Source organism: Malus domestica, chromosome 07 (assembly GCF_042453785.1).
Source record: "Malus domestica chromosome 07, GDT2T_hap1".
NCBI classification, from domain to species: domain Eukaryota; kingdom Viridiplantae; phylum Streptophyta; class Magnoliopsida; order Rosales; family Rosaceae; genus Malus; species Malus domestica.
Genome location: NC_091667.1, coordinates 25,147,572 through 25,267,749, shown reverse-complemented (window position 1 = coordinate 25,267,749; position 120,178 = coordinate 25,147,572). Strand labels below are relative to the sequence as shown.

The 120,178-nt window shown below is 37.1% G+C and overlaps 9 protein-coding genes and 1 long non-coding RNA gene across 11 annotated transcripts; 5 read left to right on the top strand and 5 right to left on the bottom strand.

Annotated features, from left to right (window-relative positions):
* Positions 1–14,847: 14,847 nt before the first annotated feature.
* Positions 14,848–17,674, bottom strand: LOC139197781 (uncharacterized). Its single transcript, XM_070825744.1, has 5 exons — positions 17,421–17,674; positions 16,973–17,136; positions 16,471–16,634; positions 15,506–16,179; positions 14,848–15,235 (listed from the first exon to the last, which is right to left on the bottom strand). The coding sequence occupies exons 1-5, from the start codon at positions 17,672–17,674 to the stop codon at positions 14,848–14,850; spliced, it is 1,644 nt and encodes a 547-aa protein (XP_070681845.1).
* A 10,032-nt stretch (positions 17,675–27,706) lies between these two features.
* On the bottom strand, positions 27,707–35,389 carry LOC103440657 (protein ENHANCED DISEASE RESISTANCE 2-like). 2 transcript variants are annotated; one of them, XM_008379351.4, is made up of 21 exons: positions 34,901–35,389; positions 34,153–34,227; positions 33,988–34,041; positions 33,841–33,906; positions 33,700–33,761; positions 33,197–33,327; positions 33,074–33,120; positions 32,888–32,988; positions 32,672–32,767; positions 32,533–32,597; positions 32,368–32,439; positions 31,973–32,119; positions 31,562–31,875; positions 31,341–31,404; positions 31,066–31,238; positions 29,167–29,268; positions 28,995–29,045; positions 28,764–28,907; positions 28,508–28,603; positions 28,280–28,381; positions 27,707–28,197 (listed from the first exon to the last, which is right to left on the bottom strand). In XM_008379351.4, the coding sequence occupies exons 1-21, from the start codon at positions 35,051–35,053 to the stop codon at positions 28,105–28,107; spliced, it is 2,208 nt and encodes a 735-aa protein (XP_008377573.3). In that variant the 5' UTR covers positions 35,054–35,389; the 3' UTR covers positions 27,707–28,104. The 2 variants fall into 2 exon arrangements, with proteins under 2 accessions (XP_008377573.3, XP_070680955.1); XM_070824854.1 differs by having other exon boundaries at positions 33,197–33,312.
* Positions 35,390–49,870: 14,481 nt separating this feature from the next.
* Positions 49,871–52,322, top strand: LOC114826078 (uncharacterized). The gene is made up of 2 exons (XR_003774920.2): positions 49,871–50,420; positions 51,464–52,322. It is a non-coding gene; the product is annotated as an uncharacterized lncRNA (long non-coding RNA).
* Positions 52,323–55,571: 3,249 nt separating this feature from the next.
* On the top strand, positions 55,572–56,042 carry LOC139197780 (uncharacterized). The gene has a single exon (XM_070825743.1). It carries the CDS (start codon positions 55,572–55,574, stop codon positions 56,040–56,042), a length of 471 nt encoding a protein of 156 aa, XP_070681844.1.
* Positions 56,043–56,190: 148 nt separating this feature from the next.
* LOC103440661 (dolichyl-diphosphooligosaccharide--protein glycosyltransferase subunit 1B-like) lies at positions 56,191–60,764 on the bottom strand. Its single transcript, XM_029105823.2, has 9 exons — positions 60,541–60,764; positions 60,402–60,446; positions 59,042–59,673; positions 58,228–58,375; positions 57,773–57,952; positions 57,575–57,643; positions 57,217–57,306; positions 56,540–56,677; positions 56,191–56,437 (listed from the first exon to the last, which is right to left on the bottom strand). The coding sequence occupies exons 1-8, from the start codon at positions 60,721–60,723 to the stop codon at positions 56,549–56,551; spliced, it is 1,476 nt and encodes a 491-aa protein (XP_028961656.2). The 5' UTR covers positions 60,724–60,764; the 3' UTR covers positions 56,191–56,437; positions 56,540–56,548.
* Positions 60,765–73,856: 13,092 nt separating this feature from the next.
* On the top strand, positions 73,857–78,355 carry LOC103440656 (BTB/POZ domain-containing protein At5g03250-like). Its single transcript, XM_029105822.2, has 4 exons — positions 73,857–74,113; positions 75,830–75,899; positions 76,142–77,353; positions 77,621–78,355. Exons 1-4 carry the CDS (start codon positions 74,055–74,057, stop codon positions 78,176–78,178), a joined length of 1,899 nt encoding a protein of 632 aa, XP_028961655.2. The 5' UTR covers positions 73,857–74,054; the 3' UTR covers positions 78,179–78,355.
* A 4,661-nt stretch (positions 78,356–83,016) lies between these two features.
* On the top strand, positions 83,017–83,820 carry LOC103440823 (F-box/LRR-repeat protein At3g48880-like). The gene has a single exon (XM_008379532.1). The coding sequence runs from the start codon at positions 83,017–83,019 to the stop codon at positions 83,818–83,820; it is 804 nt and encodes a 267-aa protein (XP_008377754.1).
* Positions 83,821–96,654: 12,834 nt separating this feature from the next.
* LOC139197436 (uncharacterized) lies at positions 96,655–98,091 on the top strand. The gene is made up of 2 exons (XM_070824853.1): positions 96,655–96,827; positions 97,274–98,091. The coding sequence occupies exons 1-2, from the start codon at positions 96,696–96,698 to the stop codon at positions 98,006–98,008; spliced, it is 867 nt and encodes a 288-aa protein (XP_070680954.1). The 5' UTR covers positions 96,655–96,695; the 3' UTR covers positions 98,009–98,091.
* Positions 98,092–98,450: 359 nt separating this feature from the next.
* On the bottom strand, positions 98,451–100,651 carry LOC139197871 (protein ALP1-like). The gene has a single exon (XM_070825855.1). It carries the CDS (start codon positions 99,960–99,962, stop codon positions 98,547–98,549), a length of 1,416 nt encoding a protein of 471 aa, XP_070681956.1. The 5' UTR covers positions 99,963–100,651; the 3' UTR covers positions 98,451–98,546.
* Positions 100,652–102,090: 1,439 nt separating this feature from the next.
* On the bottom strand, positions 102,091–106,543 carry LOC103410572 (E3 ubiquitin-protein ligase WAV3-like). The gene is made up of 2 exons (XM_008349256.4): positions 105,794–106,543; positions 102,091–104,386 (listed from the first exon to the last, which is right to left on the bottom strand). The coding sequence occupies exons 1-2, from the start codon at positions 106,022–106,024 to the stop codon at positions 102,458–102,460; spliced, it is 2,160 nt and encodes a 719-aa protein (XP_008347478.1). The 5' UTR covers positions 106,025–106,543; the 3' UTR covers positions 102,091–102,457.
* Positions 106,544–120,178: the final 13,635 nt, after the last annotated feature.

Here is a 120,178-nt window from a genome sequence, read left to right as displayed (position 1 = left end):
GTAACTGTCTTTGCTAAACTTACATATTACGTCGAAAACATCGAGTACAACTGTAATCGAAATAAAGTGAGATTCATTGTGATTTGGTGAATTGAAGCTTGATTGACTCGTCCTATGTATAAAACATATCATTTTTATTTATACTCTATTTTCTGCACGCGCTGACGCGTGTGCAAGAGGCCTTTCTTATTCCCTGACTTCATAATTTGTATCTTCATTTGCTGATTTTATGGATACGTCAACGCATATTGAGTCCAATTCTAATCAATAGGAGTCGGCTCAAAAAGTCGAACGGTTAATGGTTCACCAAAACCAAAATTGAAAAAATTCGAACACAAAAAACCCAATTGAAAGTGGTCGGTTCGGTTTCGGTTTTAATTGTTTAGAAACGGTCCAAACCGAACCATGTGTTGTATTTTTGTTTTTATTTTCAGGAGGGGCTCTCCGGTTTTTCTTTCCTGCAATCGGGTTTCCATCGGATTTTGTTGCTGATTGGTTTTACATTTTCCTGGAAGAAATCTTGGAGTAAATGGTATTGCTTTATGGATTGGGTAGTAAAATGGGATATCTGGGGTTCTTTCATTTTTGTTTTCTTTGTGAAGTAGGTTAATTAGATACAATTGTATTATGATGGAAAAAAAAAATCAAAATCGATAAAAAATCAAACCGAATGAAACCAAACTCATATCTACTAATTAGAACAGAGTGACTAATTATTATTTGGTTACCTGAAGCATAAAAAGAAAATTTTCAATTATACCATAAACTTTGTTTTATTTATAATTTAACTAATTCAACTTTCATGACACAAATTAATGTTAATATTCATAGTGCACTGTGTGGTTGGTCATTCACGGTCTCTAAAGTCCAACATTAATCTGCTACACAGTTGTATTTCACGCGCCAACAAATCACAGTTTTGGTGTTAAGTGTTGGTTGTCACGTATCCATGCGGTTGTTGCTCGAAAAGACCGCGTAACCTTCCGCTTCCAAAAGGACATATTTACCCTCCAACTCTGCAGCTTCTCATTGTTGATACACGGCTATTAACGTAAATTCGCTCCTGCTCGCTGAGGTGGCGACCCGGCCCGGCGCGACGGGCGGGGGTGGGGGTGAAAGTCGTAATGTCCAAACCGTCATACGCAACTTGCGTGCGAGCATGTAGAAAGAGCCCTTGTTGGGGCGGGACCCACATAACATGGTCTGCCGTCAACGCTTATGACGTGGCGTTGGTGGATTGACTGCTTATGGTGGAGCCCACGCAGGGAATCATCTGCTCAATGCCAGCTTGGCTGTGAGCAAGTTCTACCGAAAAGAGAGCACGAGACGTGGGCTCGGGTCACGTGACTCTGCCTCCGGATTCGTCTTCCCTTGCACACACTTACTGCTTTTGCCTACTTGGACTTATCATTGCCCGCCACGTTGCACGCTCTTACTTTTCTGAAACGAAAGCGTCGCGTACCGTTGGAATTCCTTTTTCACACCCTCTACTATTCCTGACCACGATATTTTAGATGGGTTGTGGGCCATGAGAACATTTTCAGCGTTGGAAGGCCTCCAAAGCAACTGCATATTGAATCGTTTTCAATGAATAGTAATTATCTTTAATAAATAGTAATTATCTTTAATAAATAGTAATTATTTTTTACATCTTCATTTTTAAACTAAATAATTATGGCAATAGGTAATAAAATATTATCATTTTTTATTTTATAAAATAATAAAAAATAATTTTATTTGTAATTTCGGATAGGATTTTTAACTCGTCTTGTTGCACCACGTGTTATTAATAAGAAATTACAACCCAAAGTGATAATGTATTTGAGAAAATATGAAATTGTGGTGTAAGGTGGAAAATATGAAATTACATGGCACAACGGTAACATATTTGGTTTTTTCCTTTTTTATTTTATTTTTAAAGGCGAATAACGTGGATCATTGATCTAGAGTCCAACGGTTGAGAATGTGCCACGTCATCTAGTCATTGGGGGAGGTTTGAATTTTTATTTTACCGTTGGAAATCCAACGGTCCAGAAAAAGTATCCGTTGAAATCCAACAGTCTTGAGGGTGCCACGTGGCACCCATAACGGTAACGTTTCAGAATTCAAACATCATGGCCCACCGACTGAAATCTGGTTGGTGACGTGCCCCCACGCACGCGTGTCATGCATGCGCTTGACGCAAATTTTTTTATAACGTGGTTGACATCAGCCTTGCATTAGACAGCCATCAAGCGCTCGAGCCTTGAACTCCTGCCTCCCCTCTCACACAGGCCCCCCTTAGCCCAATCGCTTGCATGGGCTGGAGAAAGGAAGGGAGGGGATTGGGTTGAATTGGTCCCCTGTCCACAGGGCTATCAGCTCCAGTGGAGCTGCTTTGAGCACAAGGCTTTGTGGGCCCGGGCAGAACTACCGTACAGTGCATTGTTGGTGACTAAATTGTGACGTGGTGCCTATATATGGGCCAAATCATAAAAAAAAAAAATCAGTGCGTTGTTTTGGAGAGTTATTTATGAAAAGTATGACTCACTCTTTTTTTTGTTTTTTTGTCTTTTACATCTCATGCTCGTAATAGGGCTGGGTTCGGTTCAAATCAGTTCGGTTTCAGTTTGGTTCGGTTTTTTTCTTTCAAAATTGAAAAAAATTGAAATGTAAAATTTTAACATCTTCAACATAATCATAACATAAGCATTCCAACTAGAATGAAAGAAAAGAAAGAGGAGAAATAATAGGTTAGGGTTTAGAGTTTCTAAAAGCTTTTTTTTTTAATATTGTACCAACTGTTCCAACTGTTCCCGAAGACTACGAACAAGCTCATTAAGTCTCTGAATGTTCTTTTCTTGCAATAAATTAGAACTCTTGCAAAACCTTCGAAGCCACAGAAGAACTCGGATCAATGATGAAGATTCAATTGAAAGATAGATTAGAAACAGATCATTACAGCAAATTAACAAGTCATTTTAAACCATGGTAACGGCAGATTTACATCTTTCATTCAGACGACATCGCAACATACCAGTTTACCCATAATAAACTACATGGGTCCAATTAATGTACATTCATGTCATCAGATTCATGGGAAGTCACTCTGCATCTACGAAACCAATAAGCCAAAAGAATCATAACATATATACAAAATCACTCAAGCGTGAAGCTTAGTGTTTGTGTTTGGTTCCTTGTTGCATTATCCCTGCCACTACCTAAACCCTATTAAATAAAAAAATATTAATTTAATTATTTCGGTTTGGTTCGGTTTCTAGACCACTGAAATTGAAACCGAACTAAAAGAGTTCGGTTCGGTTCGGTTTTTTCAATTCGGTTTGATTTTTTCAGTTTTGGTTTGATTCGGTTTTCGATTTTTTGAACCCACCCCTAACTCGTAACAATAGGCTCTTATGGAATGTTTGCTTGTATTTGCACATGATTTGTAACAAACAGCCTTTTCGCGTTGATAGCAATTAAAGCTTTTCTCTGCTAACATACATTTACTCGAAAATTAAAAGGAGCGTGTGAGAAAAAAAATAGATGTGTTGATAGCACTACCCTTTCATTTTACCCAAAATATTGTAGGTTCTGCAGAGTGTTCCTATTTTATTTTGTTTTATTAAGGGATTGTTTGATTGATTTGCTATTCAAAATAGTTGTTTAGAGAAAAAGGTGGTTTTTCTAAGAACACGACTCTAACCATGTGCATAATGTTTGACGTTATGCGTATACCAACTATGTAAAAACCTATAAAAAATGAATAGAGAAATGTACAGTTTGAACCATACTATCTAAGTCGACCTGAAGTTTGAATGCACGAACAAATCATATTAAAAAAAACACATATTAAACTTGGATTAACAGATGATTAATTGTTCGTTCCTTAGGTCTTACTATAGGCTAGTGTTCTTAATTTGGAAATCAGATGAATTATCATATGCGCAGGGATTCAATCTGTGACATGTGGTCGAAATCGTCAGTTGCTTAGGTCGTATTCAAGGGTTTTCTCACCAAATAAACAAAAATTAGTATTTTTTTAATGGCATGTGCCCATCTTGTAAGGTAATAAGGATTACAAAACCTAGCTTAATTAGAATACTAACCCGATTCTCCTACACCAAGTTTGGGTTCTTTAGATATAAGCTCATACAACACTTATTTTCTTAATAAAAACCTATCTCGTTTTAAACATCTAAATAAAACCGAAATTTGAAATAAAATGCCATGTAAACAAATAAATACCTATTATTTTCAAAATATTTACAATTGTGCCACAACACCCTAATTATGTTGATGAATTTAATTATCCACCATAATTATGGCAAAAGTATCTACTTTATACTTGTCTTACCATCATCTGTTCCATTTCTTATCTTTGTTTGACAATCATTGTAGGTAAATTATTTTGCATGTATATATTAGGCACAATTTGTTATTATTATATCTGTGTGAAATAAATTACCTATATTTTTAGAGTAAATTGTACAAATGGTCCCTCAACTTTAATCAAATTGGAGCAATGGTCCCTCAACTAAAAATCCATTACATTTGGTCCCTCAACTTATCAAAACGTGCAGCTATGGTCCATCAACTAAAAATTCATTACCATTGGTCCCTGAACTTTAATTCAAGTGGAGAAATGATCCTTTAACTTTAACCCAATTGTAGCAATGGTCCTTCCAATATAACTCGTTTTAACAAATTTTTTGACATAGTTGACGAAAAGAACCATAATTATACACTTTGATGAGTTAAGGGACCCTAATTATATAAATAGTTATTCCAACATAGCTTATTTTGACAAAATTTTGACAAAATTGATGAAATGGACTATAGCTACATATTTTGATAAGTTGAGGGACCAATGGTAATGGATTTTTAGTTGAGGGACCATTGCTCCAATTTGATTAAAGTTGAGGGACCATTTGTACAATTTACTCATATTTTTAAGAGTTCTTTATATATAAGCCCATACAACTCGTAATTTTTAAGTTAAAACCCACATATCTTTAAACATCTAATATAAACCCAAAATTCAAATATGTTGCCACATTAGAAATTAAATAACCTATCACTTCAGATAATTTACAACATATGCCACAACCCTTCTAACGTTTTCTCTCGCACAACCCTCCTATTTTGGCTTCAATCATGCCCACATATTATGGGCATTAAATTCTAATTACTCCTCTTCACGTTTTTTAGCCACTTATAATTATATGTATTTGAAATAAAGTAATATTTTTATATTTTGTAGGTAAACCATTACATATATATGTATATATATATTCGTCACATTATTATTATGGTTTGTAACATAATTTACCTATATTTATATGTAATATATAGGTAAATTAATGTTGTAGTTAAATTAATTTGCATGTATTAGTGCATATGTTAGGCTTGGATAAAAAAAAATTTACATATGTTAGGCACATTTTATTGTTACCATATGTATGTCTGTGTAAAGTAATTTACCTATATCTATATGTAAAATGTGACAACCCGTCCCAAATTTTACGTTTTATTAATTTTAAAAGCGTGAATTTACGAAAATGCCTAGAGGCAAGGACTTTGACTTCCGTTGACCATCGCCTAGAGAGACGTATGACTTATTCTTTTAGCATATCCTCATAGTACTCGTTGGTACGAACACACAGCCGAAAGCAGTTTGCGAGTCTGGATTATAACGGTATAGTTACGGACGTTTGAAATTGGTTATTCAAAGTTTAGTTTTAATTAAATTGAATTCCCATCTTGTGGGAAAGAAGCCCAATCAGCTTTCAGCAAGGAAATAAGGAACCAATCATATTATTTCTTTTAAGGACCAATCAGACAAGGGGAGAAAAAAAAAGGACCAATGGGAAGAGGAGAGAGAAGCATCCTTGCCCATTTCATCAGCCCGTGCACACCACACAACCCAGTTCGACCTCTCATTTTCCAAGGTCGATTCCGACCAACTCCGGTGGAGTGTTTTGACGCCATCACTGCCATCTTGAAGCTCTCATTCCCTTCTACAAAACCCACCCAAGAACCACCTTGATTAACCACGGTATGTGGCAGTTTGAGGCCACGAAAGTCGACGAAAATCAACAGTGCTCCTGCCACTCTTTTCAATATTCCGGCGAATCGGCAAAGTGATGGCTGATGCCACCACTTGGGCTTTGTAGCCCATCATCCCAGGAGAAAATCCCAACCAACCTTAACCCCGTTGGACCACCGTAGACGACGAATCGACATTGGAAAGCCTTAGGCACCCGTCGGCTTTGTGGACAAAATTGATAACCTTTTGTCCACTTTTGGACTTCGTGGCAGGTATAAAAGTTGTTCATCTCTTCGAGATCTTCATTTTTGTGAAGTTTGAAATTTTTTAGAAATAGTTAGATTTTCCAGCGAGTCGGGGCAGCCTACTGCCGTGTGCGGCAGCGCGTGGCGGCGGCGCGTGAGCCGAGTCACCCCATGACCTTTCTAAGCCAAATTTGACACCCCAATTCCATAGGTGAAGTCCAATTGATGAAATCTTATCGTTTGAACATAGTTTTGATAAAGACCGCTACTTGAACATTATGTGAATTGATGATCCAACCGTTGGATCGTCACCAAACTTTAATACTTTATAGTATGTAATATTTAAGGATATTAGAAACTTACGGATTGGGAATCTAACGTATGGATCTTCCCAAATTGGATTTGTAAGTTCGTAAAATAAAACGTTGACCACCACTTGAATTGGCAATTGGCGGAGATCCAACCGTTGGAATGTAATGAAACTTTAGTATAATGTTTTAGAAGTATAATATGAATTTGTGGAAGTTATGTATCAGAAATCTGAGGTGCGGATCCCCCAAACCGAGTTATATAGGGTTATGGACCCTACCGTCGACCTTTGATCGACGGATGACATTTGGTCAATGAGTTACAAATCATTCTAGAACATCCTTAAGGATATGTTTTATGTAAGTTACGTATTCTATCAATAAAAACTCTGAGACGTGATTTGATAATTTTTCTAGGTGAGGATCGTTCGTGACATCTCGATGTTCGTGCTAGGGAGTCGTAGCGTGGACCTCAGGTGAGTGGGTCTTTCCCTTTTATCATGTGTGTGTGTTTATATATATATATCTATCTATCTATCTATCTATGTGATTGACAATTCCACAAATACTTTTAAATTGATTTATGCATTTTATGTCCTTTCATATATATTTATATATTCTAAAATTCTATGTTATGGCTAAATTTTAGATTACATTATAGCATATCTATATGCATATTATCTACACTTAATTACAGTGAATGCTTTGAAGTACTAAGTTGAACTACGAATGGCTTGATCTCGTATGAGGGTGCGTAGGCAGTCTAACAAGACAGTTAGATGCAGCCATAAAACAATCTGAATTTAACATGGTACTTGATTTCTTTAAAGAAAAAAGTTATAAGGGTTAACAGTGTAGAGATTAACCTTGATTTTATTCTGGCCTATCATTGGGTATAGTTCCGATTAAGAATGTTGGGACATTAAAGTGGTTATGCCAAATGATGCTGCGGACCCCAGGTAAGCTTCAGGTGAGTACATATTGATGATAGTGATTGCAGTGTGTATGGTTATGTTTATATGCATTTAATGCTCATTATCCTGCACCTCGGTGTTAGTGCTCCGCCCGAGGACATGGCCTAGCCTTCACGTGATCGTTCACCTCCCGCACCACACCCTCACCTTGGATCCAAGGTAGGTGCTAACATGTCGTACATACCACATTAGGTAGTTCCGACTCGTAGGTGACTTGCGAGACTTCGCACAGCCTTCACGTGATCGTAGCACTTGAGCATATTTATTTACACTTAGCCTGTCGTACAGACCACTTTAGGTGGTTCCAACTCGTGTGCAGGAATTGATTGATGAGATATGGGTAAATCGTACAGGTCATTATAGATGACTCCGACTTAAGTGCTAGCATTGATTGATGAGATATGAGTAAGTCGTACAGGTCACTATAGGTAATTCTGACTTACGTGCTAGCATTGATTGATGAGATATGGGTAAGTCTTACAGGTCACTTTAGGTGACTCCGACTTACGTGCTAGCATTGATTGATGAGTTATGTGTGCAATCGTACATGTCACATTAGGTGAGTCTGACTTGCGTGCTAATATAGATTATTGAGTACATAATTATTTATATTGTTGATAAGATGCTGTGTCGTGGTATATTTATGGAATTACTGTTGATATACTTTTGTTTTCACATGGATACGTGGTATGATTTTCTGGAAACTATACAGGTGTTGCAGCGAGGGGTAATATAGTTTAGAAGGTTTCTATTAAAATTTTATTTCCAGGGCCACTCACCCTTGTTTTGTTTTCACCATCCAGGTTTATTAGCTAAGCTTTCTTATCGACGAAGATTCATGGCAAATCTTAGTATTGGAGATTTCTTTTGATGGTATGATTCTCAACCCACCCTACGGTACTTACTTATGCTCTAACGTCACGTGTAAAGTGGGTTCATTCCCTCTCACCAGCGCACTCTGGTTCTTAGACACTCTTAGGTTTAAATTTATTCACATTTTTCCATATCATCACTTTATGGCTTCGTCACCTTCCAGGTGTCGGCCATCACAACTCGATTCGAAGTCTTAGTGGACATCCCGGGTCGGGGTGTGTCATAAAATATAGGTAATTAACTTTGAATAATATATATATATATATATATATATAAGGCACATTTTATTATTATTATTATTATTATTATTATTATTATTATATATGTGCGTGTAAAATAATTTGCCTATATTTATATGTAAAATATTATTATTATTATTATATATGTGTGTGTAAAATAATTTACCTATATTTATATGTAAAATAACTTTGAGGCAAATAACATTTCTTTATGTTGTAAGTAAATTATTCTCCATATATTAGCACAACTATTAGGCACATTTATTGATTCCCCACATATTTGTTAAATTACATCATATATATTGTGATCGAATCACAGTATGAATATTAATGCTAATGTACAATGGTGAAGTCAAACATAGTTAATGATTTTTTTTTTTTTTTTTTTGTGGAGCCTAGTCAATGGGTTTTAATCAAGTAAAAGAATTATGTTGGGTTTTATGTAACGAAAATTGACAGGGGCTAAAGTCATATTTTTAGTATTTTAAAGTAGAATATAGGTAATTAATTAACTTTGAATCAATTGGCTAAAAACATCCTTTTATTTTGTAGGTAAATAATTTTGCATGTATTATCACATATACTAGGCACATTTGTTATTATTATGTGTTGTTTGCAATCAATCAACATTCATTTATTCTGTAGGTAAATTACAAAAGTTTCTACTTTATACTTGTCTTACCATCATCTGTTCCATTTTTTATATTTGTTTGACAATCATTGTAGGTAAATTATTTTGCATGTATTATTACATATACTAGGCACATTTGTTATTATAATGTGTTGTTTGCAATCAATCAACATTCTTTATTCTGTAGGTAAATTATTTTACATGTATTATTACATATGTTAGGTATGTTTTGTAACATCCCACATCGCCCAGGGGAGTGGATCCTCTAAGCCTTATATGTAAATTCCCATCTCTACCTAGCACGAGGCTTTTTGGGAGCTCACTGGCTTCGGGTTCCATCGGAACTCCAAAGTTAAGCGAGTTCGCGCGAGAGCAATCTCAAGATTGGTGACCCACTGGGAAGTTCTTGTTTGAGTTCCCAGAAACAAAACCGTGAGGGTGTGGTGGGGGCCCAAAGCAGACAATATCGTGCTACGGTAGAGTCGAGCTCAAGATGTGGTGGGGGCCTGGGCCAGTATGTGATAATTTGGTATTAGAGCCGATCCCTGGCCGGATGTGTGCCGAAGAGGACATCGGGCCCCTAAGGGGGGTGGATTGTAACATTCCACATCGCCCAAGGAGTGGATCCTCTAAGCCTTATATGTATATTCTCATCTCTACCTAGCATGAGGCTTTTTGGGAGCTCATTGGCTTCAGGTTCCATCGGAACTCCGAAGATAAGAGAGTTCGCGCGAGAGCAATCCCAGGATGGTTGACCCACTGGGAAGTTCTCGTGTGAGTTCCTAGAAACAAAACCGTGAGGGCGTGATGGGAGCCCAAAGTGGACAATATCGTGCTATGGTGGAGTTGAGCTTGGGATGTGGTGGTGGCCCAGGCCGGGATGTGACACGTTTTGATATTATTATATATATGTGTATGCAAATAACTTAATTAAATTTTGAATCAAACAATATTTATTTATTTATTTTGTAGGTAAATTATTTTACATGTATTATTTTACCTGGAACTTATATTGTTATTTTATATATGTAAAATATTGGTAATTTTGAATAAAATAACATTTGTATATTTGTGAAAAATACTAATTTTTACATAAATGTAAAAACAACTATATAAGGAATCAAAACTCTAATATCATGTAATTTTTGTTATTAATATGCATTGAAATCATGACACTAAAATTTTTCTTTTCCAAATTTGCATAAACATTTCAAAACGTTTAATTGAATGAAATAATATAAAATAAATGACACACCCCGACCTAAAATCAAGGCGTCCTGGCTGTCACGTGAGGGCGACGTAGTCATGTGCACATTGCGGAAGCAATAAGGATATGAAATATACGAATAAATAAGAACCGAAAGGTAATTAATGTGCACTAATAAGCAAAAAGTGCTAGGAATGAGATACAAGTGTAAATACACCTAATCAGAGCATAGAAGTCTAGGTGCAGTCCAGTAGAACAAGTACTAGTTATACAGTACTAGAATAAGTCCTATGAATATTATACTTTGTCAGAATCGCCAAGATCCACAAATGCCACCAACAGCAAGTCTACCTAAAACCTGGAGGGACGCAAAACAAAAAGTGTGAGTGGGCAAAAACAAAGCTTTTCAAAATTATTTCATTTATCAAATGCTCTAACTCCTTGCCGTAAAACATGTATAATTTTCCCAGAAATGGAATATAAATATAAATATATATAATCATGCTTCACATATCCAAAATCATAAGTATGCCATGCCAAAATATAAAACAGAATCAGTAACTCAGGTGAAAATAAATTCATGGAAAATAACATATTAGCCGGAACCCCTGCATAAGTCTGTATGGTTAAATTCATAGCTTATTAATCAATCTAGCCAGAGTCACTACAAATGACCTATACGACACTACACTGCACACGAGTTGGAACCACTGTAAGGGTCTGTACGACAAGACTAGGTGTAATATAGTTATGCTCAATGTTATGCTCTCAAGATAGTTGTGCGATAAATCGCTAGTCACCTACGAGTCGGAACCACCTATGATAGTTTATACGACAAGAATGTGCACCTAAATTGGATCCAATGTGAGCATAGGGCGCGGGAGGTGACATTATAAACAGGCATGTACCATATCTCTAACTAAATCACAATCACTCAAGGTGCACGTTTATGAGTTCTATGCTTCTCAATTAATCCTAACTGTTATTCACATTCACAATTCATAAACTCACTTGGGCTTACCTGAGCGTCCACAACACCACAATGATATATTATGCATCATATACTAATTCATATGCTGAATATAAATTTATATGCATGGTATTTCAAAGCATACTTTCATTTAAACGCATTTTTTGGGAAAATATCAAGTATATAAGTATTTACTGAAAACCAAAAGCCCATTCATTGGTATGTCGAAGGGTCGTTGCCCCCGGGTCGTGCTTGACTGCGCTCGTCCTCGGGATAAGTTTCCCTTAAATGCGAAACAACTATAAAAACGTTAATTTAAAGCACATAACTAATACTAGTTAATAACTTCTCATACATTGCTCAAATGGGGTGTTTAAATATACCAACGATGATCTACACAACCTCACGAACATCCCCATATTTTTAGAAAACTTTTCCAACGTCCTACGCACCGCCAAGTGCACGGCAACACGCACGGCCACATGTAGGGAAGCCTAACAGAATCCCTAACTGCCGTCAGGAATATTATGTTAAAATAAAGGAATATTCCGTCCAAATTACCTGATGTTGTTACCCTCCGTTAAGAATATTCCGTCAACTTTGACGGAATATTCTTCTTTCTTCTCCGGTGAATCTTGCCAGTCGTCGCCATTGCCGAAAAACTGGAAAATGCTAAAAACCTTCATATCTCATCCAATTCTCAACCATATTCCATGAAACTTGAACCAAATTGAAGCTTAGGATGAATAGAACACAATCTTACCAATTTCAAGCTCCAAGAATCACAGAATCTCGCTGGAGAAAGCACGATAGTTTTGGCCAAATTTCAAACTCGCCAAACTCGACTTCCCGACATCCAAAACACCTCGTTTTTCTTCTCCGAGCTTTGTGACGGCGTTCTAAAGCTTCCTAGAGGCTTAAAATCTTCTGAAAACTTCACATTTACGTGTGCATGAACAGTACCTCGAATTTGGGTTCTCGGTAAATCGAGGGTTTCACGTCCAAAGAAAGGTATGGATGGGTTCGTGATGATAAGATGAAGATGATGATGGTGTCTACAAGCTCGATCTGTGAATAAATAGGTTGTTTTGAAGATCGTCCGTACGATTGTACGGATAATGAAGAAAATCCGAGAGGGAGGAAAGAGAGAGTGTGTGTGTGTGGTCCACGGGGGTAACCAACCAAAACCAAAGAAAAATACCATCTAAGTCCTAATTGTTTCCAAATTAATAGGACTTAGCACTAATTGGTCCAAAAAATAACCTACCACACCACCACACAAAACGTTCAAAGGTATATAAGTAATTTCACGCCGTCGAAAATAAATATTTGGGGAAGGACTGTGACAATCTACCCAACTTATAAAATTTCATCCTCGAAATTATACACAACAAATACATCCACTAATAGTCATAAAACAAGCTTAGATACATCTCTCTCATCCGATCCTCTGTCTCCTAAGTAGCCTATTCCATTGAGTGATTTCTCCATAGAACTTTCACCAGATGCACTGTCTTATTCCTCAACTCCTTATCTTTCCAATCCAAAATAGTCATTGGCTCCTCGTCGTAAGTCAAATCCGAATTAATTTCCAATGGTTGAGGAGGAATCACATGTGAAGGATCTGCAACATAATGTCGAAGCATCGAAACATGAAACACATCATGCACTCTTGATAACTCTGGAGGTAACTTAAGTCTATAAGCAACCTCACTGACTCGCTTGGTGATCATATACGATCCAATGTACCTAGGACTCAACTTGCTTTTCTTTCCAAACCGCACAACACCTTTCCATGGTGATAGTTTCAAAAATACCCAATCACCTACATTATACATCCGGTCAGTGGCATGCTTGTCTGCTAAGCTCTTTTGTCGATCTTGGGCCACTTTCAGGTTAGACTTAATTACTTGAATATTCTGAGTAGTTTCATCCATAATTTCTGGACCCACCAAAACTCTTTCGCCAACTTCTGACTAGCATAATGGCATTCAACACAACTTGCTATAGAGTGCCTCAAATTGTGCCATATCAATACTCGAATGGTAACTGTTGTTATAGGTCCATCAAATCCAAACAATCATGCCAACCATCGCCAAACTGCAGCACTGAAGAACTCAGCATATCCTCTAACGTCTAAATGGTTCTCTAAGGTTGTCTATCTGTTTGAGGATGATATGCCATACTATAAAGTAATCTTGTACCAAAAGCTTCCTGGAACGCTATCCAGAACTTAGAAGTGAATCTAGGATCCCGATCCGAGATAATATCAACTGGAACACCATGGTACTTCACAATCTTTGATATGAATAACTTAGCTAATCGGCTTAATGAGTATTTTTCCCTCACTGGAATAAAGTGTGTTGACTTAGTAAGCCGATCAACTATCACCCAAATGCCGTCATAACCATTTTGTGTACGAGGAAGCTTGTACACGAAATCCATAGTAATATTTTCCCATTTCCACTGTGGAACGGGAAGTGGTTGCATCAACCTGAATGGCTTCTTCCTTTCAGCTTTAACCTGTTGGCAAATGGCACACCTACTCACGTACTTAGCAATTTCTCTTTTCATACCCGGCCAATAATAAAATGGTCGAATGGTATGATACATCTTGGTACCTCCTGGATGCATAGCATATGCTGAAATATGCGCTTCATCAAGGATTTCTTTCTTTAACTCTGCATTATTCGACATATACATTATGTTCTCTTGCATAAGCATGCCATCAGTTTCTTGAATTCTGAAATCTTTCTTCTTGCCTCGATTTCTTGCTTGAATTATTTCTCGGGTCTCTTCATCAATCATTTGAGCTTCAAGCACGCGATCAATTAAAATTGGCGTAACTTGAAAATTTGCAAGTAAGGCTTCCTCTTGATCTTCCACTCCTAATTCCACTCCAGTGGACCTTAATTCTGCAAGGAGAGGAACATGACAATCATATATGGCATTAAGTCTAGCTGGAGTCTTCCTACTAAGTGTATCCGCCATTATATTTGCACAACCAGGGTGATATTCAATCATGCAATCATAATCGCTAAGTAACTCAATCTACCTCCGTTGCCAAAGATTTAGATCCCTCTGAGTAAAAAGATACTGAAGACTCTTATGATCTGTGAAGATTTTACATTTCTCATTATAAAGATCATGTCTCCAAATCTTCAAAGCAAAAATGATAGCCGTTAACTCCAGATTATGAGTAGGGTAATTCTTTTCATAAGGTTTCAACTGTCTTGAAGCATAAGCAATCACCCTACCATGTTGCATCAATACACAACCCAGACCATTCAAAGAAGCATCATTGTAGACCTCAAAATTACCACTATCATCTGGGAGCGCCAAAATAGGTGCATGAGTGAGATAATACTTTAATTACTGAAAACTTTGCTCACAATTATCATCCCACTCAAACTTAACATCCTTCCTGGTTAACCTCGTCAATGGTAAAGCAATAACTGAAAAATCCTTAACAAACCGTCTATAATAACCTGTTAGGCCAAGAAAACTCCGTACCTCAGTGACGGTTCGAGGTTGCTCCCAATTCTCCACAGCTGCCACTTTTTGAGAATCCACTCGAATGCCTTGATCTGATATAATATGTCCTAAAAATGCCACTTGATCTAACCAGAATTGGCATTTGTTGAACTTAGCATATAATTGGTGTTCCCTCAAACTTTTCAACACCAATTTAAGATGGCCAGCATGCTCTGCTCTAGACTTAAGGTATACCAGAATGTCATCAATGAAGACAATGACAAACCTGTCCAAATATGGCTGGAATACTTAATTCATTAAATTCATGAAAGCTGCTGGTGTATTAGTTAACTCGAATGGCATCACAAGAAACTCATAATGACCATATCGAGTTCTAAATGCTATTTTCAGGACATCTTCACTTTTAATCTTCAACTGGTAGTAACCAGACCTCTAGTCAATCTTAGAGAACACACAGGTACCTCGGAGTTGATCAAAAAAATCATATATATGTGGCAATGGATAACGGTTCTTAATTGTTACCTGATTCAATTACCGGTAATCAATGCATAGCCTCAAAGTTCTGTCATTCTTCCTCACAAATAAAACTAGAGCTCCCCAGGGTGAAGTACTAGGTTTAATAAAACCTTTATCCACTAATTCTTGCAATTGAACTTTCAATTCTCTTAATTCAGCAGAAGCTATTCTATATGGAGTCAAAGATATAGGTTTCGTATTTGGAAGCAGATCAATAGCGAACTCCACATCTCTATCTGGTGGTAATCCAGGCAAATCATCAGGGAACACATTCGGAAAATGCCTAATCACACTTACATCTTCCACACTACTAGCAGCATTATCATTCAACACCACGTGAGCCAAATATCCTTGACAACCTTTCGACAACAATCTTTTGGCTTTCATGGCAAAAATAACACCATGCCTCACCCCGCTAGGCTCTTCTACAAATGTAACTTTAGGTAATCCAGGACGATGAAAAGTAACTATCTTTCCATAGCAATCTATCTTGGCACGATTGTAGTGTAACCAATCAGTGCCCAAAATCACATCAAAATCAACAATGTCTAACGGAATAAGGTTAGCCGGTAGAACGATATCCTCCACTATCATTGGACATCCTGGATATACCTGATCAACATAACATCTCTCCCCTCTAGGCATAGAAAACTCTAAATCATATCCTAATGGTGTAGGATGAGGTTGCGTCACCTGAGAAAATGTATGAGAAACAACAAAATGCGTAGCACCACAATCAATCAATACTCTAGCAAAATGACTAAGAATATTTAACGTACCCATGATTAAATCAGGATTGTTTTGAGCATCTTGCAGTGTCATGTTATGGATACGTCCTTGATTTTGCTGTCATCCACCACGACCTCTGTTAGCATGAATACCACGTCCTTGTCTTGGCTGACCAGACTGCCTCCAAGATCCTGCACTCCTAGCAGCAATCTCTACCTGTTGTGGTTACCCCCCTTCGGTACCATTGGGATCCACCTGCTGAATGGGCTGATATGGCATAGAACCTCCCTGATACTGAGGGTAACCACTCTGATAATGAGGGTCCTGCGAGTACTGATACTGCCCTGAAGTATAAGGAGCGGTGTCGCCCTGATAATGATAAGCATCACCACGACCAGTCTGGGCATAACCACTAGGTCCTGAAACTTGATGGGCAGTCGCATGTGGTGGTAAGGAAGGCTATTGGGGCCTATGCTGATTCTGAGGGTAATGTGCAGCCCTATGCCCTATCTGCCCACAAGTATAGCATGCATTGCTGCCTCTCCAACACTTTCCAAAATGCCTATTATTACTCATGCTGTATAAAAGAGCACCTGAACCACCAAAGTCCCTCCACCTCTGAAATCTCGGGCCTCTAGAAAATCAACACCTCTCATCTGCATGTTAGAGCTTAAGCCTCCACTAGAAGAGCTGGAACTAACACCACTTCTCTTAAAACTCTGGGTCTTACGAGGTCCTTAAGATGATTGACCTTTACCTTTATCATCTCGCCTCTGGTTCCTGTTCTTTTCTTCTTCATCTTCACTCTCATTGGGCATATTCTTTGAGTCCTCAATCTGTAGTAAAACCTCATAAAACTCCTGGTAAATGGCACAGGGAGTCGATGTCACTATAGAACGCCATTTCTTCTTAGTACCTAACCTGAAACGACAGAGCATCTCGACCGGATTACCAATAACCTCCGGATCATATCGAGAAAAATTAGTAAATCTCGTGTAATATTCATTCGCCATCATTTTTCCTTGTTTTAGATGCGTAGATTCTTATTTCTTGCGATTAATATACTCAGGGGAATGAATATTTTCTGAAACAACTGTTTAAACACTTCTTAATCGGCTGCTACCTCTGATGGCATCTGATAGGACTCCTGTCTTCACCAAGATGCAGGCTCTGAACCTAGAAACCAGGTAGTCGTCTCGACCCACCTATCAGGAGAAAGATTCCCCTGACTCTGCATCACAAGGAAAGTCTTTTCGACATGATTAAACCACTTCTCCGCTCCTTCAAGTCTTTCATTACGCATGAAATGATTCAGCTTCAGATTATGCACAGTCTCAAAATGTGTCATTTGAGGAGGACGGAGCGAAGACTGAATGTCATTAGCTATAGCTTCCCCTAACTGAGCAATATCGGGGAAACTAGGCTCAGCTGAGTGATGTGGCTCTTTACGAGGCGGCATAGTTCTAACAGAAGACATCATAATGATTAGATTATTCACAAGATATACAAGACTACTAAACCTAGGCTCTGATACCAAACTGACACACCCCGACCTAAAATCAAGGCGTGTTGGCCGTCACGTGAAGGTGACGTAGCCATATGCACAGTGCGGAAGCAATAAGGATATGAAATATACGAATAAATAAGAACCGAAAGCTAATTATTGTGCACTAATAAGCAGAAAGTGCTAGGAATGAGATACAAGAGTAAATACACCTAATCAGAGCATAGAAGTCTAGGTGCAGTCCAGTAGGACAAGTATTAGTTATACGGTACCATAAGAAGTCCTACGAATATTATACTTTGTCAGAACCACCAAGATCCACAAATGCCACCAACAGCAAGTCTACCTAAAACCCGAAAGGGTGCAAAACAGAAAGTGTGAGTGGGCAAAAACAAAGCTTTTCAAAATCATTTCATTTATCAAATGCTCTAACCCATCACCGTAAAACATGTATAATTTTTCCAGAAATGGAATATAAATTATATATATATCAAATCATGCTTCACATATCCAAAATCATAAGTATGCCATGCCAAAATATAAAACAAAATAAGTAACTCAGGTGAAAATAAATTAATGGAAAATAACATATTAGCCGGAACCCCTGCAGAAGTCTGTATGGTTGAATTCATAGCTCATTAATCAATTTAGCCAAAGTCACTATAAGTGACCTATACGGCACTACACTGCACACGAGTCGGAACTACTATAAAGGTCTGTACGACAAGACTAGGTGTAATATAGTTATGCTCAATGCTACGTTCTCAAGATAACTGTGCAATAAATCGCTAGTCACCTACGAGTTGGAACCACCTATGATGGTCTGTACGACAAGACTGTGCACCTAAATTCCATCCAATGTGAGCATAGGGTGCGGGAAGTGATATTATAAGCAGACTTGTACCATATCTCTGACTAAATCACAATCACCCGGGGTGCAGGTTTATGAGCTCTATGCTTCTCAATTAATCACAACCGTTATTCACATTCACAATTCATAAACTCACCTAGGCTTACCTGAGTGTCCACAACACCACAATTATATATTATGCATCATATACTAATTCATATGCTGAATATAAATTTATATGCATGGTATTTCAAAGCATACTTTCATTTAAACGCATTTTTTTGGAAAATATCAAGTATATAAGTATATACTGAAAACCAAAAGCCCACTCACTGGTATGTCAAAGGGTCGTAGCCCCCGAGTCGTCCTTGACTGCGCTAGTCTTCGGGATAAGTCTCCCCTATATGCGAAACAACTATAAAAACGTTAATTTAAAGCACATAACCAATACTAGCTAATAACTTCTCATACATTGCTCAAATGGAGTTGTTTAAATATACCAACGATGATCTACACAACCTCATGAACATCCCCATATTTTTAGAAAAAAATTTCGACGTCCCATGCGCCGACAAGTGCACGGCAACACGCGTGGCCACGCGCAGGGAAGCCTAACGGAATCCCTAACTGCCGTCAGGAATATTCCGTTAAAATAAAGGAATATTCTGTCCAAATTACCTGACATCGTTACCCTCCGTTAAGAATATTCTGTCAACTTTGATGGAATATTCTTCTTTCTTCTCCGGTGAATCTCGTTGGTCGTTGCCATCGCCGGAAAACTGGAAAATGCTAAAACCTTCATATCTCATCCAATTCTCAACCAAATTCCATGAAACTTGAACCAAATTGAAGCTTAGGATGAATAGAACACAATCTTACCAATTTCAAGCTCTAAAAATCACAGAATCTCGCTGGAGAAAGCACGATAGTTTTGGCCAAATTTCAAACTCGCCAAACTCGACTTCCCGACATCTAAAACACCTCGTTTTTCTTCTCCGAGCTTTGTGAAGGCGTTCTAAAGCTTCCTAGAGGCTTAAAATCTTCTGAAAACTTCACATTTACGTGTGCATGAATAGTACCTCGAATCTGGGTTCTCGGAAAATCGAGGGTTTCACATCCAACGAAAGGTATGGATGGGTTCATGACGATGAGATGAAGATGATGAAGGTGTCTACAAGCTTGATCTGTGAATAAATGGGTTGGTTTGGAGGTCGTTCGTATGATTGTACGGATAATGAAGAAAATCGAGAGGGAGGAGGGAGAGAGTACATGGGAGAGAGAGAGTGTGTGTGTGTGTGGTCCACGGGGGCCACCAACCAAAACCAAAGAAAAATACCATCTAAGTCCTAATTGGTTCCAAATTAATAGGACTTAGCACTAATTGGTCCAAATCTAACCTACCACACCACCACACAAAACGTCCAAGGGTATATAAGTAATTTCACGCCATCGAAAATAAATATTTCAGGACGGGCTGTGACAATAAATGTAGATAACAAGTAATAGACCCAAAGTCAATGAAATTAGGGGTAATTTAGACATCCAAAAATACCAATTTTGCCAAGTCATACTTAATTAGGAAAACTAATGAAAATGGCTTGAAAACTTTGAGTTTTAATGATAAGGACAAAATAAAGGGTAAAGTGAATAGTACCAGGATTGACTTTTTAGTGTAAAAATGTGGTTTTTCGTTAAAGTGAACAGTACCAGGAGCTTTTCGTTAAAGTTCCCTACTTATGGATATTGTTTAGTTGGAGCCTAGTCATTGGGTTTTTATTAGAAAATTTTACTAGTGTGGGTTTTAGTTAATGAAAATTGAATTCCAAGGGGTATACTCATATTTTCGGAAAAAGTTAAAGAGAATAGAACTTTGTGTTGGAATTTAGCTTGAAGAGTTTCGTGACTTACGTTCCTTTGTACTTCTTTAATGAGATTGAAATAAGGATATAACTAAACATTCTTAATCATTTAAGTTATATAAATCGGATGTTGAATTTCATTATTATATTACTTTTAAGTAAAACACACACAATGTTTAAAATATTAATATAGTTGGAATATCGATATGTAAGTTTATGAAAATATCAATGGATATATCAATATTGATATCGGTTGTCTTCAACGAAAATTATGAAAATTTGCAATAGGTGGTATAATTCAAAAGTTTGAAATTTGTAATAGATTTTAGCAAATTTTCTATAGTGAATCAATACATGTCATCAATATTAATTAATTTTTCTACATCTTGCTAATAAAAAGTGAAATTTCTTTTTCACTCTCTTTTCTAAATCTATCCTTAATTTTTCATATACTTTGACGAAAATTGACAATTTTATAATTTTGAATTTTAACTAAAATGACAAAATAAAAGATAAAATGAATAGTATTAGGATTAACTTTTTAGTTTAAAAATATAATTTTTCGTTAAAATAAACAGTATTAAGAGATTTTTGTTAAAATTTTATATTAAATATTTGACATACATAGTTGTGTGGTAAGAAAAACAACCGAAAACCGTTAGAGATACGGAGTCTGTCACGGGAGTCAAAACTAAACGCACCGACGATTTTTAGGATCCCCGTGTATCGGTATTGGGGCCCAACAAAACCTTCCGTAACGGGTAAGTCACAAAATTTGTCAGACCCCGTCACCCCTCACTCCCGGTTACTCTCCCCACTCAAACTTCAAACCTGCTGTCGGCACCGACACGCCAGCTCCATTCCCGGTTACATTCTAATGGATATTATATATTTTCCGGTTGGATATTTTTACTCTGACACTTATCTGGATGGTAGAATGTGCTCACTTTTCCGTTGGTTGTCCGTTACACACAGATGAGGTGGAACTTGTTGGGATCTGCGCAGAAAGTACAGGAAAACCGATGGGGTTGAGGGGTTCGCTGTCGGGTGGTGCCGTGGGAGAAATTTTTCATTGCTGATCGGAACACGACGGATGATACATCACGTATTTTTATATAAATGATGATAAATTATATTTTTTTTAAGTTATTAACTTTTTAACATACATATCTTACCATTTGTATAATAACACATGATATACCATCTCGTATTTCGATCATATTGAAAAATCTATGGTGCCGTGAGTGCCCATAGTAAATGCATTGATTGGTGGGAGTGGGGGACCATATACTAAGCTATTTGTTAGTCACGTGACTTACAGCTGACATAAAAGCGACATCTCTTTTTGTTTTTTGTATATTGGGCTAGTGAAGTCTTCGTACAAGGGGGAATGTGGAGAGGAACCCCCTTAAATTAAAATGTATGGAAGTACTATTCACATACTTTTGATAATTGTTTTTGATTTATTCGGTTGACCGTTAAAAAAATTAAGAGGCGAGTGAGAAAAATAAAAATATATTGTTTTAAAATGTACGGTAGTACTATTCATACATTTTTGATCATTTTTGTTCATTGATTTTCTTTAATTTATTCATTCGACAGTTAAAAAAAATTAAAAAGGGTGTGTGAAAATAAAAATATATTATTCCAGCATTACTCATGAACAAATAATTGTTATGTATTTTAAATAGTAAATTATTTGTTTGTTAGTAGTTGTCACAGTGTCAACCTTTCTAAAATATAATTTCTTTAAGAGGTGGGCATTTGAACAAGGAATATGTGCGTGGAGTTAAAAAAAGGATTTTAAAAAGTCCTCTTGTACTCAGTTAGTTCTATTTTTTGTTTCGTCACTTAAAATTCAAACCGCACTTGTTATATTAACAGTAAAACCCCCCCTAGAAATAGGCAACTCAATCCCCTTAAATGAACCGTAAGTGTCTAAGCACATCACCATCCTTAAACTGAATAGCCTAGACAATTTGTATTAAAATATTAGTAATTTTTACTTTATAAAATAATAGTAGATGACTTTATTTTCAATTTCGGATAATAATAAAAGATTGGTTGAAAGTATTGAAAATATTGAAATGTAGTGTAAAGTGCAAGAACATGATGAGGTATTTATACAAAAAAATATTTAATTTTTTAGTAATTTTTTAGTTTTTTTAATAATTTAAATTGTAGATGATGTCATACGCAGAGCGCTGGGCTAGGCGATTATTGCCTGACTTCTCCATCCGGCTCGCCTTGAGCCCTCTTGCTCGAGTAGGCTGGAGTGTTTTGGGGTTGGGGGGGGGGGATTGGGTTGCTTATCCCCAAGGCAATAAGCAATGGTGAAGTTGTTCTTATGTCAACAAATGTATGGATACATAATTTTATTTATTTAGGCATGAGCTTCCATGATGTTGTAAAAAGGCTAAGAAAAGCATAAAATGAGCTCAAGGCCAAACTGAACAAAACTGATAAAACTGATCTAAATTGACCATAACGGATTATTTTAGGCAGCTTAATTTTCAATTTTTTCGACTAAATCGAACTGAATTCGACGTGCTCACCCCTAGATCTTCACTTTTATATCTTAAATCTTTGCTCCTTTATCCTTGAGTTAATCTAAGTGGTAGGGATGATAAGTTTATAGGATAGCACTAAGACAAGATCGAAGTTCGATTACCTCTCGTATAACACAGCAAATTGTTTTACTCCATCAACATGAGCATGACTTCCCCCCCCCCCCCCCCCCCCAAAAAAAAGCAAAACTCGTTCCATATATTATATTCTAATTCTCTCTTTTAAATGATTAATATATTATAGATATGGATGATTTGTTTGATAATACTAGTACTAATTAAACCTTAATACATCTGCATGGAGACCCATGCACGTATATCCTTATGACGCGTTTCCAAGTAATTAATAGAAGGCAACCAAAATATATTATGAGACGTCGTTTAAATTTAAGAACAAAATAAAGTATCAATAGACTAAGAGTCATCAGTTAATATCTGATATGTAATATCTTTGAAAGTCGTCAATCAAGAGATATACACTTCCCATATATTTAAGGACAATGTCATGGTGTCATCTATTTTAACAACTACTCTACTGTCTTTATACTCAATAATCAAATAGGAAATGTACTTAGAAACACCAACATCTGCATTACTACATCAACTTACAAGTGTAAAATACAGAGTCAAATGATCCTTAAGGATATATTAAATGTCTCCGATGAACAGAGAAACCTAAACAAAACAAGCGTGATCGTTCGATGGCATCTTGAAGGAGTAAATTAGTACTCGGTACTGTGCCTCTTCTCACTCTCATATGTATAATATGAGCATCTGTGCAAAAAACCCTAAATTAAACCAATATATTTGTCAGATTAGGGCAGAGTCGTCGTTAAGTTATGGCCATTTTTGTCAGATAATAAGGATAAGGAATAGGTCAATAATTCAGCTGGAAGCGATCGATCTTGCAACATGCTGTCATGCAACAAACATATTCTTTTATTCATATATTCATATTCATATATGTGCAGCTGGAATTATATGTATGGCAGAGGCCAAATCCAAGAATGATACATATTCATCCACGTGGTCGTACTCGTACCCCAGTGGCTACGATATGACCTGAGACGAATACACACATTATACGCAGTGGCTGAGCCAGAACTTTATGACAATAGGGTAATATAATTGTAGCAAAAAAAACTTCATTGGATGATTTCATGAAGCTTCTAGTGAGGCCTATCATGTGAAGTTTTTTTTATCGAACATGAGAAATAGGAGAAGAAAGACAAAGAAAAGAAAGAAGAAAATCTACAATACATGGGGTTGCACAAAAAAGCAGTAGTTTGTAATTCAGTGTTTTTGATTCATTCTTTTAGTTTGTTTGGAGTTATGTATAGGTTTCATACACAAATATACAGATAAATATACGTTGAAGTTATGAAATTATTGGGGTCATGAGCAACCAATGACGCACTGTTTGCTCTGAAATTGTATATATGTGTATATCTTTCAATAGAACGGTATATTTACATTAAACAGTAAGAGATATGGGCTAAGCTACCTAATGTATCAACTAATAACTCGTTCTCTAACTTCAATTCATGGGAATAAACTTAAAATTTCTGACTTACAATTAAAAAGGAATACCACGTAGCGTTATAAAATGAGAATACATAACATATTTAAAAAAAAAAAAGATAAGGAATAACGCGTTGGAATTTTATAAGGTGATGGACTGATAGTGATGTGGAAAATTATTTAAGCATTTGGATTGAGCGTTATAAGCGCCGGGAACAGGTGGAATATGAAAGCGATGCTCACATGTGAAGTTTTTGTCAGATAAATAAATCACACAAAATTAGTAACTAATTAATTCAAAAAGCACCCCAACAAATTTTTTTTTTTTTAATTTTGAAAAAAGATAGAATTTTGAGTCTTTGATTGTGGCCACGTGCCACGTGGGCGCATCAATCAGGTGACACAACGTGGGGACAACGTTTGGTATTTTAACTTTTTCATCTGTTTAAATTATCAGTCAAACATTCAATCTTTGGTATGATGCAGTGTTCTTAAGAAGGGCATTGTGGTCATTTCATAATTGGAATAAAAATAAAATAAAATTGGAGAGTGGCTTGCCACACCTCTTAATTGTTTTTATTTTATTTATTTATTTTTATTGTTGAATGTTTTGTTCATGTGGGAGTGGGAGCAGTGTACCTATCACTCCACTAGTTTTCGTTAAAAGCGTATGGCTCCCCACAAATTTATGGCATTTAAAAAATAATTAATTTCTTTTTTTTATTGTCATTTTTTAATTTTAGTTTATACTTTGTATTTTGGCTTTATTCTTATTATTGTTGTTATTATTTGATTTGATAACCATGTAAGTAATAGTAGCGTGTGAATGAATTGTTTGTAAGTGTTTTTAAAATGGTTAAAAGTGTTTTTGGAACCAATTTTTAATAAAAATGCAAATGAATCTTAGAAAAACATTTGAAGTAATTCATGCAAAAAGTACATACTGGTGTTTCTCGTAGGAAGCATTTAAGTGATTTTAGAACCTAAAAATATTATCACTAAAAGCGGTTTTAATCATTTCAAAAACACTTCCAAACGAGCCTTAAGACATATCATTAAATTCCAACCACAATTGTAATTTGTACTATATATTTGAATTTTCAGAAGCGTTTCTTTGGATTTCTCTTTATGTTTTGATTGTAGGGACTCAGATAATATGTCGGCAATTCTATACATAATGTTGTAGAGAGAATGTATTTTTCAAGGGTTGTGCTAACTCGACCTGGGTTTGATCTTTTGGTGAGATTTGGTTGCATGATTGATTCAAATATTTTGTGGAAAATTTTGAACTTGCGTTTGGTATGAAGTGACAGGTCCTTGGAAACCCTACTACTAGTTCGTGCATGCAGTATCTAGGGATGAGAGGACGATATATAAGTATTGAGTCTGATCCTAAGTTGTAATTCCGTATGATCTTATGGGGGGGGGGGGGGTGGGTTAACACATTGTAATTTTGAGTTTGTACGAATTCTAGTTAAACATGTTGTATGTCAGGTGATTTGTGTTTGACACTAACTCGACTTTGTCATCATTTTTTTTGAGAAAAATAGTACGGTAATCATTTATAAGAAAATATCGTACAAGAGGAGACGGGCATGAATGACCTCATTAAAACCATGGTTTAAGTTAATCAAATTTTTGAGTGTAGGAGCTTGTGTAAAGTGTTAACACAAACTTGCTAATTTCGTGTTAGCCTTGATTCGTTTCGTATTATAAATTATCATCCCTAATCTAATACTACGCTAATCACTTAAGATTACTTGTTACAAACCCAAGCCAGGTTAATCCTTCGCAAACTTGGCCCAATTTTCAAGCTGCTACATATTCAACAGGTTTGAGCTAACCATCCTCATGTTTTATGCATTTAGAAACGCACCCAAGAACCAACTAAATCTTTTGATATAGGGCGCCTCAGTTTTAAATTTTATAGATCAAACATCCATACCTTTTAGTGATTTGATTAAACTTTTGTTTGTCATAATTTTGGTACTATATGCACATTATATCGTAATAAATTTCCTATAATCTAACCTTTTGATTACACTCTCATCTGTTAGAGATAATTGTAAAAAAAAAAAAAGTTGGTTAGATTCAATTTATTTCACAATAATGCTACAATTTGGCAATAATTATCTACGATTTAAGATATTTTCTTTCCAAAATAGTTTAAAATATTTTTAAATCCCACAAAATCAAATGTATATAAACGTACCAATATACAATGTTCACAAAATAAAATGTACCAAAATAAAAATAATGTACCAATATTAACAATATGTATCAAATCAAACGTACCAAAATTGCAAATAAGCATATTAATTAATGATTTTTGTAAATTCAAACGTACATGCAGATAATATATACATAATGCATTGTACCTAATAATAATTCGTCAACAACTATACTTAAAAAAACAGCAAAAAAAAAATATATATAATTTCACAAAAAAATTGAAAAAATTACACGGAGCTTTTATGTTGATCACCAACTATTTGAAAAAAAATCCATTTGGAAAAAGAAATAATATTAAATGTTTGCATAACAAAAAAAAAAAAAGTGAACGAAAACAAATTATCTGGAAGAAGAGAAAATATAGTTTAATTACTAATATCTCCACTAAATAAGGAAAAGTGCATTATGCAAATAAAATGATAAATTCAAAAATTATTTTAATTTAAAAAAAAAATAATAATGACATATAATTTAGCTTGAGATGACTATTGGTCAAAGCACTTTAATCAAATTTTAAAAAGGTTGTTTAATCTAAATGATATAGAAAAACGGTAGGGGATTCTAATTTTCTCATTTTTTTTAATTTCTATTTCTATACCACCATATTAGTGGACAAGCACGCAACAAGACATCCATAATCAAGTATTGAGCTTGTTATTCATAAGAGTTGAACATAAAATTTCTTACTTACAAGTGAATCTAATATGACGAAACCAACTAATTATTAGTTTTGTGATATTTTATGAAAATACAACGGCAAGAAGGAAAATTTAAACATGATAAGGTAGTTCGAGAAGTTGGCACTTGCATACAAATTAAGAAATGGCATTTCGGCGAGGAGCCATCCTCCTTGCAAAGAATATACTATTTGATATGTGAGCATAAATTTTCCTTGTGTGTTTTTGATGAGTAACTTTTACAGATAACAGACTTCGAATAAACCGTATGAACGCAACAATGGAAATAGTAACATGTTTTGAGCCATATGTGGGAGGGTGAGATTCAAATACAAAACCTCTGAGTTTAGGAGTAAACGCTCATAAACACTCATCTACAAAACCCATTCTATCGAAAGAAAACTACAATTTGCCTTTTGTGATGGGCTGGATTTTCTTTTTTTGAGTTGGATAACAATTCAATCACACCACAACGGATCAAGCTCCACACGACTAGTCCTAAAAAATTATATCATTGCTGGATGGAAAATGGCTACAAACTGTTAGATTTCAAGAACATGGTTCATCTCTCTTTCTACATAATTTTTCTTTCCTTTTTTTTTAACTTGCTGGGAGTTCATATTTTGGGCACCTTCCTCATAAGGATTTGATTTATGTAGATTTTCTGCGTGAAAAAAAATCACGGTTTTACAAGAACTGATTTCGATGCATCCAGTTGGTTAAGTCTATATGTTCCAAGAAGTACTTCTGGCAGTTCTTCTTCGGTGTTGGCCTGCAAAATTTTTTCTTACTTAGGAATCACTCACGGTAGCTTGTATCACAAGGTACAGTGAAATTTTGAGAACATCGTTTACCTGTATCAGAAATGCCATTTCTATGACCAAATTGTTGAGGTAGCCTACAACAAGATTTGACACCCCCCTTGCCAGTGTTGAAGACCCGGCATCTATCCCAAGCTGGTATCAGAAATCTCATAAGTTAGAATTAGATATAATGCCATGATTCAGCCTTAATCTGAAATGTAATTAGCATATTCAACTGTCACTTAACACGATGAAGGGTTTGGTAAAGTTAGAACTTACCTCAAGATAGTTCTTCCCACGGAAATAATGCACTTCGAGCAGTTGCCCTACCAAGCAGGGTTTCTTCGCTACACTCTGCTTGACTATCCATGATCCCTAAGAAAATAAATAGACCAAAGTAAACGGTTAAATATGAAAAATATACGTGTTATACGAATATATGTTCTTGAGGTACTGACCTTAGAAATGTATGGCTAAACAGTTGAATATGAAAGATATACGTGTTATACGAATATAATGTTCTTGAGGTACTGACCTTAACAACGTATGGTATTAGCTTAAATCTCGAGTTCCTATAGGAATCATCTCCATTGACAAAGTTATGTAGCAAAGGAGTTTCCTCCAGAGGAGTTTTCATCATGTAATAAAACGCCAAGGTATGCTTGGTTGTTCCGGGTATCTGATTTATCAAAATGTGTACTGAGTTATCTGCTACTTGATGATGATAACAGCGCTATTACTTTATGAGACTCGAATAAAAACTTACTTGCATATTAACAATAAAGAAAAACTCTGATCCATCTCGTTCTGCAGATTTCTGCATGCATCCATCCAATAGCTTGGATAATTAGTACTTTATATGCAGGTATGTGAAATCAGGTTGCCGAAAAGTTCATGTATAAAAAATAAAAGGTACTAGAAGAATTGATGGATCGGACCTGAACAATACTACCATAACGGCTGCTAATATCATCTTCTCGCTTGTCAGATCTTAGCCAATCTACACCAACCAGTTGCATCAAGGTGCTTTTTGCCTTGATCTGTTACAAAGAAAAATTACTCGGTTCATAAATTAAAGAAAGCTAACACCAAATTCACTTTTGGAATAGATAAATTGGCTCTTAGATCTTTGAAAGAAAAGGATCCGAAAACAATATTTCAAGACATGTCCTACCCAGAGCATCAGCACCAGCAAAATCAGTATATGATATTATCACTGATTTATCCCATCTATTTGGAGTAGGTTATGCAAATCGTATTCTGTATCTGTTTTGCTATTAACTCCATCCGGGGAATCTATGTTCACTTAATTATCAAGATCAAGGTATGAACTAGCAAGAATGTGCATGCCTTTCATTTACTTCTGAATCAATGTTTTAAAGGGCACACCTAGGGGGCCTATGAGGCTGGACTTCAGCGTTCCCACCTCTGTTTTGAGCAAGTGGGCAGAAGGCTTAGCCGGAGCACGTCTGGACGGCAGAGGCACACCTCAGGGTGTCTGGGGCTTTCATCTGGGCCTTTTTTTCTTCTTCAAAATCCATGTTTTCTGAAATGTTTTCTGCAGTTCTAGTTTCAACGAAGAAGAAGGAGAGACTTTCTCTCTCCAAAGCCCATAAATTTCCATAATAATTGCTCCACTTAGCCTTTATTTCATTTTAAATACCCTATAAATTCCACTCAACCTTTTATTTTTTCCATTTATTTCATTTTAAATACCCTATAAATACTCCGCCCCATTTATTTCATTTAAATACCCTATTAATACTCCACTCAACCCTTTATTTTCCTTTAAATTCCCATAATTATTGCTTTGTATCATTTTAAATACCCTATAACTACTTCCCTCAGCCTTTATTTCCTTTTAAATTACTTATAATTGCAACATTCAACCTTTATTTTGTTTGAAATTTTCCTATAATTGTGACCATTCATTCTTATTTTCTTTATAATTGCTTACAATAAAATAAATAATTATTACATTTTGAGACTATATGACATAGTTTCTAAGTACAACTAGACAATAAAGAAGATGATATTATCTTTGATTTAGTTATAGTTATATTTGTTTTTACAAAGTATTATATTGTTATAAATATACTTATATATTAATATATACTAAAATTTTAGGTTCCGTGAGGCTTTGCCTGAAGCCTCACACCTCGTGCCAGCCCCCCCCTCTCTTCCCTCCTTTTAATACATTGATCAGAATGGTCACTTCTACTTCCCTAATAAACCGTTCTGTCATAAACTTAACCAACTTCTCAGAAATTCTTATTTTCCAATTCCAGCGGAGTCTTTGCATGATTACTCTCTTCCAAATTTTCTCAGTTGAGAGGAAACTCTGATATTGATCCGGCCAGCAGAGCTATGCGTATATCTTACCTTATACAGAGGAGCCTAAAACTTTTTCCACCATCCTTCTGCAATTGAAGATTGACCAAAATACTAACACAAGTTCGAACCTCATCATGTATTTTTGAGAAAGTTCACTTCTACTTGGAAAATCAAGCATCACATGGTACATAATCTGAGTTTCTTCTTCATATCTGCATTTCCTTAACCTCTTAATGGTAAGATGCTCAGCGCATCGCTCAATAAGACCATCTTAATCAACTCTCAGATATTATTTACCCACATCTAACAGAGTAGATCAGGTTTGCAGTCAAATTATGCTTCATCAAATTTGGTTGGTGTGTAGTAATTGAATTACAATTTACAACAGGTTCTATGCAAGTCAAATTTACTACACATAGTCTAGAACTTTCAAGGAATCTTGTTGTATTTCAAATTCTTTGGCTTCTTCTAAAACATAGCCTAACTGAAAAATAAATAGTTACCTTCTGACGATCTTGTAAATAATTTGGTCCGCGTATCAAAAATGAAGAAGGATCAGCTGATCCCCAGCTGCAAGGTAGAGCACAACTTGGATCCTTTTGAAGGGTTGCCCCATAAGGGAATACGTTATTTTCCTTGGACACCTCTTGTAAGTCCGGACAACCCTTCTTTTGAACTGCAGTGCAAGCAATTTTAGGCCAAAATAATCAAAATATAACCGAATACACTAGACATCCCCATCCATCCAGAGCAATTTATGCTGATGAAACAAACTGACCTCCAAGTTCATGCAATCTCTTCACGAGAACGGCAGCTGATGATAATTTGGGATGTTGTATACTCTGCAGATCCAGTGTTGACACACATAGTCAGAAGATAATAGTTTGTATTGCAACAGTGTGCATGACATAATATAAAACTTGACAGGAGCAAATGGAAGCGAATATTGAGTCTGAAAATTTGGATATCTAAGAGAGTCTTGGTGATCAGTGAAGTTACCGTGGGGTTCTGTTCCATGCTTATATCTGAAGGCCATTCGTTCTCGAACTGGTCATACTCTGTTGATTCTGGAACATCAAAGAACTCGTCTGCAGCATCGTGCAGCCCCTTCAAACTTGTGCGACCTTCTGGTTTTTCCACCTCATCTTCCACGAGAACACCCTCCTCCATCTTTTTGACTTCTCCTGGGTGCTGAACTTGGGTCCTGATATTCTGCTGTCCACTTTGAGATAGTCTGATCTCTCTTGACATGTCTCCGGATGAGAATTCAGGGGAGCTAGTTCCTGGCTTTGCTCTGAACAGCTCTCTTAATGCTGCGAATTATGGAAACAATGAAGGTTTGCATCGACAAGAACCTGAAAATGGAAAGGGAACAAAAAATGCAATCCTAAGCAAAGAATGGAAGGGTACCGGCAACTATCTCAAGCATACGGATGGTAATGCCTCTTGCTGATGACGGACGTAGATATAATTTCCAGAATTTCCAATCAATAGCAAGCATGTGTCTCACAAGTGATTGTTTCCCTTTGTTCACAGGAGTTATAACATATCCTCCACCTGCATTTTTACAGAAATAATATTCATATAGAAGTCATCTAGGATGAAAAGTAAACCTAAAAAAGAACAATTGAGTTGCAGATGAATGGAATAAAGGAAGGAAGAAAAGAAGAACAATCATGTATGCCGTGTTGACATTTATTTAGCAGTTGAAAATAGTTCATGATACGGAAAACAGAAGAGCATTTTGCGTATATCAAGCCATATATGTAAGTCAATAAGTATCTGTAGCTCAAAGCATACATTACTTTTAAGGCAAGCACGGACATAGCCTCTTTTTGGTGGACATTTCTTGTGAGATGCAGAATGGTAGAGGATTACTGTGACAAAACCAGATACAGAAAGTCAGGGGCAGCTATAAAGTGGCTCCATAGCTTCATGTTATGGTTTAGATTTTTGAAGAATTTCATTACCATATGTTCCATCATCCTCCCTTCTCCAATAGCGACGCATCAGTAGATCTCTTCGTTTCATCCCCCTGTAAACCATGATGTGTCATATAACAGCATATATATTTTATATAACTCTCTTTAACACGGTTCGAAATCTAACCGGGGTAGCCAATCACTGTATAACTGCTGGTGAATAATATCTGTATGACCATCAAGGCTCTCAACCACGCTACCCCGGTAGTAACAGAAATCCCATCTGCAAGACACTTGGTTGAAATAACAGCATATTTTTATTTATATAACTATATAAACCAATACAATGGCATCAGAAGCTCCATTGTATAAAAATGTTGAAATAACATGTCAGTGATCTTACTCTGATCTTGAGGGGCCAAGAGATAAAAGAGTCCGGAAAATGGCCTCCGAAGTTCCATCAACTACTCCTACTGCCATTATAGCCGGATGATCATCCCAATGCTGAAGTTATGGACGTCAATGAGGTAAGAAAAGTTGACAAAAAAGTAAAAAAATAAAGAATTTGTATATCAAAAGAGAAGCTCACCCTTCCACGGGAATCCCAATCTTTTGCTTCTTCGAAAAGCCGTAGTCCTGCAGCAGAAGAGATGAACTTTTCACATATACACATTCAGTCACTTGCAATGCAGATAAGAACATGAAGTCCTACCATTCTGACAACCAAAAATTTTCCATGGCGAGGGAGCAATAACATCAGATGTCATTCTTTCTGTGTGCATCAATGAGCTAAAAGTCCAGTCAACAGAGTTTTTGCGTTCTGTCCTCCTGGAACCACCCATTCTGTCAAAACAATTAAAGTATGAAAAGAACTGTGACTGTAGATTTGCAAAGTGATACAGAGTTATACAAAAAAGTTCAGCCGACTTCTTCAAATCTAAAAGAACATGTTAATTGTACTCGCTACTACCTCCAATTAATATTGTTTTTCTTTCTTTATAAGTAAAGCACAGTAGTTCAATCAATTCAGAACAGAATATAGTTCAGGTTTGCAGATAGAATATCGATTTTATTGTAGCTTTTAAGACCGAGATATTCAATCCTGAAAAAAAGTTATAACCGCACAGGCGTGTACAATTGTTACAATGAATTTGTACAGGAATATAAGTTAGTAACTATGAGATGAAATGTGTCCAAGGTGCAACCAATATATACCTCAAAGATGGCCTTCTTCTCTTGGAACAAGCCACAAAATCTTGTGCTGTATTTGGACACGCCTGAAAATATATAAAACTTATTATACGTATCATGAAAATATAACTTCTATACCAAAGGAGTGATTTAGCAGCATGAAACCTTTAATGCAGCATCCTGCAATGAACGAATCCATTTTGCTGCTTCTTCTGAACTACTTGCTCCCAACTTTCAAAAGTTCAAATTTCAATTACTTATCAATACAACGAAAAATCCAAGTAATGATGTATGACTTGGAATACACCCTACCTTGAGCCTATCGTTGTTATTGGAAGTATTGTAGAGCGTGAAAACAAAGAAGCCCTGCAGGTTGCACAAATCATTAGATATTTAATGCTAAAAAAATGTATCTATCACATTGCAACAATAATTTATCCAGAATCTCTGAAAATCATAGGGTACCAAAGTCCATACTTTTCTATGAATGCTTGCCCTTCCATTATCCGTAGCCCGAATGCAGCTATCTATTACCGCACTTCTAACTGGTTCCTGATCAAAGAAAGTTTTCAGTGAGCATTTCTACTGCTTTTGTACCAACAAAACCCTCGCTGAAATTCCAAAATTAAGGAATGCTGAAAAGCATCACCGGAGGTAAGATACTAAGATGTCACTGTCATCGAGCATGTAAGGAATAACGACATATATATACCAACCCAGTAAGCATAAGTGTATACCAAGAAACATAGAAGCAAAGATGAAAATGAATCCAGTAGTCCATTTATTCAGTGCACAACACACTATGTATACATGATATTCATAAAATAAAAAAATAAAAAAATCATCAAATCAAATTATCAAACCACATATTACATCTGCATAAAACCAAAAATCAATGGGACATCAAATTCCAGATCAAAAATCCCAAAAGGAAAAAAAATGGTATGAGGATCACAAACAACACCATAATGATTTTGCGTACGCCCCAAGGGTGCATCTGATTGTCCACCCAGTTGTGATTAACGAATTTTCACCACACATATACTATCATCACATGTCATAAGCAACACATGTCATAACAACACAAACAAAGACAACAGAGATTCTGCAACATGGTTTTCACTTCAACATACAACTTTTCAAAGACAGGCCAGAAATGCAATGCATGCAATGAAACAACACAAGAACAAAAGGCACAATGAGACGAAGAACAAAAGAACTGTACCTCCGAGTCCGAAGAAGGTTTGGCTTTGAAGCTCCCGAGGCAATTATCCTCGAGAATAAAGTACCTTTTGCGAGAGTATTGCAGCCCAAATCGATTGGACCCGATGATATAAAGCCAACCTTCCATTTTACCATCATTCTGTGAGATACCCATTTGAGCAGAAATCACAAGACGCGCGCTTTTGATTTCCCAAAATCACTTTTCGTCAGCAGCGGCTTTTAGCTTATCAAAATTGCGTGAATTTTTTTTGTTTCCTTTCTCCTTAATCAAATTTGTAATGCCGGAACCAGCAGAATCCAAAAGAAGAAAAGAAAAAGCGAATGTGTCCAGTGGGGCAGGAAAGATAATCCTCTCATCCCAGCAAAGGGAATCAGAGAATCAATACAGAAATTTCAGAGCTGAATTCTCAGAGCAATGCTCTGCGCTTTCCTTTCGTGCCACTTTTTTCTTTCTTTTCTGTATATTTCCTTCTCTGTTTCTCCTCTCCCGGTTTGAGAATTACTGACTTTGGGGTATTTATACGATTCAGAGTTTGGTTGTGAGATTACTGTTTTACCCCTATTTCTTTGTTTTGTTTTTATTTTTAGTTTTGGGAAAAAATAAAATATAATAGAGTATTTCTCTTGATCCTCTTACATAATTTGAAAATATTGTTCTTCCTCCATGGAAAATTTTAATTTATTTTTTCTGAATTCTATGATTTGCTTACAAAATAATTGCATATTATGCATCTTCAAACGAATATATATAATAAAAAAAAACGAATATAAAATGTATATTATAATTCCCAAAAGGACAAATATATATAGTACATTCTAAATGTTTGATTAAATTAGTAAGTACCTTCTACGTGTTGTGGATTCTGGGTTTTCAAGCTTGCCTGTCACTATCATATATCAAGAAGGAAGATGCAATGTCACTATCAAATATCATGGATTTTCAAGCTTGATTTAAGATAATTGGCATACAGTTGAGCAGTTTGTAACTTTGTATTGATGAACATTTGGTAGGTTGTTTTAGCCATGTGCACACTTATGAAGGAGAAGGCTTTTCAATGATACGAGTATATTGTTACGGTGATGTTTTATGTCAATGAAACGTTCCGTATGCAAGTTTCTATAGACATGATGTTGTTTTAGAAGTTTGAACAAGTTTAGATGACCTTTAGGGTTTAAGCATAAGGGGTTGCTTTGAAGAGACGCAATTAGAGCTAATTTATATACTTTACCATCCTCCATTTCTACACTTTATCTAATCCGACGGACCAAATCTTCCACATCACTATCAATTCTACTTCATCCTCTTACTCCAAAGTTTCATTCACTCTTACTCCAAAGTTTCATTCACTCAATGATCCAAAAGTCCAATTCCATATTAATTGGGTGACCTCGCCACTCAGAGTATTTTAATTGTGTAGAGTTTGCAACAGTGGCGCGCGTAGTCAAAAATCCATGCTAGGAGGGGCCCTGAAGCTAATGAAAGAAATTAGAAAAAAAAATAGTAATATCATGGAAAATTTTAATCAAACAAGAGTGATGGAGTTTTAAAATTTGTATGAAAAAAATTAGTATTGAGCAGAGTCATAGTAAATAGAACATGTGTTGACATCTTACACAACATTGATAATAACGTTATAACTAGCTCCAACTATTATTATGAGATTTTTCTTTTAATATTATTGAATCTTCTTCTCGAATGTATATACCTTGTTTTATATGAACTAAAAAAATGGTTTAATAGAAATCATAGTGTTGGTAGAAGGGTAGTTATATATGGTTTTTACTTGTGGGGGGTTTACAAAACCAAAAGGTAGTTTTCTGTTAGCAGGTGTCAATCCCAGGACCTGATGATACCTCCAAAATGTGGAAGTAGTTAACAATTAAGATTTCAGTTTTCAATTTAAAAAGAAAAGAAAAGAAAAATGAAGATGAAATGTAAGAAGTTTGAACGAGGTTAGATGACCTTTAAGGTTTAAGAATAAGGGGTTACCTTGAAGAGAAGCAATTAGAGCTAATTTCTACACTTCACCATCCTCTATTTCTACACTCTATCTAATCTGACGGACCAAATCTTCCACATCACTATCAATTCTACTTAATCCTCTTACTCCAAATTTTCATTCACTCAATGATCCAAAAGTCCAATTCCATATTAATTGGGTGACCTCGCCACTCAGAGTATTTAATTGTGTAGTGTGTTGACATCTTACACAACATTGATAATAATGTTATAACTAGCCCCAACTATTATTATGAGATTTTTCTTTTAATATTATTGAATCTTCTTCTCGAATGTATATACCTTGTTTTATATGAACTAAAAAAAATGGTTTAATAGAAATCGTAGTGTTGGCAGAAGGGTAGTTATATATGGTTTTTACTTGTGGGGCGTTTAAAAAACCAAAAGGTAGTTTTCTGTTAGTAGGTGTCAATCCCAGGACCTGATGATACCTCCAAAATGTGGAAGTAGTTACCAATTAAGATTTCAGTTTTCAATTTAAAAAAAAAAGAAGAAAAGAAGTGAAGACGAAATGTAAGAAGTTTGAACGAGTTTAGATGACCTTTAAGGTTTAAGCATAAGGGGTTACCTTGAAGAGAGGAATTAGAGCTAATTTCTACACTTTATCTGATCTGACGGACCAAATCTTCCACATCACTATCAATTCTACTTCATCATCTTACTCCAAAGTCTCATTCACTCAATTATCCAAAAGTCCAATCCCATATTAATTGGGTGACCTCGCCACTCAAGGTATTTCAATTGTGTAGGGTTTGCATCAGTGGTGGAATCAGAAATCCATGCTAGGAGGGGCCTTTAAGCTAATGAAAGAAATTAGAAAAAAAATTTAGTAATATCATGGAAAATTTTAATCAAACAAGAGTGATGGAGCTTCAAAATTTGTATGAAAAAATTATTATTGAGCAGTAGTAAATAGAACCTGTGGGGGGTTTAAAAAACCAAAAAGTAGTTTTATGTTAGCAAGTGTCAATCCCAGGACCTGATGATACCTCTAAAATTTGATCTACCAATACATCACATACTCATTATTGCTAAAACCAGTAAACAAATATAAGTTTAAATTCCAAGATGGGCACTGGACTACCCTAGTCTCCATGTGGCTCCACCATTGGTTGCAATTGCATTAAATAAGATACAACGTTGCAACATAGCACATTTCATATCATAGTTAAAGTATCTAGACACCTACTTTTAGTTCTAAGGGAAATTCTCTCGTTTTAACAATAAATTATTGTATGGTACTGGGACGTTGTTAAAAGACATAGCCACTTCAATTTTAACATGTAAATTGGTATTAAAATCAATTCTAAAGCATAATTTCGTCGTCTACCCATTTTATAACGTGCAAATTTGTATATATTTTTTTGTTTTCATTTCAATTTAGTCATAATCAAAATAGATTTTTTTTTACTCATAATCAAAATGATTTGCGTACAAAATAATTGCATATTATGCATCTTCAAACGAATATAAAAAAAACGAATATAAAATGTATGTTATAATTCCCAAAAGGACAAATATATATAGTACATTCTAAATGTTTGATTAAATTAGTAAGTACCTTCTATGTGTTGTGGATTCTGGGTTTTCAAGCTTGCCTGAAGATACTTGCCACTATCATATATCATGAAGGAAGATGCAATGTCACTATCAAATATCATGGATTTTCACGCTTGATTTAAGGTAATTGCCATACAGTTGAGCAGTTTGTAACTTTGTATTGATGAATATTTGGTAGGTTGTTTTAGCCATGTGCACACTTATGAAGGAGAAGGCTTTTAAATGATACGAGTATATCGTTATGGTGGTGTTTTATGCCAATGATACGTTCCGTATGCAAGTTTCTGTAGACATGATATTGTTTTAATATAGAACGCGACAGTTGTAGTGTATTTCTATCATGTAAATTTTTCTCTTTTAGACAAAATATAGAAAATTAAGTAGGATTGTAAAGTTATGATGCATTAATTAAATTTACCAATCAGAAGGGGAAAAAGGTAAATTTGGAATATTTGATCACTTTTTTTTTTTAATTTAAAAACACCACGTAGGTGTGACACCCTTATCCATAAAAAAAGATGATGAGTTGTAGAGTGATTAATGGTGGAAAAAAACCATAGTTAAGCTTAATTAAGTTACTCTCAAGAGCTGCTTTTGAGTACCATTTTTATTTGTTTATTGGTTGGAAGAGACAAGATTCTTTGTGCTTTTGTTTTGCTTAAAATAAGAAAATTGAGCTGTTTAGGCAAATCCAAATGGAGGGTGCCCAATCAATGGATTCCAAAGCCTCTGCAAAGTGCTTCTCTGGCAATTCCTCCCCCAAAGTGCTTATCTGGCTCTTCCTCCCTCCCTCAGTCCTTTTACCAGGTCAAAACCCTATCCATTCACAAAATCTTCTTTAAATCAATAAAAAATGGAAAAGGGAAGAAAAGGAAAAAGAAAGTGTGCATAGCAGTATGTACAGCTTCACAATCACACCAAAGGCTAGGAAGATCATGTGTTTATGAGGGCAGATTCTTGAATACAATACTCATCAATGTTAGCATTAGTTTTTCTTTATTAGTTGCGTGACAGGTCACAGGAGTGATATTAACGAAAGATAATATTCATGATTACATGTCAAAATTTTCAGCTTATAAACCAATATCACTACCATGAAATATACATCCTCAAGAACAAGACTTAAAAATTTCACCGTTGAGGTGTCCAAAAAAGTGTTGAGCATTGTTTTTAATTATTGGTAGCATTTTTGTTCACCATTTTTTTTCTTTGAACAAACGATATTTTCTACACTAAGAGGGAGGGGATGGACTTAGCCTCACAATGGCCTAGCAATAACGTAGTTCAAATAATTGCTAAGGTTCTGACAAGAAGGTTGAAGAATGTGATGGACCGGGTTATTAGTTGCAATCAGTCAGCTTTTGTACCAGGGAGGCAGATTCATGACAACATCTTGGTTATTCATGAAATTCTGCATTCGTTGAAGCAAGGTGTGGAGGGTGAGGATGGTAGAATGACGGTTAAATTAGATATGGCAAAAGCGTATGATCAAGTGGAATGGGGCTTTCTGATTAAGGTTATGAGTAATTTAGGTTTTCACCCCACTTTTTGTGCATGGATTCGTGAATGCATCTCTACGGTGTCGTATAGTGATGGTGAATGGTGTTCCTTCAGGGTATTTTCGACTTGAGAGGGGGTTGAGGCAGGGTGACCCGCTGTCTCCTTTCCTTTTTCTCATATGTGTGGAAACGCTCTCAGCTTATATTCGGAAACATGAAATGGAAGGGATGGTTAACGGGGTACGGGTGGCTCCTGGAGCGACTGCCATGTCTCATTTGTTCTTCTCGAATGATTCGGTGGTATTTTGTAAGGTGGATGAGACGGAGGCGGGGAACGTAATTAAAATTCTGGAGAATTATGGTAAGGATTCTGGTCAAATTAATTTAGAGAAAAGTTCTATTTTCTTTGGGAAGGGTTGCTTGAAGAAGAATACAAAGCGTATTGTGTCAAGAATGAATATTAAAGCTAGGGACGGCTTTGGTAAATATTTGGGGATTCAGGTAGATTTTGGACATTCGAAGAAGGCGGTTTTCGAATTGGTACGACGTGGCATTGAAAGTCGTATTGATGGGTGGGCTGAGCAATTTTTGTAGCCGGCGGGGAAGGAAATTTTGATTAAATCGGTGCAATGGCGATGCCGAATCATGCTATGGCATGTTTCAAGTTGCTGGTGACCACGTGTAAGGAAATGGAGTGAGTCATTGCTCAGTTTTGGTGGAGGAGTCAATCAAAGACTCGGGGATGTCATTGGGTGGAATGGGAGAAAATGACCAAGAGTAAAAAGGTTGGAGGGTTGGGCTTTTGTGACCTCATTGGGTTTAATTTGGCTATGCTTGCTAAAATTAGTTGGAGGGTGTTATGGAAGCCGGAGTCCATGTTAAGTAGGGTACTTCAGGATAAATATTTCCCTAACTCATCTTTTTTGGAGGTGAGTAATCAGAAGAAGTCGTCGTGGGGGTGGAAAGGAATTCTTTTGGGGAGACAAATTATGAACATGGGGCTTCGGTGGAGGGTGGGTAATAGGGAGTTGGTTAGGGTGGGTGATCCGTGGTTGCCAAAGCCTCATTCTTTCAAACCGGTGTTGAGGAATATGGATCCTCATTTGAGGGTGTGTCACTTGATGACGACAGACATGCAAGGGTGGAGTTTGAAGGAGCTTGCGACGGTGGTGGCTCTGGAGGACTTTGAAATGATTCGATTTATACCCATTAGTCCTCATGGGTGTGAGGAAAAACGAATATGGCATTACACGAAGAACGGGGGTGTATACGGTTCGGTCGGGGTATCATGTTGCAGTGGAAATTTTGAAAAATGGTGAGTTTGGAAAGAAAGGGGGCGGGATGCCAAGTTCTTCAAGTACATGTGGGGGGACATGGATGAGGATTTGGACTATTTTAGTTCTGCATAAACTCCGGTTCTTTCTGTGGAAGGCGAGTAGGAATGCTTTGGCGATTAGACATAATTTTGAGCGTCGGCGGATCCGAGCAGTGAATATATGTGAATTGTGTGGAGAAGATGATGAAATTGAGGCACATATTTTCTTTGATTGTGAATTTAGCTGTGCATTTTGGTTTGGGACGTCGTTGCAAATAAATATGGCAGATCTGGGGGTTAACGAGTTTTTGGAGGAATGGCAGCAGATCGTGAAGCGCATGGAGAAGGAAGAGGATGCTGATTTAATTTTGGAAAAGGTGGTATTTGAGTTATGGCGGATCTGGAAGTGTAGGAATGAAGTGGTCTTTAAGGGGGTACGGGTATCGCCATAGGTGGCGGTGGGTTTATGACAGTGCCAGGTAGAGGAGTTTAGGACTGCTATGTAAGATACAGAGGGGGTGAGAAAGGAACTTTTGGAGGGATAGGAAGGCTGGGATGGGGACAGGTGTGTAACTAAGTTTTTCTTAGTTAGAGGTGAATTCAAAGTCATAGACGTATGTTTAATATGAATTGATTCTTTCAGTTATTGTTTCGTAAAACATGAATGTGATTTACTTATCTATTTGATTGATAATTTATTCTTGTGTGTTGATTAAGGATGCATACTAAGTTTGCATACATGAATCTGATGCTATATTATAAGGGACTTTCACCTAATCGTTAGGAACTTATAATTAAAAGTAGTGGAGATTACTAGTCACAATCGTGTTAAGTAGATTCTTGGTTGGAGTATCATGCAGTTCATAGTTACAATAGCCTTGTTAGTGCTTATGATTTTCATGAAACTTAATGATCTTTGAATATATCTCTATAATGTTGCTCATATAGGGAACTTGAAAAGAATAATTTGGTTGCGATGCGTTGTCCATTCAATTCAATGAATTTAGGGAAATCTGAGAGTTAATTAGTGCATTCATGATTAATTTGGGGCATTGTCATTCATGGTTTAAAGAAACAATACTAGAAATCGATTTATGTTGCATATGTTCATGTGTAGAGAAGGACCCTCTAACTAGCCTATTTCACCATTCAATTCACCTGATTTCGTACCTAGTTTGCTTTAGTTTTGCAATCTGTTCAATTTAATTAATTTCGTTCAAATCAATTCCCCCTTTTATTAAGTGTGTTAGATTAGTTAGAAAAGTGTTTAAATATGTCCAAATTAGTGTTTTGAGTCAAGTAAGTCTTAAATTCGTCCAAATAACTCTTTAGAGTCAGTTTTGAGTCTTTTTGATTGTTTTGTGCTGTTTTGAGTTAGTTTAGTTTGGTTTGAGTCATATAAGTCTAGTTATGAGTCTTAGAGTCTAGTTTTCTGTTCTTAAGTTTAGTTTTGTGTTTTTAAGTCAGTTTTTAGTAGATTAGCATTCCTAGTTAATCCCTGGTCTAGAACGATCCCTACTTACATCTTTGCTACAATTGTCAACAATAGGGTTTAATTTGTGTGTTAAGTTAATTTTCAGAGGAAAGGGGTTTAGGTGGGGGAGCTGGGGAGAGAGTACGCCTATGGCAGAATCCTGCCTTTGGGGTGTTAAAATTGAACTGTGATGCGGCATGGAGGAAAGATACTAGGGAGGGAGGGGTTGAGTGGGTGCTTAAGGACTTTGCTGGGATCCCAATGCTCGCGGGAGGGATAGGAGGGGGATGGTTTGGGGACGCCATTATGGCGGAGGCTGAAGTGATTCGACAAGGGTTGGAGGCGATTGTGGGGAGGGAGGAGTGAGAGGCGAATGGTAGGCTGGTGGTGGAATCGGATTCCAAATGCTTGATTTAGATGCTAAATAAGGAGGTTCCGGTTATTGTGAAGCTTGAGATTTATCTCTAAGATATTTGGAGATTGGGTAGTTTATTTCAGTTGGTAAGGCTTTGCTTTACCCCTCGTCACTGCAATCGTGCAGCCCATTCGGTAACGGCGTACATCATTAAGTATGGTGGGAGATTTGGCTGGAATGAATTAGGACCTGAGTTTCTTTTTAATATTTTAGCCGAAGATGGAAATGTAACTGTTCGTATTTAATTCTAATAAATTATTACCTTTCGACAAAAAAAAAAATGTAGTTCAAATTCGTCTTTGGCAAAAATCGAACCTAATACCTCTCTCAAAATATATTGTTGTCTTGTCTTTAACATGTTCAGAACTTTTTATTATTAATATCAACTAAACATACTTAGTAAGGACTCTGATTAAGTATGAAGAATATAGTTAGGAAGCGGTCTTGTTAAAGTCATCCTATCTAATTCAAGTCATAAACCAGTAAATTAAATTAGGGTCAAGCATCGTAATATGCATCCTCCTAGCTCTCATCAATTTACAAGAGTACAAGGCATAATTTTAGGGATCTTAATTACGTAAATTAGGAAATTTTAATCCTTTCCAAATATATCCCGTTGACTCACGCCAACACAAACAACAAATATATACACCATAATTTTTTTTTATTATTATTTTATTTGGGTTCATTGTGGTTGTTTCTTCAAACAAAAGCAAACTATAATAGGGTCGATCACACATTTCTTTCTGATATTATATATAGCCTATTATTTATTAGTGAACAATAATTGAATAATTCCTTCATAGAGATAAAGGACATAATTCACATAGATATAATAAATCTCGCTTGGGCTGCTTTAATGGTAGTCTTTACATTTTCCCTTTCACTAGTAGTATGGGGAAAGAGTGGGCTCTAGAAGTACTACTAATTGAGTTTAGGAACTAAATAGTATCACTTTTTTTTTATAGATCGTTCGGCAAAGTTTTTTTTATTTAAAAATTTCACTATTCAATTTAAAATTTTATTTTTAAATTGAAATAGAATTTGTTTAAAAATTTTATAAACTAAATGATATGAAAATTGATGATTGAGTCATGACTTAAGCGTTGATTAACGTGTTCATTCCTATTGGTGACACATTATTTAGTTTGCAAATTTTGTCTAATAATAATTGGCAAATTAACTTTATGCATGGAGCTAATTATACTCATCTGAGTCTATTCTAAGACTAGGGATGGGCAAATACCCATCGGTTATGGGTAACCGCGGTTACCAGCCCATTTAAATTTCACGGTTACAGTTATGGGTAACCGTTTAGATAAATAAACGGTTATGGGTATAACCGTTTACCCGTGAAATTTAAATGGACGGTTATGGGTATTAACCGCGGTTATAAACGGGTAACCGTTTACCCATTTATTTTATATATGCAAAATTAACACAAACCATGTTCCCTATCAGACAAAACTTTGATCAATGCTATTTATTATAGTGCATGATTTATGTAGCTAATATAATATATTTTTCCTTAACCACTTTAAATTTCATGGTCCATTATATATATTATGTTAATACTTTACATTCCGAGTTAAATAATCCAAGAATACTGTCTTTTAACAGTTTTCGTAACCCAAGAATACTTAGCAAATTTTATATTACCTTCATTGTTAACAGTTAAAAATATCGTCCGTAAACTATTATTTCAATTATTGGAATGGTATAAGGACTTAAAAAATTAAAATGCGGAAATGTATAATGAAAGTACCTATAACGGTGTTTAATGGTTAGAAAAAGAAAATTATGACAAAATTTTCTTTTTTAATCTTCAAGTTGTTAAAAAAACACATAGACGGATGAAAAAGGAGTAAATGGTAAAAAAAAAAGGATAAACGGGTTAAAAAATGATAAATGGGTAAACGTGTACTAAATGGTTACGGTTAAATGGGTATACAGTTATGGGTATGGTTAACCATTTATAAATGGTTATGGGTATGGGTATAACCGTTTAGGCAATTACCCAATAGGTAAACGGTTATACAAGTATGAGAATAAACGGTTATGGATAAATAACTGTGATTACCCGCCTGCCATAACCATTGTCCATCCCTACCTAAGACTGTCTTGACCTCAATCTTCATCATTTTTCCCAAATGATTAACAATTCACTTATATCTTCATCCCTATGAAGATTTCTTTTATAACATTGTTCTTATTTAGGTAAGGGTTCCTGCCAAATCATGTGTATATAAAACACTTTTAACAAAATTAGTATGAGATCACTGATATACGATTCACTACGTTCGTCACGTAAAAACCGTCCTAATCAGGCATTCATAATTAAAATCACTCCTATCCTCCTTCTCAGTATCTACCAAAACCAAAGCCTATGGACGATGCATCTAACTTCAATGAAACGAATTAGATTCAACTCAACGGCATGTACTTACTGGTGGCTCAGAATTCATAGCCCGGCCGACCAAGCTGTCCTTGTTTTTTTTTCCTATACAATTTTCCCAAGCTCATCCATGAATCATAATAATGAACTTTTAACCTAACTAATTAATGAAACCTGAATGAACTTTTAACCTAACTTGCATGTGTATATGCAACACATATCATATGCATATCTGATGAATACAGTATTGTAAAAAGAATCTGTAACGAATTCGAATTTGTTAAACTAGCTTTCGGTCTAGCTATACTGTTCTTTACAAAGTTGACAAAGGTTGAGAGAAATCGTAACCTAAAGTCAGCAAAATTGGATAAGTTAAGAAAGATGTGTTGTTAAGCCCTTGTCATAATGCATGCATGGGTTTCATTATGGGAATGCTAAAGGAAATTACTAGTTTGTTTTAGATAGATAAGGTTGGTTGGTACAGTGACTGGTGAGGAATGAAATGGGGAAGTAAAACACATTGATTTTTCTAGGTGGGATGCCTGTGCTGGAATATGCTTGCAAAATGCAAACCCTAGCTAGATTGAATGCGTGATTTCAGATTTTCTCTTTTCTGACTTTGTGCTGCTGCCTGCTTGCTGGGATTTAAGGTTGAAACGACAATGCATTATACAAAGTGACAAGGTGTGAAGGGGGCTTTGAAATTTATATTCCGGATCATTATGATTTTCCTTTTTCCAGATCATATATATGCATGCTCTCTCTCCCCATATATATTGTCATCTATGGAGTAATTTTTTAATATGTTAGGAATACGGCTCGGTACAAGTATTATAGTATAAGTGGTTGGATACTTGAATTTTTTTTTCAACCACTTGTTTTATAGCATTTGGTGTACCTAGCATATAGTATTCAAGGAACGCTGAACCAGAAGCAATCACTGCAAGCATTCATATCTATCAAAGTGTGAACCTATAATATTTAATCAAGGTCAGACATGTTAACAGCTCCTATATTATTTTCTTCTTATGATACAGTGACCCAACCATTTTCTCAACCTTTTGCTTCAACTACTTTTTCCTATCTTAATTACGTGTTTACGTACTGAGTGAGATAGGTGTAGAATATGGATGAGGATGCTCTGAGGATCCTTTTTGTGAGGATTCTAGGAATTCTCATATTTTATCCGTTTATCGTACATCGTGAAGTCAGTTTTTGTTAAATACTATTTGTGTTTAATTTTAAATAAAGAAATTAATAATGATTTTTGAATCCGGATGAGATCCGAATCCGTCGAAAATGAGCTCTCAGTACTGTCTTGTTTTCTTGTCCTTTTCGTCAATTGATTTGTTCCTTTTTTATCTAGACATGCTTGAACTGATGTCACATTCTATCGTTTCCCAGTTTGATGAAGAAGATAGTGTCGTGTAGGAGTTGCACATCTAAATTGTAATTTCTCTGTTGTGCAATACTTTGAAATTAAGTTTCAATTTTGCAGGTATATCGATTAGTCAAATTCAGAGAAGTATCAATAGACAAATTGATATCAGTAGAAATGTGGGTAAAGATTTAAAATGACAGAAGCTTCTATGAAACATAGAGAGTTATGTTTCCAACTAGCCACTTTTGGGTATCTATCGGTTTGGCCACTTAATTAGGAGGGTATTTATTTTGGGTTGAAACCCTTTATACCTTTCTATTATTCACCGTTTTGAAATCTCTGCAGGAAGAAATCATTACTTAAGGTTCGTTTGCATCAGTGGCGTTAGGTTGGTCCTTTCTATGGCTCGTTGTTAGTTGTTATATGTCTGTTTGGACTTTGTTTAATGAATTGCTCTACCCTTCGACAAAAAAAACCCCAACTTCAACAACTAATGGATCAATGTTTAATGTGACACATAAAATTGGGTGAACTGCCAATTAATTTAGTTCTTAAATTATTACCTGAATGAAAATTAGGTCCCTAACCTTTTTTTTATAGAAAAATTAGTCATTGAATTATAAAAATCTACTAATTATAAAAATCTACTAATTGCATCCCTAATATTAGATTCGAAATTACTATATCTAATTTTCCGTCAATTTAAGTCACATTACCTGCATGTGATTAGGGATGGGCAAAATACCCATGGATTTGGGTAACCGCGGTTACTCGCTCATTTAAAGTTCACGGTTATAGTTATGAGTAACCGTTTAGACGAATAAACGGTTATTGGTATAACCATTTATCTGTGAAATTTAAATGGGCGGCTATGGGTATTACCCGCGGTTATAACAGATATCCATCGGTTATGGGTATTACCTATGGTTATAATGAGTATCCGTTTACCCATTTAATTTAATATATGTAAAAATTTAATATATGTAAAATTACCCATTATTTTTCAAAATCTTATTACTTTTTTTAATAAAAAGAATTGTTGAAGGGATCAATTTTTGACAATGATAAGGTGTATATTTATACGTTTAGGGTTGATGAATTCATATGTTTTTTAAATGTTAAATAGTTTCGTGGTCATAACTGATTAACTATATGTTAAATTAATTTATTCAATCGGTTATGGGTATTACTTGCAGTTATAAAGGGTATTCATTTACCCATTTAATTTAATATAACGGTTATATCGGTTATGGGTATTACTCTGTAATCACTTACCTTTGTTGGATTCATGCTAATTGGTGTCGGTGTTCCTAAATGGGATACTAATTCAATTTATACATTTCTTTTGTAGGCCTCTTTTGATGACAACGAGTTGATGAGACTTTGTGATTGAACGTGCTAAAGCATTAGTGTTCGAAAGTGTTTAGTTTCGGAATATTTTGGAGCTTTGAATCATCTAGTATTCAAAGTAATGACTATTTTTTTGTTTGTTTTTAGAAGCTTTACTTTGAAATCATATGGATTATAATTAAAGACTTGCTTGGGTAGCAGAAAAATATCATTCGTAAACTATTATTTCAATTATTGGAATTGTATGAGGACTTAATAAATGATTAAAATAGGGAAATGCATGCTAAAATGTGCCTATAACGGTGTTTAATTGTCAGAAAATGAAAATTATGACAAATTTTTCTTTTGTAATTTTCAAGTTGTTAAAAAAAACATGTAGACGGGTGAAAAAATGGGTAAATGGGTAAAAAAAAGGATAAACGGGTTCAAAAACTGGTAAACGGGTAAACGGTTATGGTTAAATGGGTACACGATTATGAGTATGGTTAACCGTTTATAAACGGTTATGGGTATGAGTATAACCGTTTATGCAATTACCCAACAGGTAAACAGTTATGCGGGTATGAACATAAACAGTTATGGGTAAATAACCGTGGTTACCCGCCCGCCATAATTGTTGTCCATCCCTACATATGATACATATTGGAGACTAGATTGATAATTTTTCATAAAGAAATAGTGTATGGAGTTAACTTTGTAGGGTAAATTAGATGTTAGATTTGCAACCTATATGAAATGTTAAGGGGTTATAGGCGAGAAAATGACGGTATTACACTCTAAAGTGTGTCAAGTGACTTAAGTTGACTAAAAATTAGATAAAATAACTTTGAATATAATAGTAGGGATGAAATTAGCATTTTTAATGAATTTAGGAACTTATTTTACTAGAAAATTATTTCAAGGACCTAATTTTTGCTGAGGTAATAGTTCATGTAACAGTCCACTCTTAATGAAAAAATTCATGCAACAAACCAACTGTTATTGCTCCACATAATTTCAAATTACAATTGTGAGATATTAATTAATATTTAGAGTCCATACTATGAGTCTATGACAGTACTTCATAGTATAAGATATTCATATTCAGAGTCCATAGTTTTTACTATCCATGCATGGGAGGTTTTTGGATTGACTTATTTGAGTATCTACCCCCTTTTCTAGTTTTATTCTTGTAGGTCACATTTAGAATGATTCTTGAAAGTTTCTTAGTTGGGACACTTTGAAAGTTCATCAAATTAGCTAAATTAATTAAGCTTTTTATTTTATTTGACAAACAATAGGATAATCTACATTAAAAATTACAAAAAGGACAGAGAGTTTGAATCTCAAGATACAATGACATTTTGTGCTTGTGCCAATAATCTACCGCAAAGAAGCTTAATTATTTCATACAGTCGAACATTTTTTGAATTTATGAACATTTGGTAGGGAGGTTTAGCAATGTGAACACATATAGAGGACTTTATCATGACAACATTTTGTGCCAAAAATACATCATCATGTGTAACGGTATAAGTTTCCTTTTATGTGATAAATGATGTCGTTTCATAAACATGAAACACCAGAATGGCAGTGTATTTGTTCGATATAAGTTGCTTTATCAAAGGATGAGAGTCGATAGAGGAAAGAGGGGCCGCCTAGGGTTAGGGTTCTTCTTGGAGGTAACCAATTTCTTGATTTTGGCCCTCTCTAAGCTAGTAGGATGGCTAACTAGTTGGTTAATAAGGGTTGAGATAATGATTCAACGCGCTTTTGGGGCAAATGATGTAATGAAACACGTACTTGATTGGTTTTGGGTAATAGCAGAGGAATCGACGTTTGGTAATTATGTTCGGCTTAGTGACCTTTGGGTTGAGGGAATGTCTTTTCTTTCACACTTGGGGTGCTGGGTTGCTGAGCTGAAGCTCTATTCTGTTGATTGCATCATTCCTCTATGCGCACGCTGGGATTAGGTGTTGTGTTTGGGGGAATGAGATTTAATTGGATGGATGCTGATTAATGGCGATATAGCTCTGATGAATGATGGTTGGAGAAGTAATCTTAAGTGCCTAGATCTATGTATGGGGAATTAGAATCAGTGGTGTAAGAGTAGCCAGAACGCTAAGCTTAAAGGTAATTATTATCTTGATATTGTCTTAATGTTTTTTTAAATTACTTTATCTTGTGAAATGTGGCTTGTTAAGTCACTTGGCCTGTCTAGCTCGTCAATCATTGCTGCTAATTACTTGTGCTTGGTTAAGAGTAGTGTAATTTGTGTTGCCTGTTGCTTCTCTTTATTTCTGACGTTTAATTTTCCGATTAGTTTGTATGCATGCCTATCTCATCTTGCTGTCTATAAATTTGTTGCTGTTGAAGGATTTTTGTACCTTTGCTTTGTTTCTGAAAGCTGAGCCTTTAACCTTCCTCCCTAAAATGACTATCATCTCCCAACTTGAAGCTTTGTCTTCTAGACACCCCAGGATTCCCTTCAGTCCCAATTTACCTTCCTGGGTCAATAGATTCGCTTCTCCTCAACCTGGCCAACCCCCTGTGGTTGTTGAGGGTTTTAGGGGTACCTTTACTCTGGAGAATTGAGTTACTAGTGTTTCGACTAGTCTCTACTCAAACCTCAATATGGAACATATGGAGAACATGGTACTCATGGAAAAGCTTGTGGGGAAGTAGATTGAAGCTAGAACCATTAAGTGGAAGTTATGTCTTACTTGGGGTACGGGGGTTAAGAATCCCTTTTATCTTGATCACTTTGGTCACCATTGGTATGCAGTGGAGTTTTCTGACCAAGAGGAGCTTGAGTATGTGTTAGACAATAGACCTTGGTATGTTAGGGGTTAAATCTTCCATCTGGAGAAGTTGACCGCTTTTTTTTGTGACGTGGAAATGATTTCTAGTCTTAGAGTATAGGTTCAGATTCCAAGACTTTCGGTGCAGTATCGGGATGCTGAAATCCTGGAGGTGATTATGCAACCTGTGGGCACTTTCATTAGGGCTGATGAGAATTCTTTGTCGGGTCTGAATGGTTTGTTTGTGAAGGTGTTGCTTGAGGTGGATCTGAGGCTTCCTTTGAAGAGAGTGATGGTTATCATTGATGAGGAAGATATCTCGGTGTTGCTGAGTTACGAGAAGTTGTCTAAAGTTTGTTTTTATTGTGGTCGCAGGAGATCGGAGGGCCACAAATGTTCGGTTATTGAGGACAGAGATGGGTGGCTGCTGGTGGATAGGTTATTTGAGGATGAGCTGCTGGTTTATTCGGCTAGTGTTGAAATATCTGAGGAAACCAGGCAGAAGCTGCATAGGGGGTATGTTGGTATTTCCTCAACCGGTGTTGGGGAAGGATGTGATCTCTAAAGATGAGGAGGAGCTGGAGGTGAGAAAGCAAGTTAAAACTGGGAGGAGAATATGAGTAAGGGTTGGAATACTGTGGTTTCTTGGAAGAATTGGTATGACAATGTAGTAAGGGGAAACAAGACTTGGGTCTTGAAGGCAGACTTAATGTCCAAGTGGATGCTTGATTGTACTTTGAGCTCTGGTGCAACTGTGAGGGGTGGAGCTAAGATTGCGGCAAATGTTGACAAGGGTAAAAACACGATGGAGGAGGATGAGGAGTTCATGAAGGCTGAAAAGGAAAACAATGAGTAGGTGCAGTATCTAGGGAGTAGGAAGATGGGTAGAAACAGTGGTAATGGCGATGTTGGGGCTAACTATGTTGTTAAGGACGTTGATTAATGAATTGTCTTGTCTAGAATTGCAGGGGGTGGGGCAGACCTGATTTTGTCCCTCAGTTTAAATTTCTTTCTAGTTTAATTAAGCTTGATATCTTGTGTGTTCTAGAACCTAGGTCTGGTCTTAGTAAAATTTCCAAGAATGTTTTTTTGTAAGTGGTTTAATGGAATGTTTTTTTGCAAAAGGGAATAGGAAAGCCGGTGGGCTTTGCCTATTCTGGCATGACCAGAACTTATCTATTAATGTAATTGCCTCCTGCCCCAGATTTATCCATTGTAGTATTAAAATCTTAAAGTCGGGTGTTAATTTTTTATGCACTTTTACTTATGCCTTTCCACAAAAATGCATGCAATCTCAACTATGGGAGGATTTCTTGAGTCTCTATGGTATCAATACTAACTCGGCAACCCTGGATGTTGATTGGAGACTTTAATAACATTTTAAGTCTTAGTCAAAAGGTGGGGGGAGATAGAAAATGTGCACAGGGTTAACTTTGCTGAGTTCTTGAAAGATGGAGGCCTTGTTTCTTTCTCTGCTTCTGGTTCCATTTACTTGGACTAATGGGCACAAAGATAACACTTTAATTTTTGAAAGATTAGATAAGGTTCTTGTAAATGCAACCTGGTTGAACACATTTCCAAATGCTAATCTCCACAATTATCCGATTTTTTGCTCGAACCATAGTCCTATTCTATTAGATTGCCTTCCAAATAACCAGTGTAATGTCGTTGGACGTTGTACCTCAAGTTTATGGCTATGTAGTTGAATCACCAGATTTTATTAATATTGTTAAAAAAGCTTGGAGTATGGATTTTAATGGCAACCCTAATGATAAGCTGAGGGATTGTCTATGAGCTTTGAAATCTCTAGCTAGAGTTTGGAACAAGGAGGTCTTTGGTAATGTCCATGAAAGAGTGCGTGAACTTTTTGAGAAAATTAATGTACTCTGTTGATGCACAAAATCAGTGAGGATTTTGGTACAACAGAAAATGTTAAGTTTGTGACATTCACTAGATTGCTCCGATCACTAGTGTGAATAAGTATGTAAATGGATAGGGACATGGAAGCAAACACAAGATGTACGTGGTTCACCCAGATTGGCTACGTCCACAGAGTAGAGGAGTTCTCATTAATTGTGAAAGGTTTACACAAGTACATAGGTTCAAGCTCTCCTTTAGTAAGTACTAGTGAATGATTTAGTACAAATGACATTAGGAAATATTGTGAGAGAATGATCTCAATTTATAGAAGAGAGTTTCTAGTTTCATTCTAACATTGACACGTGTTGTGTTGTGATTGGCTTCTGATGTTGACACGTGTCGCGCTATGATTGACTTCTGATGTCGACACGTGTCGCGCTGTGATTGGCCTCCTGGTTTGAGGGAAACTCTTCTGGGTCCTTGACGGTATAACGTTGATCGGTGCTCAGTAGTTTCAGGATTGATCAAGTATGGTACAAACATACTCCAAGCCTAGAGTATGAATGATTCGAACAACCTTCATTTACTAGCCGAAGAGGCAATGTTACGAAATGAGTTAAATAGAGCTCTTAGTAATGAGGAAATCCTTTAGGCTCAAAGAGCGTGAGTTAACTAGCTCCAACTTGGTGATAAGAACACCAAATTTTTCCAAACGATGACAAATGTTAGACGAAAGAGGAATGGAATTTTGAAAATTAAGGATAATATAAGGTTTTGGTGGTTGAAGGGGGAAGGAATGGAACATGTTTTTGTGCAGGATTTTAAACTGCGTTTCACTGGTCATCCTGGTTCGAATAATACTATGATTACAAGTTTCATTGAAATAATTGATACTTGCATCACTGAAGGCTAGAATAGGGCTTTGCTTAGCCCAGTTAGTGATGATGAGATTTGGAAGGCTATTAATGGCATTGGAGCTTTGAAGGCCCTAGGCCTTGATGGATTCCATGCCTTGTTTTACAATAAGTGTTGGGATGTTGTTGGTCCTTCAGTCATAAGTTTAGTCGAAGATTTCTTTACGAATGGATTGAGCCTGAGGTTAATTAACCATACGAACATTGCGCTCATTCCTAAAGTGGAAAATCCAGAAACGGTGGTTAAGTTTAGACTTATTAGCTTGTGCAATGTGGCGTATAAAATAATTACAAAGTTGATGGTTAATAGACTTAAACCAATTCTAGAAACTTGCATTTCCAATAACCAGGGGGATTTTGCTCCAAATAGGTCCATTCATGATAACATCCTTATTGCTCATGAAATCCTTTCAACGTTTAAACGTAAAAAAAGGAGAACCTTGAAAAGGCTTATGATATGCTGAGTTAGGATTTCATTAGGTTGGTGCTTGTTAGATTTGGATTTAACAATCACTGGATCAATCTCATTATGGAGTGTATTACTTCCACCTCTTTGTCTATTCTGATTAATGGTAAGGCCCATGGGTATTTCTATTGTCACATCCCGGCCCGTGGTGGACCACTTCCTGGGCCCGCCCCACCACCGTAGTACAATATTGTCCGCTTTGGGACCCGACCACGCCCTCACGGTTTTGTTTCTAGGAACTCACGAGCAACTTCCTAATGGGTCATCCATCATGGGAGTGCTCTGGCCACCTTCTCGCTTAACTTCGGAATTCCGACGGAAACCGAAGCCAGTGAGCTCCCAAAAGACCTCGTGCTAGGTAGGGATGAAAATATACATTTAAGGATCACTTCCCTGAACGATGTGAGATATTACATCTATCCTTCAAGGGGAATTAGGCAAGGGACCCCTTGTCTCTGTATATTTTCATTTTATGCATGGAACCTTTAATCAGGCATTTTAATGCTCTGGCCCTCTCTCCTAGAACTAGCTTAGGGCTTTTGACTTAGCCTAGAGGTTTTAAGGTTTCCAATTTAATGTTGCTGACGTTTGTCTCATTTTTGCTAAAGCGTCAAAAGGTGCTGCTAGGATTATTTTGAATGTTTTGAATACGTTTGTGTCCGCTTTTGGACAAAAGATAAATTTTAATAAATCTTCTCTCTATTTCTCGGAGAATGCTACTAATCACGTTCGTAATGAGGTCACTAATATTATCAAAATCCAACACAAAAGTACAATTGGAAAAATATTTGGAGATAAACAATATTATTTGTTGGAAAGACCCAGTAAATACAAAGGATATTATGTTAAAAATTAAAAATAAACTAGCTGGATGGAAAGCTAACACTTTATTGAGAGATGGTAGAGTTACTCTGATCAAGGCCAACCTTAGCGGTATCACATGATGATGTGTTTTAAATGTCTAGATAAGTTTACAAAGATGCTTGATAAGGAGAATAGGAAGTCCCTTTGGGGGAGGGAAAGTAAAATGAACCCTGTTGCCTGGAATAAGGTGTGCCAGCCCAAATGCAATAGGAAAGGTGCTCACAGATGATCAAAATTGGTGGGTTCAATTAGTTAAACAAAAATATTTAAGGAGGGAGAATTTTATGGAGGCTAAGGTCAAATATCCCTTGACTACCAAGATAATGAGACTTTGTCAAGTCTTAGTTTAGCCCTCCTCATATGTTGGCAAATCTGGAAGATGAGGAATCAAGTTGTTTTTAATAATGCCAAAGCTTATCCTTCTAGAGTGGCTTTGCTGGCTTTTAACATGGCGAATGACCACACTAATGCCAATAAGAAAAATCTTATATCTAGCAGGAAGCAACATGGGCTGATTAGATGGCAACCCCCTCGTGGTGATTTCTTCAAACTGAACTTCGATGGCTCTGTTCAGAACTCTGCGGCGGCTGCGGGATTTATCATAAGGAATGAACACGGAGAACCGGTGATTGCCGGAGCCAGGTCCTTGGGGGAAACTTCCATCAATGTCGCGGAATGTCTCGCTCTTAGGGATGCCCTTTGGATTGCGAGGAGTAAAGGGTTTTGGAAGGTCTTGGTGGAGGGTGATTCAAAACTGGTGATTGATGCGGTGCAGGGCACAAGTGGTGTTCCTTGGCGAGTGACGAATATATTTGAGGACATCAAAATAATTGCCAGGTCCTTTGAGTAGTCTCAATATGTTCCGTGAAGCAAACTTTGTGGCAGACACTATCACGGATGCAGGTTTTTAGCATGCAAACCTTCACATTTGGGATAGATCTTTACCGTTTGTTGCTTGTCGAGCTCTTCAAGTCTTCTGTCACATTATCTAAACAAGATTTATAACACGGTATTTTCGCTATATAAGCACTTCTGAATCCTTGTGTGTGTAAAACTACGACAATAATATAACCCCCTCTTTGGGAAAGGGAGCTTACATCCAGCTACATAAAGTGAGAGGGTCAATGCGCAACAAAATTTTCCTCATGGTAACCTACATTATATAAGGTAGTTTATAACTTTAGAACCGAAAGTGACAGGAAACGTTCACGCTCAAAAGTCCGGGCTCCTCTCATCCACAGTGATCTACAAGTCAAAACAGTTTCATCAGATAAGCCACAAAACATAGGTTTGAAATGTAAAGATTCTTTTCGGTAAGAGTGTAATTCCAGGTTGTAGAAACCGTACCTTTGTGAATCAAGATGATTTGCATATGGAAAAATCCATGTGTAGGTAAGCTACACTGGCCATGAAAATGAAGAAAAACGTAGACACCAACATCAGTGGTTCTGCCAGCATAAAGACAGGGTTGAAGGTGTAGTAAACCTGCCACATAAAGCAAAGGAGAGAGATAGGTTCAGCCACTAATATACATAATATTTTAAGGGTTGTGCACAGCATACATGTATTGGGACGATATATAAAGAGCACGAATCTAGGAAATTTAATTCCGTCACTACACAGCTTCAATACTAATCAACCTAGTGGTTCAGCACATGTTGTATGACCATTTCAAGGGTGAGCATATATATACTAGGACCAATGCCCTAACCTTGCAAACTAAAATACATGCTAATCTATGAGGCATATTTCTATCATAGGATACTATTAGGTGAGCATAACTGATCCTAGATACGCTCCCACAAATGACACAGAAACAAAGTCAAGCCTTGAAAAGTCCTGCGCACACTTTACATGAATTTAAAGGGCATTAAGTTCTCCAAGTGGTCAGATCAACCTCAAAACTTAATGGCAATACAAGGAGAGCCAAAATTATAATTTTAGAGTTCAGAGTAGTAAAATGCCTCAACAAGTAATTATAATACTTGGTAAAGTCCAACCAATGTCAGTGATAGAATAGCCACCTGGAAATGAGAGTTGTGTTCTGGAACTACGTTTCTCTTTTCGAGAACCACCACTGTCCTTCCAGCAACATCAAGGTATGAATATTTGGTCTGCAGATATAAGAATGAAAGATATGCACTTAATCACTATCATATAGAAAGAAAAAATATTTTACTTGCATCAAAAAACAAAATTGTTGTGCGATTTAGATAATTCCAAAAATAATGAAACAAAAAAAAAGTTTTTTTCTTGGCAACGAAAAATAGAGTTAAAATTACTTCAATGCACTTTACAATTAATCAGCTGTATAGAGAAGGTTTAGAATTATATTATATAATGGTGTTTTTGGACATCAATAAAGGCCTACTATCGGATTACCTCTAGATGTTGCTCAACTGAAAAAGGAACCACAGCAGAAGGATTTTTTGATCCCTCTGGTAGCACAACCTGAAATACAACAGTTCCTGAATCAGTAAATTAATATTCCCATGTCTAAGGGCAAACAAAATGGAAAAAAGATCTGACAAATCTACAAAATATAGAAACATAAATGCAAAAACATAGTACTAAACCCACTTTTAGAGTTAATTTGTCTACCACCGTCTCAGCAAGAGGACAACCAAAAGTGAAATTGAGGTATCGCCTGCCATCAGGTGACTCAAAAAGGAAGTCTTCCAGTGGTAACCCGTACCCAATTACAAATGTAGCTTTCCAACCACCAAATAAAGGATAGCGTGGCTCAATTTCAAGATCCGACTGAAAAGAAAGTATTGAAAGAGTCAAGAAAGTATTGAAAAAGTCATGATTAATAGAACCAAAATCAGAGTTGTATATGCAAAACATGGGGATATTATTCTGCATTGTTTTTCTATGTGAACTTCCCCATCCATTTGCTATAATGATATTAGGTTTCCAATGGATGGACAGATAAAGAGAGAGCCTACAAGGATGGCAACAAGCAAGCAAAACTTATGTACAAGGATAGCATCATAGAATATATAAATTGTTTCATTGCCGTGGAGAAAAGCCACCTTTAGATATTCTGTACGTAAATGTGAGGATGAGATGTTTCCGATTCCATCTCGGTAGTAGACAGAATGAACCCTAGGAGGTAGTCTGGCTAGAAGATGTTTGAATGAAGAGACACCACCAGCATGTGGCCTAGATTGATAGTCAACCCTGCCAAAAGGAAGCCTTGGAAGATCAATTCTAAGAATGAAAAAACATAACAGTTTTTTTATGGGCATCAACATACATATTTATTTCCTAACAAGCAAAAGACAAACTAAAGGCTGTCTTAACATTGGTCATCTATTACACAAAGTAATTGCTATCTTTTGCATTCTTCAAACTCAGCTGTGTAATGATAAGTCTCTAAAGTTTGCCTTTTGATATTCACTTGCATGGTCCTTACGATTGATGAATTATTTATTTTGCAAATATAAGTAGCTTATTCAAAATTTTAAAACCATTTACATATTGTTATGTCTTCCGGAAATTAAATGAGGATGACTTCTTGTATGAGATTGGTTGTCTAATAAGAGGCCCTTTTCAGTTTGTCTTAGGCCCCAAAAGGCTCAAGATCAACCTTGACCATATATTGGAGACTCAGTTTTTCTTTTAAATAGGGTGCTTGTATTTATTTATATCCATGTCATACATGGATCCACACACTTGTACAGAAAGCAGGATTTGCAACTCATCAAATAATGAAGAAATAGAGACATTTATGATCAATTTATCCTACAAAAGTTTTACTCATTCAATTTTATTGTATCAAACTTTTTTCACCGACTGCAACTCTTTACATTAAATACACAAGATAAGACAAGCAGCAGAGCTTACCTCGAAAATATTCCTTTGTGTCGAGCACCAGCATGTGCCAACTTGTAATGCTCTGTGATCTGAAGATTGCCCCAGTGAGATACTTCCACTTCGCGTACAAGCTCCTCAACAACAGCAAAAGCATTGTTATTCTCAAAATGAACAATTATTGGAGAATAAGAGTATGCTGGGCGATCCTTGTATGGCCCATACTTTATTTCGGAACCAGCACGGTTAGTGGACTCTACTCTTGTAAATGATTCCACCCTAGTACTAGGCGTTCTTATAAAAGTAGTCTGCTGCTTGACATAATACGGTGACAATATTATTGCACCATCACGGTAATAGACCAACTGAGACTCTGATTGGCTTATCTCCGCTGGGAAAGGCTCCAGAGAATGTGTCAATATGTAAAGCACCTCTAGTGTTGCAGTTTCACCTGAATTTAGTGGGTGGAGCAACGAGATAGAAAACGATTTAGCCCCATTTGGTGCATCAGGTAGCTCAGTGGGATTGACTTCCAGGGGAACATAACTTTTCTTTTTCTTTTTTCCAACAGTGATAGCTGCTTTGAGCAATGCTAGGTGATCAACCTGTGTGGGTGGAAAAGCAAGAAGTACTTCCGAAACAGGAGATGTGCCAGTGTTTTCAACCTGAAAGACAACTCCATCAATTTAATAAAATATAAACATCCCAGTAGAGTACAATGAGAAAATTATTACTTTCAAAATGACTAATTCGTATGATCATAAAGTATCTTTGTCTACAGTGTCAAGTTGGTCACCGTTACAAGCATAGTGTCCCAAACTCGCAGGTGGCATGCCAATTAGTAAAGACTAAAATTCAAAACTCTCATATTGTGATTCTATTATCCACATTACGCCATATTTGGGCCAAAAACAATGGAGTGGAGCATGACAACTTAAATCAAACCTTATTTGTCAGGAAAATGCTTCTTAACAGTTAAGACCATGGTTTATAAACATAACGACCCACATCTTCCGGTATTCAAAATAAAAAAAAAGTAGTTTGTAGTCATATAGACAATAGACGGACAATCGTACAAAGTACATTTAGCATGCCAATTTGTAAACATAACGACCCACATTTTCCAGTATCCAAAATAAAAAGTAGTTCATTCATCCATATTATGCCAGATTTGGGCGAAAAACGATCTGAGTGTAGCATGAAAAATTAAATCAAAGACTGAACCTAAGCTCAAGTATCCACATTCATGCCGAACATGATAAATGAAAAACACGCACAAAATCTCAAACCATGATAAAGATTTAAAATTCCTAACCCATCAAAGTTTCGAAATTTTCACAAATTGGGTTCAATTCACTACACAGAAAATCCAACAATACAGAAAAATCCATACCTTTAACGTCAAGAAAACCTTCACAATATGGGAGGTCAAGTCAATCTGCAACACAATAAATTGATCAAATCAAAGTAATTAGAAATAATCAAATCAAATTTGAGTATTGATGGAGCGGAAATGAAAGGAAGGAGCTTACTCTGCGCTCGGCGTTAAGGATCTGGAGATCCTGAGGGGAAGAGGAATAAGCGAGCAGGGAGAGATGGGAGAAGATGGACAAGGCTATGACTAGCTGACCTAAGCTTCGCAGAGCTTCCATGGCTTCCGGTGATAGAGTGTGTGTTAGCTTAAGCTTGACCTCCTGCGACGACTGAACGATCATCGAAGTATATAATGGGGAAAAGGCTTTAGCAGGCTATTCCATGGTAGTCAATACCTTTGGGCTTCATGGGTCTTGGGCTTTAGATGGACCTGTTTTGGGGTTGCCCATTTTTTATTTTTCATCAAACGATACGATATATCTATAATAAATTGGAGAGAGAATAAATTGGTATCAATTTCTTCATCCATAATATTTCAATATTAGACATCCTAATTACAAATAAAGATAAATATCGTGAACCTTACTACTGAGTTGAAGTTGACTGGCTCATCTTATTGGTTTTAGTACTTTTATTTTCCGACTTTATTGAGGTAAATTGACAATTCATCTAATCTTGTGAAAAACCTTTTTAGATCGTAAAAAATAAAAATAAATAAAATTGGTCCATGTCAAAAGGATGGATGTATAGATTCTCTAAGAGATGGATGCAAGTATTTTTTTTTCTTTTGAACAAAATATATTATCTACATTAAGGGAGAGATGGTGGGCTTAGCCTCACAATGGGCTAACAATAATATGGTTCAAATTCGTCTTTGGCGAGAATCGAACATAAGACCTCTCACTTACAAGTGAAGAGAAATATCACTAGATTGTAGTACTACTACTAAGTGATGAATGCAAGTATTATTGGCACTAAAATATATGTGGTACATGTTTGACAAATATATATATATATATATATATAGGGATAGCATCAAGGGACAAATATTTTTATAAACATTTTTACACTTCTTTGTAGCCTTTAGATTTTATAATATCCAAGGGTTCTTATTTATTCATTAAGTGACTTGGATCCTTACGTGGATTTTAACTAATATTAAAAATAAAAATAAAATTGAAAAAACATAAAATCTAGAAGAAAATTAAATATATATATATATATAAATTAAAAAAAAGGAAGAAACCCTAATAGTGAAAATAAGAAAGGAGGTCTGAAACCTCTATCTCCGATTCCCAGGTCTGTAACTTCCATTTGGGCAAAACTTGTGATGGATATTCATGCCAATGAAGGAGTCTCAACTCGTTAGGGAGATAATCAATTTCTCCAGATAGGCGCACATTACTATTTACAAAAAGTATTTGAAGATTTTTCATCTTTGAGAAGCTTTTAGCATTCAGACATATCTGATCTGGTTCGGAGTCTTCAGGGATCTGTAACTTGATGCCTTTAATTTTATTTGTTCCCTAGGATTAGAAAATATTAACATTAGCCAATGAAGTTCAAACAAAAAAAGGAAGCTACTATTAGCACTCTAAAAAAATCATCACGCACTACCTTCCTATTGTAAAATATAAGAACATAGGCATGGTTTTCTTTGTAGCCTTCATACCTCCTTTCTTATTTTCACGATTAGGGTTTCTTCCTTTTATATATATATTAATTTTCTTCTAGATTTTATGTTTTTTTCAATTTTATTTTTTATTTTTAATATTAGTTAAAATCCACATAAGTATCCAATTCATTTAATGAATAAATAAGAACTCTTGGATGTTATAAAATCTAAAGGCTCCAAAGAAGTGTAAAAATGTTTGTAAAAATATTTGTCCCTTGATCCTATTCCATATATATATATATATATAGAGAGAGAGAGAGAGAGAGAGAGAGAGAGAGAGAGAGATTACGTGGATTTGTACTACAACCCTCATATTTGTGCTCGCCTTATTAAGTTAAGATTCATATACGAGGAGAAAGTAATCGGTTGTATGTAACTATGGTTTTGTTGCAGTCCTATTAGATTAGGAATGCAATTGTGTAAATTCTAGTAGATATAGGATTATCTCTTTATATTCCTATTATGAGTTAATTACCTATTAAGAGTTGTGTTGATGCACAAAACCGGATAGTCTTGGAACAACGTAAATCCGACCGTGAATCTGCATGTAATGTAAATAACACAAGATGTATCGTGGTTCACCCCAATGTTTGGGCTACGTCCACACTGTAGTTGATTCTGTTTCTCTGTAAGTGTATGGATACAAGTGTTTGGGGGAAGTCCCCGGAGAAAGAAGAGAAGGGAGAGGAGAGCTTCGGTGGTGTGAGGTCTCTCCTGAATGTAATGATAGCTTCTCTTAGCCTTCTTAGGCTTGGCTCTTTTGCCTCCTTTAGAATGAGGGTAGGAGTCCCCTTTTATAGAATAAGGGGCTCCTCCTCTTTTACAAAGTATGGGCTTTAGTGTGAGGCCTAAATACAAGGCCCGAGGCCCAAATATACGAGGCCCTAAATATGGTATAAACAGTAGTCCCCTAAGTCTTCAGTCAAGAGAGTCTTTTGGCTGGAGACTTGAAATTCAGTCCATGTGTGGGCCGAAGTAACTAGATGTCGTCTTGAACTGGTACTTGATATGAGGCAGTGCTTAATCTGAAATGACGCTCAACTAGAAGTAGCACACGCTGCGAGGCTGCTCGGCTTGTGGCTTATGTTGCCTTGGTTGGCTCAACTTGTGGCGTTGAAGGTGAGGGAGTCCCTTTTATAGAATAAGGGCTCGCTCCTCAATACATGAATGATGGGCTAGAGTTGATGCTCGCGGCGAGGCGGTTGCTCAGCAGGCGGCGATGCTCTCTAATGAAGGTAAGGGAGTCCCTTTTATAGAATAAGGGCTCGCTCCTTAATACATAAATAATGGGCTAAGTCCCCCAAATATTTTTCATGAGGCCCAATTGAGGCCCAATATATGGTACATAATGTAGTCCCCCAAGTCTTCGGTCAATAGAGTCTGTTGGCTGGAGACTTCAAATTGAATCCATGTATGGGCCGAAGTGGCGGTTGTTCGGAGGCGGTATTTGTATACCTTGCACTGAAGCTTTGTAAGTGAAGCTTTGCAAGTGAAGCTTTGAAGCTAGAGCTCTGTAAATGAAGCTTTTAAAGCTAGAGCTTTTGTAAATGAAGCTTTTGAATCTAGAGCTCTGGTGAATGAAGTCTTTGAAGCTGATTTGACATGAGTGATGCTCATGGATGTTTATGTTGATTGACATGAGTGATGCTCATGGATGTTGACATGAGTGATGCTCATAGATGTTGACATGAGTGATGCTCATGAATGTTTATGTATGATTGGATGAGTGATGTTCATGAATGTTTATGTATGATTGAATGAGTGATGCTCATGAATGTTTATGTATGATTGACATGAGTAATGTTCATGTATGATTTGAAGTACTGGGCGTACTTTTGATCCCCTGGTTGGTGCTATTTCGGGCTTATGAGCCTTCGCCCTTCACAACATGCCAACCCATTTATTTTGGGCTTTGCAGTTTTTTTTTTTTTTTTTTTACCCTCTGATGGGGTTTATACAGATGTCTCCGAAAGATAATAAATTACATCATTCGGGTGGGGTGTTTATTACTTGTTTTTGCACTGTTTTTCTGCTGCACTCTCTTCTTCTTTTCTCTTTTTCTTTTCTGCTTTACTTTTGCTTTTGTTTCTGTCTTCTTTTCTCTTTTGCAGATGGCAGACAAGGAATTATAAGTACATTCATCTTATCTCCGTTTTTGCACGATCCCTCATGATCACAGCCTCCACCACCTCCCCATACTTCATATTTTATTTATGGCTGATGAGCTCCAGGGTGAAATCTCCTGTATGGAGACAATTTGTACATGCTGCCTTTTAGAATAGTCCACGTTGAATCTCCTTTTTGGTGCTGTTTTGCTTTTACTTTTTCTTTTCCTTTATGCTTTTCCTTTCTGCATGGTCCACGAGTCCCTCACAATTATCTCTGGTCTTCCGCAATTATACCTGTCCACCCATGTTCTTTGGCCTTTGGAAAACATCTGACTTTAAGCTTTTAATTGCCATTGCTTTTTCTTGCTTTTCTCTAGGAGGACAGCTGCTTGGACAGACACCACCCATATGCTTTTCTTTATCTCTCCACTCATTCTCTTTCTGTAATTTCTGAGTGGGTCTCTCAAATCTAATGGCGATCTGCTTTGCTCCTCTATCCACCTCCTTCGCAGGCAGTGGATGCCAGCTAAAGGCACGTGAGGTTTTGTGGTGTTTTCCAAGGCCCAAACCCAAAGGAAACATTTTCACATGCAAACCAATCGTAATTTCGCCGTTCGTGCCGAGTACAGTGATGACATTAGAGGCGGCGGCGGTGGTGCTGATTTGGTCGTTGGTTCCCGTCACTGACAACTTTAGGCCCAAACACATGGACTGATTACGGTTTCCAGGTTGTGGGTATCCTTGATTAGGATTATTCCACTGATTTGGGCTTTTGGGTCGCTGAAAATTAGGGCTCGGAGGAGGAGGATTCACCTGGTTAGGAATGATGCTCTCCATCTGAAGAGGTGAGGAATGCCAAAACAAAGTAGACCCTCTTTTCTAAGCCGCCGACGAGACCCTCGAGTGCTGCGGCGAGACAGAGTCGGACCTCTGGTGCTATCACCTATAGGTTGAATTTACGGCGGATGGCAGTGAATATGGCAAGCAGTGATTTGCTAACGTCCTAGGAGCAGATCCAAGTCTCTCCGCATTGCTTCCATATAACACACAATGAGCCACACTTCCCAGAAGAACTTAAAGATCGCTGCTACATGATTCATCATTACGGCCAAGACAAGCAAGGATGCTGGAGTTCGTGCGACAGTCTCCTGATCCTGACAGACTCCGTCCGTTTGTGAGCCTACTCGGACTCGGCTCGGAAAAGAAGAAATCAGCCTCAGCCGTCTCGGACGAGATCATGTTCTCCGATTCCTTGCTATCAACATCCACGTTGGCAGTCGCCTCAGACTGGTGACTCAGCGATGATTCGTGACTCATCGATCGGTTGAATTTGTCGGCAAAGCAACCAGTCCAACTAGTGAACAGTGTACCCATCTGCCCTGTTTTCATATGCAATTTGAGAGAGAGAGGCTGTGACTGTTTTTCTGTGTGGGTTAGTGATAGGAGAGAGAAAGAAGGAATGTGACTCTGTTTCCATCGATTTTGCAGTGACTATGCAGGTGTTCAGTTCTTGGGTTTCTGCAGATTTTGCAGATCCACAGTGGAAGTGAAAAAATGAAAGAGAGCCGACACAACTTTTCGTATCGATTCCCACAGACGGCGCCAAATGTTGATGCACAAAACCGGATAGTCTTGGAACAACGTAAATCCGACCGTGAATCTGCATGTAATGTAAATAACACAAGATGTATCGTGGTTCACCCCAATGTTTGGGCTACGTCCACACTGTAGTTGATTCTGTTTCTCTGTAAGTGTATGGATACAAGTGTTTGGGGGAAGTCCCCGGAGAAAGAAGAGAAGGGAGAGGAGAGCCTCGGTGGTGTGAGGTCTCTCCTGAATGTAATGATAGCTTCTCTTAGCCTTCTTAGGCTTGGCTCTTTTGCCTCCTTTAGAATGAGGGTAGGAGTCCCCTTTTATAGAATAAGGGGCTCCTCCTCTTTTACAAAGTATGGGCTTTAGTGTGAGGCCTAAATACAAGGCCCGAGGCTCAAATATACGAGGCCCTAAATATGGTATAAACAAGTTGTAATCCTAAAAGGGTAAGGAATTAACCTTCCCTACTACCATAAATAAAGGTATAATGGTGTGGAATAGAACACACCTCACAATTACATATCTCTCTCTTCTTTCTACTATTGTCGCACCCCTCTCTCTATGGTCTCCATAATTGTTCAGTAAATTATGCTTACAACACGTTATCAGCACACTCTTGACACTGAGCTAAAGAGAGTTTATTATTCAATTAGGAGAGTATTACGTTTTAATCATTCTTTTATGATTAATTTATTATTTTATTGAATTGATATACATGCTATTGATTCAATTTAATTTCTCTTTGTTGAACGTGATACAACGCATTGGAGATGCAATTCCGGCATTCCGAGAAAGATCTACAAATTCAAAAGTTTTTATTGTTTTCTGCTAATCATGTACGCTTAAAATAAAGTATGATATTTGAAACGACTGTGAATCATGAAAACATTCCCCATGATGCATGAACCTCCTACATTTATATTTACCTTCCGATATATATATTGCATATGTTTCATATATTTGTCAATACACACACACACACACACATTCATGCATTACACAATTATAAAATCGCTATGTGGAATTTGTGAGTAAAAAAATTGAAAGAAAATAGAAGCAATTTTGGTTTTTTTTACAAACCCTACAATTCAAAAAAATAAAAAGGGGAAATTTAAATTTGGGAAATCTACGACTAAGCCGCGACCTGGAGTTGTGCCACCACGCCGACCTCACCCTATGCTAAGCCTGCTGCTCGAGGCTTGGACGTTGGAACCGTGAGGCAGCAGTCTTTTTGGGCTTGTTGCATATGTGTGAGAACCAGGCACGCCTGGGCTCCTTACTGAAGGCCTGCATCTTTTGGCCCACATACCAGCTATTTTTTTTGTTGGGCCTATCACACTATGGCCTTCACCAAGACCAAGCTAGCACAGCTGGGCTTTTCCTGTGCACTTAACCCACACCTAGCTAAGGCTGAGGTATCTTTCCCTCAAAGCCCTATTGGGCTCGCTTTCCTCTGCTGGAAGCTTATAACTTGAGTGTTTTTTTGGGCTGTTATGCAGCCGTGTTATGTAGCCCAAGGCTTGTAGCTTGCTGCAGGCCGTGCCTCACATAACCAGCCCACACGTGTTGGGTTGTGATTTTTTTCGAACCCAATGTCCTGTTTTTGGCATTCCCGCTTCATGCAGGAACGTCTCTTTTATGGACTAAACGTTCATAAACTAAATTGAACTTGTAGTTTCAAATTTAGTGCATTTGAAATCCGAAGTTTTTATAAAACAATACACCCATGAAAACCCGATGTTTTTCATGAAAACCATGTCTTAGAACTCGAATGTTCTAACTTTGATGCTTATGGATGATTCATTCCCATAGCACCAATCACAATCTTGTTCCCTCCAATTCAGTGGATTGTCGAACTGTCACAAGTTTGATTTCCTTTATTTAGACGTTTCTAATAGAAACCACTTTATGTGGGGCACAAGATGTGAATCTCCACTTGACAATCAAGAAGCTGAGAAACCATTGTAGTCAATAATGGCATGGAAGAGCTGAATAAGCCTCCGCCATGATCTTTATTCGAAGACTTATGCCTGAAGCATTACAAACGGAAGTACCTCCCGAACAAGGATTCCATGGCTCTTTGGCTCGCTCTTACAGATCGTCTGATCATGTGAGATATTGCTTGAAGCACACCATGATTATGTCCATGAATGAGTATGATTCTGAAGTTTATAAATCTGATAGAATTTTGACTGGAGAATACGTTTTCTCGTCTTTCCATGTTTCTAACTCCATCCCGAGGCAGTAGTGTAGAAAGCGGAAGTTTACCAAATTCTCGGATCTGATTACTACCACAAGCATGAGAGAACGATATAGACACAGCTTCGGCTGGAGTCTAGCGAACGTTATAGACCCAGTTCAATTAGAGTTTACCGAATTACTTAACCCAGTTCGATCAAAGCCTACCAAATGGTGAGTGTTGCTTCGGCATGGATGCACTGAAGGGCATGCTTTGCTTCAGTAAAGATGCATTGAATGGTACTACTCTGCTTCAGCAAAAACCTACCAAACAGACCCCTCTAGCTTCAACTTAAGCCTACCGAACCCAATTCGGGGTCTGTCTCTCTCACCATCCAATTTCGAGTTTATTTTTACAACATATGGTAGAATCAGGGCCTACCAAGGTGTGGCATCATACCCGAAGCATGATCCTTGGCATCTAAAACCTAAGACTTCAAGAATAAGGGATATTATTCCCGAACCTCAACCCTATAGAATCTACTTCCGTCTCGATGGAATAGATTATTGGTTATGCACATGTTCGTACGTATACCAATGTCGTTAAGAAGTACCATTCTCGTAGTCAATTTGTGAGACTAATTTTGCTCCACCAAACACCGTTGGAAGAGCAGAATTTTGAAATGAATGGCCTTGTTGGCCGAATCCCTTTAGTAACTTTGGTTTACTTAGTGAACATTTTTCCATGTTCTTGGATTCAAGTTTGGTGTTTGTTTTTCGTTATGGATAATCTTATTGATATTGTCATCGAATACGAGTTAATTGGATCATGTTTCTTGTATACATATGACCAAATTCAATTAAACACATGATTAGGTACGAATGTGGGAAAGTTAGTTGTCTGGATGAATGCGATACTACGCACACTAACTTTACACTTGAATCACATCTCTAGCAACGACTTCAGGTCTATCCAACCTGATTAAGAGCATTGGCACGCTCCTCGTATAAATGGTACTGAATTACCATGTCAAAGGCCTTATACTCTATTCGTTTCGGAAGAATGTCGTTGAGTTTTCTTAAGGATATTTAAGATGACAATGATCATAAATGAAACCACTAAAGAAAATAGAGTAGAATATCTTTGTACCACCTCCAAAAATGAGCCTGAAGCTTTGTTTTGGGGGCCAATGGGCTACCTCATAACTGGGAACACGCCACATGTGGTCGGCTTAGAGCTGGGTGATTTGACCAATTTACTTGCTTTGGCACGACCATTTGGGACAATTGTGTCGAACAATGATGTCATAAAGCATCTCCTTACTTGAAGTAAGGATCTTGTGCTTACAAGCACACTTTGCCAAGCCTGCTCGTTTGAGAAATTGATTTTCCAAATCATTCCTAGCAAAGATATGAAACGATCATCTTTTCATAGTGAATTTAAGGGAATATATGTGAACTAATCTAACCAAAATACGAACCATATAAATACCTATGGTTTTGGTTGATGAATCGACAAACTGGTCACATGTTTGTCCACATACATTGCTACTAAACCCCCTGGCCGATTAAGGGTTCACCACCCTACTTATTCCTTAAAGTCTGGGAGACTGGATAATGTTGGAGAGTTTATATCGACGGTTTTCGATAAAGTATTGCATGTTTCTTGGGTTTATAATTGGACATCGAATTCCCATGTTCACCCCAAAACAACCTCTTATAGCAATCATAAAGTGTAATTTAATTGATTGCCTGAACCTTGGCACTAAGTTTTCAGTTTTTGCAATCTTGTATGCAGCTATGTTGGTCCACCTTAAGGCCCATTGCCACCCAACCATTTTGACGTTACAGTTGGTTACTGGGTACAAACCTGACGTTTTTCGTATTTACGCATTTGGGTGTGCATTCCATGTGCCAAGTTGCACTGCCACAACGTACCAACTTGGGTTCTTAAAGAAGGATGTGATTCTTTGTCGATTACGATTCTCCTTCACCTTAGCTCTTTCAGAGCCCTTGCACATGATCTCTTTATCGCTCATTTGCGGGTTATCACTTCAATGAGACAGTCTTCCCGCTGTTAGAGGGAGATAAGATCGTCAATGTTCTTGTAGAACGACACGAAGTTATGTGGACGTTGCCCACCATGTCTCATCTCGATCCCCATACTCCACAAGTGTGATAAGCAAGTGTGATGAATTATATCTTTCAGAATGTTGCTCCAGACACATTCTTCTGATCTAGCTAAAGTGACAAGATTATATACCAGATTTAAAAATGCCTGCAGGGATAAATGTACTTAATGGACGTCAAGTCAACATCCCTGGAGGGTGTGTCGCCCCTATTGGACGGTTTGGACGCCCCTGTTGGACGGTCCGTACACCGGCGAATAACCAATCAATCTGTCTTGGCCTGGAGCACGACATATCATTCGGTCCGTAAGATTTACTTCCCTAGAAGAGGAAGACACGACACAACAATGAATCTATACTTGATCGCTATCTCAAATCATTTCCATCTCATGAGATTAATCCGGATTACTCTCAAGACTTGAAGTTCTTGGTTCAGTATACTAGTTTGGATGAGAAAATGGAATTGAAATGAGATTACCATCGATGATATTTTTACTTATATGGTAGCTACCGACATAAATGAAAAGTGATGATATCGAACCGCATTTCGTTGATTAAGTGACAACGTAGAACTGATTGGACAACCGAAATTACAATCCAGGTCAAATTCCTTACCAAAGTGTGGTTTAGACCTATCGTTCCTACACTGCCTAAGGTAACCCCGTTGTGTTACAAGTGGGAAAAGAAGTGTTATTAGATGAATGAAATAGTGTGATATGATGCATGTATTACGGTGTAAGGTTTCTCTCAAACGTCCTGTGATTGATAGCAACATTATGAAATGTGGTTAATGTTTTCTCCATGAGGATATAGATATGAAGATTTACATGTAAGTTCCTGAAGAATTACATGGACTTGTTCAAATAGTTCTAAACCACAGAATACCCTCTGAACTCGTTTGAGACGTTCACTTATGGATTGAAGCAATCCGGTGGATGTGGTATACCCGTCTAAGTGATTATTTGATTAGTCAGGGATTGAATGAATGCCCTTGTGTGTTAAACTATGAAGTCTTATTCCGAATTGCTAGAGTTACAGTTTATGTCGCTAATAAGAATCTCACTAAGACTCTAGAATAGCTTGAGAAAACTGTCTTGCACTTGAAGATGGAATTTAAGATGAATGATTTTGGGAAAACTCATTTATGCCTTGACTTAAAGTTCAAGCGTGGTTCTGACGGTACCTTGGTCTACCAATCGAATTACACCTTAAATGTGTTATCTTGGAGCATATCTATGATCGTCCATACGTTATATGCAAATGAGACCCTTGAAGAGGTTATGGAATTCGAAATTCCATATCTAAGTTCAACTTTGCGCTTCGTTGTACTTAGCTCATTGTATTAGACAAGACATCTCATTCGCTGTTGATCTATTGGTAAAAATGCAACACCGTGCCTACACGTAACCACATAATTAGTATTAAAGACGTACCCTGAAGGTATTATGAATTTGGGCAAATCCTAACACATCTCGAGCAGATCTAACCCCCCCTGATCCTCGGAATGATGCTTGCCTTGTTTGTTATGCTGTCGCTGGTTACTTATCAAACCCGCACAAGGGAAAATCCCCGAATGGTTATGTCTTTACCGTTAGGGATATCGCAATATCTTGGAGGTCCACGATATGACCTAAGTTGCAAAATCTTCAAATCGTTTCAAGACTCACCTCACTTCACTACGCATGAGACATATTTAGGAATTCTTGTTGAGCATATTCAAAGTACTTGCTATTTTCATCAATCGTTGAGTCACAACAACGATCCATGAAGACTATGCCGCATGTATCAGCCCAACCAAGTCATGATACATCAACGAAGTCAACGCCACGACATAATGCGTCTACATCAGCAAATCATCAGAAGATTGAAGTCATGCAAATAGATCCCAAACAACCTTGCCGACCTTTACAAGACATCACTGTTGAAGTCAACCTTCCAGAAGCTTGTACGAGGAATTGGTATGCCTAACTATTCATATGTAATGCTTGTAGTTCTCATTTAGAAGTTATGTCAAACTTAGGGAGAGTATCCAGAAGTATACTCACTTGATCTTAATGTACTCTTTTTCTCTACGATTAAGAGCATTTTTCACACTGGGTTTTTGCTACCCAACTAGGTTTTGACGAGGCACCTATCCTGAGCTGATCATACTTTTGTGATCTCTTATACTTGCATCCAAAAGACGTATAGTTTTGACTTAATGCAACTTCTCACTTTTCTCCTTAGTATATGAGTTTTTATCCCACATTGGGTTTTACCATAGCGAGGTTTTGTGAGTTTTACCTTTTTATACATTATTTAGTTAATTTGAGACTTGCATTTGCTCATTGTGCCGACAACTTCATCAACTGTACTTACTTCATCGTTGAATACCTGATGCGCTATTTACTTGAGTATTTACACATTCAAGGGGGAGTGTTGTAGTCCTATTAGATTAGGAATGTGATTGTGTAAATCCTAGTAGATCTAGGAATATTTCTTTATATTCCTATTATGAGTTGATTACCTATTAAGAGTTGTAATCCTAAAAAGGTAAGGAATTAATTTTCCATACTACTATAAATAAAGGCACAATGAGGTGGAATAAAACACACCTCACAATTACACATCTCTCTCTTCTCTCTACTATTGCCGCACCCTCTTTCTATGGTCTCCATAATTGTTCAGTAAATTATGCCTACAACAGGTTTTTAATCCTTTTATCATTATATGTCAAATAATAAATAATTTATACACAACAAGTGATATTTTGGTATGTAATAATTATGGTTCTCAATTCTTTTATCATTATATTTCATAATACATAATTTGTATACAACGAGTGATATTTCGTATGTAATTATTTGTTTATTTTTGTCACTATTTGTCCATTTATAATTGGTGAGTAGTAAAAAAAACGTGTCCATTTCTATTATTACATATCATGTGATACATAATTGTATACAATTAGTGACATAGAAGTTTTTACTATCAATAAGATAAAAAATTGAGCCCAAAATATTTGGCTAATATAACTTTTTTTTTCACCTTACATTCTGAGTAAATTTTTATGAAGTTTATATTGTTACATTGATACATTCTTGTTGATTTGAAACTTATAGAAGTGTGAAGCGTAATGTTTTTCAGCAAACTTCCAATCTTTTATATTTAATTTTACGGGCCTATATTTATCGACATTTCTCTCAATTAGGAACTAATAATATTTTAACCTAAATCAAAACATAAATCCTTGTTATATGCTAACTTACTAAGTACTAAGTAGGGGGTAGAATTAGGAAATTAAATAACCAACCATAAAGTCAAAAAATAAACTGTTGAGAGGTGAGAACAGTCGACCATTGCAAATTCAAAAAATGGATAACAACGTAACCATTTATAAAATATTACAAAAGGGAAGATAATTTTATTTCTGATTTGATGGACACAGTACAGTGTTTGTACACCAGAGAATTTGAAGCAGTTTAGAAATTTTTTAATGAGTTCAGTACAGTCGGATATAAATTAAAAACTGGAGTTCTTGAGTCCGAAATCCACTATTGGTGTGAAAGTCAGACTTGCAGTCAGGAAAGATTGAAATGCCTATTTAAGTCTTTCCAACGCCTCAAAAGATAATAAATGTGACTTGCTAGCGGTTATCCTTTTTTTTTTTAAAAAAGAAAAGGTAAAGTCGGATATTCCATTGCAGTGTACGTACTCATCCAACGTTGGAATGGAAGTTACGAAAAAATATTAATAAAAATTAAAAAAAATTAAGTGTTCCAGAGAGTGGTGCACCAAACAATGCCATTTTCCCGTAACAGCAGCAACTGAACTGAATTATATCTCTCTTAGATTAGATCCTCCCCTTTGGACTCGGGACCATCTCCAACCTGCCTTTCATCATTGCCATCACATTTTTGTATGATATTCTACGCTTAGCGGCCTCGTTTGGTACGTCGGATTGTTTTGAGTGATATTAGAGAGAGAAAAGTGAGATTACTGAGTCGGACATGGCGTGCTTGAAGCTGGGATCCAAATCTGAAGTGTTTTACCTTGATGGCCAAACTTGGTACCTTTTTTTTTTTTTTTTTTTTTGGGTTTTGGTGCTTTTGTTTCGATTTATTGCTACCACATTTGTATTAACATGGTGATTTCAGAATGCTGGGTTTATCATATATTGATATATACCACATTTGCATTTTTAATTTCTGGTTTCTGGGATTTTCTCATTCCTGTTAGTTCCTTGTAGAAAATTGCTCAATTGGGTTTTGTTGTTTCTTTTGTCACTGTTTTATGAATTAATCAAGCATTGTGAGTTGAATTACTGACTTCTGCTAATACTGAGGATGATTTATTGATGGTTAATTTCGGTTACCAATACTCTTGATTTGCTGAGGGATATACGCTTTACAGTTTCATTGATCCCGGACTGTGGACTGAGCATCAGTGTGTGCTCGCGCGCGACTCAGCACATTGTACGCGTAAATTGTGTATTCTGATGTATTTACCAATGATTAATCATAAGAAAGCTTTCCTATAGTAATGCACCTTCCTTCCCTTATCTTTTCCCGGCATTGTAAAAAAATTTCACTCTGTTGTACACTGTTATTTTTCTGTCAAGCCACTCAAAGGAATCCGTCATATGTAAGCCGGGTTCTGCAATCAATTGTTTCCGTGTGAAAATGCTAGAAAATTTACCAGTGGTTGCAGGGTGAACTGATATTGTTTAAGCACATTGCACAACTTCTAAGATACAATGTGGAATGTCTCACGAGTAGACAAGGATTAGAAGAAGATGCATTAATTTAGTTCATAGAGAGATTTAGAAGTATAAATTTTTTGCTTTATTAATTGTTGGTGTTTGGGAGGAAGGCAAAGCATGGACTCAGTCTTATGAACTGTAGAACCGTAGAAATTTCCACATCGAGACTTGATTCATTGTGACAAGAAACTGTCTTGTTTTTTTAAGAGCAAATGCTTTATGTACTTTACATTCATCTGTTTCAAACTTCTCTATAAATTGTTGACTTAAGTAATATCAAAAGGATGGTGCTATCTACACATCTCTTTTTACTTTTCAAACACCCCCTGTTAATTTCTGACATTTGATCCTCGTCAATTAATCAATTTAACGGCCGGAAATTGAGAAGGGTGTGTAAAAAGGGGTGTGTGGATAGCACCATCCTATCATAAAGTGTATGACTTAACCTTGCTAGTTTTTTGCTAATGCTTTCTTGCCTGGCGGGTTTTATGTGGTTTGGGGTTGAAGTTGAATTTTTGTATTCTTTTGTCACATAATTTTGTGCTCTCTGCTGTTAAAACTCCTTCATCCTTGATCCTTTTGAGGTCACTGGCCTGCTTGAAACCTGTTGCCCACTTTCGCTTCTCGCTTCATGAAGCGATTGTTACATGCACATCTGCACATCCTAGTCGTCATTTTCTGTCAGAAGATCCCTCAATGGCTTTTGTTTGAGGATAAAAGATAAGTTTCCGATAGCAGTTGAGTTGAGTGGTGAGATCAATGTACAATCTCCTTGATTTACAAAAAAGAAAGCCTAACTAGCATACAGAGAAAAAGATTTCAGGCAACGTAACACAAGTGACATAGACGAGTGAAAACCAAACTTCGACTAGACAAATATTATTTCTGCATTGATGTCAATGTTTGTGCATTCCTTGTTGCTCTCATACTATTAAAAATACGTAACAGTTATGCTTTTGTTAATAAGTTCGACCTCTGTGTCCTTTGTCTTCTGTACTTGAGAATAAGTATTCTCTTTGGCAGGCTTTGCTCAACTGGACTTGCTAGTGATGTCATTGTTGAAGTTGGAGAAACGTCCTTCCATCTCCACAAGGTGAAATTTGCTTGTTCAAGCTTAAAATTATGTTGTTCGTTCGTTTCTCATTATGAACTCTGAATTCTACACAATATATTAGTACTAGGAGTTCGTTTTGCAAATTAAACGCCTATCCTTTACCTTGCCTCTCAAATTATTGTAGATTTTATTCCAATGTCTACATATGCAGCTCTGTGTTTTCTTTCATGCCTATGCTCATGAGCTGTAATTTTTCTACCTTTGTTCGATATATCCACCAGTTTCCGTTGCTATCCAGAAGTGGATTACTAGAAAACATTATTGGAGAACTTTCTAGCGAGGATGATCAGAAATGCATGGTGCAACTGAATGACATTCCAGGTGGAGCCAAAGTTTTTTTGCTGGTAGCCAAATTTTGTTACGGTGTAAGAATAGAACTGAACGCGTTGAATGTAGTTAGTGTAAGGTGCGCTGCTGAGCATCTTCGCATGAGTGAAGAATATGGAGAGGGAAACCTCATCACACAAGCGGAGGATTTTCTAAACGAAATCTTCAGCAATTGGAGTGACTCCATTAAAGCACTTGAAACCTGCGAAGAGGTCTTGCCTCATGCAGAAGAGCTTCATCTTGTTTCGAGATGCATCAATTCATTGGCAATGAAAGCGAGTGCCGATCCAGGTTTATTTAGTTGGCCTGTGTCGGGAAAGAAGGCCTTGCAGAGCTCAGAGGGTGCGGTGTTTTGGAATGGAATATGCACGACAGCAAAGCCACATCCAGTCAGTGAAGATTGGTGGTATGAAGATGTCTCATTTCTTAAGTTTCCATTTTTCAAGAGGCTGATTCGAGCAGTTGAATTAGGAGGCATGAACCAAGAGAGGAAGGCTGGCTCCATAATGCACTATGCAAAGAGGCACCTTTCCTTGTTGGGTAGGCAATCGAGTTTCCATAATGGAAATCGTGCTGCCCCGTTATCAACTGTTCCTGCTGCATCTGATGGAGAGAAAATGACTCTCCTTGAGGAGATTGTGGGATTACTTCCTGATCAGAAGGGCGTTGTGCCAACGAACTTCCTGCTTAGGCTTCTCCGAACATCTATGATTTTGCAAGCTAGTGCATCATGTTGTGAGAGCTTAGAGAAACGAGTTGGGGCTCAATTGGATCAAGCAGCTCTTAAAGATCTTCTGATACCAAACATGGGGTACTCAGTGGAGACCCTATATGATATTGACTGCATTCAGCGGATTCTTGACCACTTCATTCTCATGGACCGCGATTCGATTGATTATACTTCTAGCTGTATTGTTGATGAGGGCGCTTCTCATTCGCTGACTGCAATAACCTCGGTGGCTAACCTGATTGATGGATATCTGGCTGAAGTTGCACCTGATGTTAACTTGAAACAGCAGAAATTTCAGTCGCTAGCTGCTGTTATCCCGGAATATGCCAGACCATTAGATGATGGAATTTATCGCGCCATTGATTTATACCTCAAGGTAAAGATCCTCTAAATTCTGTTCATACTCAAGATTATTTGATAACTTAAGCGCTGCGCATGTTTGGTTCTTGTAGTTTTGCTTTTGAAAAATACAGGAACGAAAGTGGAAACATTGCGATACTACAGGGACTTGAAAACATGTTTTCACTTTTGGATATTGCATCCATTGAAATGTTCATATTTCATTACTTCTTCAACATACTTAATCTGTTTGATAACTTTTTCTGACTTAGCATTCCATTGCTTACATTTTTCTCAAGTTCAGGCCCATCCTTGGCTGACAGACTCCGAGAGGGAACAAATCTGCCGGCTCATGAACTGCCAGAAGCTCTCATTGGAAGCCAGCACGCACGCAGCGCAGAATGAGAGGCTACCGCTTCGCGTCATCGTCCAAGTTCTATTCTTCGAACAGCTTCGCCTGCGCACATCAATTTCCGGTTGGTTCTTTGTATCTGAGAACCTCGAGATCTCACAAAACCAAAGTAGAAATCTTGCGCTTGCTCGAAATGAGGCACCTGCTCAAGCTAGCACTGTGCGGCGTGTGCGCGATCATTTTGTAACAGTTGATGACATGAGGGAACGAGTTTCGGAGCTCGAGAAAGAGTGCTTGAGCATGAAGCAAGAGATTGAGAAGCTGGTGAAGACAAAGGGGAGTTGGAACACATTCTTGAAGAGGTTTGGTTTGAGGCTCAAGTTAAAATCTGATGCAGAAAAAGCACGCAAACCCTGCAATAATTCCAAAGAACAACCAACATCCATAGGTCCACCAGTGAATGGAAAACAAAATTATGAAAATTATGAAAATAATAAATTAAGAGATTGATATTTAAAAAAACTCGCACTTTATTCAACTTTGTTTTTATTTCTTTGGGATAATTTTTTATTCATTTTTTCCCTACCCCTTTTTGTTCGATTTATTTAATGATTAGTGTAGTGTTTGCTCTAGGATATGCCTTTGTAATTATACTTTTTGTATTACATATAATTTTCTCTTTCTCAATTATATTATGTTCATCTGCCAATGTATGTTCCTTCAATACGCTAATTTTTTTTACTTTTCTTAATTTCAGTCACCAAAATCATTGTTTTATTAATTGAACAATTACTTATTTGTTTATTCGCCTTGATAAATAAAATTGAAAATTCCCACTTTGTTCATGTTGGGATTTTATTTTCTTCCAATTATGCCTGATATTTTAATTTCGTAATCAAATTTCTTGTTCATACATTATTTTACTCTAACTAGTATATGTTGAAGAGAGGAAAATTCAAACTCGGTAGCATTTCAATTCTAACTAATGTGGTTGTACCTTTAAATGAAACCTACAAAAGTTGTCTAGGTGAAATATAAACCAATACTAGGGGTGGTTTCAGTATGGTTATTGTACTCAAATCCCAGTACCAATTACTATACCAAACTTTTGGTATGACAAAATCTATTATCATTACCATATCAAATTTTTGGTAAGCCATATAATTCGGTTGACATGGTATGGTAATGGTAATTGCTACTTTGTTTTCGGCCAAATTTTGATTTTTTTTCCCTATCAAATTCAAGGCCCAAACATTTGTTTTTTCTATTTTTATGGCTTTATCCATATATGGTGACCTAAATTACAAAACCCAAATAGAATCCTGCAGTAAGAAACCACAGGCAACAAGCAAAGGCAAGAAGACCAACACCAATCCTTAGAGAGAGAGAGAGAGAGAGAGAGAGAGAGAGAGAGAGAGAGAGAGAGAGAGAGAGAGAGAGAGAGAGAGAGAGAGAGAGAGAGAGAGAGAGAGAGGGGGGGGGAATGAAGGGTTTTTCCTAAATATTATCAATATTATCAATATTGTACAAAAAAATTTCGGTTCAATACAATACCGTGCCATTACCAATTGGCACAAAATCGATGTGGTACGGTTGGCATAGTAATTTGGCAATAAATTTCACCCCTAACTAATACTATTAGAGTCATGTATTCTATAATTTTGAATATAAGTACATACAATCCTTGTTACATAAGGAAACAATAAAGGAAAAAATAAAGGACACAAATAACCTTCCTAAAACATGACTCTAATATTTACATTCCCTTTCTCCTACACATTGACTCATGCAATACTCCCCCTCAAGTTGGTGCATAGATATCACACATGCCTAACTTGATAAGTGAGTCATCAAATCTCCTACTACACAGCATGAGTAAAAACATTTGTAAGTTGTTCTTCCGAGTTCACAAACGGTATTGACACAATCTTTTTCTCAAGCTTCTCTTTAATGAAATGTAGATCAACCTCAACATGCTTAGTCCTATCATGTTGCACTAGATTCTCTGTTATCTCTCTTGCCGACTTATTGTCACAATACAATTTCATTGCCTCTTCTTGTTTAAAATCGAGACCCCAAAGCAACTTTCGTAGCCAAAGAATCTCACACACACCATGCGCCATGCCCCTGTATTCAACTTCTACATAAGATCGTGACACCACATTCTGTTTCTTGCTCCACCAAGTAACTAGATTACCTCCAATGAACGTAAAGTACCTAGACATAGAACTCCTATTAGTCACATCACTTGCCTAATCAGCATCAGTAAATCCCTCAATCCTCATATGTCCATGATGCTCATACAAAATTCCCTTTCCTGGAGCATACTTGAAATATGCCAAAATTCTCATAACCGCCGCCATATGATCCACACTCGATGAGTGCATAAACTGACTCACCACACTCACTGCATAAGCAATATCTGAACGAGTGTGGGAAAAATAAATCAGTCTCCCTACTCGTCTCTGATATTTGCCTTTGTCAACCAGTTTCTGATATGGATAAATCCCTAAATAATGTTTTTTTACAATATGAGTGTCCACAGGTTTACATCCAAGCATGCCTATTTCCTTCAATAAATCCAGAACATATTTACGTTGAGATAAGAAAATACCTCTAGACGAACGAGTTACTTCTACTCCAAGGAAATATTTTAAATCTCCCAAATTTTTCATCTTAAACTCGACGGCAAAACTCTGTTCTAGTTTTTTCATCTCTTCTGAATCATCACCTATTATTATCATGTCATCCACATAAATAATTAAGGTTGTCACTTTACCACTTCTCCATCTTAGAAACAACGTATGGTCGGAGTGACTCTGGTAATATCCAATCCTCCTCATAACTTGAGTAAATCTACCAAACCATGCACAAGGTGATTGCTTAAGCCACAAAGCGACTTTTGCAACCTACATACTCCGGTTTTCCCTTCGGCATTATACCCCGAAGGAAAATCCATATATACTTCTTCTTCCAAATTCACATGAAGAAAATCATTTTTTACATCAAACTGTTTTAGTGGCCAATTCAAATTTGCAGCTAATGAGATAAGAACACGCACTGTATTCATCTTGGCTATTGGAGAAAAAGTTTCCTGGTAATCAACACCATACGTTTGAGTTTAATCTTTTGCTACTAACCTTGCTTTATACATATCTATTGATCCGTCGGTCGTGTATTTAATTGTAAAGACCCATGTACACCCAATTGGTTTTTTTCCTTTCGGTAGTTCCATTAGCTCCCATGTATCATTCTTATGTAGTGCCATCATTTCTTCATCCATTGCAACAACCCATTAGGATCCTTCAAAGCCTCCTCAACTCGGGTTGGTACTTGGTTAGGCAGCAGCTAGGTGCTGGGCTATTTCGATATTCTCTGCAGACCCTTACCGATTTGCTGCACCTGTCTCGTCAGGCAGCAGCTGATGCCCTATCACATTCTTGGCAGTTTATTGCCAAAACCCATTTATCACATTCTCAGCAGTTTCTTGCCGAGACCCATTTATCACATTGTTTGATATTTCTAACCACCCTAGATCACCTTGATCACCACTAGTTTTTTCCCCCTGGAAATCTAAAGGTGATGGGATTGAAGAATAAAAATACTCGGATTTAGGAAAAGTAACATCCATGGTCATATACATATGGCAAGTTTTAGGATGATAACACTTATACCCTTTCTGTTGGGAGGCAAACCCAACAAAGACACACCGAATGGCACATGAATCCAATTTGCTACGATGAATCTTGTGAATATGAACATACACTACACACCCAAACACACGAGGAGTTAGGGTATGTTGAAAAACCTCACACTAGACCTTGTTCTTTAATGTAACCAACGACAATAAACTAAACTAGCAAATATAGAAAACTTAGAAGCACACAAGACTTATACTTGTTCGGCATTGGTACGTTTGAAGCATCATTATGTATCATCACAGGGCTCACAACTAAATTGTTGGTGGTCGTACGTGAACCACCCTCCAACTTCAGCCATGAGTTTTCTTCAACACTAGCCATCTTGATTCACGGATAATAGAGCAACATCATGGCAATGTTGATTTTCTACAAAACAGAGCAGCAAAAAGGAAACACTGCAGTATCCCAACAATACTCACGACAATGGTAGCAAGCAAAGCCTTTGCAGTTTCACGGCAGCAGCGGCATGGTATGAATATTTTTTTTATCTGGTTTAGGGTTACGACAACTAGGCTCAGATGCCAAATAGAATTTTACGACTTAATTCTCATGTATTCCATAATTCTAAATATAAGTACATACAATCCTTGTTACATTAAGAAACAATAAAGGACACAAATAGCCTTCCTAAAACATGATTCTAATATTTACATTCCCTTTCTCCTACACATTGACTCACGCAATAGTTTGGACAAAGAAAATAAACATGAAATTTTGAAAAAGTCATAATTTATAAATTGGCATGCTTTAATTCCATTGTTTGGATTCATAAACATAGAAATTTAGAATTTTCACATGAAAAAAAAAAATTGGAATTTGGGACCTCCAGTTCCCAAGTTTAAGCTCCATGTAAATAGGTGTCATTTTCAAATTTCTTGTTTTTTTAGGTTAATCAAATAAGAAAATTCACAAATTCTAAAAAATAGAATTCCCTCATTTCTATTTCCATCATTTTGAAATTCCTTATTAATTAATCTTAAATTTCCTCATCTAAACATAAAATAAGGGAGATTCAAATACAGCTACATACCTACTCTAGCCATATGAACATGCACATTAAATAAAAACTACATAACTTGTCCAAACAGATGTAAATTGAGAGGGAGATTTAAATGCGGCTACATATTCAAGTCACCACGTCATCATGTAGACGTACTTATATTATTGCATGTGTATCTTAAAAATGCCGTCAAAACCTAATTACATAGGCTTGATACAAGCATTTAAAAGAATCTAGTAAATTAAAAATCCCATCAAAACCTAATTAAGAATGCCGTCAATACCCACCCTGAGTTTCTGATACAACACATAGATGAGCCGAGTGGTTCTATCAAACCCGCTAATATTATAACTAATTTATCAATTGATTAATATTATGACACATTAACTTTGAACTTTTCCGACTATGAAAATTAGTAACTCGACTGGAAAAATTCAGACACGGTGAGATAATTAAAAAAACCTAAAACCCTAATTACCCTAACCTAATGGATAAGTTTCCGACAAGACCGAGTATTTATATGTTTTTAGCACCCAGCAGCCGTCTTATCATATCTTGACTCGCTCGAGTAAAACAAACCTAGACAGCGACAGACACGGGAATCCATTTTCCCAAATCCCCAAATCCAACAACCCCCAATTTCTACCATGGACAGACCGAGGAAGCTGAATCACCGGCGGAACCTCAACCGCAGCTGGGAGGACATGGAACAGAACTGTTTGGCTCAAGTGTTCATCCGAGTCGGACTGGAGTCGCTCCTCCTTTTCATCCCGTTCGTGTGCAAATCCTGGTACAGCGCCACCAAAAACCCCGCCTGCTGGGAGCGCATCATTTTCCCCGACGCCAATGACGACGTCACCGATCCTTTCAGCGTCAACGACGCCGTTTTGGACCGCCCCTGGACCCGGGCGAATCGAACCGAAAATCAGCGTTTCGACGTCTTCATCCGGACATTCGCGCGCGAAAATGACATTTTGTGGCGATACTTCTCGATCACGAATTTCATGAAAATGGTCATCGACCGCAGCGCTGGCAGCCTCCGGTTCCTGAAAATCCCTGGCCTCCTCAGCCACTACATGTTCGCGATCCACAAAACCCTCCAGCACGTCGGCAAGAGCTGCAAGAACTTCGCGGGGCTGCAGCTGACAAACGCAGCGATAGGGCGAAGCGAGGCGGAGGCGATCGTGACATTTGTGCCCAACCTGAGCTTTCTGTCTCTGAGGAGGTCGCAGATCCCGAGGGAGTTGATGGTGATGCTGCTCAAGGGGATGAAGAACCTGGTGCTGTTGGACGTGAGGGAGTGTGTTGGGTTCGACCAGCAGGACGAGGAGATTTTGCGGCTGGCTTCGGAGATTCCTACGTTTCTGTGTCGGGGGGCGAGGATTTGTGCCCAGGAGCACCTGTTGCGTATGTCGGATGGGTCATTGGTTCATGTCATTGCCGTGGATTAGTTAGTGAGATTGCTGTAAAAGAGAAGAGTGTACCAGTTCTACCGACCAAATCGGAATAAATAAAAGACTGGACTTTTTTAGTTTTATTATTATTCATTTTGTTATTTTAATATGCAAATGGACCGTAGACGTGAGTTTGACCGGTTGGTTAAAGCTGTGTGTTCGTAATCTACCATATCCAAGTTCGGACTGTGTATTATCTGAATCATGGTAGTTTTTTTTTTTTTTTTTTTTTAAGGTTTACTGTTGAACAAAGCCAAATGGCATTTTAGCAGTGGTTTTGGGTCCGATGAGCGTGGCGATTACAAGCATCAGCAAAACAAAAGCTGCCATGACTGCGATCAAATCATCGACGTACAAAGGAAAGGGGCGAAGACCAGGATCGTCTCTCAGACTTTTAGAGTCATGTGCAAAATTTATAAAAAAAAAACCATTCTTAAGATGATTTAAAAACATAAATGCTCGAAAATAATAACCTAAATCAAAATAAACTTTATGACTCACTCATTGTAAATTTACAAATACCTTTAAATAATAAGTAAAAGGCCTACAAACATAACCTTCACTAATAATCAAATCAGTTCAATCTTAAACAACTAAACAAGAAAAAACCTTTTAAAAACTCTAACTTTAAAGTTTCACTTGAATATCTAGCATTATTATATAATAACTTTGAAAAAAAAAATCATCTTTAGGGTATTGTTATTGACACTTCAAGTATTTCATTATGCAGTCCAAATTTTTATATTAGAAAAAAAAATTACACTTATAAAGAGTGGATAACGAGATTTTAAAGTACTAATAAAAGCAATTTTTTAATATATATCATTGTTACATATAAATTTCAGATGTCAAAAAAAATGTTAGGGGCCCTTCAAATTTGGGACCTAATGCAATCACACCTTTTGCTCCCCCTCAACACACCCCTTTTGGGGGAGACACCCATTTATCTGGTACGGCCTTCCGATGATCTCACTCACCGTGTGCGGCACGGTGGGGCTCGGTCACATGATTCAAGGAAGCAAGGACATCAACGAGAGCCGAAAAGCACTTTCCAGAATGAGACCCGTCGACGCCTACAAACCAAAGAAGACATCTCTCGAGGAAGAGCTCAAGGTACAAGCTTTCAAATAAGCCAAAAGCAGTTGAAAAGTGTTTTTGGGAGCTTTTTGATTGATTTTGGCACTTACCAATTCGATTTTGTAGGTTTTGCAGCAGAACGTGGACATTAACAAGTACGATTACAAGCCGATTCATCGCTCAAGCGAAAGCAATAAATAAATGACTGATTAACATGTGGTTTTGTTTTGTTTATGTGATTGGCGGGAATTAGTTCAAGTTTTTTGCTCAATCAATAAGCAATTAACAATTTAACATGTTTGATGTTTCATTCTCTCATGAATAAAGCTTTATTTTCGACCAAAAACAAAAAAACAAAAAAACAAAACTGCACCTTTCTCTTTTGTATCCTTCATAGCGATTTGGGCTCCGCATTTAGTCATTTGCACCTCAAATTGAATATTTTACTATTTTTTCCTGAACTTTTCAAGTGCCCCAGCCTTTTCGGCGCAGCACCATAACCTGAAAATTATATTTCGCTACCCGAGTAGCTAACCATCGACTGTAGACATGAGGCTAAACTAGATCATCAAACAAGGAGCAAATTATATATGTATTATCAGAAAATCAAAAGCACGAGGCGGCGGTGGGATGGGTTTTTGTGTATAGGTTGGACGGGTATCCCGGTCGGACCTCAAAGGTTTTTGGTGATGTCACATGTCATTCCTAGATGTATCGGAGGTGAGGCATGAAAGATGAATAGGTTTTTGGTGATGTCACGTGTCAATCCTAGACGTATCTCGGAATTGAAGCATGACACAAATTGTGGTTGAGGAGATTTGGAAGGTTAAAGGTTTGGAGCATAAGCAAATATTGTTGTTGGTATTGATACTGACGATGAGTAAACGAGGCAGAGGAGTATGAAGCTTGGAAGGCAAGAGAGATTGTGTGGATCAAGAATGACAAGGAGGACCGGCAAGGGTTGTTGAAAGAGAAGGAGGAGCTCATGAAGGTTTTAGGTTTAAATCATATATGATCATGTATTTGATTTACATTTATTTTGGTTGAAGATTCATTTGCTTTGCTTTCCCTCTCCACAACTTCATTTGCCTATTCTATTTATGATAAATTGACATTTTCACCAGTCATGGCATTTGATTTTTATACATTTATCACAGAGAAAAAAAAAACTCGGCATTTTTTTTATTTTTGTTTTTCTGTGTGTCATTAATTTGGCCATTTATTTTTGGGATACGCTAGCCCGAACTAGGTATGACAACAATTTGATTTTGGGACAAAAATATCATATTCATCCCCATAATCACGAAAATGAGCCATATTTATAATCGCAAATTAACTATCGAGAATTATTCATAATCATACCTGCCGGGTAACAGATTCCCACTTGGTTATCAGTTATATTTATCTTTGTTAATGCAAAAAAAAAAAAAAATTATTCGTTCAACTAAGACATTATGATTTAATAGATATTGATTCCCTCATTAAATATCCACATCCAAATCATCATAACAATACTTTGTTGAGGTGTTCATGATAAACAAATTAAGGCAAATTGGTCCCATGAAAAAAAGAAATGGATGACAAAAGAAAAATACAACAACCACTATTGGAGAAAAGCGAAACAAATTATCAAAATAATTTTAATATGGACACGACATAGCACAACACATAATATATATTGCACACCATGACACATAATATATTTTTCAAGACAGATATGGATCAGAGACCCCTATAACCATATTTGAAACCATAACCTTATAAAACTCGCGGTTTTTCCCCATATCCAAAAATACCTAATTCGGACGGTTACCCACGGTTATTGGGTTTAATGGGCTGAATTGTCATCCCTACACAAACTGATTACTTTGCAATGATGGATTGATCTGCCAGTTAGTCTGTCTGTTTCTAGGATCACATTTATCTACATAATATATCTTACACAGCACAGCACAGCACAACACAACACTTAATATATACTATTCGGCACAACACAACAAATGATATATATTAGTCGATGCTGATTCATGGACGAATACGGATCAGGACCCTATATTCATATCCGAAACCGAATAACATTTAAGGTTTTCCCCTTATCCAAAACGTACGTATCCAAGGCATAATTAAAGGAAAATAGATACCAATAAACCTAAAAACCAGGGATGGCCCAACAAAGCTTCTCTACGAGTTTCCAGACGTATTCAGTAATTTTTATCTGAGGATGATGTTTGTTTCTGTGTACTAAAATGCTGATCGCCCAAAATTCCTACAAAGTAGTCAATGGCCGGGTTCACCTAATACCAAGGACTGAAATGCCGATATTATCGGCGATATTTCGCCGATAATATCGGTTTTTTGAGTTACCGATATTTTAATGCTTATCCAATGAGTTTTCGTCAAAATATCGCGATATTATCGATAATATAATATCGCGATATTAATATCGCGATATTATCGATATTATCAATAATATCGTGAGATATTAAATCTCTCTCGCCTCTCTCTCTTCTCTGCATCCCTAGAACCCATTCCCATCTCCCCCCTTCCCCTTCCCTGCAACCCCCCACCCCTTCCCCACCCACGCCAACATCTCCCTTTCTCTCAGTTCACTCCCTCTTTCTCCCCCCTCTCTCGCACAGACTCTCCTTCTCACGCCGATCTACACTCACGCACCCATTTACACACCCACACCCATCGACGACGGTACCAAAATCATCATTGGCGTCAACCCTCTCTCCTTTCGTCTTCATGAAGCTCCGGGGCACCCAGAGAACACCCAACCCAGGTCCGGCGAGCCATGGGTGTGCGAGCCCAAGTCCCTGGTGGACCGTACCCATCTAGGCGATTGCAAATCCCAAACGCGCAGCAACTCTGAATCTACAACTTCCGATCTCGGCGAGCTTCTGCAGCTTTGCCATCTGTGAGCAAATGGAGGAAGAGAGAGTACGCGCAGAGAGAGAGAGAGAGAGAGAGAGAGAGAGAGAGAGAGAGAGAGAAAGAAAGAGAAAGAGAGAGGGTATTTGACATTTTAGTGTGCCGTTGCGACTGTGCAAGCTGCAATTTTTGTTTCACTTTGTAGTTCTAATTCTTCTAAAAGAGAAGGAAGATGAGAACCGAACAGATTTAATGGGAAATTGGGAAGGTGTTTTACTTTTCAAAGGGTCAAAAGGTCTGAATCATGAAACCGTATGATGATATGGGGACTCTGCCCTTGGGAATGTGAAACAAGTGGAAGGGCACACGGTTTTGAATTATGAAACCGTGTGCTTTTTGTCTTTTCAATATATATATATATATATATATATATATATATATGGTTTAGAATTATATATAGAATAAGATAAAACTATATATATATATAAATGTTATATGAATTTTTTGGATAATGTTTTTTTCCCCTTAGACCATCAAATTATGTAGATAAAATAAATAATATAAAAAAAATTATCCAAATCCGCCTAGGCGCTAGGCCTCAGCTCGCCGTCCGACTAGAACCTAGCGTTTTTTAAAACTTTGGTGTGGTGGTCTGTGCTCCGGGGGAGAAGAAACAAGGACATGAATGAGGGAGAAGGTTCGAGGGATTGGGGAAGAGGGAAACACGAGGAAGTGGGGTGTGTGTCTGTCTGTCTGCTCTGGGAATAAGACTTGCAAAGAAGAGATGGGGGGGAGAACCAGAGATGAATGAGGAGAGGAATGAGGGAGAAAGAAGTGGTCTGTGCGTGTGTGTCTGTGGAAATGGGATGTGTGTGTGTGTGTGTGTTATTCGAGAGAAGAAAAAAAAATCCAAACCTGCTTTCAAAACATCCAGCCCACGTGTCAGTGATCGTGCGGTTTGGTCTTCAATATATTCACCCTGCTTTTTGAAGCTACTGGAAATGTCTTCCATTTTGTTCCATCTCTTTTCCTTTTGATTTGCTCTCTCTATCTCTTCGTCTGTCTGTTCGTTTCGATTTCGATTCCATCATCCATATGGGTGGCATGTTAACAATTACATGCAAAACTATTTTGGGGATTTATCATTTGATGACTACTCTTCACAATACACTTACTCTACACATAGAGATGATGAAGATAGTGAAAATTTTGAACCTCATAGGAACTCTATGTGGTACTAAGTCACTCATGTATCTTACCATGCAATGTATAAAGTGTAAAATATTGTACTAATTCATTATATATAAATGATTATGGTGTGTTTAAACTTCTTTCATTAATTACTACATATTTTCTACACTCACAATGTTTGCCAGCTCGCTATATAATCAACTTAAATCAGTTAAATCCATCATGCAATGCATTTCATTCCAATTTTTTGTGATAAACTAATAGATAATTGACTAAATAAACATCCTGCAAAGTTTCAATAAAAATTTCCAAGTTTTTCTTACAATTTCCGTGGTTTCCATATTATTTTTATCGATATCGATAATATCCCGATATTTCCATCGATATTTAATACCTTGCCTAATACTAAAGTATGGCTGCTCTATAGTATACCTGGGACAAGATTTGTGCGCTCATGAACTTAGGTATGTTTTTTGGTCCCAGCCCACTTTTTGTTTTTATGCCCAGCAGCCTTCCTTTTTATTTTTTTTTAATTTCTAATTTTTTTTCTTACACCATTTCTCACATATTTTTCATCATTTCATAACTATCTTATCTCATTTTATTTCAATTCTTTACATTCCATACTATAGCCCTTTGGCCCTCGGTTGGAGACTATTTTTTGTGACATGGCTAAAATGAACCCTATAGCCCTTTGGCCCTCGGTTGGAGATGGTAAGAAATATGGTCATGCACTGTTCATTAAAATATTAATTTCTTGGAGGGCCAAATGGCTAAAACGAGTCATTTGGTCAGCCTTCGATTGAAGATGGCCTACCTCCTTGCAATTCAACTCCAATCCAATTTGCAATCTATTACTACTAGTGATATTTTAATACACTATAATATACACAAAAAAAGGCGATTCAAAATTAGTGTCAAGGTTGGTGAAGTACACCAATGAAATGACTTAACACGCATCTTACATAATAAATATAAAGTTATTATACAGCGCTAACTGCTCATTTGAGTCCACTCAACAAAAAAAAAAAATCTCTATTACCTCCTGATCGAGAAAGTCTCAAATATGGTCAGTCGTATCACGCTACTCGTCCATTAACGGGGAGAAAAATTGAGGTGCGGGTCAAGGTTAGGGGTATTTGGGATACCGGGAACGAGAAGTGAGCCGAAGGAGAAATGAGGTTGAGGTGCAAAACACATAATCTGAATAACAACTTGGATTTACGTTGCTCAAGGACAGATTCAAAATGTTTAAATTGGTGGGCACTAAAGCTTAGGTCCTTAATGTTAAAATGAGGTGGAGCATATTTTTTATGCAGGGCGCAGCAGATAGAAAACGAATAAAGTCATTAAAAAAAAAAGGAGAGTCAGAGGCGCTTTAATTCACAATGTTGATGCACAAAACCGGAGGTCTTGGAACAACGTAAATCCGACTGTGAATCTGCAAGTAATGTAAATAACACAAGATGTATCGTGGTTTACCCCAAGGTTTGGGCTACGTCCACACTGATTATGTATTTATCTGAGAGGTGAGGGAGAGAACCTCTGAATATGAGAGGGGTGAGAAGGCTTAAGGAATGGCCTCCCCTAATTGTGAGTGTGATGGAGTCCTTTTATAGAATAAGGGCTCCTCACTTATTACATATTTGCCTCTTCCTTTATTACATAATTACATTTAAGCCCCTCGAGTATTTGTACGAGATCTAAATACGGAGACCCTAAGTATGGTATAAACATTAGTCCCCCAAGTCTTCAGTCAAGAGAGTCATTTGGCTAGAGACTTGAAATTCAATCCATGTATGGGCCGAAGTAACTAGATGTCGTCTTGAACTGATGCTCGGTAGGCGGCGGTGCCTAATCTAAAATGATGCTCGATTAGAAGTAGCACATGTTGCGAAGCTGCTCGGTTTGTGGCTTATGGTGCCTTGGTTGGCTCGGCTTGTGGCGTTGAAGGTGAGGGTGTCCCTTTTATAGAATAAAGGCTCGCTCCTCAATACATAAATGATGGGCTAGAGTTGATGCTCGCAGCGAGGTGGTTGCTCAGTAGGCGACGATGCTCTCTAATAGTGGTGAGGGAGTTTCTTTTACAGAATAAGGGCTCCCTCCTCAATACATAAGTGATGGGTTAGGAGTGATGCTCACGGCGAGGCAGTTGCTCAGCTAACGGCGTTGCTCTCTAATGAAGGTGAGGGAGTCCATTTTATAAAATAAGGGTTCGCTCCTCAATACATGAATAATGGATGCTTTCTAATGAAAGTGAGGGAGTCACTTTTATAAAATAAGGGTTCACTCCTCAATACATAAGTGATGGGCTAGAGTCCCCCAGGTATTTTTCATGAGGCCCAGTTGAGGCCCAATATATGGTGTATAATGTAGTCCCCCAAGTCTTCGGTCAATAGAGTCTGTTGGCCGAAGACTTCAAATTGAATCCATGTATGGGCCGAAGTGGCGGTTATTCGGAGGCGGTATTTGTATACCCTGCACTAAAGCTTTGAAAGTGAAGCTTTGTAAGTGAAGCTTTGAAGCTGGAGCTCTGTAAAGGAAGCTTTTGAAGTTAGAGCTTTTGTAAATGAAGCTTTTGAAGTTGTAGCTCTGTAAATAAAGCTTTTGAAGCTGATTGACATGAGTGATGCTCATGAATGTTTATGTTGATTGACATGAGTGATGCTCATGGATGTTGTCATGAGATGCTCATGAATGTTAACATGAGTGATGCTCATGAATGTTGACATGAATGATGGTCATGAATGTTTATGTATGATTGTCATGAGTGATGCTCATGAATGTTTATGTATGAATGACATGAGTAATGCTCATGTATAATTTGGAGTACTGGGCGTACTTTTGATCACCTGGTTAGTGGCATGAAGGAGAGTGCGGGTTGTACATTTCATCACCTGGTTTGTGGCATGAATGGCTAGTTGCCAAATGATATTAGAGTACACATTTCATCACCTGGTTGGTGGTAATAGCGGCGGGTTGCCGAATAATTTTAGAGTACTGGGTGTACTTTTGATCACCTGGTTGGTGGTAATAGCGGCAGGTTGCCGAATAATTTTGGAGTACTGGGTGTACTTTTGATCGCTTGGTTGGAGCTATTTTGGGCTTATGGGCCTTCGCCCTCTACACAACATTCCAGCCCATTTATTTTAGGCTTTGCCGTTTTCTTTTTTTTTTTTTTTTTTTTTTTTTTTTTTTTTACCCTCTGATGGGGTTTATACATATGTCTCCGAAAAATAAGAAAAATAAATTACATTATACAAAAACCAGAAAAGTAAATCATATCATTCTGGTGGGGTGTTTATTCCTCACTTTTGCTTTCTCTTTTGCTTTTTCTTTAACATCATGGTGTCGTCTGTGAAGAGTGGGAACATGCATGATGAAAGTTGGTAGGCATCTTCTGCGCTGTCATCGTGCCAAGTTGATTCCCTTAATCAACTTGGAGTTTGGGCTGATGTGCATTAGTGGGTAGCCATGCTTTCTGCTTTTTCTCTTTTTACTTTCTGCAATTATCTCTGACCCAAAAGTTGATGCACAGAACAGAATCCTAATTTAGCATCAAGCAGGTAAGCTTGAAAATCCACTGAGTTGTGCTAGTGCAACAGTAAGAGCACTTGTTCCCTGTTCATCAATCGATCTACGTGCTGTTGGTGTGAAAAATTGTACAGATTCAGGATGCACTCCGCTAAGAGTAGTAACTATCTGCTATGCAAATGACTCCAAAACCTTCTCAATAGTTGGTGGACTAGCAAACTCAAACTTGCACCCCACATCACGCTCAAGCGTTTTAATTGTTCTCCTCTGGTTGTTAGTAAACATCAGAACGACAATACCTTATTTCCCTACGCGTCCAGTATGCCCAGAGTGATGCACAAATGTCTCGATCTTGCCACACTCCCCTACACCAACTTCCTCGAGTTCTTGATCTTGCCAAACGACGCCGTAGCCGAGTCACTCGCCAAGTCTAGATTCAGTAAGTTCTTGAGCGACGCGATGGCCCCTGACATGTTCCGGCTCAGCCTATGCAGCTTCTTCTGCACCGCGGACGATTCCTTCACGGCCTCCTCCATGTCCTCGCCCATGCTCGCTCTTTCTCTCTCTCTTCTTACGGGCCATCGAGTCGGGTTTTGTCGGATCTCCCTGGTGCCGTCAGAGATGGAGGTATCGGGTCGGGTCGGAAGCAAGACCCGGGATGTCGCCGTTCGACGCTCCGATGACTATTCCCAAGCCGGTGTTTACCAGGGCTTTGATTATGGCAGTCGTCCATCGCGAAGCTGCTCTAGTCAACTTCAAGGAATTTTTTTTTTATTTCTTTTTTGTTTTGGTCAGCACATGGCGAACTGGGTCAAACTCATGTTGTCGAAAAATTGAATCAGATTCTAGGAATTTCTCAGTCAGAGACTCTGTAGAGAGAGAGAAAAAAAGAGTCTAGAGATAGAGATAGAGAGACAGAAAGATAGAGAGGGAGACGGAAACTCTCTCCTCGTTGAGATTTGCTTCAAGGGTGGTGTGTGTTTGGTCGTGGGTTCAAAAGACTGGCTTTGGAAGAAGGCAGATTTGATGGGAATCAGATAGCTGCTGCTTGTGAGCGACCTTTTTCTTTTAGAAATGCACCAAATACAACACCAATAAATAAAACCCAGAGAGAGAGATTGAGAGTTTTCTGGAAAAAAAAAATCCAAAAGTGAGGTTTTAGGATCTTGGGTTTTGCAGATTCATGGCGGAGGTGAAAAATAGAGAGAGAACCGACATAACTTTTAGTGTCGATTCCCACAGACAGCGCCAAATGTTGATGCACAAAACCGAAGGTCTTGGAACAACGTAAATCCGACCGTGAATCTGCAAGTAATGTAAATAACACAAGATGTATCGTGGTTCACCCCAAGGTTTAGGCTACGTCCACACTTATTATGTATTTATCGGAGAGGTGAGGGAGAGAACCTCTGAATATGAGAGGGGATGTGAGAGGGGTGAGAAGGCTTAAGGAATGACCTCCCCTAATTGTGAGGGTGATGGAGTCCTTTTATAGAATAAGGGCTCCTCACTTATTACATATTTGCCCCTTCTTTTATTACATAATTACATTTAAGTCCTCCAAGTATTTGTACGAGATCTAAATACGGAGGCTCTAAGTATGGTATAAACACACGACAAAGGCAATTCCTCAACTAGTTGGTAGAAAAGAACAAGGTGAAACACCTTGAGGTTAGGTGTTGAGGGTGAGAAATACGATGCCGAAGTTTCAAGGATGAAGAAAGTTGTGTGAAGGAAGAAGAAAACGATGGCTATACTTAGGTATTACATTTTTCTCCGAAATCTCGATTAAGCATGTATCCCAATCCAACTAAGGCTGCATCCGTCCCTGCACGTGAATGTTGCATGCACTCCTCATGAAGCTGAATTCAAAACAATATCACTTGTAATATTTAATCTCGCTTATTTTTATTTTTTTTAAACAAATGATATTATTTACATTACCGAGAAGGAGGGTGAGTTTAACCTCACAATGAGTGTATTCTCGTTTACTTTTTGACTAATAATATCGCTTATAATCAAAATTAAAAAAAAAATCCAATATTTGTGCACAATGAAGTGCATTTCTAATGCATTAACAAATCACGTAAACAGAGAAAGATTAAATACAAAATACCAAATAAACCTTGAAAAAAAAGCTAAAAAGGCCAAATGTCTTGAAAAGCTTTAAAAGAATAAAGTAAGAAAATCATAACAAGAAATGCAACCACACTTTTACAGATTAATAACTTGGGACACCCAGATTGGTGATTGTTTGGCTTTCTTTACTAGGCTCTTCGCAAATTTTCCATACGCCTTCGAAAACATTCTTGTTTTGACATTATACACGCCATAATCAACTGGTCCGAGGGTTCCAGCATTGTTTATCATACATTCATAGTTGTGGTTGCAGTATATGCAATCCGGTTCACATCCTGAAAACGCAGAAGCCGACAGCTATTGAAAAAATTTCACTCACAAAGAGAGCAATATCGCCCAAGGTGTTCTTCGCAATCCACTCCCCCTTAATGAAATCCAATTTGAAAACTTCAAATTCTTTGTCATACAATTGTTAATTTTAGAATCAAAATCAACAGTCCTTACCATAAAAAGCTCTCTCTCGTTTAAAGTCGCGAGATATTTTTTGACACATGATAATCGTTCCGTGTCGCATGTAACTTTCTTGACATCCTAACTGGATGGAGTAGCAATATCAATAGATAAAAGTTTCCTCCAATCATCAACAGCGTAAATTCTGCCTCAAACGAAAACCCCATCATCAATTAAGCTGTGCCTTTGGTCAACATAATTCCATGTTATGTCTTGGGAAATGATAAACACACACCTTTTATAGCTTCCTACACTCCCTGGCTAATCATGTCCGTTGTTTTCGTTTGATTTATTCAATTCAATGGCCTAGAACAAAGAGGGGTGTGTGAAAAGCTATAAAAGGTGTGTGAAAATCAGCTCCCTATGTCTTTACCAAGTCTAAAAAAAGCCAATTGCAATTGACCCAAGTACGTCACCGTGACAGTGCACTGGTTTGGATGCAATATGGGATCTGCTGAAAATGTGGCCTTGATAACACAATATTCACATTTACTAGCTGTTGAGTTCTCAACTGTCCAGCCCTCAATCGTTATTGGAGGAAGGTCAACAGTTGAAATTTCCATCATTCTCCTCCCCTTGATCCTGCGGAATGGATTTATCAGGGTTATTCTAAAATCCTTTTCCACAGCTATTAACCATCCTTTTGAAGAACCACAAAACCGCTTTTTCCGCAGTTTTAACCGCACATCATAAACCTTGTCATTCATGGCGCTGTATAATCTCCATAAGAGCACCTCCAGCGGGGGAGGTTGCTCGGGGGCCAGTGGGTCAAACAGTAGCAAATTGCTGGGGGGATGACCTCCAGCGTATGGAAGCCCGAGCGACAGGCGAGGCCCGAGGAGCAGGCCCGTCGAGGATTGCCAGCCCGAGAGCCCGAGGGCTGCGTCAGGCGCGTGCGTTTCACGCGCGCGTGGGCGCGAGTCGTCCGACAAAAAAACAGGGCAGGGGCCCGCGATTTCAGTTTTGAAAAGTTACCGTTGGGGAAGCCACGTGGCTTCCCCATGTCCGTTTGATTGAAACGGTCCTATTTTATGGGCCGTTGGATTTCCAACGGTAAAAAACATTTAAAAATCTAATTTAATTTCATCCGTTTGATCTAAGATCAACGGTCCACGTTATTAGGCTTTGTAAATTAAAAAAAAAAAAGAAAAAACAGTTTAAAAATCTAAAATGTTACCGTTGTGACACGTGGCACAATCTGGAGTGTTGGAATTTAAATTTTTTTAAATCCAACGGCAGAGATTAATTAGGTGAATAAAAATTAAAAAAAATGTAAAAAAATTCTTAAAAATCCGAAAAAAAATTATGAAAAATTATAAAAAATTTTGATTTCACTTCACCTATAAATACCTTCTCATTATGTTCTACCCTACACCACAATTTCATATTTTCTCAACTACTTTCAACCACATTCCTATCTTTCTTTCAAAGTTTCAATCCAATTTTTTTCCAACAAAATGACTACTCAACCAGGTACGAATTGGACGCTTCTTGAAGATGTTGCGTTGTGTACTAGTTGGGTTCAAGTTACTCATGATTCGATTACGGGTAATGAGATGCAGTTGCGAGAAATGTGAAGTCTTATTCATACCAATTATCTTGAGAAAATGGGTGGGCAAAGAACTAAGGAATCGATGTCCAGTCGTTGGAAATTACTTAGTCAATCGTTTAGTACGTGGAGAGACGCCTTGGCACAAGCTAGTGGTAATCTTCGAAGTGGGGAAAATTTAACGGATCAGGTAACAATATATTATTTATTTGTTAGCTACTTTCATTATATTTATTTGTTTGTATTATTTATTTGTTATCTTCTTTCATTATAATTATTTGTTAGCTACTTTCATTATATTTATTTGTTTGTATTATTTGTTACCTACTTTCATTATAATTATTTGTTAGCTACTTTCATTATAATTATTTGTTTGTATTATTTATTTGTTACCTACTTTCATTATAATTATTTGGTTGTATTATTTATTTGTTACCTACTTTCATTATAATTATTTGTTAGCTACTTTCATTATATTTATTTGTTTGTATTATTTATTTGTTACCTACTTTCATTATAATTATTTGTTAGCTACTTTCATTTATAATTATTTGTTTGTATTATTTATTTGTTACATACTTTCATTATAATTATTTATTTGTTACCTATTCTCATTATAATTATTTGTTTGTGTAGGAACTTCAAGCACAAGCTTGGTATGGTGCCAAAACCAAAAGCAAAAACAAAACATTCACCCGGTTTGAATGTTGGAATATTGTCAAAGATTGTCCTAAATTTAGAGTTGTGCATGTCGGTCCAGAAGTTTTCATGAACAGCACCCCTCTACACTCTACACCTGAGCATGCCTCGCATGATCATGATGAAGATGATGAAGAAGTGCCTGAAACGCCCCCCGTTGAACAAGCGTCGGGGTCGACCCGTTATCCAGTTAGGCCTCAAGGTAAGAAGGCTTCAAAGAGAAAAGGTAATGCTTCCAAGAATGATTATGCAAAGTATATGGAAGATCTTGCCCGCCAAGGTGAATTGAATTTGGCCCGGGAAATGGCTAAATTTGAGGCTGATAAGGCTAGAGAGGATGCAAAAGCTGCAGCTTTTGAGAGAAAATTTGAAGCTGATGAGAGAGAAAGAGAACTACTTCGGCAAGAAAGGGAACATAGAAGAGAAGAAAGAATGGCTGAACGAGATCGTGACATTATGAAGGAGCCTTTAGAAGGGAAGTCTCCAGACTCTAAATATTTTTGGAAGTCAGAGAAAGCGGATGTGTTGCGAAGGAGGCGTGCAAGAGAAGCGAGAGCAAGAGGAGATGGTCCTAGCACCACAAGAGAAGATTATCCTAGCATGACAAGAGAAGATCATCCTAGCACCACAAATTGGTTAGGTGATGGTTATCATCCATTCACGAACCCATAATTTTCCAATCAATTCGGGTTGTAATTTCTTATTCGGGTTGTAATTTCTTATTCATTGAATAGAGTACTTTATGTTGTTTCCAATTTATTGAACTTAGTACTTTATTCAAAACACATTTAAACACACCAAATAAAATAACATCAACACACCAAATAAACACACCAAATAAAAACAAACACCAAATAAAATAAAATTACATTTCAACTCACTAAATGAACTAAAAAAACACACCACATAAAATAAAATAAACACACCAAATAAAAACAAACACCAAATAAAATAAAATTACATTTCATCTCACTAAATGAACTAAAAAAACACACCACATAAAATAAAATAAACACACCAAATAAAATAAAATTACATTTCAACTCACTAAATGAACTAAAAAAACACACCACATAAAATAAAATAAACACACCAAATAAAAACAAACACCAAATAAAATAAAATTACATTTCAACTCACTAAATGAACTAAAAAAACACACCACATAAAATAAAATAAACACACCAAATAAAAACAAACACTAATGAACTTAAGTATCGTCAGCACCCCTCAATTCCCACTGGTGCTCTATCAAGTCAAGTTGGCGGGCATTGTGCATATTTGACCTTTGAAGTGCAGTATATCGTTGGATGATCCTTTCATTGTAACGTCCATCCCTTTCTAATGGCTCATGTTGCACGGGCTCATCGGTGGCGTCATGAGCACAATATATACGTGTTCTTGAATTGTTCATCGTGTCTGGCTCATATTCATCAACGGCTTCATAATCGTACTCATCTTCCACAATCATGTTGTGAAGAATGATGCACGTCATCATGATGGATCGAAGCGACTCTACATCAAACAATCTGGCAGCACCCCTGATGATCGCCCAGCGAGCTTGGAGGATACCGAAACAACGCTCCACATCCTTCCTGCACCCTTCTTGACATCTTGCAAAGTGTTTTTCCTTTGCACTGCGCGGACGTGGCACTGTTTTGACAAATGTTGACCACCTTGGGTAAATGCCATCAGCTAGGTAGTATGGCCCGTCGTACATACGTCCATTGACCTCATACGTGACTTTTGGTGCATTTCCTTGCAGGACATCGTTGAACACTGGGGATTGGGCAAGGACGTTGAGGTCATTTTGAGCTCCCGGAACCCCGAAAAAGGCGTGCCAAATCCATGTATCAAAAGATGCCACCGCCTCCAAAATGATACTTTTTGATCCTTTTCTGTCCCCATAAGCGCCTTGCCATGCACTTGGACAGTTTTTCCAAGTCCAGTGCATACAATCAATGCTTCCAATCATCCCTGGAAAACCTCGCATCTCGCCTTTCTTCAGAAGCCTTTGCAAGTCCATATGAGTAGGTCTCCGGAGGTACTCTGCGGTGTAGATAGATTCGATTGCCGAACAAAACCTCATGAGGGACTCAAGAATGGTTGATTGTCCCATCCTCGTTATCTCGTCCACTTGGTCTGCAGCTGCTCCATATGCAAGCATCCGCAAGGCAGCAGTAATTTTTTGCTGAGGCAGGAGACTCATAGCACCAAAAGCATCCGGCTTTTGCACAAAGTAAGAATCATGGTTGCAAACAGCGCCCATGATTTTGTTGAACAAATGTCGTTCCATTCTAAAACGACGTCGGAAGTATGTTTCAGGGAATGCACTGTTACGGACAAAATAATCGTCCAAGAGCTCCTGACCTCGTCGTTGCCTGTTTCTATCAATGTTTACAGCACGGTTGGGCCTGCAGATATGAGCCACAGCTTGGACGACTCGACGGGATTGTGAGGCTCCTGCCATTCTTGATTCGTCATCTCTCCGTCTACGCTCGTCATCCTCTTCCATCTCATTTTGGGCCCAATCCCTAACATTGAACATTCCTTGTGATTGGTTAAACAATTCTTCCTCTTCTTGCTCGATTTCCCACATCATCTTTGAAGAAGAAGAAGAAGACATTGTAAAAAGGAAGCAGAAACTATGAATAATGATAGGGATTTTGGTGAAGAAGGAAGCAAAAACTATGAATAATGATAGGGATTTTGGCGAAGAAGGAAGCAGAAACTATGAATAATGATAGAGATCTTGAGAAAATTGGTGTGAGATTTATGAGGATGGATGGGGGATTATATGGAGGATTTAGAAGGGATTAGGTTGTAGATAATGCCACGTGGCATGCCGTCATTCGTTAAAAATCTGGTGGAAATCTATCCTCAAAGATTGTAATCGGATTGTGACACGTGGCACGACGTGATTGGTTAAAAATCTTATCAGAAATCCATCACCAATAATTGTCTTTTCAGATAATGACACGTGCCTTGACACAACGATTAAAAATCTTATCGGAAATCCATCACCAATAATTTTCTTTGCGGATAATGACACGTGGCGCAACGAGAACGATTAAAAATCTTATCCGAAATAACAAATATAATTATTTTGAATTATTTTATAAATACAAAAATACAAAAATTTTATTGCTATTGGCTTTTCGGATAATGACACGTGGTGCAACGAGAACGATTAAAAATCTTATCCGAAATTACAAATAAAATTATTATGTATTATTTTATAAATAAAAAAATATTAATATTTTATTGCCAATTGCCAGGGCTATTCAGTGCAGGGGTGGAGATGCAAAAGGCAATTGACAGGGGAATGCACTATTCATTAAGGGCAGTTACTGTTCACTAGGTGGATTAAATAGTGAATTGCCTGGGGGGAGGGCTCCTACACTGGAGTTGCTCTAAGTCGTTTTCGCCAGAAGGAATCAAGAGCATTGGAGGTGAACGCTGTACAACCTGAGATCCTAGCAAGTTGTTTTTTATTATCCCTTGCTCGATCATGCCATGACCTTAATGATTTCAATTTGTTAGCATACCAAAATTGATGCATTAAAGAGGTTATATTGTTGGGAATATGAATCACATTTTCTCTTTGAAGATGCCATCTTGATTAACCCATCGTTTTTAGACGGTGCTTAGTCATGTTTAGCTTTCTCATGTTCTATATAAACAACTCTTTGCTCCGTGAGTATATAATTGATCTTTCCCTTAAATACTCCTTCGCTATTGAACTTCAAATCTTTTCTCTCCTACAAATTCCACCTAGTTGAAAAGAATCGAGTTGTTTATCTAATTTATGTATAGCGAGTGTACGCTTATGAGGGTCATATGTTGTATTTTAGAAAGTAGGGCAACATAACCTGCTACACCAAAATATTATCTTTGAGGGGAGAAATCTACTCTTAAGAACAATGATCACACGTCTCAACCTCAAATCTTGATCTACTCAAACATCGTTGGAGGTTGATATATTCGTCACAAGAGATAAGTATTTCATTGTTTCATTATTTGATATGATTGACCGTGTCAACGTAAATTATCGTTTACTAATATTTATCTTGTGTGAATTCTTGTAGGAGAAGTTTTTCCAGTACACCGAGCTCTCCATGATAAAATGAAAGTTCAGGAGACGCCAATTAATCAAGTGACACACCTGCATGCTTCTCCTTCCACAAATGTAATCATACCCGATATTAATAAAAGGCACATAATCACTATAATTTCTTGTGTTCTTAGCCTTCATCTGATTTTGTGTGTGACATTTTGACTGTTTGTTGTCCATCGAAAAAAACCGCGATTTTGGTAGAGCATGTTTGTACAATAAATTGTATTTATATTTTTGTTTAAGGAAAATTAATAAAAAGAGTTTGAAAACTTTAAGTTTTAACAATAAGGATAAAATAAAGGATAAAGTAAATAGTACTATAATTAATTTTTTAGTGTAAAAATATGATTTTTGAACAGTACCGAAAGTTTTTCGTTAAAATTTCATTTTATTTATGCTGAGAAAAATGTAGTACGGTAGTGTGCCGGTTCTCCTGCCCACTTTTGACCATCTTTTGATAATCGTTTCCTTTTAAATGTCTGGTTTGAGGATGATTCCATGTGTATATAAATCACAATTTATTTCGGGTTTTCGAAAATGATGAATAACCGTGACTTGCCACTAATTGTCTTCTTTTAAAAAAAAATAAAAAATAAAAAATACACACACACACACACAAAACCAAATTACTCATGAATTGAACAAAACTTTGTCAAATGAATTGAGAGCAGGGTAAATTACAATACCATTTTGACAATTACATACTTTTTGTACCCCATTTCTCTCATAGATAATAAAACCGTTTTTCATTTTGTACACCACCCAATAAAAACACAACAAGAAATACATAATGTTATAAACCCTTAAACCCTACTCTTCATTTTCTTCTTTCCTTCCCAATTATACCTTTTTTCAACATCTCATTCTCTTTTTTCGGCTTTTATTGATTTACATATACAAGGCAGGAGGCCAAACCACATCCAAAAAAACCTCTCCTTATCTCTTTAATTTATCTCCCTCTCCCCAATAAAAAATGAATAACAAAGGATGAGCACACAGCAACCCTATATGATTACCTCGGCTTTGGTTGGTCGGACTAGCCGCTGGGCTGATGGACTACCCAACAATGTAGCTTGAGATCTAGTAAGCATCTCGACCATTGATGGGGTTTGATAAGCCTGAACAAGACTCGAACCATCAGTAGAGTCACCTCTAGCTGTCGCTCGTTGCCATGAGTGTGAGCTTAATCCTGAAAGGATGTATGCTCTGCCAGATGCCTCGTACACATGTCTGCTTGCCATCCTCTCTTGCATTTCCTTGAGCTCAGCATCCAATGCTACACACAGATGGTCTTGGGATTTTGCTGACACGGTGTCTGACAATACCCTTCGACAAATTTCAAGGGTTGAAACTGCACCAGCTAAGTCTCCCAGCTCAGCTGCAGCTCGTGCTTGAGCCATTGCCTCGGCCGCCTGGAGCCTATTACGTTGCCTGTCCACTTCTATTGACACTACTGCTTGCCCAACTACATCAGGTCTCTCGATTCTAACTTCTTCACTCTCTATTGTCGCCATTTCTTTATTTAAGGGATCCTTGTAAATGCATTTCACCTTTATCAATGATGTTACATTGCTACAAGACTCTGTTGGGACATTTACTGAAACCAGAAAATCCCTCTCTTCATCAGCGTACATACCTCCAACATCAATTACCCCTTTCAGTCCATCAGCCATCACACGACTTGGGTAGCTTCCTGCTTTTAGTGAACCGAGGCGGAGACTTGTGTTCACACACTCAACTGCCACCTGCAGCTCTTGCACCACAACACTCAAAAGCCCTCCAATGCATTGTGCAAATGCATCCTGGATGACAGCTTCTGTCTCAATGAAAGAAAATGTTCCCCCAGATATCTCTGAAATTGAGTGCATCGATGATGCATCATGATCTCCACCAAATCCAAATGCATGCACTGGAATCTGGAAGCCTGTATTGTCACCGCCATGAATAGACAAAGGGAGGAGCAACTTATAATTTGGCTGAGATTGGTTAGGCCCAGAGCCACTGATGGTATAAGTGTCCTGCCCATCTGACAACAGTATTATACTGGCAACAGGATTCTTTCCCCTTCGATCTTCCAATACCTTGCCACCCTTCCTTAGGCCCTCGGCAATGTTGGTCCCACCATTTGCGACCAGAGAGTTAACAGCTTGCAATGCCTGCTGGCGTCCAGTGTCAGTCATCCGGCGGAGGGGAAAGAGGCGACGTGCTGTTGAAGAGAATGCAATAACCGAGAGTCTGTCATTGGAGCCAAGATTCTGTATTACGAACCCCATAGCCCTTTTCAGCAATGCAAGCTTGGTTCCTGCCATGCTACCGCTGGTGTCAAGCACTGTGACTAGGTCTACTGGAGCACGATGATTCTGAGAAAACTGAGGCGGCAAAGTGGACTGATTTCTGCTAGGATTTTGTCTTGTAATTGAAGTAGCCGCTTTCAGATGGATCAAAACTGTAAAATTGCCGCAAGAATTGGATTTTGAAACAGCTGAAACCTCTGGGAATGTTTTGATCTCTATCATCCTAACCAAATTGTCATCTGCACCATTTTTATCGCACGAGCTTCTCTCAGCAAACACAGGTTGGTCTAAGGATTCATCATCATTAAATACAGCTGGCTCATGAGCCTGGTAAAGTGGCATGATGTGTGGTCGGCTCAAGTCTCTTCGAGAAGGAGGAAGTCGGCGAACCACAGTCATCAAAGCATCATTTTGGGGCCAACCTACCGGACCAATAGCTGCCCTTCCAGGGGGAGGATCCAAACTAGGACCCTGCTCTGGGATTTCTTTCCACTTTGCCCTACAAACTGGGCAAATTTGGTTGCCATGTTTCACGTTTGATGTGATGCAGTGAAAATGAAAAGAATGTGAACATTCAGCGGTGAAAAGAGCATGGCCACCTCCTTGTTTCATTTTGGTTAAGCATATCGAGCACGTTTGCTGAAAACACAAAACAAGTGTAAGAAAGAGAGCATAAATAAGCCATATCAATCAACCCACATAGATTATCGCAGTGGCATCATGGAACTTTGAAAATTAAACAATCTCAAAGAAATTATCATTTATCAACGGTGTGAGGATTCTAATACATTGAGAAATTCAACAGTATTGTGATGTGTACAAGGACAGCTATAGTATAGACATACACACAAATTCCAGAAAAAAAAGATGCAGTTCACAACACATTAACTTAATTATTAAACAAAAATTAAAGAGAAAAGGCTAAGTAAGATCATGATATGTCCTGCATATAATCCCCAGATGTCGCAGCAAGTAAAGCGGGGGCAAAAACGATCAGTACATCAATAACTTGTCATGCCAACAAAAAGGAAGGAAATGTTTTCAATTTCGTCTTAAGTCTGCTGTACATTCTCATAATTGTGTGGTAAGAGATGCCTTTTAACATAGGATAGGCTAAGCAAGTAGAATTATCACAAACGGATAAAATAAAAGGGAGTGATAGATCCACTGGTAACTGGTAAGCCATTGTACAGGTAACTAAACCCAACAATTTGCTCAATTTTATGCCTTAAAAATCAAACAGGAAAGAATAAATACCCTCCACTTAATTTGAGAAAAATGAAAACGAAGTTGAAAAAAGAAAAAAACACAACAAATGAAAAGGAAAAACAATTTTTAAGAACGATTTTTATGGTGCTCCAGAGTATCCTGTAGTTCGGGGTTTTTAACCGATAGACTAAACCAGAGCTCTGAAAAGAGCCAGAAAAACCAATATATCAAACAAAAGGGAATTAATAAGATGCTTTATGGGACTACTTTCCGCTTTCTTTTTTTACTTGTTTGATGAAATTTACTGCCAGAAGGCTTGCAGATGATCAGTCAACAGAGGAGGAGGAAAAGGAAAGGCAAACCCTTTAGTCTTTTTTTTTTTACCATTTAGGCAAACAAGAATGGTCCTGAAAGTGACTTGTGCATTAACCCCCCCACATGCTCAACACAGGAAAACAACATAAACATTAAAATTCACATTTAAAGATTTAATTGTTTCCTCAAAATCCGCTAAAATATGATCTTATCAAAGACCTGATGTCTTTTAAGGCCAAAAGAATTGAGACCTGATCTGTAAATTCTAAGAAATGATTTTCATGAAAATATGGAGGTCAAGATGCATAATTTTTGGAACCAAACTCTAAATTAGGCACCATTTGTAAGCCATTTTGCTTCTGAGCTGAAATTTATACCTGACTTCTCTAAACTAACCACAAAAACTTCAACTTCTCAGCAACCAAACAGAATAAACTAAAACTGATAAGAACCCATCAATTATAAGCTCACACAAAGGAGGAAAATCCGTTCCATTTGTGATAATTAGATGAAAAGACAAACCTTTGAGGATTTGCTTCCATTTCTGGAGAGCTTCAAACCATTGGAGGATGGAGTTGGAGTGGTAGGCCTGGAGGAGCCATCGGCCCAATTGGCAGGTGAAAGCAGGGCAGCATCAGACAACCTCTCAGCTGAGTCCACAAAGGAGGGAGATGAATCCTCTAGTGTTTTGGGAAGATATAAACACAGATTCAGCCCCAGTGCAAGCTTTGCTTTCCTCCATTTGCTCCCCATTTTTTAACTTGAAATGTTTCAAAGGTTAAAACCCGGAACCCAAATTCTCTGCTTGGAGCTGAGGCTCAAAGAAACTTCAGAGCTAGCACAAAAAAGATTGAAAATGTAAGCAAAACTCACAAATCCCAGATCTCAAAGTGCTTAAATTAAGCTGCTTTTTTGGTCCTTTCTCCAGCTGGGAGAGAGTTCTTGGAATGAGAGAGAGATAGTGGGCTTTAACAAAAGTTGAAATGGAACACGAAAATCGAGGGAGAGAAAGAGAGATGTGTTTAATGGAGGGGTTTAGAAGGAAAACTAGAAGAAACTGGGGTTGAATTGTATTTGCAGAAAACTGAAGCTAAATGTCAACACAGCACAACTGAGTCATAGTTGTACTACTCTTCTTGTTGGTGTCCGTGGCCGCCTTGAGAGAGCGCGGGAGGGAGGGAGGGAGGGAGGGAGGGAGAGAGAAAGACAGAGAGAGAGAGATTGATTTTTCTTTGGTATTAGTGTGTGTGTTTATTGAGAAGATTTTGACCTTGGTTTGGTCCTTTTGTGGGATTTATTAGTAAATAAGCTTTAAGTTGTTTGAACAAATAAATAAATAAATAAATAAAAGCTTAAGTTAAAAAACGGTAAAAGGAGTTGCACGTACTTAAATGTAAAGAGAAATGCTATGAGCATGAAGATGTTGTAAAACAATTAAAGTTTTAATCTAAATAGTCAAAATTTAAAAAAAAAAATACTCTCTTTGTTATAGTAAAATAAAAGAAAAACTAATGAAAATGATTTGAAAATTTTGAGTTTTAATCAAAATAACAAAAAGATGTTGTAAATGAATAGTACTAGGAGTGATTTTTTTAAAGTAAAAATATTTTTTTTTAAAAGTAAAAAAGACCAAAAGTATTTCGTTAAAACTTCCTACAATAAATTGTCATTCTTTAAATTTAAAGAGTAATTATTTTGCTAAATATCAGAATATAATAAATTCAATGGTGAACTCCTTAGCAAGGAGAAAAGAAAGAGAGAGAATGGTGGAAAATAATAAATTGTTGTTTGATCACTTGAATTATTACTCTACTTGAAATTGATTTTCTAAACTATTTTTTAGTAAATTAACCTCTAAACTATTTGAAATTAGGCAATTAATCCCTAACCGTTAAATTGATGAAATTTTACCCATTTTGCTTGCAAATACTAATACGTAATCAGCACGTGATTCACTCTTAAGAAGAAAGTCGGGGCAATATTTGTCAAATGTAAAAGCACGTTTTGGTTGAATAGGGGAAAGTTGGGTGCTTCTGTATCATATCTCACTTTATTTTTCGTGGAATTATCATTTATTGAACCTAACTTTTTTTTTTCTCTTTTTTTTCCTTTCTTTTTTCTCATTTAATATTATATCTTTCAGTTTCCGTGAATTTTTTGCATAACAAGAAAAAGAAAAGTATATCTTAAAAGTCCTAATGTATATTTATTTGACTAGAACGGTAACTTGAAAAATAAAATGTTGTATATATAGTCAACTTCAAATTTTGCCTTTCATTAAAAAAAAAATTCATTTCTAATCTTTCTTGGGGGTAAAATAAAATGCTGGTTGCTGTAAAAGAGAAAATATATTGCACCGTTAAAAATTGCCTCTTATATTTCGTAAAAGAATTAAGTTATAAGAACCTTTGAAACCTGAAAAATCTCTAACCAAGTTCATGAAGAATGGCTAATTAGGACTAGTATGAAAGTGCTTTTAAAATGATTGAAATCATTTTTGGTGAAATTGATTTTTGGATTTTAAAAACATTTTGAGTGCTTTTCAAAATCTACTTAGATTTTAATAAGGATTGGTTTCCAAAATATTTTCACAAAAAATACTTTTAGTTATTTTAAGAGCATTTCCAAACAAGAATTTTATGACTAGCCAAAAAATAATAATCGTCTACCATGACCATTTTTTTTTCTCAACATTTATAAATATGTTATTTTTATCTTGCATTGTCAATTTGAGCAGATTTGGTTGATAATAAATTATTTATGACCAAATGAGAGAAATAATTAAGGAGTGTTATTGGAACAAAAATAGATTAGTACCTTTTGATAGCATTTACATTGTGTATTACTACGTTAATATTAGCCGATATTATCATATTTTTATAGAGTAGTTGATTAAATTTAGATAATGTATTAAATACTGTAAATTAATACGTAACTCAGTTCATCTTATATATAAGTATAAACAAATGATAATATTTATGCAGCAGTATTTAGTGTTAGTGGCTGGTTGTCAAATCCCTCTTTTCTCCATGATCTCTGAAACATATCTTTTACTTTGGCTGATAAAATAAGATCAAAATGTTGAGTGGATCATAATTTACTTGACAAAAAGAAATCCCCCATTACAAAATGCATGAATCAATTTTGTATCATGAATAATGGAGTTGGGGGCCATGGCCCCCGTGCTGCTTATTATGCATAATCATGATGAATGATTGTTGGCCATGGAGTCAAATGGTGCCATTTCTTTTAATCATGCAATTTTTATATTTTGTTTTATTTTAATTAGGAATATTTTTAATCACCGTCCTTAAGTGATGGTGATATTTGTCACTTTATTTATTATCGTTGGATGAGTTTAAATTTCTAGTACAATGAATAGACACAAATCTTAAAATTTAAAATCATCTAATAATAATTAATGAAGTTATAAGTATTACTATCACTTAAGGATGGCGAGCAAAAATGCATTCTTTTTATATTCTTACACATAGGATGATATGATAAGTTTGCCACACGTGCACATCATCACAGCAGTCGTTTCGTGGGTTCCCATGTCAACCCTGTTGACATTACGACTTAAATCTTATCATCACATGAGTTGGATTTCTCTTTTGTTTTCTCTTTTCTGTATTTTCCTTTACTTTTCCTTTTTATTTAGCTTTTTTCTCTTTGACTTTAATAGCAAATGAAAATGAAATTTAACTAAAGAAAAACATCATTAGAATGATATATCGTTTTTCAGTTAATATGGGTTATTGATCTTTTGGTGAATTTTTCATCACATTCCATTGGGATTTTGCATAAAGTAGAAAACAACATTTGGACCTAGAAATGGTCATATTTTTTTGGAAGAATATCAAATACAAATTTCTAAAATATTCCGCAGATGAAATTTGTTTATATGCCCAAATCGTTTTATTTTCTATAGATTCTTTCAACAACCAAATGAGCCTTAGACAATTGTGAAACACATAAAGAGAATGACATGTTTATATAGGGGTCATTTGATAATTGTTTTCATTCTTTTTTTTTTAACTGAAAACTCATTATTTGATAAATATTTTCAGTTTTCAAATATTAACAAGCGCATGAAATTATTGAATGTTTCTTTGACGTTTTTCTTGGGCACCATGGGGTAAAGATGAAAAAGCCTTTCTTCCAAGAGCAACTAGCCAAAATATGTGTGAACATCCTCTTGCCTCTTGCCTCCAAGAGCAAAATTTTCTTTCACCCCATCTTTTTTAATTATATATTGTCTTCTTATTATAATCAACAAGAAAAGGACGAAAAGAAAGAAATAGAAGAAACTTTTCGCGACAAAGTAGGTTTAGGTATGCCTAGACAATCATCTTGGACTGTCGATTTCTTAAAATAAAAATACAAAATAAATCAACAGTAAACCGACCATGCATGCACGTTTCATTTTCCTAGCTAGAACAGTAAATAAATTGTTAAACAAATTTCCCACCTAAAACGATGTATTCAAAGTTCCAGAACTTGAAATACTCGCTTCTGTTTTTTTATAAACAAATATGTTACTCGGTTTCGGGTGTATTCCAAAACATACAAACCTTGGGTCGGTGACCCATGCACATCATCAGCCTCTAGAAATTGGCATATCTATTCAATGGTCAAAAACTGGCACTTGGGAATATTCAACAAAACCCTAGCTAATATATATAGATATATTAGTCCATGGCACCACCATTAGTGAATGAATCCACGAGAATAGTAGGCTATGGGCAACCATGCATGCACGTGTTCTTCGAGGAAACTCGTTATTGAAATTACATATATGATATATACTCTTCTTGGAAGACTACGTACTGAGTTGACCGAGTTATTTGTCTCAATATGATATACATTCGTTTAATATTTTTTCATGCATCGGGGGCTTTATATTGATTGATTCTTCTGTCCGAAATTGTTTGGGGAAAAGATTCATCCACGCTTTACCTTTTCCATTACATTTATGTGTTTAAAATTAATTATAATATAGTTCAGTGCATATATTTCAGTACAAACAAGTTAATTTGATATTTTGGTATAATTATTTTTGCACACTTATGTATTTACATATTTTTCTTATGTATCACTTTTTTTTTATGTTTTCTCATTTAGATTTATTTATAGTTGTAAGAATTAAAATGTACATATTAATAAAATCAAAATTTTATTATGGAGACATTAAATAACAAAAATAGGATATGAATTTTAATAAAAATACACTTCAAAGGATTAAAATCAATATGTAATCTAAAACTATTTTTCTTTTAATTTCAATCTTTTTTAAAGACTAATGTTCAGAAACCCCTTTATGTATTCCCCAAATTGACCAAAAAAATGAGGTTTATCAATAGGTGTGGCCTTGGTTGAAAATTGAAATTAGGTCAAAATTCAAATATTCCCCTTCCCATTATGTTTGGAATAGTATAACTGGATAGCATACAGGCACATCTTTGTTCTCTCTATGCAAATACATTCTTCCATATCTATCTGTAGTGTCAATTGGGAAGTGGGGTTATTGCAAGTTTGAAAATGTGGGTTGGAGAGAGCTGAGTGCTCAGAGAATTTGTATCTCCCATTATTTCAATCATTTGGTAAAGGTCTACTGAGGCATAAAGAATTTTTGTCCAGTTGTTCTCTCTACTAAATAGAGGTTCTATTATAAAATCAATTAAAAATATAGAGAGTAATCTAATTTCTTATAAACACATGCAAGATCTATTAACTTTCCGACGTGAGATTTGCTCTCAACATCTTGCTCTATCTCAATCACAAGAACCTTAAAGACGTGACACCTCATGGATCAGCTTCTGAAACTGAGAGTGCACACAGCACAGCAGTGCCCCAAGGCATCCAAGCACCAAACACTAAATCCAAATAGTCAAAAGACCAAACCATCATATAATGAGGTGAGTGGAGCTCCCTGTTCCCGCCACTTTACCATGGCCTCCGCTCATACATCACAAGGCAATATACCTTTTAAAAGGAAAATTCAAATGCTGTAGCTTTTTAGAAACGCAAAAGTTATTCCTCTCCCCCACAAAAGAACATCAACAAAGAACCAAGAAAGTGAACCCTTTTCATTTCCCACCTCCTTTTGAGAGCACACACATGCATGCCTCACACAACAACTAGCCCTAGCTAGCTACTGAGGGAGAACCAGAGAGAGAGAGAGAGAGACATGAAAGGCTTCCTATAGCAGTGAGTGGAGATGCATTATAACAAAGAAAGAATCCTCATAAAAACCCTTTGTGGGGAGGGTATAGGATTCCCTTTACTATCTCTAAAATTTGCCAGACTTTCTGGGGTAAGTCAACGAGAAAGCTGACCTTTTTTAATATCCAAGGGGAATAATAATCCCTCCTCTTATGGTGCTCCCCACTTGGGTAGTGAAAGTGATTAAGCGAATTCGATGTCTTGCATTTGAAAATACTCAAAATCATGCATCCATTGCTTAGATAACTCATATTATCTCTCTCTCTCTCTCTCTCTCTCTCTCTCTCTCTCTCTCTCTCTCTCTCTCTCTCTCTCTTTTTCTTATTGGATAAATTAAGTATACTAAATATTCTCTTCGTTGGTGGCTATTTTGTTTTTAAAATTATGTTGGTTTTTCAGGCTTTCGCTTCTTAAATTAATGGTTGTCTCACTTTCATGGTTTTTCTTAACCTTATGATGTTGCTTTTTGTTTTGCAGGTTTAGACCTTTAGATTTGGCTTTAGAGGAGTTAAGTTTCATTCCTCCCCCCCTTCTCTCCTTGTATTTTTGTTGTTTTTGTTTCTAGAGGAGTAAGATTTATGTCCCCCTTTTTTTTATATATTTTTAATTCTTTTTTCTTGTATTATGAAGGGTTAAGTTTATGTCCTCTCACTAGGTATAATTTTTTTTTTATTATTATCAATAAAATTCCTTGATACCTTCTTTTTTTTTTTTTAAAGTATACTAAATATATACTAAATAGTTCTCAGTTATCCACGAATATTTTGGCATATCAAATCAATTGAGAGATCAAATTTCTTGAGGCATATTGGTTTTTTATTCTCGTTTCTCATAGAACGCATACACGCATAACAACTTATTGTGTCAACTAAAGAATTTAGAGAATATATATATATATATATATATATATATATATATATATATATATATATATATATATATATATATATATATATTATATGCTACGTTTACTTTAGTGGGGAGAAAGAGATTATGTAACAAAAGAATATTTATGCAAAAGTCGAGAATTCTTTTACTTGGTAGATTGGAGCATTAATTATTACATGTATGCTTTTTTTCTATACTCTCTTTAACTAAGATAATATTAGATGGAGCTTAACCATGCATATCCACTACAGGGAACAAACAAATTGCCCGAGCAGCTTTCCTTAATTATGATGTTACATGTAATTGATCATCTGCAAGTCAAACCTAATCCATGCATACACTGGGCTCCATATGTTTACGATCATGCCTAATTTGGAGTTTGTGCAAGTCGCTTTCTAACTTTTCACTGTTTATTTGTATCTTTTTAAGCATATTCATGTATGTTGATGTGCTTATGTAAAGTATAGAATTTTATTTGTATTTGTAATGTCGTGGTTGCAGCACTCCACATTTTAACGGAACGTAGTACGGGATTGACTTAAAACTTAATCGTACAACGTTTTAGTTGCAAGAAAGCTCTCAGCGTTAAATAAGAAATACAGAGATTATAAAATAATAATCTTGTTAATTCAAAAAGGAAAGCTGCTGCAACACCTTCAGGGCATTCAACTATTATGAACAAAACCCCAAATAAGATTAATGAGAAAATGGAGGCGCTGCCTCTCTTTGACGTGCTGCAATTACTTGTTCGTTCAATCTCTTCAGCGAACATTGCTTTACTTGTGCTATACAAATGGGGAAGCAATAGTTAAAAGATTTAGCAAATCAATTGTTTGGGTTAATATTTGAATAGTAGGCTTTGTCTAAGGAAAAGCCTAAAGGTGCCAAAATAAATTGAAGTTACCCGAAGCCCAACATTGAAGCCCAAAGACAAACCGAAGCCTTCTCAGCCAAGGTATAGGCCATGTGCCTATGACCAAAGTGATAACTGACAGATACCAGCTCACTACCGGCCAAAAAGCACTTTTTGATGGCATAAAGGTGTAATTACATGATGATTCACTGCCCTTGAGAGCCCTCGGTCAAGAATAAAGCCCAGACAATAGGCCAAATCACCTATAAGAGGAAGAGATAACAAAGACAAGGACACTCAACCAATCAAACAAATAACATACAAACTCTACTCTCAAGCCAGATTTGCATCCAGAAAGCTGAAACCAACCTAGATTCAGTCCTTTTAGCAATAGTGTCCTTAGAAAATCTATCTTTTGTCTAGTGTAAAAGCTATGCTACCCTCCTTAGTGTTGTAATATCGATTCCCTTGTGTGAAACCTATGTATCATCCATCCCTTTTTAACGTACAACTTCTGTAAATACAAAGAGAAGTGGCTGCAACAAGTTCAACATTGCCCGACAAGATGAAATCTTACCTGAGTCCTTTTATCTGTACTTTAGCTTAATAGATCTATCGTCTAAATGTACTTTTCATCTTGTATTCAAAAGTTATTTCCATCTATTTTCCACCTAAGAGTCTCATTTGCATCAAGATTTGGTTAACTTAATAAACCTGCTTTCATTAAGAACGAACTGGATTTGAGGAAATGGTCTACAGGGCTCTGAACTCCATTTGTTTCGAACATACAAGATTATGAACTAAAAGTCCTTGTTTACATGGCAAGAAAAAGAACTTAATGCAAACTTAACCCATCTGTGACAATCCCTTGATAAAAAGAAGTTTGAGTAACTTAGGGCACAAGTAATCACTCAAATCACATCTATTTCAACATCTGTTATACTAAGATAATAGTGGCATGCCTAACTCTTCGTTAGTTTTGATTGCGAGCCTCAAGACCTACACCTAAGGCCCCATAAAGGCACTTTTCAAACTAACTGTGAACTTTCTTTACAACATACCAAGCAGCAAAAGCCAAACGACCGCACCCAAAATGTCATTCACCCTTGGGGAGTTGTGCGAGAGGCCATCCATCTTTGACTTGAACATAGTTTTGGCACGTCTTGTGGGACCCATTACAAAGTCTTGTGTGCCAAGAAAAAGAATGAATGAGCGAACCTCTAGGTGGAATACAAAGTACGAGCCACCCTATTGTCTACCAAGATCAGACATGGCAAACCACCCAAAAGATTTCTCCTCCCTACGAGGACCAGCTATTTTGGAAAGCTTGACTTCATCTGAGAAGTCAAGAGGAAAAGTGACCAACGAAGACTTGCAAGCCACCATGGCGCAAATGTTGAAGAGTATGGAGAAGATTTCTCTAGAGACCAAAGGAGAAGTGGGCAGACTCTATTCTCTTACAGGGAGTTTGCAAATGAGATTAGATCTGGAGTACTCTACCCTAAAAGATGGTTATGCTAGAAAGAAAATAAGAGAGACAAGTCCTAAGAAAGAACCAGTTATTCCCCTATTTCCTTTGCTCAAGGGAAAGAATGATAGGGGAAGAAGAAGGTGGAACCTGGAACCAGTCAGCTAGAAGTAAAGGAGATCCTAGAAACAGATATGCTCGACCTCTATCGTTCTTACTAGATAGTAGGGGGCAGATCGGGTAAGACAAGAAGAAGTATGGAATGAACCAACAAGTTGGGGAATTTAGTGGAAAAGTTGTGTCCACAATTGCGGGCAAGCCTTCTCCTTATAGGCCATCGCCACTGGCTAATAAGGGAGGAGAGGCCAAATGGAGACAACATGAACCAAAGAATGAGGCTTTCTCGGGCAATGAGCATAGCCTGAAATGAAGACCTTTTTACACCCGACATAGCAATACAGCTAACTAACAATGTAGAGACGAGTTGGCTGAGCTAAGAATGATGGTGGTCCAGAATGTCCAACCACAGGCTTGCCCGCTATTAGGATCACCTACCAGAAGCCCTACCCTGAATATATTGATTAGTAGAACCCTTTTTCCCTTAACTTTAAGATGCTCGCATTCCCAACTTTCAGTGAAGAGAATTATAATGTATCCTCTAGAGATCACATCTTCAAGTTTTCCAACTATTGTGTGGCATTTAAAGACAATCCTAACTACAAGTTAAGGTTGTTTGGAAATTTGTTGGTTGGCTTAGCATCCCAATGGTACTCTCTTTTACCTCCTAATTCCATTACTAATTGGGGGCAAATGAAGATGGCTTTCCACAAGCAATTTTATACGGTATAGCCCGAGATGACTATCAACGATCTAGTTGAGGTGAAGTAGTATGAGTATGAGTCTACATAAGATTTCATGATGAGGTTTAGAAGGACAAGAATGAGATTCCAGTTCCCTATTAACCATGCCTAACTTATATCTATTGCTTATAAAGCATTGAGATTGCCCTTGAGAAAGAAGTTTTACTATGTGCAATTTAGTGAACTGTATGAGTTGGTAATAGTTGCTACAAAGTATGAAAAGTTACTAGCTGAAGAGCAATAAGTGAAACACTCATCCAATGTACCCATTTCCTACAAAAGTAAAGCTGCAATTCACTAGTTGGAGTTTGAATGGCCTGAGATTGGAAAAAGTGACATAATGGAGAAGAAGGGATGGAGTTGTGTGCGGCCGAGATGGCCACTCCTTTCAAACCTTTAATGGTAAAAGGCTTGATCCAGCTAGTTAAAGGTCAAAAAGTAGTGATGAATGATGAAGGATTCGTGCCTATAAAGCCTCCCAAGTACCAAGCTTATTCGTTTGATTTGACAAGGCAGCAGAGATCTATGAGGAGTTAGTGTGGGCAAGAGTGATTGTGCCCGACGGTACAAAAAATATGCCTAAACTAGAAGAGTTGAGAGGAAAGAAGTATTGCAAGCTTCATTACACTTTTAATCACTCCATCACCAACTGTGTACAGTTCAGGGATTGGATTCAGAACCTGATAGTTAAGGAAAAGTTGTTGTTGGAAAAACCCCAGGCAAATATAATGATTGATACAGATCCATTCCCAGAAGCCCTAGTCAATATGATCAACCTCAACTGGGTTGAGAAAGGAAAAGCAAAAGCTACATGGGAAGAGATGAATGAAAGAAAGCAAGCTATTAGGTCATTTAAAGGTACTAAGAGGTTGTCCAACAAACCACAAGCAGCTATGGTTAAGGGAATGATGTTGTGTAGCAAGTGCCAATGTGAGTGCGAGCTAGAATTGCCAGCATAAGGAGCAATCATTGTTTAAGAGTTAATCAAAAGAAGAGAAAAAGAGGAACATGATGCCCGCAGAAGTGTTATGCGGAAAGCAGAAAAGGAAACTTCAAAGAATGTATTTTAGAGGCTGGGTGGAGACTCTCAACTTAAAGGCTTGTCCGAGGTATTCAAAAACTATGAAGTCTCTGAAGAACCTAAGGATAAGGAAGCCAAAATGCCAAAGTGGGTAGAAGTGAGACCACCCCAGCCAAGTTATCATAGCAATTCAAAGCAAGGATGGAAAGAAAAGTCTAGGAACTCGATTCCTTAGTTACTAAGAAGGATTCAACCCGACAGGGTCATAAATGGTACATAATTGGGAAGAATGGCAAGCCTGTTAGAGAAATTGGAGCATCTATAATCAAGAGGGTCCAAAGGCAGCATAAGGCCCACATGAACTCATTAAAGATCCCCACCATTTTAGAAGCCTTTGGAAATGTCAAGTTTGAAAGAGCTACGCAATGAGGACAACTCTAATGAAAGAGTAAAAAGGAGATAGAGAAATCTAATAGTAAGATGGAGGGAGAAGAAGATCATGTACCTCAGAATCCTCATCCAGGAAAATACAGAGTGCTGATGAGAGCTTAAGAAAGTGTGGTGATGATGCCCACACCAAGTTGGAGGCCATAACCTTTATGTTTGGGATCATCTCCCCCGAGATGGGGATACCCATACCTCTACTGGAAGATATACCTTGTCAAATGTCAGGAAAATTACTCAATTTTGACATAACAGTAGAAGAAAAGGTGCCCAAGTTAATGCTGCCCGAACATGCACATGCATATACAGATGGATGAATTTGCATGTTAAATTGGAAGAAAGAATAAAGATTTATCTGAACCTAGCAACTTCCACGTAAATATGACTTATGTTCTATTTGCTATGCTTTGCGCCAAACATGATCAACCCGTAACAATGAAGGGTGATTACCTGGCAACAGAACCAATGATGGTACTTGTTAGTGTTGAAGAAGCTGGGAAATGAGAGTCAGGTATGACAGGTTTGCCCTAACCCATAAAGAAGGAGCCCGAGAAGATATATTAAGATAGAATGGTCTTCAGCAACCTGAGTTTGGTCCTAACCAACCATCTTAAACCCATATATATGATTGCTCATCTGGAATGAGTACATTTCAAAAGGGTATTGATTGATGGTGGTGTTGCGGTCAACATCCTTCCATTTAAACAAATGAAGAGATTGGGTACAAGTGAAGATGACCTTATCCCCACTGACCTCACAGTTTTCAGTTTCTATGGAGCCATTACTAGAACACATGGGATATTACCTTTAGAGGTTAACTTGGGGTCCAAGCAAATTATGTTAGCTTTCTTTGTGGTGGATAGTAGTTCTACTTAAGGAGCATTACTGGGCAGAGATTGGATTCATCAAAGTTTTTCTGTGTCATCCATTCTACATCAATAAGTTGATGTGTACCACGAGTTTAGGGACAAGGAATCAAGTTTTTGGGAAATGGTGAATGCCAAGTCACGACCATTTCTCCCAACATCCAATGTTGTTAAAGCCAGTTTTTACAACCCCAGTGTTGGGATTTTGCAGTGCATATAAGCTGATGATAATGGTCGCCCGACTAAAGTGACAACCCAAAAGCTTCTGGAGCAAGGATTGTATATCACTAGGGAGGAATGGGACAAACCCCATATTGTCCTAATTCCCCAAAACCAATTATGTTAGAACAACGAAGGAATGACCAAGTAGTTGCGGTTAGGTCCTTAATCAAAAGACTGTTGGTGTATGTGAGAGAAAGAAAAGAAGCAAGAGAAAGCTCGTCTAAAAAAAAAGCAGAGTGGGAAAATGAAGCTTCAAGTAACCAGAACAAAGAAGAATAAGAGTTTTTTGGAGAAGAATTAGAAGCAGCCATAAATATAGCTGAGTGTAAATATGACTTGGACTGGCCAGATGATGTGCTTGAGAGTTCAGAGTCAGTTGAATTTTTGTGCATCGAGTCTGATAAGACAGCATCAGAGGTACAAGACCCCTTAGAAACCATTAATTTGGGAACTGAGAAGGATTTAAGGCCTATAGAACTCAATGGCTTGTTAGAAGCTAGTGATTGGGCAAAGATAGTGAGCCTTTTGCATGAGTTTAAAGATTGTTTTGCTTGGCATTACACTAAGATGCCAGGTTTAGATTGGACCTTAGTAGAACACAGAATGCCTATTAAGGAGGGATATAAACCTGTAAAGCAAGTTCCCAGAAGGATGTCAAATGAGATAGAAGATAATGTCAAAGAAGAAATCGAGAGGCTGATAAAAGCTGGATTTATTAGGCCTGCCAAGTATGTTGAGTGGTTGGCCAACATCGTACCCATATTAAAAGCTGTAACTAATGCAGTTCGATGTTGTGTTGACTATAGAAACATTAATGAAGCCAAGCCCAAAGATGAATATCTCATGCCAATGGCTGACCTATCCATAGATGCAGTTGCAAAACACAAAGTTCTATCTTTTATGGATAGGAATGCTGGTTATAATAAGATAAAAATGGCTAAAGAAGATATACATAAGATAACTTTTAGGTGCCCGAGACATGTAAGAGCATATGAATATATAGTCATGCCTTCGGGCTAAAACATGCTGGTGAAACTTAACAAGGAGCAAAGAATGCCATTTTTCAGGACTTAATCGGCCATAGCATGGAAGTGTACGTTGATGACATTGTGGTGAAATCTAAAACCGAAGAGCAACACTTGGAAGACCTCAAATTAGCCTTAGCAAGAATGAGAACCCATAAGTTGAAAATGAATCCCAAAAAATGTGCTTTTAGGCTAAGGTATTTGGCTGAGAGGTTTAAGTGAAGGTTATATAATAAGTAGTTAGTTAACATTGGAAATCGTGGTTAATGGAAAGGTTTATTCGAATATGGCTGATTAAGTGGTGCAAGTCCCGAGTAAAAGCATGCGGCGACTGTTTAATCATTATTAATGTCTCAGATTGCAGACTTAACAATGATTAAAGGCAGCACTGTTTGGGTTAATATTTAAATATTGGGCTTTGCATAAAGAAAAACCTAAAGGCGCCAAAACAAATTGAAGTTACCTGAAGCTCAACATTGAAGCCCAGAGACAAACTGAAGCCTTCTCAACATGTGCCTATGACTGAAGTGACAACTAATAGAGACCAGCTCATTACCAGCCAAAAAGCACTTTCTGATGGCATATTACATGATGACTCATTGCCCTTGAGAGCCCTCAGCCAAGAATAAAGCCCAAACAGTCGGGCCAAATCGCCTATAAAAGGAGAAAAAGACAACAAAGACAAGGATACTCAACCAATCAAAAAAACAACATACAAACTTTGCTCTCAAGCTAGATTTGCATCCAGAAAGCTAAAACCAACCTAGATTCAGTCATTTTAGCATTAGTGTCCTTAGAAAAGCTATCTTATGTCTAGTGTAAAAGCTCTACTACCCTCCCTAGTGTTGTAGTATTGATTCCTTTGTGTAAAACCTATTTACCATTCATCCATTTTTAGAGTACAACCTCTGTAAACACAATGAGAAGTGGCTGCAACAAGTTCAACATTGCTCGACAAGGTGAAATCTTGCTCGAGTCCTTTTGTTTGTACTTTAGCTTAATAGATTTATCGTCTAAATGTACTTTTAAGCTTGT

Excerpts from the sequence above, each read along its gene's own strand:
- LOC139197781 (XM_070825744.1), bottom strand. The coding sequence starts at position 17,674 with ATGCCGCCTCGTAAAGAGCCACATCACTCAGCTGAGCCTAGTTTCCCC. Across the intron at positions 17,137-17,420 it reads GGGAATCTTTCTCCTGATAG|GTTAGGTACTAAGAAGAAAT; the intron begins GTGGGTCGAGAC and ends CTGTCGTTTCAG. Across the intron at positions 16,635-16,972 it reads CCAGAGGCGAGATGATAAAG|GACCTAGTGGTTATGCCCAG; the intron begins GTAAAGGTCAAT and ends ATCAAGTTTCAG.
- LOC103440657 (XM_008379351.4), bottom strand. The coding sequence starts at position 35,053 with ATGGGTATCTCACAGAATGATGGTAAAATGGAAGGTTGGCTTTATATC. Across the intron at positions 31,405-31,561 it reads GCATGGAACAGAACCCCACG|AGTATACAACATCCCAAATT; the intron begins GTAACTTCACTG and ends CTGGATCTGCAG. Across the intron at positions 28,382-28,507 it reads GTGGGAAGAACTATCTTGAG|CTTGGGATAGATGCCGGGTC; the intron begins GTAAGTTCTAAC and ends TTCTGATACCAG.
- LOC139197780 (XM_070825743.1), top strand. The coding sequence starts at position 55,572 with ATGAGGAATCAAGTTGTTTTTAATAATGCCAAAGCTTATCCTTCTAGA.
- LOC103440661 (XM_029105823.2), bottom strand. The coding sequence starts at position 60,723 with ATGATCGTTCAGTCGTCGCAGGAGGTCAAGCTTAAGCTAACACACACT. Across the intron at positions 60,447-60,540 it reads TCCTTAACGCCGAGCGCAGA|ATTGACTTGACCTCCCATAT; the intron begins GTAAGCTCCTTC and ends ATTGTGTTGCAG. Across the intron at positions 59,674-60,401 it reads AGGTTTTCTTGACGTTAAAG|GTTGAAAACACTGGCACATC; the intron begins GTATGGATTTTT and ends GTTGTCTTTCAG.
- LOC103440656 (XM_029105822.2), top strand. The coding sequence starts at position 74,055 with ATGGCGTGCTTGAAGCTGGGATCCAAATCTGAAGTGTTTTACCTTGAT. Across the intron at positions 74,114-75,829 it reads TACCTTGATGGCCAAACTTG|GCTTTGCTCAACTGGACTTG; the intron begins GTACCTTTTTTT and ends TCTCTTTGGCAG. Across the intron at positions 77,354-77,620 it reads CCATTGATTTATACCTCAAG|GCCCATCCTTGGCTGACAGA; the intron begins GTAAAGATCCTC and ends TCTCAAGTTCAG.
- LOC103440823 (XM_008379532.1), top strand. The coding sequence starts at position 83,017 with ATGGACAGACCGAGGAAGCTGAATCACCGGCGGAACCTCAACCGCAGC.
- LOC139197436 (XM_070824853.1), top strand. The coding sequence starts at position 96,696 with ATGGGTGGGCAAAGAACTAAGGAATCGATGTCCAGTCGTTGGAAATTA. Across the intron at positions 96,828-97,273 it reads GGGAAAATTTAACGGATCAG|GAACTTCAAGCACAAGCTTG; the intron begins GTAACAATATAT and ends TTGTTTGTGTAG.
- LOC139197871 (XM_070825855.1), bottom strand. The coding sequence starts at position 99,962 with ATGTCTTCTTCTTCTTCTTCAAAGATGATGTGGGAAATCGAGCAAGAA.
- LOC103410572 (XM_008349256.4), bottom strand. The coding sequence starts at position 106,024 with ATGGGGAGCAAATGGAGGAAAGCAAAGCTTGCACTGGGGCTGAATCTG. Across the intron at positions 104,387-105,793 it reads ATGGAAGCAAATCCTCAAAG|CAAACGTGCTCGATATGCTT; the intron begins GTTTGTCTTTTC and ends TTGTGTTTTCAG.